At 37.9% G+C, this 144,179-nt stretch overlaps 1 protein-coding gene, 1 long non-coding RNA gene and 1 other non-coding gene across 14 annotated transcripts in view; 1 reads left to right on the forward strand and 2 right to left on the reverse strand.

Moving 5' to 3' along the window:
• Nucleotides 1-12,581: 12,581 nt before the first annotated feature.
• On the reverse strand, nucleotides 12,582-73,597 carry LOC108407354 (uncharacterized). 10 transcript variants are annotated; one of them, XR_012122338.1, is made up of 9 exons: nucleotides 73,361-73,597; nucleotides 72,050-72,139; nucleotides 70,937-70,996; nucleotides 70,348-70,565; nucleotides 51,658-51,771; nucleotides 49,339-49,393; nucleotides 37,093-37,178; nucleotides 23,849-23,956; nucleotides 14,427-23,605 (listed from the first exon to the last, which is right to left on the reverse strand). It is a non-coding gene; the product is annotated as an uncharacterized lncRNA (long non-coding RNA). The 10 variants fall into 10 exon arrangements; XR_012122336.1 differs by lacking the exons at nucleotides 37,093-37,178; nucleotides 51,658-51,771 and adding an exon at nucleotides 12,582-14,417 and having other exon boundaries at nucleotides 22,246-23,605; XR_012122339.1 differs by lacking the exons at nucleotides 37,093-37,178; nucleotides 51,658-51,771 and having other exon boundaries at nucleotides 14,426-22,353; nucleotides 23,417-23,605.
• LOC118972185 (U2 spliceosomal RNA) lies at nucleotides 71,553-71,741 on the reverse strand. Its single transcript, XR_005061030.1, has one exon. It is a non-coding gene; the product is annotated as a U2 spliceosomal RNA (small nuclear RNA).
• A 38,964-nt stretch (nucleotides 73,598-112,561) lies between the features above and the next one.
• The window catches only part of RAP1B (RAP1B, member of RAS oncogene family), a 49,631-nt gene continuing 18,013 nt past the window's right edge, over nucleotides 112,562-144,179 (forward strand). Inside the window, exons 1-2 of one of the 3 annotated variants that reach the window (XM_073215578.1) lie at nucleotides 112,562-112,742; nucleotides 141,808-141,836. The gene's annotated coding sequence lies outside the window, so the exon portion shown is untranslated. Of the gene's footprint in view, nucleotides 112,743-112,892; nucleotides 113,110-141,807; nucleotides 141,837-144,179 lie in introns of those variants that run through there. The other 2 variants (XM_037017028.2, XM_037017029.2) reach the window with 2 other exon arrangements.

Below are 144,179 nucleotides of genomic sequence, written 5' to 3' on the forward strand. Positions count from 1 at the left end.
AATGAAATAATCTCTGGAAGGACTTAAGAGCAGACTGGATGAGGTGGAAGAGACTGTCAATGGAATAGAAATCAGAGAACAGGAATACAGAGAAGCTGAGGCAGAGAGAGATAAAAGGATCTCCAGGAATGAAAGAATATTAAGAGAACTGTGTCACCAATGCACATGGAACAATATTTGCATTATAGGGGCAGTAGAAGAAGAAGAGAGAGAAAAAGGTATAGAAAGTGTCTTTGAAGAAATAATTGCTGAAAACTACCCCAAACTGGGGAAGGAAATAGTCTCTCAGACCATGGAAGCCCACAGATCTCCCAACACAAGGGATGCAAGGAGGACAACCCCAAGACATAAAATAATTGAAATGGTAAAGACCAAACACAAGAACAGAGTATTAAAGGCAGCCAGAGAGAGAAAAAAGGACACCTACAAAGGAAAACCCATCAGGCTATCATCAGACTTCTCAACAGAAACCTTACAGGCCAGAAGAGAATGGCATGATGTATTTAATGCAATGAAACAGAAGGGCCATGAACCAAGAATACTGTATTGAGCACAATTATAATTTAAATACAAAGGAGGGATTAAACAATTCCCAGACAAGCAAAAGTTGGGGGAATTTCCCTCCCACAAACCACCTCTACAAGATATTTTAAAGGAACTGATCAAGGTGGAAGCACTTCTAAGGCTAAATAGATGTCACCAGAGAAACTAAAATTACAGTAAAGAAAGCAGACCAACCAAAACCTAACTAAAGGCAAAAAATAAAATCAACTACTCACAAAAGCAGTCAAAGGAGACACAAAAGAGAACAGAATAAAACACCTAACACATAAAGAATGGAGGAGGAGGAATAAGAAGGGAGAGAAATAAAGAATCATCACACTGTGTTTACAATAGCTTAATAATCAAGTTAAATTAGACGGTTAGAGAGTAAAGAAGCTACCATTGAACCTTTGGTAACCACAAATCTAAAGCCTGCAATGGCAATAAGTACATATCTTTCAATAATCACCCTAAATATAAATGGAGTGAATGCACCAATCAAAAGACACAGAGTAATAGAATGGATAAAATAGCAAGACCCATCTATATACTGCCTACAAGAGACTCACCTCAAACCCAAAGACAAACACAGACTAAAAGTGAAGGGATGGAAAAAGATATTTCATGCAACTAATAGGGAGAAAAAAGCAGGTGTTGCAGTACTTGTATCAGACAAAATAGACTTCAAAACAAAGAAAGTAACAAGAGATAAAGAAGGCATTACATAATGATAAAGGGCTCAGTCCAACAAGAGAATATAACCATTATCAACATATATGCACCCAATACAGGAGCACCAACATATGTGAAACAAATACTAACAGAATTAAAGGAGGAAATAGAGTGCAATGCATTTCTTGTAGGAGACTTCAACACACCACTCACTCCAAAGGACAGATCCACCACACAGAAAATAAGTAAGGACACACAGACACTGAACAACACACGAGAACAGATGGACCTAACAGACCTCTACAGAACTCTACACCCAAAAGCAGCAGGATACACATTCTTCTCAAGTGCACATGGAACATTTTCCAGAATAGACCACAAAGTAAGCCACAGAAAGAGCCTCAGTAAATTCCAAAAGATTGAAATTCTACCAACCAACATCTCAGACCACAAAGGTATACAACTAGAAATAAATTGTACAAAGAAAACAAAAAGGCTCACAAACACATGTAGGCTTAACAACATGCTCCTAAATAATCAATGGATCAATGACCAAATTAAAACAGAGATCAACCAATATATGGAAACAAATGACAACAACAGCACAAAGACCCAACTTCTGTGGGTCACAGTGAAGGCAGTTCTAAGAGGAAAGTATATAGCAATGCAGGCCTATTTAAAGAAGTTAAAACAATCCCAAATGAATAGTCTAAAGTCACAATTATTGAAACTGGAAAAAGAAGAACAAATGAGGCCCAAAGTCAGCAGAAGGAGGGACATAATAAAGATCAGAGAAAAAATAAATAAAATTGAGAAAAATAAAACAATAGAAAAAATCAATGAAATCAAAAGTGGGTTATTTGAGAAAATAAACAAAATAGATAAGCCCCTAGCCAGACTTATTAAAAGAACAAGAGAATCTACATACATCAACAGAATCAGAAATGAGAAAGGAAAAATCATGACAGACCCCACAGAAATACAAAGAATTATGAGAGAATACTATGAAAACCTATATGCTAACAAGCTGGAAAACCTAGGAGAAATGGACAACTTCCTAGAAAAATACAACCTTCCAAGACTGACCAAGGAAGAAACAGAAAATCTAAACAGACCAATTACCAGCAATGAAATTGAATCGGTAGTCAAAAAACTACCAGGGCCAGATGGGTTTACCGCAGAATTTTATCAGACATACAGAGAAGACATAATACCCATTCTTCTTAAAGTTTTCCAAAAAATAGAAGAGGAGGGAATACTTCCAAACTCATTCTATGAAGCCAGCATCACTCTAATACCAAAACCAGGCAAAGACACCACAAAAAAAGAAAACTACAGACCAATATCCCTGATGAATGTAGATGCAAAAATATTCAACAAAATATTAGCAAACCAAATTCAAAAATACATCAAGAGGATCATACACCATGACCAAGTGGAATTCATCTCAGGGATACAAGGATGGTACAACATTCAAAAATCCATCAACATTATCCACCACATCAATAAAAAGAAGGACAAAAACCACATGATCATCTCCATAGACGCTGAAAAAGCATTTGACAAAATTCAACATCCATTCATGATAAAAACTCTCAACAAAATGGGTATAGAGGGCAGGTACCTCAACATAATAAAGGCCATATATGACAAACCCACAGCCAGCATCATACTTAACAGTGAGAAGCTGAAAGCTTTTCCTCTAAGATCAGGAACAAGACAGGGATGCCCCCTCTTCCCACTGTTATTCAACACAGTACTGGAGGTTGTAGCCATGGCAATCAGACAAAACAAAGAAATACAAGGCATCCAGACTGGTAAAGAAGTCAAACTGTCACTATTTGCAGATGACAAGATATTATACATAAAAAAACCTAAAGACTCCATTCCAAAACTACTAGAACTAATATCTGAATTCAGCAAAGTTGCAGGATACAAAATTAATACACAGAAATCTGTTGCTTTCCTATACACTAACAGTGAACTAGCAGAAAGAGAAATCAGGAAAACAATTTCATTCACAACTGCATCAAAAAGAATAAAATACCTAGGAATAAACCTTACCAAGGAAGTGAAAGACCTACACCCTGAAAACTACAAGACACTCTGAAGAGAAATTAAAGAGGACTCTAACAAATGGAAACTCATCCCATGCTCTTGGCTAGGAAGAATTAATATTGTAAAAATGGCCATCCTGCCTAAAGCAATCTACAGATTCAATGCAATGCCTATCAAAATACCAACAGCATTCTTCAACAAACTGGAACAAATAGTTTTAAAATTCATATGGAACCACCAAAGACCCCGAATAGCCAAAGCAATCCTGAGAAGGAAGAATAAAGCAGGGGAGATCTCGCTTCCCAACTTCAAGCTCTACTACAAAGCCACAGTAATCAAGACAATTTGGTACTGGCACAAGAACAGACCCACAGACCAGTGGAACAGGATAGAGAGTCCAGATATTAACCCAAACACATATGATCAATTAGTATACGATAAAGGAGCCATGGACATACAATGTGGAAATGACAGCCTCTTCAACAGCTGGTGTTGGCAAAACTGGACAGCTACATGCAAGAGAATGAAACTGGATCATTGTCTAACCCATAAACAAAAGTATATTTGAAATGGATCAAAGACCTGAATGTAAGTCATGAAACCATAAAACTATTAGAAAAAAACATAGGCAAAAATCTCTTGGACATAAACATGAGCAACTTCTTCATGAACATATCCTCCCAGGCAAGGGAAACAAAAGCAAAAATGAACAAGTGGGACTATATCAAGCTGAAAAGCTTCTGTACAGCAAAGGACACCATCAATAGAACAAAAAGGCATCCTACAGTATGGAAGAATATATTCACAAATGACAGATCCAATAAAGGGTTGACATTCAAATATGTAAAGAGCTCAAGCATCTCAACAAACAAAAAGCAAATAATCCAATTAAAAAATGAGCAGAGGAGCTGAACAGACAGTTCTCCAAAGAAGAAATTCAGATGGCCAACAGACACATGAAAAGATGCTCCACATCGCTAGTCATCAGAGAAACACAAATTAAAACCACAATGAGATATCACCTCACACCAGTAAGGATGGCTACCATCCAAAAGACCAACAACAACAAATGTTGGTGAGGTTGTGGAGAAAGGGGAACCCTCCTACACTGCTGGAGGGAATGTAAATTAGTTCAACCTTTGTGGAAAGCACTATGGAGGTTCCTCAAAAAATTAAAAATAGAAATACCATTTCACCCAGGAATTCCACTCCTAGGAATTTACCCTAAGAATGCAGCAGTCCAGTTTGAAAAAGACATATGTACCCCTATGTTTATCGCAGCACTATTTACAATAGCCAAGAATTGGAAGCAACCTAAGTATCCATCAGTAAATGAATGGATAAAGAAGATGTGGTACATATACACAATGGAATATTATTCAGCCATAAGAAGAAAACAAATCCTACCATTTGCAACAACATGGATGGAGCTAGAGGGTATTATGTTCAGTGAAATAAACCAGATGGAAAAAGACAAGTATCAAAAGATTTCACTCATCTGTGGAGTATAAAAACAAAGAAAAAAACTGAAGGAAGAAAACAGCAGCAGACTGACAGAACCCAAGAATGGACTAACAGTTACCAAAGGGAAAGGGACTGGGGAGGATGGGTGGGAAGGGAGGGATAAGGGGGAAAAGGGGTATTACAATTAGCAGACATAATGTACAGGGTGGGGGGTATGGGGAGGGCTGTAAAATACAGAGAAGACAAGTAATGATTCTACAGCATCTTACTATGCTGATGGACAGTGACTGTAATGGGGTATGTGGGGGGGGGACTTGGTGATGGGGGGAGTCTAGTAAACATAATGTTCCTCATGTAATTGTAGATTAATGATACCAAAATAAAAATAAATAAATAAATGAATAAATAAATGGGGGGAAAGCTTTCCAGTGGTAAAGTCACCTAGAACAGTCTCTCTTCTGATTAATGGAAAGTCAACTGATTAAGGGCTTTAGTTACATCTGCAAAATCTCCTCAGAGCAGCTCCTGGATTTGGTGCTTAAATAACTGGAAGGAGGGGGTGTATGTGCTACCAAATAGCTGCTACCTTCCTTTCATCCTCTAATTTTTGCAAAAGACTCTCCCTTGTAGCCCTCTGTAGCCAGAAACATACTACAAGAAGAATTCTGGAGGATGAATTTCCACCTAGCCAGTGGGTGCAGCACAAAGCTATCACAGGGTCACATCATAAGACAACTATCTCCTTGACCTCCAGTTTGACCCTGAATGAAAAAAACTTGTAACAGAAACTAGTGATGTTAAGAAGTGGGAGGAGCCACTTTGCTAGCAGAAGTTGTGCTAACCCTACAGAGGCAAAGGAAATGAGCGTATCTGGACAGGAGCGTCGAGATAACCACCTTAGAGGGCATGCTGCCAAGAAGTAGAAGAGGTATCGGGGAGCTCTTAGAGCAAAAATGGTGGGTGGTAAGCACATATTCCTATCAAATGCTAGGGAAACCCCATTCCAGAGTTCCAAGCTGGGATATAGGTAATAATCAATGAATGTTTATTGAATGAATCACATAACAACAAATTAATGAGTGCTTCTCTCTAACCCATCTATTAAGAAAAACTGAAGGCCCTATGTGAAACCATAGTGGTAACTAAGACACATGTCCCTAAAAATGGAAGTGATAGCAGATACACAAGGGTCAAACAGCTCAGACTACAGGCCAAGGGTTCTCTTAAGGCAGATTCCTCAACTGAGGGAACAAAGTGGCTGTCATCAGTCTCTTACCAAATACTTCTTGTTGCCATTTCTACATTGCCAGAGCTACACACATACGGGCCACAGTAGCTTCCAATGCAAAAATTAGGAGCCTGAGATGAACATCTAGATGACAGTGACAATCTGATTATTACAGAAGCCTAAGTATGACATATCTTGAATAATCAGTGATTGAAATGTGCCTTTAGGCTTAGCCTATGCCAAATGCCGTAAGGAAATACTCAGAATTTACTCTCTGGCTTAGAGTGATCGAGTTATGGTGTGGCCTATGGTAAATTCATTGCAGTGCTAAAAATAGATGAAGGGCAGTTCAGTAACCCTGGGGAATTTTATCTGCCTCACTCATGCATCTAGAGATGCTGCTTACGTAAAACCCAAATAAGCACAACCAAAGGGCACTGAGGGGATGGATAAAAGGTGACGATTCAAATAGAAACCAAGAAAACAAGCAAGCAGTCAACCGCAGAGATCAGGACTAACCCCTGTTGCAAAGATGTGGGCCTGCAAAGATGATTCAGTACCTTGAATTTTCTGATAGATTCTAAGAGGCAAATCTAGAAACCTTTTCTGGAGAAAGCCACAGTCTGCTGCTGCTCACCCTCTACACATTCAGGCATAGACCCTCCTCACAGTCTCTTGGGGGTCCCACTTTACACTGGTGGAACCCACTCATCATCCCTCCTCAAGGTACCGGCTCCTCCTCAATCTCCAGGCAGTGCACCAGAAAACCAATGAAAAACCATTTTCAAATGTGACTCAAGCAGCTCAGAAATAAGCAAAGATACTAAAAAGTTCCAGGAGTTCCCCTTGGCTAAATTTACCACCAAGTTATTTTATTATATGAATGGGTTTTAAAGGAAATAATTGATCATAAGGCTGCAGGAAAGGTCTGTTCCTGGGCTCCAGCTGCCTGTGAAAATAGTCCAGGACTGGCTGGTTGTAGCTCTAAGAGGCTGGAAATTCCACTCATGGTCAAGCGGGTCTGTGTTCTAAGACATTCTAACAAAACCAAGAGCACCATCTGTAAGGACTGCATAATTTGCAACATTTCTTGCTAAATCAGCTGGCCGAATGCAGAGCCGACTGCTTTGGTTCCCATACAACATCATGCTGCAGTTGGGAAGTATTTAAGTGGATAATGAGTAGTCTCTTCTCTCAATGACTATATTCAAATAGTTTCCACTGCCTAAAATATGCAGTTTCCAGTCCAGGCTGCCTTAGGAACCCCAGCCCCTTAACTTAGAGCTTTAATCCTCTGGCGTGGGGAGGATATTAGATCCCCCTTCTTCAGTGACATTTAAGAAAGCAATTGTTTAGCAAAGACCACAAACAGTTCCCAGCTCACATATACACATATTCAATAGGACACACACACACAGAAACCCTAGAACACACACAGTTCACACCAGCTCTGAAATATGCAATCTGAACCCTGCATTCGAGAATGGCAGCCAAGATTTTCCAGTACTTAGTTACAATATCTCCTCCAAAATTACATGGGGACTCAAAATGGCCTATTTTCCCATAGTGAGGAAATGTAGGTAGGCAGTATTTCTCTGTCCTTTTCCCCTAAAAAATAGTTATCCATTAGTTATCTAAGGAGAATGTTCTCCTCTCTCTTCGATAGAAGTGGCAAAGCAGGTGAAAGTTCCTTCTGTGAAAAAGTTAAATTCTATACTCTTTATATCTGGCTCCCATTACCTCCATTTCTATAACTGAAGGTGTCAATATATGTGCAATAAATGCTTGATTGTTTGATGTATTAAGTGAGCTTCTCTCCAGGTGACTTTAGAATCTTATGCTCAACCCAAGGTCCATGGGCAATGCCAGCACAATGAGCTTGACAGAAATGCAGACTCTCAGGCCCCTCACAGAACTCCTGCATCAGCACCTGCATTTCAACAAGATTCCCAGGAGATCTCTAAGCACTCTGAGATCTGAGAAACACCTTTTTAGAATACACCTTGATTCTATCACTGTTATTAATCTAGTAAGATCTGTCACTCCTCAAAGATCATATCTTGCCATCAGGGACACTTTCCTGGAGGCTAGTGAGTATGAGCTGACATTATTGGGCACTGTGTGCCAGGAGTAAACGGCACAGAGTTAATGTGATGGTAGTTACACAGCTACAAAATGGTGGAGCTAAGTCTGAACTCAGTCTGGCTACTGGGTCCACATTTGTGTTATTAGGCTGCAAACACAGGTGCTGCTTCTCAGTGGGGCACTATTGGCATCTGGAGCTTGGCAACTTTGTGAGACCTTCTCACATCTACAGGATGTTTGACATCCCTGTCTTCCATCCACTAATTGCAAGACCACCTCCAGTATCCTGATAACCTCAGAAAACCTACACACGTTTCCAGATACCCATGGGGGCTATACTGACTCATACAGAAACAGTGTCCTGTGGTGTTCATGTAGTGATTTTAAGAAACTAACTTCCTGGGATTTATTTATTCCGATGTTTAATTTACATATAAAATTATTTGACATTTGACATTTTATTTTCCATTTCAACAGAAAGCTGTTACTGTTGAGTGCCTGCTCTAGACAGACTAAAACACAAGTTCCTTGCCTCCTAGCAGCAGACTGGTTAGGGAAATAAGGCCTTAATTAGCTGAGGCTCTCTAACATTAAGTTTAGAAGTGACAAAACAAAACAAAACAAAATACCTAGATGTATTTTCTGGCTTTATACCACTTACTAGTTGGGAGCTCACTGGCATTCTTGAAGCCTCTGGTCCCTCATCTGTAAAATGGGGGTCTTGCTAAACAATGCACGTAAAATGCCAACCCAGTGCCTCAAGCATGCTATAGGCTCAATAGATGTTAGCCACCCTGTCAATCACCACCTCCTTAAAATTTGTGAAGAATAATACAAAAATGAGTTGGAGAAAGGATGTGCATAAGGCAGGAGACAGACTTGTAGGCACAGCCTGAGCAAACACTTCGTGTGTGGAGTGAACACACCCGAGCAAGAGACTGCACAGGACTTCCCTGGGTGAAGGGAAGGGGTCAAGTCAAGGGGTGGTAAGAGATGAACATGTCAAAGTAAAAACTGCTTGCATTTGTACTGAATCTTTTTTTAATTTCTTCAGTATCATGACTTTCTAAGAAATGCAGAAATAAACATCAGCCTACAGAAAAGTTGAACTTCACACATCAGTGAACATAGATGTATCTACTGCCAAACAATGCCAAGAAGCCTGAAGAAGTAAATACATGGCATTTCTATGAGACACATTTTTTTATCTTTATTTAAATTCAAACCTGTCATCTTAATGCCTTTATTAAGCCAAGACCTGGGCTACATCACGCAGCTGGTAAATTAAGTGTACATATAAGAATATATCTAATTCTTCAATTTTATGAAGTCCACAATTCAGCATAAAAGAGGATTTTTAAAAAAGGATCCCAAAATATTTATAAATGGCCAGGAAGCTGTTCCTACTATTCCTGAGTTCAAATAGCTTGCTGAGCATTCTTGCCTCCGCAGCTCATTAGTAAAAGTACTATAACACCCAGCAGAAAAGAATAATTAGCAAATGAATTAATTAAGACCCTATCGGCACCCCCCTTGCCACCCCCAATCACATCTTTGTTGTAAATAAGCTTTCTTGCCTACATTAAAGACATTAGCTCCCTGTATGTAAATAATAATGCCCTTTAATTTAAACTGATTAAATATGAGAGAGCAAGTTTCAATCCCCTTTCTGATCCAGCTAGGACACTGAAAACAAAGAACATTACTGTCTTACTTAACCTGGCAAATTCAACACAACTGCATACACTTCTTAAATCATTAATTTCCAGATTTACCTTCCCTCCTGAGGACATTAGCCAGAATGCTATCTTTAGTTCTAACACTGCACATACACACACACACACACACACACACACACACACACACACACACACACACACACAAATATATCGTAATTGAAGAAACCACCAATTTCCTTCCCCCAAAGTTCCAGGAAGCTATTATATCTGTGGACCAATTTCTATTTGCCAACTGTTCTCCAGTGCTTTTAACAGAAAATAAAATGTACTAGGAGCTAGTATCCAAACGACAGCCAAGAACACATCTCCTACTGTCTCCTCCCTTCAGAGGAAAAAAAAATATGTTTGTGTATTTAAGACATACACATTTATGATCTTATTAAAGCCTGAAGTATTTAAAGCCCCCCAGTCTCCTGAAGCGAAATGTTTGAAGGAATCTCTCTCAAGTTAGCTAGACCCTTTGCAATATTCACCTTTTCTTTGGGCTCCCCTAATTATCCCTTTTAACTGAATGCTGGTTGTTTTCCTATCTCTTCCCATCTTTCCTCATACCACATTGTTTACAGCTGGTACACACACACACACACGTTTATATTCCTGTATATTCTTCTCCTTTTTAACTTCACTTTGTATTCCCTTCTCCACTAGGGTGGAGGGTTTTCAGGTTTGGGGGATTTGGGCTGTTTAAAATCATTTCCTTCTTTACTCTAAACAAGATGAATTATCAATATAATCTCCAACAATTTAACTATTTCCTACTCCTCAACTTTTGGTCTTATTAGAACAGAAAAAGAGATTTGCCTCAACCAAGAGTCCCATATGAATCATTTCCTCATGCTGGAGGGCCGGCACCAGCAGGGTCTTCTTTTCCTCTGATTTGGATCCAAGGCAGATATCCTACATCGCCCAAAACGGAGCTGAGACAAGGCAGAGCCCGGAACACCTCCCCACACCCTGTGTTTTCTCCTTTCAGTTCTTGTCCCTCTCAAGTACCTCCCAGAGGCCAGATTATTTTGTCAGAGAAGCTCCAGGCTGCCTAAAACCCCAAACAGGATAAAAGCTCTAGCAAGGTTTATGTAACTGATACTTACTTTCCTCATTACAACCAGCCCAAAAAACCATGTCCCCTTCCTGCCCCTTAGATGATGCCCTTCACTTCCTGCCCAGGTCAGAGTCCGTGGCTGGAGCTCCCCCCAGGGCGCCACTTCCTGCTGCCTTAGCCCCTCTTCACTTCCTGTGACCTCCGTGCCAGTCCTCCCCATGGGTCCCAGGCTCCCCCGCTTGTCACATCATCGGTTTACTCTTGCTGGCTCCTTACTCCTGCACCTACCTCCTGGACCAGTTCTGTGCCCACTCACCAGCCTCACGTATCCTTAAAACTACCTTTTCACAGCCTGTCATTCAGTAGCTAAAGCCGGTCAGAACCTTTTGATACCCTGTTGACTCTGGTTTGCTCTGCTAGCTTACTGGTGAAAACCACCGCCACATGCAGGATTCTGTGTCTTTTGAAGGCCTCGCATCTCACACTTAATTAGGAATATTTTGTACCTGAATCGTGCTGTTTATCAACTATGAGCCCTGCCTTTGTTTTGGGGTTTTGTCCAGGTTTCTTTTTTCAACCCTGAACAAGGTGACACATACCAGCTACCTCCCCTGACTCTCCAGGCTAGAGTTCGTCCCTCTAGTCATTCTAGCTCATGACACCTTGTACTGCCTGTTGTATTTATGATCAGTGTAACAAAGTGTTTGCCTAATTATCTGTTTAACAGTTTTCCCCCTGCAACCTGTAAACTTTATGAGACAATGAAAAAAGCCAGATGTTCCTCCTCAAGCTACCTTCTTTTCTTTCCAGTCTGCCTTCCTCACTGTCTGCTGCCAGCACAAACACAGGTCTTGGCACTATTACAGGGTCAATAAATACATACTGAATGTACCACACAGAAAAAAAAAAAGGAAGAAATGGTAACTATGGGCGGTGATAAATATGTTAATTAGCTTAAGTGTAGTGAATATTTCACAGTGTAGATACACCAAATTATCACATCATACACCTTGAATATGTACACTTTTTGTCAATACTTCAATTATATTTCAATAAAATTCGGAAGAAAAAATACATATTGAGTGGATAAATGAACAAATGATACAGTGCACCTTCTGCCATTCCCACTCTTCTCCTTTCAGTGCCACACCTGGTTCTTATCCCCTGCCAGGTAGTGAGTTGGCCCTGGTAGGACAGGCAACCCATGTGCCCTGCCCTTGGCTGAGTATGTGGCTCACACCTCCGAGGTCCTTCCTGGAACAGCACTTAGGGGACAGGCACAGTGGTTACACTCTAGTTTAACTGCAACAATGCATCTTTTTTTAAATATTTTCTATTAAAAAAAATCCCTTCATAAATGCTCTGTCTCTATGTTGGTACATTATGTAACCTGACATCTCTGGGCTCTGTGGTGACAGGTTTTGACATACATACAGGAAATTCCTCTTCAAACATGACTAGGAGTTGGCAAAAGTCTGCTTTTCTGCACCACTTTGCAAAAGCCACTAATGTGGGGTGGGTTGCCCAATAATAAATTATTCAGATCATAAATCTATAGAAATTAGTTCATCATGATCAATATGATCTAAGTGAATTGGTGTGTGGCATTCAATTTTCATAATATAATTAGTTTTGAAATATTCAAATTAAGGAGACTAAGATCATCATGAAAAGTACTGAGTCTTCTGATTTCTAAGTAGGAGAATTCTGTCTTTCAGTCTCATATTAATAAATCTAAATTGTGTTCTTTTCCCATTTAGATAAAAATTCCCTTTTTTAAATTAAGTCATGTCTTACTAGAGTAACTAAAGCCCTCACTGTTGAAAAATATTCAAAGAATTATGAAAAGTCTGCTAAGGCCATTTGCTGATGAATTTAAGCTGTCTCATCATAAGAAAATAGATTTTTTTCAATAATTGTATCATAAGTTGGCAGTTTTGAAAACTGTCCCCTCTAAACCACAAAGAGCTTTGCTTAAACTGATACATTCATTTTCTTCCTAATTAGAAACTCCAGATCATCACACTATTCATATGTCCAACATAAGTTATGTCATTTCCTTGAAGTTATTTTTGTGTTCTGCACTTGCCAAGATAATATGTTGTCTCCTATTTTCAAATTCTTCTGTGCTTGGAGAAGTGTGTTCACATAGATCATGAAAAATATACTCGGTGAATCTTTGTTGTTTTAATGTTTAACGTAGCGTTTCTCAGCCTGGGCACTGTTGGCACTTGGACCAGATAATTCCTCTGGGGCTGGAGGGGAGAGCCATCCTGTGTAGTGAAGGGCGCATCCCTGGACTCTACCCCCTTGACTCCAGTAGCACCTCCCAGTTGTGACAGCCAGAAAGCCTCCAGACATTGCCAAATTATCCACGGTGGAGAACTATGATTTTGAAGTGTTTCCTTCCAGATAAAAAGACATGATTAAATCATTATTTTTATTTCTCTTTATTCTTTGCCAATAATACTGATAACCATTCACTGAACAATATTTAAAACCTCCAGGAAAAATCTGCCACCACTGAAACAAATGGAAGAATATATTTCATACAGAAACTGATTTTTTTCCTTCTTCCTTATTATCCAGGTAATTTTGTCTCTTGCCCCAAACCTTGCTTTGTCAGGGAGACCTGGGACTTGCTGCTAAACAAAGGGAGCTTCTGTAAATGGACTAATAGCCTAGAGCAGTGTAGTGTCCTGATGAAGAACATGTCATGCTAGCATCAGACTGCCTGGGTGCCTCTCTTGGCTTAATCTTTCTCACCTGGAAAATGGGAACAATGACAATAGCCAGATTTGATCAGATTTGTGGTGACATACAAGAAGTACTCAAAACAATAATAGACCTACAGCGTGTGCTGACTTATCAATTAGCTGTTACTAGTTAGCTGTTACTAAGTAATTTTCCAGATTATCTAGAGATTTGCTATTTTCACCCTGGCTGCTGCAGCAAAACTTTCTAATCAATTAGCATCAAACTCTCAGTTCCTGAGTTATGGGGGCTCGGTGGGCTGACCTCACAGCAGCACTCTATACATGAATCGCTCTGCAGGTCTCCTAACTCCAGGGACATATTCCCCACGTATTTTTAAGATGATGGGAATTGATTTTTATCTTTAATTTTTGCTTACAAATAACTCATCTGTTTGAGAAAAATAACAAGCTCCAAAGGAAAAATGCAGACACCAGTCTGTTCCCACACTGCCTTGAATAAAAGAATAAGAATTATCTACCACCAATAAGCTTAAGGAGAAACACCCTGCAGGTTATAATTTCAAGTCAGATGATAAATTGAGGTCTCACGCTACCCACTGTGGTGTCCTTCTAAAATTCAGAGTTAATACCATCTCATTACTCTGTCATATTAGTCAGGACTCTTTCTGATGCAAGTGACTGAAACCCAAATAAAACTAGCTTAAGAAAAAAGGGGGGAATTGACTGGCTCTTGAACTTAGAAGTCCCGGGGTATGTTGGCTTTGGATGTAGCTGGATAGGTCTCAAGTCTTGTCATTAGTTGTCTCTGTCTCCAGGCTCTGCTTCTCTCTGTCATGCTGGATTGATTCTCTCCAAGTGAGAATTCGTCTCTTATCAAAATGAAGGATAACAAGGAAAAACATGTTGAGAAGCCCAAAGCGATGGCTACTATAGTAGATACCATCCTGGTTATATACATGATTGCTCATAAAGAAATGGGTTAAATAGAGACCTACTCCCTTCAGAAATCCAAATTTTACCCATTATTCAGAGTCCAGGAAAACTGCCACTTCTGCCATGAAACCTTCTCTGATAAACTGGCCCATGGTGATTGCAAACTTATCCAAAGGTGAAACATGTATTATCTACATGTTTATTCTGCAAAATAGCATTCATTGCTTTATATTAACTTAACATCTCTACAGATATGTTTTGCAGAATAGAATGCACTGCTTTGTATTATTAACTTTACATGTATAAAAATAAAAACACACACTTTATATCTTTTTTACAACCACAATTACTTTTACCAACTCAATTCTTTTCTACAGCCACCATTGTTTATTCTCATGAAAGTTTCACCTACTTCAAGTTCTACGTAGCAGACTAAACACTCATATTTATTGTAGATTCTCTCTATCTCCACTGCCTTCTGCCCACATGTTGGTAAAAGGATTTTGTTTAGGGCATAAGCACACAGGGGCAAAGGGGAAGCAAAAGCAACAAAACATGGGAGGCTAGAAAGTCAATGGTACTGACTTAGCAAAGCCAAGGAACTAAAACAGCTTTGGGAGAAGCTCAGAAGGAAGCTGGTTTGTGCCAAAGAACCCCAGAGAGACAGGAATGAGATTCTACATACCTCTAAAAGTGGGAGTTCAGGGAGGCTGAAAACAGAAGGCTTGACTGAGTGTCCCTGTAAAAGCACTTCATCCCAGAACTTTCTCTACCCAGTGAAGCAGGGCAGCTGTCTCTCCGCAGCCTAGCAGAAAAACCAAGCTTCCTCTTTGAAAAGGTGAAGCTGAGGGACCCCAGGCATCAAAGTCATCAGGCCCAGGTGGGTCAAGGACATACTATCAAGATCAAGGACACCAGGCCCAGCTAGGGTGGGGGAGTGGTCAGCACATATGAATCCGTGCAACTCCAACTCTAACCACTGCAACAATAATGATGAGAATATAATTCTCATCTCCTGAGCATTCATTATATACCAGCCACTACACTAAGCATTATACATGCATAATCTCACATCTAATCCTCTAAATCCTATGAGGTAAGTACTATTTCGACTTTAAAGTACTTCAAAAGGTAAGTGAAAACACAATTTATAGGGTTAAGGAACTGATCAAAGACCTCACAATTAAGAAGTGGCAAAGCCCAAGTCTGGACCCTGAACTACTATATGATTCCCCATTTAGCAATTAATCTGTTCTTGTATTCATCCAACAAACATTTGCTATATGGCAGGGGCTAATTCATCAAGATTTATAAAGATAAATATGACATATGGTTCTATTCCCATATACGCAACCCTTCAACTCTTGTATCCCCTCCATCACCAAGAAGCTCTCCGTATAAAGAGGGCAACAAATCAATGAACAGATGTAACTGGCATACTGAGCAACGGGGCTGGAGTGGGGAGTCTGTAATTCCTCTCAGCTAGGGCTCTAACTTTGTTCTGTAGACTCTATCTTCCCTATATGGAAAGTGAATGAAATCTTGGGCAGATTCCATAAACTCTTGAACATTCTTAGTGCAAAGTCCCTCTGTCTCTGTTAGTCTCAAAAACAGTCTCATTTTAGTTCAGTAATCTGAACCTCATTCAAAGTTAAAACTTCTCGGCTCTCTGGGCCAGGCCTGCCGCAGGCTGGGGAGCAAACAGAGGGGAAGAAGGGGTCCAGTGAACTTCTCCTCTGTCTCCCTGCCTGGTGCTCCTCTTCTGTCCCCTCCCAATACTATCTCTGGTTCTTCCAAGTCATAGGGGTGAGACAGATAAATAGGAGGTTTCCTAACTCTCCAGTGTTCCTCTGACCTGGGAGCAGCGCTCTCTGGCCTTAAAGGGTGTAGAGCTGACTGCTCCTATGAGGGAGATTTCTAGTGGGAGCATCAGAGGTACTCCCACTGGGGGTTCTGAATAGCCCCCTTGACAGGGCAATGACTTCTGGCTTCTAATTCTTCTCTCCGCCTCTGGCCATGCAGAGCCACAACCCCTCCACTGGAGTCATGCAGAGCCACAACCCCTCCACTGGAGTCACTGCCCTCTTCCGGCTATCTTCTTGGACAGAATTCTAAAGTGGCTCCAGGCTATTGCACTGCAGTGAGTCCCATGCCTGGTCAATGCGAAACACTTAAACACTCTTGCCAGTCATCATGGGTGAAAGTGAACCTTATTCCCCACAAAAGCCTGTCTCTCTCTGCTCTGCCAGCAGGGATGTGACCCCATTCCCAGGCCCATGATCTCAGAGTTCTCAGGCACAGAACCAATGACTATCCCCTTGCTCTCACACCCCATAGGATTTCTGTTTTTCTCTTTGGACGGTCCTGTGGAAGTGCTCTTGCTATACTTGCGGGGAGAGGGAAGTCCTTCCCTCCACTCCCTCACTGCAGTCTGGGAGAGAGACCACGCAGCACACACTGTCAGTGCTCCTGGGAGAAACCATCCCTCCCCCGCAGACCCTTCAGCAATTCTGCATCCTGAAGTAGATCGTGAGCTCACAAAATTGGCTTTACAGCATCTCCTTTACGAGCTCACACATATGGTCTACCATCCTACTCTGAAATATGGTAGTACTTAGCTGTTTTTTCTATCTCAAGCTTCGGGGGTCTTAGTGGAAACTTAGACATAAAAAGAAAGCTCCATTTTGACAAATATCAACAAAGTGTTTTGACAAGTGCTATAATAGCATGAAAGCAGAGACGGACCTCTCTTTTTCCTGGAGGAATTGGAAATGCTTTCACAGAAAAGGTGATATTTGAACGCTTTCCAGGCAGAAGGTGTATTACAGGCAAAAGTGTGAAGGTACATAAGGGAAGCTTGCTGAAGAATGAGGAACAGTGAGCACATAATGTGTGTACTGGGTAACAGTGGGCGATGAACCTCAAAACTCAGATCACAGAGGTGTCATATACCATGTGAGAGAGTTTGGCCTTCCACTGAGTACAAAAGGGAGTCACTGAAGGGAGTCTGGTAGAAGCGAGGTTTGAGCAGTTCAAATAACCTGGGAGTCCATGTGAAGGCTAAGCTGGAGGGAAGAGAAACAGGACGGTAGAGCAGGTAGGAGGGACTACAGTGGAGACAGGAGGGGAGGTAGCTCTCAGGCCTCCTGCTTGATTATTTGCATATATTTTGACTTCCACAGCATTATGCTTACAGAGACAACTCAGTTTATGCTGAATTTTCCACTGAGGTCATACGCTATTTTTAGAAATGCATTCTAGGCAAAATATATATAAAGTGCAGAATAATGCCTCCAAACACAGGACTTTATTGCCCCTGAGAAAAAGAAAACATTTGTGGTCTTGTTTCTGATTGTATTAATCCTTATCAAAAGTCACGAGAATTATTTTATAAGTCAAACAAGGTAGATAAGTCTGTCATACAGCAACAACTTTCCAGACAAACAAAATTAGATATAATCACCAACATCTGAATTGCACTCACAAATTCTTTGCTCCCATGTTCTTGTTTTTTAATAGATTATTTGGAAATAATCTTATCCTTGATGCTACTTGTTTCTTCCAGACTCTACCACGCACATGGACAATTACTGTTTTCATGGAAATGTGGAACTTGGTGTCTTCTGAAAAGTAATAGCTAAACCATATAAATCCAGGCTAGGCCATCCAATTTGGTTCCTTTTTGAACAATTCCACTTCAATTGTTCCCCACCTCAAGGATAAGAGGATTATTTCCTCAACATTACTCTCTCACCCTTGTATTTCCTTAATTGGTTTCCCTATTGCCTATAATATCAACCTTTACCAAACATTATGATAATCCTATTTAAGTTTTCAATGGGATTATGACATTTTTCTTAATTAAACATGAAGCAAATTTCAGTACTGAAATCTCACTAGAAAACACAGAGGCTTCTTGTTGAACAGTTTCTAAATGTCCTTCCCCTTACCAGTCATGACTGCAGATCGGTATCGACCACAGAAAAAACCCATTGGTCACATGACTGAGACACCCCAGAGAGGGGCTCCCAAGTCCACTATTGTCCTATAGGAAGTTCCCACCATGAGCCTCAAGCGCTGCTTTCCTAACCCCACACCTTGCCCAGGCTCCTTGCAGGCCAGTCGGTGGCACCTTCATCTAAGCCCTGCATCAGACCCAGTGCATAGTAGGCCTTCAGCAAATGTGGATTGAATTGTTTCATTCAATTTTATGTTATGTAATGACAACCCAACCTCTTAGAAACCAGGTCACAAAGATTCTGGAGGGTTTTCTTTTTTCTTTTAGTTTGCTCCACAAGCAGCAATTGTTTTACTGATTTTACAATAAAAATTAAATAAAGAAGAATCATTCATAGAAGGAAGTAGAGCTTCAGTGATTGAAGGCCACTTCACGTATCTCCCTAGCTGTGCTTTGGTCTTTACTGAGTAGATACACCTTTAGCTTTAAATAAAGAGAGAGGGAGAGGAAGAAGGTTAGACATACTGGGTCGTAAGCTACAGAAAGCATTTCTTAAGACTACTAATTTGGGTGCAGTACAGGATCAATTCAATTACTTGGGAAGGTCTGCTTTGGAGAAGACACCTAGGAAGGGCAAAGGGGCATAGCTTCTAACCTGCTTGGACTTTTTTTTTTTCCAATTTGAAAATTTGTTTATTAAAAGCATTCATTTGACGTATTAGAGCAGGCTACTCTTTGCTGTTGTTTCCATTGCCCTTTTGGGTTTTTTTTTTTTTGTAGATAATTATTTTTTATTGAGGGGTAGTTGACACACAGTATTACATTAGTTTCAGGTGTACAACACAGTGATTCAACATTTATATACATGATAATTCTAGCTACCAGCTATCACCATACAAAGTTGTTACAATATTTTGACTATATTCCTTATGCTATACATTACATCCCGGTTAGTTATTTATTTTACAATTGGAAGTCTGTACTCTGTACTTTTTTTTTGAGAGGGCATCTCTCATATTTATTGATCAAATGGTTGTTAACAACAATAAAATTCTGTATAGGGGAGTCAATGCTCAATGCACAATCATTAATCCACCCCAAGCCTAATTTTCGTCAGTCTCCAATCTTATGAAGCATAACAAACAAGTTCTTACATGGAGAACAAATTCTTACATAGTGAATAAGTTACATGGTGAACAGTGCAAGGGCAGTCTTCACAGAAACTTTCGGTTTTGATCACGCATTATGAACTATAAACAATCAGTTCAAATATGAATACTCGTTTGATTTTTATACTTGATTTATATGTGGATACCACATTTCTCTCTTTATGATTATTATTTTTAATAAAATACTGAAGTGGTAGGTAGATGCAAGATAAAGGTAGAAAACATAGTTTAGTGCTGTAAGAGGGCAAATGTAGATGATCAGGTGTGTGCCTAGAGACTAAGTATTAATCCAAGCTACACAAGGGCAACAAAACATCCACAGATGCAGATTTCTCTCAAAACAGGGGGGGTGGGGTTCTAAGCCTCACCTCTGTTGATCCCCAATTTCTCACCTGATGGCCCTCCTGCGACTGTGCCTGTCTTAGGTTGTTCCTCCCTTGAGGAATCTTACCCGTCTCTGGCTAACCAGTCATCTTCCGGGGCCATACAGGGAAATGTAAAGTTGGTAAGTGAGAGAGAAGCCTTATTGTTTGAAAAGGTTAGCTTTTTACTTCTTTGCATATTTATGCCCTGTGTCTTCTATGCCCAGCATTTGTCTTGAGGTATCTTTACCACTTGAAGGAATTATGATACACAGTAAATTCGATATGAGGCACGAATTCTATTTAAGAGTTGTAATTAGGAAGGAAGAAGAAAAGCTATAGAAGTAGAGACGGAAGAAAACATGGGAGGATTGATTAATTCTTTGACATATCTTCTTGTAAAGTAACTTCAGCATGTATAGGTTTCAAACTACTAATTAAATTGTGCACACACATTAACATAATAGGAATACAGTTACATAAACAAAGCAGACCTACAATTACCAGCCATCTCCAGTGAAACCAAGAAAACCAGTTAGGTACCCTAGGCATTTGTGAAACTTATCTATGATATGGTGGATATTGTGCTTGGACTGACTTTTATAGAAGAGGTCTAAACCATCTTGTCCTCCATTATTCCATTTATAACTTAAAAGCAGAATAAATTGCTGCTCATTAATGTGTTGAAAATATTTGTTTTAGTGTGTATATTAATTTTAGGCAAATATGACAGAGTAGGGTTTAATTTTATGTTTTTACATAATTCCAAGTATCCTTATATAATCAATAAACTGTATACAGTTATGACGCTTTCATAGCACTTGGGGCATGATTTTACTCTGTTAAATTATTTTAGAGGATTGCAGCTGTAGCTTTTGTCTTTTTGACATGCTATTGATCCTGAGTATATTTTATCTGATACTGAGTCCTTGGTCAGCTTTTAATTACAATATTGTCCTAGAGAAGAAAATGTTCCGTTTTATGGAAGACATGATTTCTAAGAACACAATGTGGCAAAAAAGAGAAATAAAATCTAGGAACCCGTATTTATGGCTACAGTCAAAATGGTAACAGGAAACGTCTTAGAAAGGAAACTGGCTAGCAGATTGTAAGATGGATAATCAGCAAGGGCTTTCCAGAGAAAATAGGCTTCAATCTGTTATCTGAAGGAAAGGAAATAAAGACGAGATAACACTGCAGGTGGTTAGTTATTGTTTAACATCGTTAAGTTTAGGCCAAGTCACTCTACTCTACCTAACCCAGTTACCCACACCAGGTAAGAGAACAGTCAAGACATAGACAATGAACGTGTTTGTTTTCCTTTATAACATAACAAATCGTTACTGCTTGCCTACCATGACCCAGGCACTACCCTGGATCTTGGAGAATATAAAAATCATCATAATTTGGTTTTTATACTCAAAAGACTCACAACCCAATAGGGCAGACAGACAAGTAGATAGTGCAGTAAGGGAAATGCTTAATAGAGGTAGTGTTGGAGCACAAAGAAGCAGATAGCAAACATACATCTGCGGGCACAAAGGAGGCTCCTCAAGAAGTATGAAAGGATGGAGATGGAGACATCTAAAAAGAGGCTCAACACATCTTGTTAGGCCTGCCAAGGATGGCAGCCTCTCCCAAACACGGGCAGCCTCAGCCCATCTTGCCACCCTGACACATGGAAGGGAAACAGAGCATTCATCCTAAAGATGCCACTCTGCAGAGGAGAAGGCTCAAAGCCACTGTGTCTCCTCCCCCAAGGTCCCCAGTCCCTAGCACCATTGCCCACTGGACATCCCTGGTGATCCCATTGGTGCAGACCTGTCTCCGAGCCCCACCTCTGAAACTAAGAGGAAACAATGAGCTCCTTCTAAGACTTAGCAGGTGGGGTGTGAGTACATGTGATGTTTGGAGAAGTCACAATATTTTACCCCACACAGATCTTTGGAAATAATGGGGTAAATTGCAGGTTAGGACCCCTTCTCAACAGCCCATCAGTGTCCCAGCCTCCCATTTCCTCTCCAATTCACTCTTCTATGATGTGGCCCAAAGAAGCTTTTTCTCTACCTTTATTCTTTTGAAATTATTTTTCTTATATACTAAGATCAACACTTTTCATACTTAACCAAGAATTTGATGCCTTCATTCTCTGGCTCTGCATTCCCTTCCCCACTTCTAGGTGGCCCAATTAGGGACAGGGCTGTGCAGAGGTCCACAAGATAGAGGGAGAATGTTTTTTTTTAATCTATTAATATCTCATCCTTATTATACTTACGGTGTTTGTTGTCAACCAGAGAGGCAGTTGCTGTTGTCTAAAAATGCAACTGAAGAAAACTTTTAACCACATGGTTGAAAATTCAAAACTGAACAATTAGATCCACACCTGAAATACATCATGCATTAAACAAGCTTCCTCTGGGGTTACCTAAAAAACTAAACACCAATTGCAATCAGAGAGAAAAAGAGTTCCAAAGCCCAAATTTTGTTTTCATGTATTGTATAGATGACTTTGTTAATGTGCATTCTGATACCTGAATTTATATACCACATGCTGTGTGGGTTTATAAATGCACAGGCTGATGTTTTGTATATCCATAGTATCAAGAGTTTCTTGTTTCTATCATATTATAGATATGCTTATATTATGGAATATATACAATCTCTTTGCTTTCTTTTCATTTAAGCAAATTTCCCTAATTGAAACTAATTAAATTCAAGCTAATTTTCCATCTTAGCAGTAACTGACCAATCTTCTGCAGATTTTTTAATGATAAGAAAGGAGTCTTTTTTGGCAGTGATCCTGAGTAGTGGCCACACACAAGCATAAATATTCCCTGGTGGCCCCCCACTTTGGAAGCAGATCTCTAATATAGAAACCCAGTGTTTATGTAGCTGCTGCCACACAGCCACCAAAACTGCTTTTAAGCAACTGCTCTTCTTTGCTGCTTCCCTCTCTTTCCCCAAGCTCTAAATGGTGTGTAGGAGTGCTCCAGGATTCAGTGCTCTGACCCCTTTTTTATGAATTTATCTATCTAGCTAAGTAATCTCATTTAGCCTCGGGCCTTTTAAGATCACCCACTGAAAACTCCAGCCCCAACCTTTCTTCTAAACGTGTCACATTCATATCTAGCCACTTGCTTAAAATCCTTACTTGGAGGTAGCTCAAATTTAAAATACACAAAATACATCTCTTACTTTCATTTTACAATTCTCTGCTGCGATATACAAACATGCACGCACACACACACACACACACACACACACACACACACACACACACACACACCAAACACACTTCCTAGAATATTCCTCACTCAGAGATGAAGGGCGAATTCATTCAGCCAGTTCTTGCAATTTCTCAGGCTGAAAACCTGGGAGTCATCATTGACTCTTCCCTTTCTCTCCTGTGTAACTATAAACATGATCCAAAGTCCTTTTGCCCTCACCTCCACCATAAGCCTATCCCAGGCCACCACTGCCTCTCAAGTGGATTGTTACACGAGCTGTCTAACGGCCTCCTTGCCTCCACGATTCCAGTCCCACAGCCTCTTCTCTGCAGACCAGTCAGTGAATTTCTTGAAATATGAAGTCGGATCAGGCCAGTTCTTTGCTCGTAATACTCCAATGCTTTCCTACTTCACACAGAAAAGAAACCAAATCATTAACCATAATTTACAAAACCACGCACATTCTGCCTCACCTTGACCTTAAAGCTCTGACCTTACCTCCCCAATCCCTTCCACTCCCTCTGAGCTCCAACCGTACTGGCATACTCAAACATGGCAAGTAGCTTCCCCATGACCTTTGCACTTGCTGTTTCTCTGCCTAGAATGTTCTTCCCAGAGAAAAACCATTATTTCCTTCAAATTTCTGCTCACCTTATCAGAGAAGTCCCTGGCCCTCCTATGTAAAAAGGGAAGCCACTCAATATGCTGCTCCATGAAGACAGGACTTGGGTGTTTTATTCTCCACCTTACCCACAGCAACTAGAACACAGATTGGCACAGGGTTGGTGCTTTTAAAGAACTTGTTGAATACAGAAATGACATCATTTTAGAGACCTCATGACATCATGTTCCCTAACAGCAGGTCACATGGTTGCTGGCTATGGCTGGAGGATGTCCCACTGGAATTGTCCTACTTCAGCCAGAACAGCTAATAATAATCTGGGTGTCATGATGAGTATCGGAAATACATCCAGAAACCTTATCCTGCGCTGGTACCCAACCCTGGAGGGCCTGCACCTGGAGTATTACCTGCAGGTTTAGCTGTTACAGCTCAAGAAGATCCAAACAAAACTAAGTACAAGGGCCCAGGAAATAGGACTTCCAGAAAAAAGAGTGGGATACTTCAGCCTGGAGTGACAAAAGGTGAGAGAACATCATCAAGTCTAGGAAATTAAAATGTGAACTTGAACATCAAATCAAAGACTCCAAAAAAGTGGAGGGAAACTCTCTAAAACATGGAAGGTAGGATGGTGTGATGGAAATTCACATGGGCAATGACTTGGGCACACTTGAGTTTAAACCTAAGGTCTGGCTGTGCGATCTTGGACATGAACTACTATGGGCTAGTACTTGTATGTACAATTAAGATAAAGGCACCTGTGTCACAAGTACCACTGTGGAGAGAATGCACATACAAGGCACACAGCAAATGCTTATTCCAGTCCTGTGATAAGGAAAATACTGGGAAAAATAAAAGGAAGACCTAAAGCAGAAGGCAAGCTTAGGTAGGTTTTGTTATAGGATGGAAAGGATCAAGTGAAGTGACAGAGGTAGACCATTTATATTATCATATATTCATTCTGCATTTCACAATCATTAACCTCTTTTCACTGACTTAATCTCCTTGGACCTCACAAACTATCTAATAAGGTAAGAAAGATAGATGGTATTATTAAACCCATTTGCAGATGAGAAATGGAGGATGGGATTTTGTTTTAAGTTCTCTTAATACTTGTTCATTCTCCCACTCCACAGGGCCTCTTCATAGGATTTAAATTACTCCTCAGAAGAGCACTAAGCTTAGGAGGAACTCGGTGAAGATATCTGAGGACTTGATCTGTAAGTGGTGTTACCAAACTCAATCCTCACACCTCATAAAATATTATTAAATATATTCAACAGGGTGGGACCTGGATCTTATTCTCGAACAAGTTTCTCAGCCCACTGTGTGCTGTCCTTAACTGGGCAAGAACGCGGCCCATCGGTGAGGCGTGCCCACAGAGATTGTTCCTCCTGCCTCTGTGTTTGGAGGGTATGTTATTATGCATTCCCAAGGGTGGAGGGCAGGCTTGGGATGCCCAGGTCTTCAGTCACAATAATGCCAGTTACCAAAAACAGCAAAACCAAATTTATAACATATGTTTCCACAGCCTCAAATACCCACCATGTGTCCCATGACCTTCTATCTTTAAACAAATGCCAAACAAGGAGATTCAATTATTCAGTCAGTCTAATAAGGAATCAGTTTATACTGAAACAGAGTGGTGGGTTTATGTAATTGTACACTTTGGTCACACTGAAAGCTTCATGCAAGCTTGTAGCCACAGTCAAGAATGATTCCTACCTTTATAGTGAAACTAATACCTAGGCAATTGATCCTCAAAGGAGAAAAAGCCAATCACACCACATCAATTTGGGGAATGAAAAGCAATGGAAAAACAGCATTCATTCCTCCATTCAATAAATATTTATTGTACTCTTTTGAAGTGACAGGAGATATACAAGGTATTGGGAATAGAAATGTAAAAGAAACAGTCCTTGGTCTCAGGAGTTCAGGAGTTTGTGAGCAGACAGACACTGAGCAGTGTGAGCCATTTATAATATAATGCAATAAATATTATGATGGAAAAAATTACAAGGTTGAATGGGACTTTACACTGCATAATTCTTAAGTGTTGCTAAGATATGTCACCTCAGCAGTCAGGGTGACCAAAGGGTCCCAGCTATCCTGGGACTTTCCTGGTTTTACCACTCATAGTGCCATATCCTAGGAAATCTTCTAGTCCCAGGCAAACAGGTATGGTTGGTCATCTTACCTGTGATGCTAAACCAAAAAAACCATTATTTTGCTCTCTTACAAGACCAAGTTCATTCCCAGAGGCCAGTGGGATCAGAACGACCTCATTAGACGGAAGGCTCAGTGGTTGATGGGAAAGTCAATGATGTTTCAAGGCTCTGCCAGATACAAATGAGAGTCAGCCTGAGCCAGAGTTAAGAGAGCTCAGGGTCTATGAACATGCATGGTTTCCCTGGCCCTTGACTAGAATCTTGGGCCAGCTATTTAACCTTTAAGAGCATTTACTGGTTCATCTGTAAAACTGTCATAAATATGGCGTTAGTCAGGATAAGCCAGGTTATGCTGCTAAATCTTAGCGGCTTATAACCACAAGAGTTTATTTGCACTGCAGGTCAGCAGGGGCTGCGCTGCTCACCTCCTCATTCAGGAGTCACGTGGATGGAGCAGCCGCCACCTCAACTGTTGCCTGTCTCCAGATCAGAGGGAAAAAGAAATATCCTTCCTGCCTCAGAAAATGTTTTCTTACCATCCACCAACAATCCCTAAACCAACGCCAGGGGATGACTTTAGGCCTTTCTGTTGAAGCAGCATGGAACCGTGCCTGTTCTGACGAGAGGGGTGGCCCGGTGGTGCAGATGTGGCCCACAGAGGAAGGAGAGTAGTGAAGAGTGTTTGGTGCCAGCTTATGGGGTGATGTGAATGCCCTTGGACACCATCTCCTCAGATTACTCATTTAAACTCTTTGTTTAAAAACCAAAGTTAGTGTTGAGGTGAAGGCTAAGGTTTGGCTGCTACTAAGATTCAGCATTCCTGGCTTGACCTTTACACAAACTTGTAAGTTTCTCACAGAGAAACACTTTTTCCACAGCCACAGACTGCAGTCCTGGTCCCACCCAGCTCTTCTGACAAATCACGAGCAGCCGGTCACAGGGCCAGAAAGCGTGGTTGGCACCACAGGGCCCCTCCCTGCTACTGAAAAAACAACTATCTGCATCAGTCCATGTTTTTAAAATGGACGTTTTTAAGCCACTGGATCATTTGGAACATACTTCCCAGGAGTTTCATAGCATTTTAACTCTATTCCCCTCCATTTGAGTCTCATTTTAAGTTTCCTGTTCTTGCTAAAAATAGTCATAAACAAATCCTGTGGTCTGTATCTCAAAAAGGGAAACATATGTGAAGTCCAGTTACCATCTTTTCTCTGAGAATGGATGAGCTCTGCTTCCTGGAGGGTAACATTCATTTGCACGTTGCCCTTTGATCGGCAGTAAATGATGCATCTGAACTAATGGCTTCTCCTTTAGAAATCCTTAGAAAGGACTGGGTGGAGAGCCATGACATCCAATCACAGAATGAGGAGCAAGAAGCATTTTCCACAAGGGATCACTCAACAGGGGTTTCAACATGGCTGAATTTTTGTATAACTGAAGTCATCCATTAAGTTCTGATGAGCATGTGCATAACACATTGGCTATGTGGCTGGGACATCAAAAAAGCTTTCACCTTTTAGTTAAGTGAAGGAAGTATTTCCCTTAGTCTCCTGGGTGAATGGGTCCTTTTAAACAAAAATTCATGTAAGTTTCATTGGGTTTAGGAGATTCCTATCATGATCTTGCTTGGAAATGAGTTGTCCTATGGGCGGAGGTGAGTTTTGTAGTGACTGATTTCCTCCTCTGCACAACATAGCAATTACTTAGCTGTGTTCTTATGTATTACAGCACATTCTCTATTAGCTCAATTTAGTTAGTTTCACTCCTGATGACACTGGGAATGAGATTTCAGTATATAATCTCATGAGGACCCCTAGACAGGAAATTGTCCAACAGCCAAACTCCTGTGAGACAGCAAGAGACCTGCTTGCATCTGAAGGTGAAGATGTTGGATGCTGGGAGCCTGGAAACAAGCAGAGGAAATGGTTCCTGGGGATAAAGGGAAAATCTCCCAGGCAGCACACAGCCCAGGAAATAATTGCCTTTCCTACCAAAGTCCTTAGAGGTCTAGTAGGTCCCTCCTTTGTTCATAACCAAAAGGCCTTCACAGACTCACAGGCAGTGAGAATTCTAGGAGATACATTTTATGGACAGCATTCTCAGAATGCACTCTGAGTACAATGGACTGCAGAGCCACATTGCCTGCATTGCATGGAACTGTGCGCTCCTAAACAGGAACAGCAGAAGGAATTAATATGCCCAACATGGGTGCTTCAAATGCCTAAGGTCCATGAAGGGGTTGAGGGAATCAGAAACTATACCCAAGATTCAAAAAAAATTTTATTCCCTTACATATTGATTCCTTCAGTGAGTGTTTATTATGTACAAGATGCTCTGCTAGGCCCTGGGAATTAACCAGCAAATGTGACAGCCCTGGCCCCTGATAGAACAAAGCTGAAGCTCATGTTCCACTGGAGTTGCCCAGCATTATACAACTGCTTTCAAAGTTAATTATTTAATTAAAATTGTGGCACATGTTGCAAAGAGAAATAAAATATATTAGGAGAGCATATAAAAGGGGACACCACCTGATCTGAGGACATGTTGTAGCGATTAAGAGCCACCAAAGGATGAATTATAGTCAAGTAGGCAAAGAGGTGAAAGAAGAACACTGCAGACAGAGAACAGGAAGTGCAAAGGCCCTCAGGTGAAGAGGAGAATGGCCCTCTCAAGGGACTGAGGCCGCAGGTGGCTGAAGCACAGATGATGAAAGGTGAGAAGAGGACAAGGCTCTGAAGGCTGTCAAGGTTTTGAGGCTTGAGCTGGAGGAGGGGAAATGATTCACTGTTAAGTTATGCAAGTAACATAAATTATTGTTTTACTTGTAACCCAACAGTAAGTCAAACAAATCACATAATACAAAATAATATGAAAAATTCCATGAGAGGCTCCTTTCTTCATCAACCCTCCACCCCAATCTCATGTTAGAGGTAACCACTATGAACAGTTTTGTGTGTGGGTTTTCAAATTTACTGCTATAAATATCTTTTAAGGAGAGTTGTTTTGCACTGTACTTATGTAAATTAAATTATACAATGCATATTATTGTGAAATTTTTCTTTTCACTTAATAGTATGACTTAGAAAGTTTTCAATACTTGGATCTACCTCATTCTCTTATTTAACTATTCTTCTATTAGTGGATCTTTTTTTAAGGTTACAAGTAGTATTGGAGATGAATTCCAGAAATGTGGTATTCTAAGCCAGCATTGAAGCCACCCTCTCACACTCTATACAACAGAAATTCTCTATTAACTATGACCAAAGAAATGTTTAAATACAAAGCTAAGCTCAAAAGCAGGAGAGGAAAATCCACAGTTGCCAGAAAGGAAAAGAGCTTGAATCTGTGAGGATGGAATCCCTAAGCATTCAGATGACACAAGAAGGAATCAATAGATATGGCATCCAAAGAAAGAAAGCAAATCCAGAATGGGGGGGATCAATCTTGGATAGAGGCCTGAAGTTTTCCTGCAAACAGGAGTAGGATTGGGACCTCAGTATTGCAGGAGGGCGTGAGAACTGAGAACTGAGCTCCTGCAAGAAACTGGGCTGTCAAATGGCCATCAGTAAAAAAGGATCAGAAATATGTAGTCCACAAACCCAGCGTAGTCATGAGTAAGCTTACCATAACCCAGGACCACTCTAAGAAGAAAAAATATTTCCTTATGAAGTTGAAACTCAAACCTGCACTGTAGTTAGGTGTACAGAAACCCAAAGGTAAGAAATTAGCATGAAAACCTTGCACAGAAAACTATAAAACATTACTAAAATAGTAAAAAGAAGACTGTTCAAGGACTGGAAAACTATATTGTGAAGATGTTAGTTTTCCTCAGATTGATCTCTAGACTCTGTGCAGTTCCAATTCAAAATCCCGAAAGCTTTTTTTATGTGGAAATTAACAAGCCAATTCTAAAATATATGGAAAAGAAAAGAGCCAGAAGTAGCCAAAACACTCCTGAAGAAGAACAAGATGGGAAGACTTATTCCACCAGACATCACGACAACATTAAAGCAGTACAATATTGGCATAAGGATAGCAAATTGACCAATGGAAGAGAATAGTCCAGAAATAGATATATGGACATATGATCAAGACAACACCGCAGAGCCATGAAGAAAGAGCAGCCTTTTCAGTGAATGGTTCTAGTCAACTGGACACCCGTATGTAGGAAAATCGAATAAAGCTTGACCTAACTCCCACCATAACCAAACATCATTTCCAGGTGAATTACAGATCTAAATGTGAGAGGTAAAACAATGAAAGTCTAGGATTTAACACATAGGAGAATATCTGTATGACTTTAAGGCAGGAAAGAAGTAAGAAAAGAACAAAAGAAATATGGAAAGGAGATAGAGACCTAATATGGAGCCAAAACAGAAGCAAAACCAAAAGTAAAACACCTCTCTGTTGGGCGACAACCACAACTCAGAAGATACACAACTCCAAAAACAAAAAACAAACAGACAATACCCTAAAGACGAGCTCTCAGTAAAGTTAACAAATCACACACAGAAACAAATGCTTAGTTGGAATTGCATTAAATGCACAGATTACCTTAGAGATAGTTGACATCTTTAGTAAATAACTTATGTATTTACTATGTGCCTGGGCCCTGGCCTGAGGGTTCTAGCAGATAATTTTATTTAATCAGATCATTTCACTTAATTCTCATACTTGACACCTGAGTTAACTTAATATTCTTACTTTCGTTTTACAAACAAGGAAGCTAAACCCTAGAAAAGTGAAGAAACTTCCCTAAGGAATCGGTAGAAATGGCATCCAAACTTGTACAGTCTGACCTCGGGCTCTTAATTGCATTCAACTTTCCAGGCAGGAACATAAGGTATATTTTCATAAATTCAGGTGTTATTTTTCTATCCTTCAATAACAGTTTAGAAACTTTTTTAAAATATGGATTTACATATTGTCATTAAGTTTGTTTCTAAGTGTTTTATAGTTTTTGATGTTATTGTGAATAAGATTCTTTTTTTCCATTGTATTTTCTTATTGGTTACTGCTGGTGATTGGGAGATGTATTGATTTCTTAAAACCTTGTATCTGCCTGCTAAGCAGTCTTCTAAGTTTTTCAGTTGATTCTTTTAGATATTTGAGGTAGTCAAGGTGAGATATGTGAATAATGACAGCTCCCTTTCTTTTTTCTCCCTGACTACCTCATTTGCCAATGTGTGGGTATTTTATAGCATAGGGAAAATTCATAATGTAGTACTGGTAGCAGGAGGGGGAATGGAGCCTTCAACATATTCCAGGGACAAAGAACTTGGTTATGAAACAGCATGACAGCTTCCAGAGATTGGAAGTAGTTTGACATGACTGGAAGGGAGGGTGCAAATGAGCAAAGCCAAAAATGATCATTGGAAAGGGAAGACAGAAGATCTTGTAGCATGACAAGCCATTAAAAGACTTTAAACAGGATGTAGCATGATAAATTTACAGTTCAGAAAAACCACCAATGTCAGCAATGTGGAGGACTGAGGAAGGCAGCGCTGAAGCAGAGGAGAAAGGCCTGGAGACACAGCAATGGTGCAAACACATGGTGAGCCATCCACGGAGTGAAAGGGGAAGAACGTGAATCTGTGAGGATGGAATCCCTACGCGTGCAGCCTCCTTCCAGTTGTGATCTTGAACCAGTTACTCAATCTCCCCCAGCTTCAAGTCTTTGAATCTGTAAAATTAGGATAATGGCACTAACCAGGCCTGGCTCTGGAGTTTAAGTAAGATAAAGTGTGAAGCACACTATAAAAAGTAGTAGCATTTGATTACTGAGCTAGACTTTGGCAGTAAGAATGAAGTTAAGGTCACAGATCATAGAAATGCTTAGATATCCATCAAATCACCATGCCAGAACTTTCACTCCCTCTTCTGAGTTATCAAAGAAGATAAATCTTGTAGTCTAAGTTATTGAGGAAGATAAAGTTGAGTATTAGCACCCTTTCAGCCATGCCCCAAGTTCAGCCTCTCCTGTGTTTTTTGCTTTCTCTTCTCCCTGCCCACACCCCACTTCTAAAACCGCTGTGGGTGCTGGATTTACAGCATGGCACAGCTGAACTATGTGGCTCAAAACTTAATATGCCAACTCAAGAGCAACAAAGATAACAAACAACCCAATTCAAAAATTGGGAAAAGACTTCAGTAGACATTGCTCATTTCTCCAGAGAAGATATACAGATGGTCAACAAGCACATAAAGTGATGCGTATCATATAAATCAAAACCACAATGAGACACCATTTCATACCCATTAGGATGGCTGTAATCAAAACACAATAATAATAATACCAAATGTTGACAAGGATGTGGAGAATGGACCTCTCTTACATAGCTGGGAGGAATGGAAAATCATTCAGCCACTCTAGAGAACAGTTTGGTGGCTCCTCAAGAGGTTAAACATAGAATTATCATATGACCCAGTAATTCTACTCCTAGGTATATACTCAAAAGAATCGAGAGCAGATGTTCAAACAAGTATAGGTACACACATGGTATAGTCTGAGGGTTTACATCCCCCCAAACCATATGTTGGAATCCTAATGTCTGATATGATGATGTCAGAAAGTGGGGCCTTTAGGAGGTGATTAGGTCATGAGGGTGAAGCTCTCATGAATGGGATCAGTATTTTTATAAGAGAGACCCCATAGAGCTTCCTAGCCCCTTCCACCATGTGAGAATACAACAAGTAGTCTGTGACCCAAAAAAAGGCCCTCACCCAACCATGCTGGCTCCATGGGCTTGGGCTTCCAGCCCCATAATGAAAGCAATAAACTTCTGTTGTTTACAAGCCACCCAGTCGATGGTATTTTGTTACAGCTGCTCAAATGGACTAAGACAATGCATGTTCATAGAAGCACTATTCCCAAGAGCTAAAAGGTAGAACAGCACAAATGTCTATTAATGGATGAATGATAAACAAAATGGGTATGTATGTTTAATGAAATATTATTCAACCCTAAAAAGAAATGAAGTACTGATAAGTGGTACAACATGGATGAATCCAAATCATTATGCTAAGTGAAAGGAGCTGAACACAAAAGATTATATGTTGTATGATTCCATTTATAACAAATAACCAGAATAGGTAAATCCAGACAGACAGAACAAGGGGTGGTAGTTACCATGGGCAGGAAGCAGGGAGAAGGAGGAACAATTACTTAATAGGTGTGGGGTTCCCTTTTGCAGTGATGAAGACATTATGGAACTAAATAGAAGTGATGGTGGCACAGCATTGTGAATGTACTAAATGTCACTGCAATGTTCATTTAAAAATGGTTAATTTTATGTTAATTTCACCTCAAATACATAAATAAACTATATATTTTTAATTGCTATAAAACCTCTTCACAGAAAGTGGATGTGATTAGCTGCTAGAGTTCACAGACACCTGCTTCAAGATACCATCGAATAAAAAGTAGTTTGCATCAAACCGCTATGGTACCCCACCAGTCAGAGCACTTACTATTGGTTAATAACACGAGTAGCGCCAGTTAGGGCAGCGCGATCTCCTACTGATGCCTTTAGCTTTAACTGGTTGAAAACTGCATCAGAGCCCTGATTTTTCTTCTCCAAGGTCTTGTCTTCCCACAGTCCCTGTGAACATTCTCAGCCTTGGGCTGGCTCCAGGGGCCTTTTGGAGGTAACTTCGCTCCCTCTGAGTTCTGAATTTTCTTTGATTGATATCTCTTTAAAAGTCCTCTTGTATTGTTACATGAAATTAATATGTCTTTTTATATCTGCCCATCAGCTCGGCGAGGGTAGGAGTCGCGCCACTTCGGCTTGCCGCTCTACCCAGCACCCAGCGCGGCAGACTTGCAGGGGTTCGGATGCCCTACTCAGCGGACCCAGATTTCCTCGTCTGCTATTTTGCCTGCTTCTGAGTATAACAGCACTTGAACAAAAAAGTCAGATAGTTTTCTAGATTTGCCATTTTAACTTTAAATTATCCTGTGTGCGTAGGAAAGGAGATTGACTTGAAACTAGCCAAGGCCTCCCTCATAGTGCCTTCACCTCCCCTGCCAAAATACCACGTGGCCCCTCCCCCTAACTAATAAACCCACAGCCTTCTAAGCTCTCCCACCAGCAGCTCCCCCGTCGTGCTCGTTCAGTGCTGCCCGAAGGTAAAAATTCTAAGATATTATTTAACGTAGTTAGAAAAGCCAAATAACACTTCCATTTGTTTCTTTCTGTTCAAAATTCAAATTGCTTAATTCGTTGCATTAAAAAAAGACAGAGCATGCACAACCATCTCGCATCACTCTTTTTCTTTTATTCAAGGTGATTCACTTCTGTCCAGTTATTGACTGCCCGGGAAATGTTGCCAGCGCTGGAAGCTGAGATTGGACTGTTTTATTGTTCTACATAAACAAGCCTTAATCTGGCTTTAAGGCGCAAAGAAAGACTCTACAGGTAATAATTACAGACAAGTGGTGTTCCAAAAGAAAAAGAAGTTTTGACACTGTTAAAATCACCATGCGTGGGTGCCTCCTGTGTCAAGCACAGTACGTGGGAAGAATACCAATTTACTAGTCAGAGAGTTTGGGGTTTGAATCTCAGCCCTGCCACTTACTATGTGATCTGGAGCAAGTTATTGAACATCTCTGAACATCAGCTTATTAATCTTACAAAATGGAAATAGCAGTAACCTCATTGGGCTGTTGTTGATTTAAATGCGTTATTGTATTTGAAGACTGACACACATTAGGTTCTCCATTAATAGCATAATTCTAAGCAGGAATCATCGGGGTGAAATTTCATGTATCTCTTGTTTACACAAACACACATACACACAAACATACAAGCATCTCACCCGATTTTCAGGCTTTCTTAATAATAAAACTGTTGAAAGAGGAAAGTAAGACAAAACTGTATAATGTACTACAGCAATGAAAACATTCTTCATGCATATGAATTCTGTTAGGTCAGACAGGTCTGCATTGGTTTTACCCAGACTTACCAAATGTTACCCAATTTTTGCTGCTGCTTTCTTTGTCATGGTCTTTATTTCCACAAATACATCCATGTTTCCACAACATACATGGATCCCCATGGGAAACTAAACCTGATGTAATAAAAAATTGTGTCAAGGAATATAATTTTTAAGACACTGATTCTTGGGAGGTCCAGAAATGATTTTCATAGTAAAATGCATTTTAATTTAAAAACTATTTAGAGCCTGCCTACTACATTCAAGACACAGGAGAGATTCAGAGATAAATGCAATGCAGGCTATGCCTTTGAGCAGCTTATAGCCTGGTATCATCCTAATGTGGTCTGGTCAGTGGGTCTCACAGAAGTAGTTCAGACTGAATTAGTTGGAAACAATATAGGTAATTTTCTAGACTCTGGACAAATAGTCTTGCTCTAAAAAATAAAGCACAAAAAAAGGTTTTTTGAATTATCTCTTGTGGCTGACTCTGTTATTTGTATCCACCAGGTAATTATTCAAGTATCCTTTTCTATATAGATGGTACCATTATATATGAGACCATAGCAGAGAAGAGCTGGCAAGATTATCTGCACAATGAGGTGTTTCTTATTTTGTACCAAACACGATGACATTTAAGCAACTCAAGGGAAATAAATTTTTACAATGTGCTGGATACTCTGTGCTAAGAATTTTTATGTGGTGCATTAGGTAAATTCCACATAAAATAATTTCCCTAAGAAAAAAATGTTCACGAAGTTAACCTTGCTGATTTTTTTTTCATTGCAAAAGGTTAATCCATAATTTGACCTTATAAACAATTCCAGCACATAAGAAGCCAGATACTTGCAAGTCAGTGTTGTTCTCTGGTATGCAAAGCCGTCAGGGGAGGAGAGCGAATGGTACATAATTTCCATTCCTCCACTAGGTAACTATTTATAGTCCAGCATCTAATGAAAACCCTAGAGACTTGGAAAAGTTAATGTGCCTTTTGGTGTCTTATTTATACCCAAGGAATAAGTCAGGATCAAATCCAAGGTATATACACATGCTTCACACACACACAAACACACACAGCTTACACACTTGTCCCATTCAATGTGAAAGCTGCAGGTATCGTCTATATTCTTTTGGCTCTCACATCACAAAGCTGAAGATTGAAGACATTGCAGAATATTGAAGTTCTACTAGAAATGCCTTTAGGAAAATGATGGACTCAATTTTAGAGATAATACCAGTCCACACACACCAAAAAAAATTGCAGCATTCCTTCCCTTAAAAATGTAATGAAATCCAAAGGTTAGGAAGTGAATCTGTTATAATGGGAAATAAGTCTGAAATAAGTTTAAATGTCAGTTATACAGAGGTTAGCTGACTTAATGATGGTTTTAGTTAATGATTTTTTGACTTTACAATGGTGCAAAAGCATTCTGCGTTCAATAGAAATCATAATTTGGATGTTTTCCTGGACTGGCAGGCTGTGCTATAGTATCCTCTTTCCTGGTGCTGGCCAGTGGCAGCGAGCTGCAGCTCCTGGTCAGCCCCGCAGCCACGAGGGTAAACAACCAAATCACTGACAACCGTCTGCACCCCTGCAGCTGTTCTATTTCTGCTTTCAGCCCAGTAGTCAATAAATTACATGCAATAGCCAACCCTTGATTATAAAATAGGCTTTGCGTAAGATGATTTTGCCCAACAGTAGCTAATGTAAGTGTTCTAAGCACTTTGAAGGTATAACTGGGTGAAGCTATTACATTCAGCCCACTAGGTGCATCAAATGCATTGTGCACTTTGGATGTTTTCAACTCACAATGAATGTTTCAGGACACAACCCCATCATAAGTCAAGAGAAATCTGTACATATTATGTTATTAAACTGATAAGGTAAGTATTATTGACACAACTGTGTATTCTAGTTTACAGGTCCTTTTTATTTTCTAGGTGTCCACTTGGACTTCACCTCCTTCAAGAGGACTCTCCTGACTTTTCTTAGACCAGGTGAGGTGCCTTTTCATGTGCTCTTTATCTTAACCCTAGTCAAGTAAGCCTGGAAAGAATTCTGTGAGATGGGTGTGGCTCTGATCACCATTTTATGGTAAGAAAAGTGAGTCTGGAGAAATTGAGTAATGTGCGTCACCAAGATCACAAAGCTGAACCAGGAACCAAATTCTTACCGAATGATTCCCAACTCCATGCTCAGGCTGCAGGTCATGGAGAAAATGTTCAGCAGGCTTTTCTTCCACTTACTCTGAGATTGCATCTACCAAATAAACATCAGGAAAGCAGCAAGATGAGAAATTATCTGCTGACTTTGGGCAATAAACATAGAGCATCGGGATAATTATGAGAAGAATGTAGTGAGCATTAGTGTGTGCCAAGCACCCAGCTACGTGCTTACTGCATTCCCTCATTTCTTTCTCACGACATCTTCTAAAATACAAATGATGATTATTCCCCTCCATCTATTTTCACATTTTACAGTTAAAGTAACTGAGGCTTAAAGCAGTTAATAATTGACCCGGGGTCACACCACCAGAACGTGGCGGACTCTTTACCCAGGCTTCCGACTCTGAGTCCACTTGCTTAACTGCCACTTCAAGTGTCTCCCCACCAGACCCTTTTCCTTAGATATTTACTTAAGGGTAGGAAGTGTAGGCTACTCCCAGGTGAGGGTTGCACTGAATCATCTTAATAACTGTTGAATTCTGCCTTTTTTCTTAACACATATAGACATATACTAAGAATTTTTTTCAGCCCTGGGTTGAAATTCTGGTCAGCCACTTACAAGATGGAATGGCTGTGTTCACATAAAGGAACCTCCAAAACTCAGTTTCCCCATTTGATAAAAAGATCTGATAGGATCCATCCAGCAGGGTGGTTACACCTAAAGTGAAATCATGTAATAGAAACCTCCTACTACTAGAACCTAGTAGACAGAAGTCACTCAGTAAGTATCAGATCATCTCCTTCCCCTGATTTCTAGCTTTGAAATGAAACACACCTTAGGTAACAGAAAACCCTTCATTCATTCACCCTGAAAGTTCATTGATCTTTCTTGAATCTCTCCAGTTAAGGAGAATTTAAGATGACAGCTTCCTAAAATTCTTCTTTTTTTAAAATTCTGTATCTGGATGGCAACAGCCCCTTGAACATTTTTTTTCTGCATTTCTTTGTAAAAGTGCACGAATTTATCTATACTTTAAACATAGTAACTCTGATGATAAATATACTGTTTAATTCTGCAATCATCTATTAAGTGCCTCCCATGCTAAGAACCATTCCTACCCACAAAAAGCTCATAGATTGTAAACAAACACAAGAGGAGTCAAGATACCATCTGATAGTAGCACCATAACAGAGGTGTGTATCAAGTTCCATGGGAGCAATTAATCCCGCTGGAGGTGTTGGGGACTAGTTCACAGCAGAGGTGACATTTGAGTTCAGACACAAAGAATGAGTCAGCTTCTCAAGATTGAGCAACATCAGAGACAAATTTCAAGGAATAGTTGTTCAAACTATGACCACAAGAACATCACAACAGAGAAAATTCTCCCCATTTGCTTGGTCCAGATTATCAAAGACAAAACCGTCATGATGACTTTCAGAGTTAATCTGCTAAAGCCATTTGATGATGATTTTTCAAAGCAAATGTGTGATATTTATCCCAAAGCCATCATTGTGTAGCACTTAGGATTCTGAACAACTCGAGTTTCCCCTTTGAGGGCTCATACATAATGAATGTGTGTTACATTAAAGATTATTGAAGATCGTGAGCCTTCTTTTATTCCATGTTTAAGATTGGGAAATTTTAAAATATTGATGCATTTGTACAAGTTACTTGACTTGAATTTTACAGTAAACAGTAGGAAAGAAAATGTCAACACTGGACAAATTGTACATGAGCTCTCTTTTCTTAAAAAAAGAAAAACTTTCTTAAAATGGGCAATATTTTGAGATGAATTAGTCTACAGAACTCATCCTGGATCTCAAAGTATAAGCATCTCATGAGTGCAGAAACTAAACAGAAACAGAGACTTGAGGAAATGTTCCAAGAATTAACTATTTTTGCTTTATTCTATGTGTAACCTATGTTTCCCTACTTTTTGTCTCTAATCATCCTTCCTATGAGCATATCTCACATGCTGACAAAATGAACCTACTCACTATTCACACAGCACCTGCTGCTCTCTTTTTCCATTGTCTCTGTCTTTTCATTGTCGTCAGGTCCAATGGCACTGTCATCTCCTGCCACAGCTGATGCCATAGAGCCAATGTCAAGATGACAGGGCTATTTGAGGTTGCATTGCACAATTGGGAAGAAAGTCTCTTTTCCTTCCTTGACTTGGTCTCTTTCAGAGATACAGAACCAAGGTAAATCCTTGGGCCACACAGATGGAGAATATTGTCAGTAGAGCCTCATAATAAAACCTGAAGGAAGCTAATGTCAATTTTTATTTGGTTACAGATGAAGAAAGGAAGGAAGGAATGAAAGCAGGGAGGTTGGTCCTATTAAAGCTGTAACATTCCCCAAGTGAAAGTTTGTTTAAAAATATTCCATCTCTGTAATTACTATGCCTAGATCACTCACGATTTCAAATATTTTGTTCAATTCCCTTAGAACTGGTAACAGCTAAAACTGATATCACATTTTACAAAGCCTTTTCCAGATACATTCCTTCATTCCGTTATTGTGATCTCCATTTTTTCAGAAGAGAAAATCAAGCAGTCCCTATCACCCATTCCCACCACCCACTTCCACTGCTCAACTTTCCTAACCCTTCAAGCTACACTTAAGACATCATTTTCCTCAGGAAGACTTCCCTGGCATCCTTGGCCCAGATGGGCAGCAGCTAGTCTCTGTTCTGGTACAGCAGAGCACCAGTGGACCAGAAGAAGCTCAGGGTGGCCTGAGGCCCCCCGACCAATCATTTCAAGCTTTAAGCTGTTATATTCATTCTCCCCAGTGTGTTATAAGTAATACCGTTTTCCATGTGTGCCTGGATGTGAAAAATACTAAGAAGCACTGTCATGAGGTCTGACTAGGAGCATAGGTTTGGGAAGCACTTAGTAGCTATGTGAGCTCGGGCAGTGAGTTGACCCATACAGGTATTAGTTTCTGCATTTGGAAGCTGGAGGTAACAATAGTGAGTGCTTGTAGAGCACCTACTACCATATAGGTTACCTGTTTGCTTTTCACAGCAGGATAAGTAGGTACTATTGTTCTTCTGATCATACAGAGAAGAAACAGAGGCACAGAAACATAAAGGTCCCATGGATAACAAGTTGTTTGAACTTCACATCAACAGCGTAAGTGTCATGATTCAAACCCAAGCCCATGTCCATTTGCAACACCTCACCACACTGGGGTTGCACCTGAACCCACCTCACAGAGTTGCTAGAGGATTAAATCTGATAAATTTATATGTAAATGGTGCACTTGCTGTCTCAGAATTATACCTGAACACCGAAACCCCCAAGTAGTGCTGCCCTGCTGGGTTTACTGGGGTCTGCCTGAGAGGTACCAGTTTCAAGAACTGGGCTTGCCACCCACTATCCTGCCCACCCCCACACTAGCTCCACCATCCCTACCACCAGAAAGGGCCTTGCAGAACTGCCTCTGTGTAATCAGAGCAGATGAATGCTGTGGGGGGACAGATGTTGTGGTTGTACCACCGGGGGAGGGGATATTGCTTTGGTAGCCCCTTTCTTAGAAAGATGGATTCTGCACTTGACAATCCCAAGAACTGCCTGGCCAGAGAGGACGGCTGGGATTGGGAGCTACATCTTGCCGCAACTAGCACTGCGTGCTGGGCGAAGAGACACTTGTATCACAGTACTGCGACTTGATGCCACCCCGGGAGTAACGGAGTCACCTGGAGAAGATGGCTAAATCTTGCAAGAGGTCACCAGTGCTGAGACAAACTGCACTGGACTCAGTCCCCCATGGATGAGGCATGTCGAAGCCCACTCATGGCCTCACCTATGTAATATGGGAGCTATAATGCCTCCGCCATGGAAGTGTCATGAAAACTGAATGAGATAATGTGAGATTCCCTCTGCAGTGTGGGCCCAAGGTCAGTGTTAGCTCCCCTGCCACACTGCTGCTACTCAGTGTTTAAAGCCTAGATAAATACCTCAAGGGTGGGAAGAGAGGGGTAGCTTTTCATAATGTCAGATTCAACCTAAAAAGAAAAGTCTATGTTTGCAGAGTTCTATCTCCCTGGATTACCGGGCAGATTCTGAAATTTATTAACCTTTTTAGTCATTTGTGAGCAACAGCGTGAGTACTTTTTTGAATAATCAGAAAACCTTCTCATTCTGGCAGACAAATAAAAAGAGGACAGGTGTTCAGGATTAAAAATGCATTAACCCTGCCACTGACTTTCTGGGGAGGATGTTAAGTATTTTCTCTTTTATAATATGTACCATTTCTAAAGTCGAGAAACAGGAAGAGAAATGAACAGAGATGATAAGAGGACATCAGGAAAAATGGAGAGATGGGTGGAAACATGGGAAGTGAAATAGCAGCGAGAAGATAGAGGAGAATCCTATTTTTAACCAGTTATGGTCTTCTTTCCTCCCCTTAAAAATAAATCTTCTTCCTGCCCACAGTGAACTGAGCAAATAATATCTGTGGTTCCATAACACCATTTGCGTACTATTTGGAGGCACTGATATTGTGTATCTTTTGGGCAAGGCTGGGCAGGCCTTTTAACTCTAGATAGGCAACCACCAAATTTTCCCTAAAAGTGTTTCTAAGAAAAATGTCCACATCCACATTATCATTTTTCAAATTATTCTTAGCTTGGGGTTGACTATTTCCCTGAAGTAAAGCTGAGATCATTTCTAGTTGCTAATAATATAAAGAGTGTGCGTGTTGAGTGTGTGCTCCGTGCTAAGCTCTTGACATTCATGGTACCCTTTAGAGGTTTAGGAAATTGAGCCTCGGGAAGCTAGATAACTGGATCAGGCTACAGAGTTCATATGTGGAATTAGTATTCAGACCCAAGTCTGCTCCCAAACCCTGTCCTATTATCCCCTTTAGAAACCTTCAGCCGCTGCCACTCTGCCGTCCAGGCTGAGCTCCGACACTGAGGAACAAAGCCAGCCCGTGGGAAAGGCAAGAAGGAAGATACAGTGCCAGTAACAGAGTGGAGAGCTGTACTGCAGACAAGCCCTTCAAACCTCATACACAAGCCCATGGTGCACCAGTGGCCATTCTGAGACTCAAGGACTACTCTGGGAAGGCTTCTGTAATTTCAGAGTTTAATAATATGAAATTAGACCCAGAATCCTCAAACAAACCCACTGCAAAACTACAATACCCCTGGAAATGAGCACTTCCATTAGATTTGAGGCCATTGTGTATCCATCTCTCTGTGAGGAAAATAGATGCTTTTACGCTGGAACAAATACAAAACAATTTCATCCCGTACAATTTCCTAAACTCCTTTTATCCATTTTCCAATTTTGTCAGATATCTGAAACTCAAATAAAGCTCTTAGCCCAGTTTCTTGTTCACCTTAACTCTGCAACAAAATTATTCTTAGGTCGTATTATCACCCTGTTTCTTTGACAGAGCTTGGGTTTCATTATTTCAACATGGGGTCAGAAATAGCACCAAAACAAAATCATTCCAGAAACAATATTGTTACTTTCCCTATAATATAGTGATTGAATCTTTATACTGTGTTTGCTCAAGATGTGAGTGTACACGTTATTAGGGTGCATTAAAGGATTACAAATCTACAGCAAACAATAGCCTCTGGTACTCAGGTACTGAAAAATGTCTCTAGAGATCATAAACAATAGGTATTTACAATAGGTTGAGATTAAACCACCTAAATTTGAGGTAAATATAACCCCAAGCTTATGTGAATGACCACTGCATACACCACAGGAAAATTTTCATATTTTTTAAGCACAATAAAATGTTTTTAATCCTTGGGCCAGTATAAAAAATCCTCAATTAAACATACTGTGTTTATTGGTATGCGTACAGTTACCATTTACAAACCCTGTCTAAAACACCATTGGGGTACTGGGGCAAATAATAAATACATGAGTCACTCACTTCAAGAATTCAATCTTTACAGGAGGCAAGAAGTGTGTTTATGTGCTATAATGAAAGATGTGATGAGTTCTAAAATGTAAGGTACAAAACATTACAGGAGTTCAGAGCTAGGTGAGATCATCTCTGCATGAGAGGATTGAAGGGTGATCAGCAGACCAATGAAGTGCACAAGAAAAGATAGCACCTGTTCCGGAAACAGTCCCCTTTGAAATTAAGATATCAGTAGGAAATATAGCAGGAATGTTAACCTGGGATAGGGTCATGGAGAGCAAATGCCAGGCTCAAAGATTTGGAGATTGTTCAGGTGGAGAAATACAGATTCACTAGGTGTTACCAATATTTTGTACTTTGCCAATTTTTTCCTATTTTATGTCTCTCTTTTAGGCAGCTTTATTGGAGTATAGTTGGCATACACTTAACTGCATGTGTTCAAAGAGTGAAATCTGGAAAGTTTTGATATATGTAAATACCTAAGAAACCACTACCACAATCAAAATAATGACCATGTCCACCTCATGCCCTTGGGTATTTTTGCTCCCCCCTGCCCCATCCCCAGGCAACTGCTGATCTGCTTCCAGCCATCCTAGATCCATTTCCACTTTCAAGAATTTGATGTAAATGGAATCATATAGTATGAACTCTCTAGTCTGACTTCTTTCACACAGCACAGTTTTCTGAGATTCATCCACATTGTTGCGTGTAGTCTGTTCCTTTTTACAAATGAGTGGAATTCCATCGTGTGGATATAACACAATTTGCTTCTTCATTCGCCTTTTTGATGAACATTTGCTTTGCTTCTGGTTTGGGGCTACTACAAATAAAGCTGCTATGAATATTCATATACACGTCTTTGTATGGTCATACATGCCTTCATTTCTGTCCAGTTAATACCTAGCCATGAGGTGGCTGGGCCACATAGTAGGTTTCTGCTCTACTTTTTAAATAACTGCTAAATTATTGCCATGTGGTTTGGCACTTTACATTCCCACCAGCAGAACATGAGAATCCCCATTGTTCCACATCCTTCTGGATACTTGCCATAGTCTCGGCTTTTTAGTTTGGGATCTGATAGGTGTGTAGTCATATGTTACTGTGGTTTTAATTTGTATTTTCCCCATGACTAATGACTTTTCATGTTTTTATTTGCCACTTTTACAGCTTCTTTGATGAAGCATCTCTTTAAATCTTTTGCCCATTTTTAAATTGTTATTATCATTAAGATTTTAAACTTCATTATACATTCCGAATATAAGCCCTTTATCAGATATATGATGTGCAAATATTTTCTCCCACTTTTGGCTTGTCTTTCAAAGAGAAGTTCTTAATTTTGACGAAGTCTAATATATACCCATTTTTCTTATAGACTGTGCTTTTAAGATTACATCTAAGAAGTCTTGGCTGAATTCAAGGTCATAAGATTTGCTCTATGTTTTCTTCCTGTTTGTTAGTTTTACATTCAGGTCGATGATACATTTTGAGTTACTTTTTTTGTATATAGTGCAAGTTATGGACTGCAGTTTTTTGTTTTTATGGGCTTTTTTTTTTTGCAGATGAATATGAAATTATTTCGACTTCGTTTTTTGAAAAAAATACCCTTTTTTTTTTTAAGAGAGCAAGGTACAGGCTTTTATTTAGAGATAAAGTGAGAGAATAAAGCTCCCGGCTCACGCAAGGAAGGGACAAGAGAGTCCCAAAAAATACCCTTTTTAACTGAATTCTCTTCATATCCTTGTCAAAAATCAATTGACTATGTCTATTTCTGGACTCTATTCTATTCCATTGATTCATCTACCTTGATGCTAGTACTACACTGTCTTGATTACTGTCGTGTTATAATAAGCCTTGTAGTATAGTCATACAGTATAAATCTTCCAAGTTTGTTCTCTTATTTCAAATTGTTTAAGCTATTCAAGATCCTTCACATTTCCATATAAATTTTAGAATCACTGATCAACTTCTGCCAAAAAAAAAAAAACTTGCTAGGATTTTCTTTGGGATTGTGTTGAATCTATGTATTAATTTAGGGAGACCACTATCTTAACCATATTGAGTCTTGCAATCTGTGAACACAATTTTATCTTTCTCTTTTGGTCTTCCTTAATTTCTGTCCATAAAGATTTGTAGTTTTCCATGTACAGGTTTTTCACATCTTTTCTCAAATTAATTCCCAAATGTTTCATATTTTTATGTTGTTTTAAATGATTTTATTTCAAGGTCTGATTGTTCATGGCTAGTTCATTGAAATACAACTGATTTTTGTATATGATCTCTTATCTACAATCTTGCTAAAGACTCTTATTAGTTCTAAGAGTTCTTGGAGATTGCATAGGATTTTCTACATAAATAGTCATGTTATCTGCAAATAAAGAGGGTTTTACTTCTTTCTATGTTTGCCTTTGTAACTTTTTTCTTCATTACAAGAAAATTGTGACTCCAAACTCCCAGAGTTCCCCCAAAAAGCTGAGTCCCCCCCAAAGAGCAGCATGACTCATTGCTACTACCACTGTACAAGAATTTCCTGAGCGCAAGTGGTGATGGCTCTCCTTCAGTACAGACCAATGGAAACCCCAGGTCAGTTCCGTACTGGACTCTTCAACCAGCCGTTCCATGACTTCAGTCTCTAGCACATGTATACACACAGCACTTGTTTTTAAAGCTTCCCCACTAAGCTCAGTCCATCCAGGAACCACCTCCCCAATCCCAGTGTAATTAGCGTATGTGTGTAAGGCACACAGCCCTGGTCACCACTACAGGTTTCCTTTCCTTTATGGTGTGTTCCTCCTCAAAAGCACTTGACATTTCTGCCAAATAGGCTCAGTTATGTCTCGTTTTAATCCATCTAAGATTATTTTTCTAATAATCCTAAACTTCAAAGGGAAAGTGTCATACTTATAGCCACTACTTCCTAGAAAGCTCCTTGTACCTTATGCAAATATACCTTTTTTTTGGCAACTCCCACAAGAGCGATATTTGTCAACATTAAATAAAAATTCTGTTACACATTTTGCTCTAAACAGTGGTATCTATTGGCCTTACATCTACCTATAAAGGAGGCATTCTAGAAATACTTCTCAGGTAAAAGGATAGCTGCCCCCAAGGAACTTTATAAATTCTAACACTAGGAATAGAACTTACTGACAACTTTGAAATAACAATTTTTCCTACCTTTAGAAAACTATTACAGCTTAGTTTCACTGGGCACCCATCTAAAGAAGTTTCTCCAAAGGTAAGAAGAATGCTTTAGGAAAACGAATATGCAAGTAATTTAAAGACTAAATGAGAGTTGGATAGTCATGAAGATCAGTTTCAACACTTTTATAATAAGCCAATTCATATATAATAAAGATGTGACCTAGAGATAATGGCAATATTGGAAAGAAAAGGATGATTTTTTAATAAAGCAATTAATTAAATAAGACTTGGGGAGTGAATTGTGGAGAACAAGGGAGAAAAGGAAATCAATGATGGTTAAATAGTTAAGAAAATGGTAACATACCTTAGAAGAAAATGGTCAGGACACAGGCAAATATGATGTGGGGCAAGTATGGGTAGAAAGGTAATCAGATTACCTTTGAGTTGACGTGTTGAGTCTGGTTCAAATGTTGAAAGGCACTAAGAATTATTGAAAGAGAGTTGAGTGGTGATGAGGAAACCTAAATTCTGTAACACTGCCACTAACTCACTGTAAGTCAGTAACAGACACTGTTGGACTCCATCCAGCATTCATTTCCAACTGCACATTCTTCTTTTCTAATTTAAAGGAAATCAGATTTAGTTTCCACATCTCCTCAACTTGGAAGTACCATGTGCTTCAGAAAAGACTCAATGCAGCCTCAGAGAGTAAATTCTGATTGGTCTAAGCCAGTCAGGTGTCCCATTCCCAGGGCATGTCACAAGTCAGGCCTGTGAGGCATAAAAGGAAGTCAGCTGTGTGCTTCTGGGTAGTGAATACTCACTCTTAAGAAGAGCCGTGCTTGGAGAGATGGTCTCTCCTTTCAGTAGTCATTCTCAGGTCTGAATGGAACACTAAGAACTGTGCAGCCATCTAATCACCAGGAGCTGGCTCATGCACAGGCCAACATGCTCGGGACAGCAGAGACAGCAGAGAGAGAAACTGGGCCCTTGGTGTTATCATTGGACTGCTACATTAACTGGCCCTGGCATGCCAGACTCTTGTACTTCTTGTTATGGAAGATCACACATTTAAACCAATTACACTGGGATTTCTCTTGTTTGAGGCTAAAACCATCCTTACTGACCCAGCACCCATGGCCCAAATCAATTCAATCTCCAGACCATTTCCCTCATTGTAAATTTAGAGTGGTCTAAGAACTCCTTCAGCTCTAAACGCACATGGTTTTATTATTCCAGGTAGAAACAGATATTGAAAAGGAAGAATGAACATCTAAAGAAAGGTCAAAACAAAAATTCAGATATATGAGTCATCTGGGTAGTGTGAGACTTACAGTCTTGGAGGTAAATGAGATTGCCAAGTGAATCTTACTGATTGCTATATACATGTTAACAATCACACCTCGCTTTATCCTCCCAACATTCTGCAAAGTTGGCCACATTGCCATTTTCTCTGCGTAAACCAAAACACCAATAAATGTCAAGAAGAGTCTGAGCAATGTCCCAGACTGTAAGAAATTCTCAAAATTTCAACAGTATCACACATTTCAGGCAGGTCAAAAAGAATGAATACTAAGAAAAGGTCAAATGCCTTGATGAGGAGGAGGTTCTCAATGTCTTCAAAATAAGAGTTTTTGGAAAATCATACAGGTAAGACAAGGGAGCAGAGTGGAAGATGTTAGGAAAAGGAAGTGAAGACCACTTTTAGCAGAAGTACAACCATCAAAGAAAAGGGAAAGATGAAACACTACGTCAACGAAGCAAGTGTGAGGGAAAAATTATTTTGTTTCTAGTTTGTAAGGTAGAAATGACCCAAACATACTAGTGGGCAGAGGTAAAGGGGCCAGTGGAAGAAAACTGGAAGTTGCAGCAGAAAGAGGGCCTCACTGGTGGAGCAGAATCTGGAGGCCACAGGAGAAGATGTGTTCCGTGCCTGCCCCCATCGTCCACTCCCTGAGCTCCGGTTGAAGGGAGGGCTCCGAGGGCTGATCAATGGCCAGACTAAGCTGAGGTAATCACTGTTACAAGGTATTAATAATGAATGAACATTATTTCTTTTATGCATTGTTTTAATAGCCCTTTATAAAAGGACCTTTGGAAAAAGACCAACTTTCCGAAGTATATTTTTTAATGCATAATTAATATAGAAAAGTATCATGGTACAGTAAAACCCAGTATTTATCTCATTCTTCTAATAGGATGAGAAAAAAGATGAAAATATTCTTTAAAAAAAAGGTTTAATATTGGGTCCCAAACTTCCCTGTGAAATTACCTAGGCCTATATTATATTGGAAAAAAATTAAATTAAATAATTGAAGCTATCATTTAGTATGAACTTACTATATGCCAGTGCCTGTGCTAAGCACTTCTTATACATTATCTTATTAATCCTTATAACACACTGTGAGATAGATGTTGTTAACTTTATTTTATGCTAAAGAAACTGAGAAGCTGTATCCCCAAGATCCACCTGCTATACTATTCTATATTGGTTTTCATAAATCAATTATTCATATATACTAAGTGTTAACTATGTTCTAGGAAGTGCTAGGTACTTCTTAGTCTTATGGCAGCCAAAATAGATGTTAATTTTTATCATTCTTACTACAGATGCAAATCTAAAGGCTAGAAAATTAGCCATGAGATGTTAGAGCCCAACATTTGAACAAATATGGTCTGGTGTATACAAAGATGTATAAAATTGAAGTCAAGGGAAGACACTTTAATTTGAAAATGGCTTTATAGGCTCATGTAACACACCCAGCAAGTATGAGCCAAATCCTCAATCCCCCAAAAGGAATATAGTGCACGTTTCCAAGGATGAACATGTTCCTCTAGCATATAAGCTTAGTGTTGTCATTAAAAATCTTTTGAGTCAAAATCAAATGCCAGTTATGAGACACTAAAGTGTAATATGTTTAGTACTTTCCCTTTTATAAAATAGTCAATAGTTGATATTCCAAGGAAACTATGTGTTTGTTCTATGGTGCGGTTCACTATTAGCTTCCAAGTGCACATGGGCTTCCGCCTTTAAAGGGCTCTCGCTCATGAGTTTTCTCTGAATTCAACAGCAATAACTAGAATAATCAGGAATACTGTGAAGCATCTGTTAGCCAACCAATGTCATTACTTCCTTTAGTAGAAAGGAAAGGCATTACATAAGAACATTCTGGAGCCATACTGCCTTGGTTTAAATCTAGGCTCTGTTACTTACTTATCTGCATGATCTTTGGTGATTCTCTTATCCTTCCTGTGCCTTGTATCCCCAACTGTAAAACAGGGAAATAATGGTGATTAAATGAGTTAATGTCTGCAAGCTCGGGTACGTGGTAAGCACTAAATAAATGTTGCCTGTGTACACAACTTGGATGTTTATTACACCATTTGTGGTGTTCTCAGTTTACTCTTGCCTGGCTGGATAAATAAAAATTATAATTTAAGGTATGTTTTCAGTGTTGCTCTGGGGCATTTGCGCAGGCAAAAAAATCCTCTTTGGAAGCCTAATTCCACCTCTTTTGTTAGAAGGAGGGGCTATGCCATTTGAAACTGTGATCCCCTTGTTCAAAATTGAAGAATTCCAAAATAGGAACAGCATTAAGCCAAGTGTGGAGCCCCTTGAAGCACAGGACTGTGCAACTGTGTGGCTTGCATGCCCCCAGGCCAGCCCTGCCTGGCATCATTTCCTTGAAAAGAAAAGACTTGGAGGGTTCTCTAACTGCACACAGTCATTTATTCATTTCTTGGAGTATTTGTTTCTAGCCCTACCTTACCCAGGAGAAGATTTGAGGTAATTCTCCATCGATGGGAAGAATCTGAGAATGAAAATGGTCTTCAGAAAACCAACTCTCAGTTCCAGGACAGATTGTTACCATGTCATTAAACACAACTACTCTTCTGGAGTGTGGAAAAACCAATCTTTGAGTGAATGAGGATTCATTCTGTTCAGTGATAAGCTTGGGAAGTTATTCCTGCTCTAGGAACCACCCCAGTCACCTCTAAGCAGGAGCAGAGCATCACGGAAGCCTGAGGCGCAGGGGCAGGTCTTCACCCCCAACCAGCAGCTTGGGTCCTAAACTAGCAACCAAAGGGTTTATTCCCATTGAGAGAAGCAAATGAATTTTTTAACAGGATTTTTCCCCTGTGGTTTTTCTCAAGATGATCCCAGATCATTCAAGAATATTCAAGGCTGCAGTCTATTAACATTAGTTTTGTGTCAATATTAGGTTACCAGTGTTACTATCTACTGAACATTAAGAAAAATGCCTAGCCCCCCTTCTTAATGAAGAGCCTCGATTTTATTAGGTTCAATAGCAAATTAGTATAAGACTATGCCTAAGTATAGCATTTTTCAAAAACATCTAGTGCTTAGCCTAGATTGATCCCATATGTCTTTCCTATGGGCTACCACAAGAAGAAACTCAATCTATAAAAGACCCACATGATCATTCAGTCTCCTCTGAATCCTCTTTGAACTGACAGCTAGAAAAGAGCTGCCATTTGTTTAGTGCATCTGCCACATTATTTTAATGTAGGCACCCTTCAAAATTCTCTGCAGTTTTGAATCTTCAGGAATTGTGTAGACGTAAGGCAACCATGGGTTTTGCAACTATTGACAGATATTAAAAACAATAAAATAGTAATATCTGCTTAGATCAGCCCACTTTTTCATGTTGCTACTTAACAGCATTTGGATTTGAGTTGTGGTTGCCTGGCTAAGCCAAAGCCAGGAAGCCAGGAAGCCAGACAGTCCTGCAATCAGATCATGGAATAAGGCCAGGTATCAGTTACTGAAGCAAAAGGAATACTGAATCTTGAGTCCAAAGGTAGACACAAAATTAAAAAGATGAGCAGAATAGAAGAGCCACATACTAAAATCAAAACAAGTGCCAATGCCAGGGTGCATATTAAGCAGCAGTGGGTCAGGTGAGCAATAGAAAGCAAGGTAGCATGTGATGGTATAAGCAAGCAGTCCATAAATATATATATAGATATATAGATATATAGATATATATAGATATATATTAATGGTTCCCCATTGTAAGTGTAGGACTTGTACATCCTGATCCATGCTGACTTGAGAAGGCATCAAAGGGAAACTAGTATTCAGGACAAAAGCATTCTCTGCAAGGATGGTGGCATCTGTCGGCATGTTGGTTATTGCAAAGCAAGGTGGAAACTCAAGTACTCAGCAACTGGATCATGAAGCTTAGTGCAAACAACAAAAGAGCTAATGCTACCTCAAAAAGCTAGTGACCAGAGCTTCTTAAAGTGACTTGCTAAGAATAAGACTGGGCCAAGAGCTGGGCTTGAATGAACAGGTAAAGGGATTAGTGACAATGGTGTGCTGGAGCCAGTTCACACCAGCTCATGAAAGCCAATTTTTAAAATTTAAGGAATTTTGTAAGCCAGCTGTTAAATACAGCCATTATTAAAAATTAATTCATATAAACTCATTAGTAAGGATATTAAAACAACAGTAATAAACACTCAAAACTCAACACTTCCTAATTATTTTACTACATTTTATTATTACCTGTGCTCTTCAGGTCATTTACATCTATGGTAACTCTGTGCTGGGAATATTTTTAAATGGCATGATACTGCACATCTCTTCCCACTTCCGTGTTCAGTAACATCACATTGGTAGCTTGAAATTGGCCATGACAGGAGCACGTACACCATGGAAATCAAAATACACCACAAATCAGGGCTTTTGCAGGTGAAAGGGAAAGAGGCAGCTGTGAAACTAGCACACCACAGGTTAGTGTCTCCAGTATAGACTTGAAGCCCTGAAAAGTGTGTCCATGAATGGGAAAAATATAAAGGATTTTGTGGCTGCTACTTGCCTGAACCCAGAATATCATGCTCTTTACAATCTGACCCCAATTTATCTGTTCAGGTTTAGTCAACACCCTCTCTTTCATCTAACATCTGACCAATAATACAGCAGTTTTATGCATCCATTTATTCAACAGACATTTACCAAGCCCCTGCTTACTACTGGACACTGTGGAATCAGTGTCAGCTTGAGGAGAGCTTCAGGAATCAGAGAAGTAAGGACTCCTTCCATCCCTCAAGTAGTTCAAAGTTTAGGAAAAAAGTAAAGCAGCAAGTGAATAAATGCCTCTAATAGGGCATGGCAAGTGCTATGATGGGGACAAGACGTTCATGTTTTTTGTGTGCACCCCTAATAAGTACAACAGGGAAGACTTCCTGGAAGAGGTGACAGCTGAGTTGAGCCTTGATGAGGTCATATGTTTTCACTAAGTACATGTGTTCTTGAATTGTATTTCTTGGGTTCAAAGGCCAGCTCCACCAGTTTACTCTCTGACTGACCATGAGAAAGATACCTAACCTCTCTAAACCTCTGTTTTCTCACCTACAAAATTAGACTCCTTCTTCACAGGGTTAGTGTGAGGCTCAAATGAAATAATGAATGTAAGGCATCCGCCCAATGCTGATGATACATAAATACTTTTACAGTGTTTGCCTTCATATTAAGTATTAGCCAAGTGATGAAGGGAGTTAGAAAATGATACTGGTAGAGAAAATGGTGCATGCAAAAACCTAAAGGCATAAAAGATCATGACCTGTTTCCCTAAATGCACTTCCAAAAGTATGACTGTAGCCCAAAACAATTTACCATCTTTAAAAAAAAAATGGCTGCTTCTGTAGCTTTCTATAGGTACCATACCCAGTTGGTCACCTTACACTCCTCTGTTCCACCCACCCCCATATTCCTCCATCACCGGGTCCTGTAGATGAGGGCTTCTCAGCCAACTGAGATGAGATCCACTTTGTATTTCCTGCCCATATGGCCCAATACTTTTATAAAATACAATAAAAACGAATCACTAGAAAAATGAAACAAAAAGGGAAAATCTGAAAAATACAAGTCCAATTTTTTCATTAGAAGTTTAACAGATATAAAATTACTCCCCCTTTAAGTTGCTATGAAAGTCTCTAAATTCTTACTTTCTGTGTCAATTTCTGTGTTTACTTCATAGCAGACTGGTAACGAACAGTCCACAGACTATCACTGGTTCGGGACCCAAACTTCGAGTAACATTGCTATAGAATATGATACCTCCTTAGCATTTCTAAAGATCCCACTTTCTTTCCTTCATTCAGCCCTTTGTCCTTCATCACCTGTCCTCTAAATAACAACCTTCAAAATGGCTTCACTGCCTCCAGTATCTTACACTCCATCCCTCCTCCACTGTATAGGCAACCAGATTTTTTTAAATTCCAAATTTAATTATGTTCCTCTCCTGTCTAAAACCTGTCGATCATTTTCCATTGCCTTCAGGGTATAGCCTGGAACTCCACCATCAGACATGCAGGTCCGCAAACACCACTCACTGTGGCACACCTCCATGCCTTTGCAGGTATGAGTGCCTCTTCTGAAACACGCTTCTCCATCAAAAAGAAAAAACAAAAAAACTCCTTACCCTCTCAAGATTCAAAGATCATTCATCTATGAAACTTTTTCTGATTCCAACTACTTGTCCAACCCCTGTCTCAGAGACCTGACACTCATTGCTTTGTGTATTCACTGCACCCTGTTTATATGGAGATGACTGAAACATTTACACACTTATTCATGTCTACTGTCCTCACCAGACTGTAAGTTGTCTTGCACATATACCATGCCTAGAGTTTTTCATATTATTTCCCTGGCATTTAGCCTACAATTTCTAGTGCATTATTGGCACATGTGATTAGAAGAATGGATGGATTGGAATGGAATGGATGGATGAATGGATGGATGGATGGATGGATGGATGGATGGATGGATGGACAAAGGATGGGAAAAAAATTAAGTGGAAAGGGTGCAAGAACCAGAGCAAGAAGTGCTTTGTATATCCTGTAGTGGAATTTGGGTTTTATCCTGAAGCAATTGAAGACCTTGAAGTGTTTTACATAGAGATGTGATAAAATCCCTAGTGAGGTTTTTGAAAGATAGGTCTGGCAACCATATGGTGGATGGGTTGGGGGCGGGAAGACACAAATGAGCCTAGAGAGACCAGTTCAGCATCTATTGCACTAATCTAAGCAAGAAGATGGAGATGACATGGAAAGAAGATAGGTTTCAGAGATCTTTAGGGGATTGAACTATAAGAAGTTTATTGATCACTAGGAATGGGGAGGATGATTTCCAGATTCCTGTCTTGGATCACTGGCACCAATCATTGATCACAAGATAAGAATAAGGAACAGGTATTGGAGGGGAAAAACACATGAGCTCCTTCTTTTCTGCCCAGTGGCAATTCCAAAGCTACACACTTCTCTCAAGCTTCCCCGAAGATACCCATCAGAGAATCTCCCTTGCTTCTCCTTCAGGGAAAATAGCAGTCATCAGGGAAGAATCGCTCCACTTCTTTATTCCCACTAACTTGTCTGCATCATCCTCCTTCAGCCTTGGTGAAAGGGGTGCCCTTCAGGTTTCACCAACCCTGTGCCCCCAGACCTCAGCCCCTATGAGAGCCTCTTCTGAGACCCTTAACATTTTCCTCACCACTAACTCTTTCCCAATCATATAGCTTTCAAATGTCTCTCACATTAAAAAGCATCTCCTCTTATCTGTTACTTACTCCTTGCTTTACTTTAATAACCCACTTTCTTTAAGATAAACACCTACTGTTAACTTCACATTATATTTGCAGTATATTATCATTGCAAAAAACTCAAACAAAAGAGAAGTATGAAGGAGAGGTTACTTGTAATCCTACTATCCAGAAATAGTTCTTATTCATAGATTGATATATTTCTTTCTAATCTTTCATGTTACTATACCTGTTATGTCTAATGTACATGTTTTGTATAAACATCTATTTTATAAATACTTTTCAGTTAAATTGTAAGTATTTTGCCAAGTTATTAGAAAAAACTGTCCAGTAACATCATTTTAAGGGATATGCAAGGAATCTATTGTCTGGCTGTACCAAAATGCATTCAATTAACTCTAACTATTTACCCACATTTCAGCTTGTTTCCTTAGGATAAATTTCTAAAAGTAAGACTTCCGTGTCAAAGAGTATGAGCATCTTTAATGTTTCTGATATATATATTCCCAAAATGTTTTCCAGAAATGTTGTACCAAAATACATTCCAATTTATTCTGCCTTTGCCAAGTTTATTATCTTTAAAAAGAAAAGAAAAAAATTTCCATCTAATGATAAAAAGTAGAATCTGTTTTGTTCTGCATTTCTTTAATTAAAAGTGGAGCTGGTCACTGAACTGTAAACTTAATGGTTAAGACTGTAAATTTTATGTTATGTGTATTTTACCACAATAAGGACATTTTTTTAAAAGTGAAGTTGAGCATTTTAAATATGCATTAGCCATTTCTATTTTCTTTTTGGTGAATTATGTATTCACAACTTTTGCCCATTTAATTATTGGGCTCTTGATATTTTTCTTATTGATTTTTATGAGCTCTTCATATATTTAAGGCATTAAATCTCACGTTATAAAATTTATCAAAAGTATTTCCCCCTATTTGTTTTGTCATTTAAGTTCATTTATGGGTTTGGACATTTATGGAGGAGGGGAGTAGTAGAGAACCATTTTTAATTTTTATATATTCAAATCTTTCAATAATTTCCTTTGGGATTTCTTCCATTGCCATTAAATTTAAAAAGTCCTTTTCCTGTCAACCATCAGGTAATTGTTCATCCACATGATTCTATTACAGATATTGTTCTCCAATCTTAGCAGTAAAACAAAGATGAAAACACATATTTTCTATCTCAAGAAACTGCTAGCCACAGAGGGAGACAGACATATACACAGATATATCCAAATGCATAGGGATTTTTGAAGGACTATTAATCCTACTTAAGAGAGGTTCATGACTAGGTCAGGGGCCCAAATTTGCCTGAAATAGCTCATCTCCAGATTTTATCATCATTTATTAATTTTGGGCCATTAAATACATTCTAGTTATTTCTAGAAATATATGAAAGGGAATATAATAGCCCATCCCAGCTCATCAGCCCCTTCTTCCTGACTCTGGATGTTTTGAAAACAATGATTCATGAAATATTTCCCAGGCAACCGTCTATCCAGTCTATTCACCATTTGAGTTTGTCCTGTCTTGACTTTATCTAAGAAAGTAAACCTTAATTAGTTTTATTAGCACTTTTACTGGTTTGCTATTTTCTAGAAAACACTTTAAAAGGAAACATAAATTATAACAAAGATAAACAAGACATTAAAAGCCCCAGATACAATGGCAGTGATTGTTAATAAATGACCATTAACAAAGGCTTCCAGAAATTAATCAGCACAGATGGGCAGCACAATCACCTGTGAAGGAAGTTTTCATGGAAATGCTTTGCTTCAAGGGTTCTGGGAAATGCTTAGAGTCACGCACTGGTAAGAGGAGTGCAAAGTTGGCACGGCCTTTCCATCGGATATTTTTCAGTATTAGGTAAAAGGCTTAAAGGTGTTAGTACTTTTTGGTGTAATATCCACTTCCTGAAATCTATGTTAAACAAATCATCAGATTCATGTATACCGGTGATCATTGCAGTGATACATTTTATGGCAAGTATTCTAAACAGCCTCAAAAATGGGGGAATAGTTAGATAAACTATTGGTAGAGTCATACTATAAGATACTACATAACCATTCAGAATTATGTTTTCATAAAATCCTTATGTGTAATGCCATAAGAATTTGCTTTCTATATACTGTAAGATTTCCAAAAATCAGGTTACAAAAGATATGTACAGTTTATTCCAATTTACATTTATGTCACATAAAAGAGATTTGAAAAAAAAATACACCAAAATGGTTTTCTGTGGCTAATGGGATTGCAGATACTCTTTACATTTTGGATTTTCCAAATTTTCTACAAAAAAGTTTTATGTGAGGGAAATAGGTATTTTGTGCTAATGTTTGCTCTGTGAAGTAAAAGGCCAATACTTGTGACTAGCTGTGAGTTTAGGCCTATTTTCACCCAGACCTGTTTCCAGAAGGCTGAGTGATATTTAGAGGTATGGGACTTATTAAATGCATCCAAGAGAAGAATATAGAAGACAGACTTCAGCCTCTATTTATAAGATTAGCCAAAGCATTCATCTGTGTTCTCACTCAGGCCTTAGAACATTCTCCATAAAGACTCATCACTTCTTAGGAAAAATACAAAAATATTGAGTGTCTACCATATGCCAGGGAATTTCCCATACATAATCTTATTTGATCCTCACAGAACCCTGTAACATTGAATTTGAATGCATTTAAGCAACTTATCCAAAGTTTTAGATGTATTATTGGAGCCAATAATTGAAATTCAGCCCATGACTCCAAGTCAAGAACTCATCACAACTGTCTTCTGTATGTACATCTTCTGTATGTACATCTGCATATATGACATATGTATATATAGTCCAGGAAGTGTCCATGTTATTTCAATTACTTGTTGGCTAAAAGAAATTAGATATTCATATTTTGCACTCATTTTTTAGGTACTACTTGCCATTTTATTTAAGCTCTGCTATCCACTAATAGCAATACCAAAAATTAGCTTCAAACTGTTTCATGCAGGACAAATACATGGATCTTCTCAAACAACAAGCCTTCCCTAATACTTTTAAAGGTTAAAAAACTTGGGTCACAAATTATGCTTTTTAAAATTTGTCTTTTCAAATTCACTTCTTTACATCATTTTCCAAGTTACTAGGGATATGTGTTTACCTTTACTGGTAATCCTTTTGTACTTACCAGCTCTTCCCTGGCCCCTTACTAACCTTTCCCACCACCAAAGAAATCAATCTCACTCATCTCCATTAATTCTAGACTAAAATCAATTTCAAGCTTTGGCTCAGCATTGGCTCAGTTTGGCTCAACTGAAGTCAGTTTTCCAAGACTAGCCCAGCCTGCTTTGGTCATTTACTGTGTGCTCTCCTACTCTCCTATTAGTGATATATTTAATATGCTGTAAATTATTTCACAATTCTATATAATTTTGTGTTTGTTCTCATCACTTTATTTCTACCTAATTGCATTCTAAGTTTCTTGGGAATCATAACCGTGTCTTTTTTCTCTCTTATGTCACCTCAGATGCTTTGTTAAGTAGTGTGTACATATTTTATTCATCATATATATAATGGGTGTCCAGTAAATACTTGTTACTTAACTGTCCTCTGCTTACTCCTATTGACCCACAAACACAGATTCCCAAGAAAAATCGATGAAATGGAAAATGAAAAAAAAGAAAGGACACCACACTTTGAATTAACATATTAGCCTATTCACTCTTTTTATTTTCCTACTTTCTTTTAGGCTGGAGAAAGAACTGTGGTATGTTTCCCAGCTTCTTTAGGAATTGCAGGATTGATGGCCAATTTCAAAGACCTATTCATATTTGCTGTTGTGATTGAATCTTGAGAAATAGTACAAAAGTTCAAATTACATTAGTTTGGTCCTTTATATGAAAAATTTAGTAATGTTCAAAAACATCACCATGTATTAATTTTCCCTTACAGCTATTAAATGCATATATTTAAAAAACAGATCTGATCCAAGAACTTTTATACATGAGCATTTCTACTCTTTCAGTGTATGACCCCCAACTAGCAGTTTCCTCCTCTGCACAATAGGGACAACAATACACTGCTCACCTCACCTGGATGGTTGTGATGATCCTATGAGCTAAAACATGTAAAAGCACATTATAAACTATGATGAAATATATAAACACAAACTTACTTTTCTTAAATTCAGTGTTTGCCATATGCTCATTCAGTTAGCATTTTTCTTATCTCTAATTATTTGCAAGGCTGATGGATATGCTGCCATTAGTGAGTGATGAGACCTCTTGTCTTTATTAGGGTCATTTCCATTTCCTTGCTTCCCGTGGACTTTATTGAATGATTATCACCACACATCACATGTCCATAAGAAATAGACCTATTTTAGTCACTGATATCACAGTCTAATACCTTGTTCCTTTAACATGTATTGTTCCCTGAGGTACAGTAAAAGACCTGTGTTTGATTAAAATCCTTGCATGTTAAGTGTACAAATTAAGTCCATTCTAACTATGTGGAATAAGCTGTGTTCCTTAAACAAGGAATTAATTTTTACCACATTCCATCAAATGTTATTCTATCAGTTCCTCTATCAGAACATGCCCTATTTAATCAGTTCTGGTAAAATTCCCAAGTAGGCTCTCTTCCAAATATTTAGTTATTTGGCATTAGGACTCCCAAAACATCCCTAGTAAATAGGAAAAATGGAGAAGAAAGAAGGTGTGAAAATTATTACAGGTAAAACAGTGGCTTGAAATTAGAGCAAAGGGGAAAGTATGTACTAACAACATCGAACACAGTCTGCTAGGAGACCTCGGCAGACTCATTAATAATCCCTCACATGGAGGGAAAAAGAGTGGAAACAAGACTCATAAAGTCAGGAGCATTCTAGAAAGCCACCATAGAGATGCCAAGAAAAGCACCCAGCAAGCAAGGGTACACAGAGGGGCTTGCTCTTGACATGGACATTTGTATTTTTTTACCCAAATGAAATCACATTGTACCTGTTCTCTGCTTTGGACATTTTCCCCTACCAGGATACATAGATCTACCCCATTATTTCTAATGTCAGTCACATTATTGTATAGCTGTGTCACATCTGTGTATATTGCTGGAAGTATAGTTAACTAAATTCCGGAAAGTAGATTGCTGATCCAAAGGTATATGAATTTGTAATTTTGATTAATACTGACAAGTTGCTCTCCTAAAATGCCAGGACAATTTATTTCCCACCAACAAAGTACAAAAGTGACAGTATCCTCAAATCCTCACACTATGTTAGTTAAATTTTTTAACTTTAATTTTACATAGTTAATAAAGTCTTTCTAATTTACCAGTCTGAGAGACAAATGTGACATTGCATGTTTTAACTCACAATTTTTTTGGTGACTAGTGAAGTTTAGTATCTTTTCACACATTGATAGGCCTCTGTATTCTTCCTCTGTGAATTTTCTGCTATTCTCCTTTTGCTTATGTTTCACTTGGGTTGCTTTTTTTTTCTATTGCTTTATAAGCAGAAAAATATTTAAGAGAGCAGAAGCTGGAGCCAGTCTAACTGGATTCAAATCCCATACCTACCGCTTAATAGCTACATCACTTTGGAGAAGGTAACTAACCTCACCGGGCTTGCTTCCTCACCTATAAAATGACAATAACAAAGGTATCTACCTCACAGGGTTGTTGTGGGATTTTGAATGGCTTAATATTTTAAAGAACTTAGAACAATACCAGGCACACCGTAGTACTTGATAAATGCTAGCAATTTATTGAAGCTCATTGAACAGGATGGATAGGAATCATTTATCCACAGGGTTTATTTCCTTCCATTTTGTTCTTTAATTTTTTGTTGTGTTTTGTTTTACTGTCTTTCACCATACTGAAGTTTTTCATTTTTATACAGTTAAATCTGTCAATCTTTTCCTTAGAGGAAAAGATTCTAATACCATGCTCAAAAAGGTCATTCTCACTCCAGGATTTTAAAGTATTTTTCAACATATTCTGCCAATCCTTTTATAATTTTATTTTTCACATTTAGATCTTTTAACCTATTTGAAATTTATCTTTCCAAATTGCGTAACATAAGACAAACGTCATTCTTTTCCTAATGTATAGCCAATTTGTCCCTCTTTGCCTTTTCCTCATTAATTTTAAATATTCAAAACATTGAAGTTCCAATTGGAATTGCATTAAATCTCCCTATCACCTTGGAGAGGACTGGTAACTTTATAATATGAGTTGGCCTCCCTTGGACCCACCAGGGTAGTTTCCTCTACTTATTAAGGTCTTATAGTGTGTCCTCAAAGTTTTGTAGATTTCCTGTATATAAATCTTACCCATTTCTTGCTCATTTCATTTTTAAGCATTTCTTCTTTAACTTACTAATTGAGTTTGCTAGTATGATGAATTACAATAATGTATTTCTCACTGTTGAATCATCCAATTAGGACTATAGGTTTCTATTTGATGATTTCTTATGAAATGCATCGATCATACAAAAAGTATTATAAATATTTAATTTAGACTACATTTAAACTTAGGTCCTCTATTTAATAGATAGCTAATATAGTATGAATCAAACACCTGTGTATTATTTGCCTCTTTATTAAATCTTAACATTTTGCTGTATTTATGTAGTGGGGGTGGAAATTTATCTAAACAGCCAAAGTCCCTTATATACCTCTGCCAGATTCCATTCTCCTCGCTCCCTACTCAGATATAACCACTATCCTGAAGTAAAAATTTATCATTACCATGGATTTGTTTATATTATTAATACATTTGAGGACCTCATAAAAAACATGCCGCATACTATGTAGTTTTTAATAAAACTTGTATGTAAATTTCATTGTACTCTATTATCATTCTGTAACTTGTTTTTCTGGACTCAAAAAATTTTTTTGTATTTATTGATGTATGGAGATCTAATTTATTTTGAAAAGGGTATAGTATTCTAATTTATGAATATATTACACTTTTATTTATTCATTCTTTTGCTGATGACATGCAGGTGTTTCCAGTGTTTTCCTGTTATGTATACTGTGCTGGAACTTCTTGTGCAGGAAAATTTTTTTCTGAAGCTGCACCACCCCATACAGTAGCCACTAACCACTTCTGTAAATAGCTTGTTCAGGTCTTTGCCCATTTTTCTAACAAATTTGCTTTTTTATGTTTTCTTTGTAGGTGTATTTTATATATTTAAAATGCAAATTTTATACTTGTTATTGTGGCATAAATATTTTCTCCCATTCTGTAACTTTTCTTTCAAGTTTGTGGTGTATTTTGTTAAACAGAGATTTTTTATTTCATCAGCTTCTTCCTTTATGGTATCTGCTTTTTAGTGTTTTATTTAATAGATCCTTTCCTGTCTCAAAATCAAAAATATGCCTCTTACATATTCTCCTAAAGTGTTAAAAGCTTTGTTTTTCTTATTTAGGTCTTTAATCCTCCTGGAATTAAAACTTTAGAGTATGGTGTGAGAATTTTCTTTTCTGTGTGGAGAACCATCTGTTCCATGAAAACCATAAAAATGTTTTGAATAGCTTATCCTATTCCCACTCATTTGTAATGTCATATATCATATAGTCTCCATATATATGATTCTTTCCTAGGCTTTCTATCCTATATATGTATTTGTATATCCTTGCCCAAATATGACATCATCTTAGTTAGCTTAGGTTTATAACAATCATTGATATCTGAAAGCACAAGCCCCCCAAATTCTTCTGCAAAATCGGCTTACCTTTTGTTCTTTCTAATCTAATGAATTTCAGCATCAGCCTGACAATGTCCACATAAAGCACTAAATCTGTAGGTTAATGGAAAACACCATCCTTATAATAGTCATACATATATGTCAATATATATAATAGTCAACATAATTTTCTTTTCACAAAAATGATATGTATTTCTATTCACTTGGATCTTTTTTAATGTTGTTCCATAATGTTCTATTTTCTCCATAAAGTGTTAAAGGTATTTTGTTGGATTTATTCAAAGATAACGTGTAGTTTTGTTGCTATTATGAATTATGTATTTTTCCACTACTTTTCTGAATAATAATTACCAAAAAGGAGTGCTATTATGCCTCGCAAACTTGCTGAATTCTTATTGGTTCTAGACGGTCTTTAGAGTCTCTGCAGACAATCATGTCCTTTGCAAATGAGAAAAAGCTTTCATGTTCCCCTTCAATGTCTTACTTCTTTTCCTTATCTTATTGCATTTTCTAGGACTGCCAATACAATGTTGATTAGACATGGTGCAACAGGCACCACCACTCTTAGTGTTACTCTTGACTTGAACAACAATGCCTCCAAATTATCACCATTTGTAAAGCATTTGTATGATGTAAAGCGTTAACAGCCTTTTAAAGTTTGCCTTCTATTCGTAGTTTTGTAAGAATGTGCAACTAGGTATGGATGATTGCGTGAATGAGTTTTTAATTTTATCTAATGCATTTTCAGCATCTACTGAGATGACCAAATGGTGATTAGGAAGAGAGGAATAAGAGAGAGACTTTTATTGCATATCCTTTTGTACCTGTTGAATTTGTACCAGGACTCATTTCCAGTAATAGAGTGGGTTAAATAAGTGGAAAAGTCCTCCAGTTGAAAATAACTGAAAATACTAGATGAAATATTAGTAAAATCTAAAAAACATCAAAGGAATGTTAAGAAGAAATTGGCAACCCAAAATCTTAGTGGAGATAGGATCCCAGAAGTGAATAGGACACTGAGGGCATTTGCCAAACCCTGTCAATCTCAGCCTTAGTTTCCATGGCCTCAGAAGAGATGGGGGAACAGAATACAAAGCCCAGAGCCTACTTGGGAAATCTAGTAGGATACTCAGGTCCCAAAGGACTAGTGTAAGGATTAAACTTTGGAGTAAAGATGGATGAAAACTAAGCCCCACAATACATACCCCATGGAAGGCAGGGATAGAGGAGAGCAAGTCACCCGATGAAACATCATGACAAACTAGCCCTCGTGAGGATTTACAGCCCAAATTCACAGTACCTGGGTGATCCAAGAAAAGTCAAAAACTGGTACCCCCCGGGTACTCAGCCAAAACAAAAATAGGTCCCCACTAGAAGAACCAGCATCACCCAGGGCCTCAGAAAATGTCTACAGATAATTTTCTAAAGAAAATGAGCAGCGCACAGTCACTAAGAAAACAAAGGATTAGAGCAAAAGCCAGCAGAAATAATAGCAGAAACAGAACTACAAAAGATCTAATCCTGGAATTAGCAGACATAGATTACAAAGGGATTATGATTACTCTATTAAATAAAAGTCAAGCTTGAAAATAAATTCAGATAATAAGAAACTATATAGAATATTTTTAAAGAATCATACAGAACCTCAAAAACTGACAACTACAATAATTGTAATCAAAACTTAAATGGATGATTTTAACAAAATGTTAAGCATAGCTGCAGAAATAATGGGTGAAATGGAGGACAGACCAGAAGAACTTATCTAGAAAGAAGTACAAACAGGCAGAGAAGTAAAACATGAAAGGAAAGGAAAAGACATGGATGGTAGATTGAGAAATTAACATGCCTTTAATCAGAGCTCCAGAAGGAAAAAAAAATGAGAATGAGGTAATATCTGAAGAGCTAACAGCCAGGAAATTTCCCAAGTGAAGGATCCCAAATTACAAGATTTGAAAGTCAAATGAATTCCAAAAGGGATGAATTTTGAACTTTGTGAATGTATTATGTACTTGAAAACTTGTTTTAATTTAAATATTATTTTGAAAAATAAACCAGTTTGGGAGGAGAGGGGAAGGAAATGGTCTTAAAGGAAGGTTGTATGTTGTGTGAATAGTTTTGATTAAATTTACCTTTGTGAGTTAACTTGTAAATTGAGAAGTACACTGAAAACATATTTTAAAAAACATTGATTTACTAATTGAATATTTCAAAATATGAATATTGTCCAAGTTTCCCTTAACTCTGTAAGTTAAACATTATTGAAGTACAAATTATGTGTTATCACATTTATATATATATATATATATATATACATATACATATATGAATATCGGCTGAGGACTCTGGCCAGCTGAATACTTTTTTTATCCAGAATTTCACTTCAATCACAAACACAAATTGAATCAGGAACCTGAACTAAAGTGAACTCTGAATCAAAACCCCAAATGAACTGTGCTAGTCTGCAGAAACACAAAGGGAACCAAATACAAATACGGTAATAATGTTTTACAGAATCAAAATCTCTCAGAAAATCATTTGCTTATGTCTGGGTTTTTCCATCTGATAAATTACATTTTTTCAATACATTTAGAAAAATGTCCAGCAAGACAGTGTGTCCTTAAGAAGAGAAAACGTTGGATATTAAATACAGTGGTCATTCCACTCTCCTCTCAAAAGCCAGGGTTCTGAAAAGCTGGCATTAAAGGAAACTCTGGAGAAGCTATAGGAAAACAGAATGAGAAAACCAAGAGACTACATGTCCCTGGCCCTGTTCTGAGATGAAGGATCTAAAAACTGGTAGAGAAAAGGAATGAGAAAACTAATGTCTTTCATTTTTATCTTTTTTAACTCACTTTCCCCTTCTCCTGATTCCACCTTTCCCTCACCACTGCCTTGTCTCTTTTGTGTATTTCATCTCTTTCCTACAATTCCTTTGCCTCATAGTTTCATATCTTTGTCTTCTTTATCGTCTGCTATGATCTTTCCCATTTTCCTTCTCTCATTCCTTCCTTTCCCATCTCTTTCTCTACTACTTTTTGCTTTCTCTGCTTGCTATTATTTTATTCTCCAATCTCTCTCTTCCTCTATTTTTTTCTTGTCAATTATCTGATATCATTCCCCACTCAAAGCAGAGGATGTTTATAATCTTATGAAACAGATTTGATAATACTAATTTATTTGCTTTATCCAACACGATGACAGATGTTCATAATATTAGGGGGGAGGGGTGTAATTTGTACACTTTTTAGGCCTTTGGTTAAATGCTGTTTCAGTTCTGCACCACCACCACTCCTCTATAATTTGCCAAGTTCTTTTTAGTGAACAAGTGATAATCAAGTCAAGATTCATAACAGTTGTAGATTTTTTAATAATCCTGATATTTCTCAATGTGATAGTCAACCTCCTAATGTCCCCAGTGATTCTTACTTCCTAGTATTTATGCCCTCATGTAGTCCCTTTCCACATTGTATAAAGATTGATTTGTGTGACTAATAGAACACGGTAGGTGTGGTGGTGTGTGACTTCTGATGTTAGGTCATAAAAAAGTATAGCAACTTCCACATTGCTCACTTGAATCACTTGCTCTAGGTGAAGTCAAGCACCGTGTTGTAAAGACCTTCACCCATCCCTATGGAGAAGTACACACCTTGAGGAACAGAGGTCTCCTGTCAACAGCCATCACATATTTACCATTCATGTTAGTGAGCCATCTGGGAACAGATCCTCCAGCCTCAGTCAAGCCCTCAGATGACTGTAGCCCTGATTAACAACTTGACTGCAACCTCATGGAAGACCACCCCCACCCCAGCTAGAAAATCCAGCTGAGTTGCTCCCTAATCCTTCACAGAAACTGTGAGAGAAATATTTATTACTGTTTTAAGCCAGTCAATTCTGTGGTAATTTATTATGTAGAAATAGTTAACTAAAATGCTTACTGTACTTTTTTGGAAACAAAACCAAAACAGTTTGTGCTTACATAAACACCTGAAAACTGTTCTTTCTTTATTCCACCAGTAGTTAAATAAGCACATAGCAATTCCAAGACACCTAGACAGGAAATTTTGAAAAATGTCTGGAACTTTCTTTTATGGGCTAATTCATCAGTGCTTCTGCTGTTTTCCTCATATGGGATGGAAAACAGTATGCATAGAATAAAATTAATAATTTTTAGGTCTAACAAGTCTAGTTATATTATAAGACAAGCCTTCTCTGTCAACATATCAAAAATAAGATCATCAAAAAAAAATCAAAGCAAAAAGTTATGAAGGATAAAAAATATTCCACTCTGTCAAAACAATGCATTTGTACTCTGAAATATCCTCTTCTAATTATCCACAATATGAGCTAAAGAACATTTTGTTAGTTGTTTTCATTTTTTAAATATTTATACATTCCCTATTCATATTTCAAATACATTTTAAATCAAAAGTAATATTAAATCATGCTACATCTTACAAATGTACGGTATCACTAACTTCCACTACTGAATTTTTTTCTTAAATTTAGAAAAAAAAAAGTGAACCCACCCTTTTATTAAGTCAAGAGCATAATCTAATAATGCTATTAACGTAAAACTAAACCTGAACACCAAAACATTCCTGCAAATGAAAACTGACCTCTACTGTTATATCATTTAATTGAATCTCTAGCTTCACTTTGAGTGCATCACTTCCCAACTGCACTGGCAAGTTACTGCCAAATTGGTAGTTCAATCCTGATTTTTTTTTCTTGCATAGTATCCTGATGGATATAATGTGATCATCATTTACATGAGCTAAGATTAGGATGATAATAAAAGGGAATAAGATCAAAATGCCAGCCATAGAATCCTTCACTATGTGTTTCCTTTGTAATAATAACCAGAGCATAATTGTAGTGGCCTACAAGGATTTTGATAATCTCTGCAGACTGGAAGCTGAATGAAATTCATTAAATGATTCAACAAATATTTACTGAGCTCTGATTAGGTGCCAGGCATTATCCTAGAGCTTGAGGAGCAGCAATGAACAAGGAATGTCAGTTCCCTGCTTTCATGGTCCTCACATTGCAATGGTTGCCAGACAGACCAAAAACAGGTAAAGAATAAAAGAACAGGATCACTAGATGGTAGTAAATGTGAAGACAATTCAATGAGTGAAATGCAGGGACTAAATTTGTAAGGGGTGGTCAGAGAAGGCATCTTTCAGGAATTGATGCAATCTGAAACTCTGGGTGAGAGCGTTTTAGCTGAAGGAAATATCTGATGACATTGAACCATTTATTTGGGTGATAAAATATTTTTTTTAATTTTAACAGTATGCTTTTATTAAAATATTATACTTGGTTTTTTTGGGGGTTTTTTTGTTTTTTTTTTGAGAGGGCATCTCTCATATTTATTGATCAAATGGTTGTTAACAACAATAAAATTCTGTATAGGGGACTCAATGCTCAATGTACAATCATTAATCCACCCCAAGCCTAATTCTCATCAGTCTCCAATCTTCTGAAGCCTAACGAACAAGTTCTTACATGGAGAACAAGTTCTTACATAGTGAATAAGTTCTTACATGGTGAACAGTACAAAGGCAGTCATCACAGAAACTTTCAGTTTTAATCACACATTATGAACTATAAACAGGTCAAATATGAATATTCGTTTGATTTTTATACTTGATTTATATGTGAATCCCACATTTCTCCCTTATTATTATTATTTTTTTTTTAATAAAATGCTGAAGTGGTAGGTAGATGCAAGATAAAGGTACAAAACATAGTTTACTGCTGATAAAATATTATTTTTAAAACAAAAGTCCTAAGACACATTGTGAACCATGGTCAAATAATGTTTTTTACATTGTTTTGTACTGTCTGTCATCCTCTAGATTTGACTTTAAAACAGATATGAGATCATGTGCAAATGGTCCAATGTTCCATCTTCACTTGCACCTTGGCAAAACTGGCTAATGAAGAATCCCTGGGAATAGTCGATATACACTTGATCTGGTTCTGACTTTAACCCTCCACTTATCAATCAAGGATTTTGAATTGATTTTGAAAGGCTGGTGCTGGTGAATGTTTATGAAATGTAAGGCTAGGATCTTAAGGTTCTCAGTCCATTCAAGCATTATTTTCCATGAGCCAGCCTCTTAAATTAACATTATTTTGAAGTCTAGCCAGTTCAAACACTACAAAATAAACCATGCTGCATGCTGTTTTTATAAGAGTCGTGTTTCCAAGACCTGTCCATGAAGTAGCTCAAGACACACAGTAGCTTCCCACCAACAACAACAATATCACAAAGTAGTGATACTGCCCGTAAAGTAGTTGTATAGCTGCCATGAGGGGCTCTCTCAGGCAGCCAAAGATAAACCAATGTAGATGTGTGGGTGTCCAGAAGTCTCCCTACAATTCCTAAAAAATTCATAAGCACATAAGAACACAGGCTTTTCTCTGCATTTACTCTTAGGTCCACACAAGTTGACAATGTTCTACTCAGTGGATCTGGACACAAGCTCAGCCCTTACACAAGTTTCTAAAAAAAAAAAAGACTTGCACCAAATATTTAATCAGTTGAGTAATTTGAGCCAAGATTTGTGCAGGAGGGAGGAGAGAAGAGTCACGTGGAGCAGCTGCGAGCCTCTTTTCGCCCCCTCATTGGCTGCAGCTCCGCCCTATCCCTCCAGGGAAGTTTCTGCCAAATTGCTGCTTTTGTCTCAGAAATATTCCGCCCACACCCTGGTCCCTCCTGGTGCTCTGTTCTGCTCTCCCAGCTCTCTCAGGGTCTTTTTCAAAGTAAACGCATTTCCCTTTTCTAAGAGGAATGCTTGTGCCAACTGTCAATAACGTTTCTCCGCCTTATTATACGTGATGCGCTGATTTTCACAGTGGGGCCACTTCCAGTGTTGAAATAAACAGCAGGAGGTTGCGTTTATTTCAGGGTTTGGTAAGCCTAACTTTTACCAAAAATAAATAGTTTAAAAACAAAGTGGAGCCATAGGGAGGGGGCTTAGAGGGGAGGAACTTACAAGTGGTTTTCCACATTTGCTCGAAGAGGAGGCTGTTGATCTGCGCGGTTTGTCACTGTTGGCTTCCAAGCCAAGTTACACGGAAGCGCAGACCTTTTTACTTTTTATAGGATTATATTTTGCTGCAGAATGTGACCATGCATAACGATCTTTTGATATATTTCTTTTTAAGTTGCTCGGCATAACCATTTTCTGGTCCTCCCCTTTTAATTGAAGGATTGGCACACACAATATGACATCACAAATTCCTTCCTTTCATCAGAAACAGCTTCTACTCTAACTTAAGCTATGCAAATTGCTTTTCTGAAGGAAATACATTTATCTGAAAGGTACAGGGAATTTCTAAATAGAGGTTAGCTTACTGAAACAACAGGAGCTAGTGCCTTGGTGAATGTATGTTATATGAATTTGATTCCTTTAGAATTGACAAGTAATTATAAGTAAAAGAAAACCTGTCATTTTTTTATGGAAACATTTCATTGAAGTCTTGGGCTTCACATCATTACATGTTCCTCGGCTCAGTTGACAATGGGCACATATAAACATTTTATACAGTTGAGAGGAGTATAATTTCACATAATTCGGGTGGTGATTATTATTCAAACATTTATGCATAATTGTTAAAAACAAACACCTAGAGAATTAATTCATTTGGGCCTGTATCGCCATGATCAAGACCCCTCTGTCCTTCCTTAATCCCTGCTTGGTAATTTCTGACTCACTTTAATTCTGTTTTATCATCACAGCGCTTCTTAATAAGACAGCCAATTCATGCCACCTCTGTGCAGTGAAATGCCATTCATGAATCTTGATCTGCATGACCTCAATGGTTTCTGCACTTGGTATCACAGAGTTGTTTGTCCCAGATGGACAGGGAATAATTGTACTGTTTCTAAACCAGTTCTCTTTAGCAAATGACCAATTTACAAGGCCTTTCAAAGGTAGTAATAACAATAGAGATGACTCACCCAATCGATTCTCTCTGCCGCTGTTTCACCAGCTTGTGGTAAAGCGGGCGACAAGAATGTAACCCAGAGGAAACAGAAATGAGTTTTCTCAGCAAAGCTGTGCAGAACTTCATCTGATTTCCACCAACTGTGAATGTCTTCATGCACCCAGGGCTTCTACCAGCTTCATAAAAATCAAGCTTCCAGGGAAGACCACAGAACAGAAGGACCCAATCTAACTAGTACACAATAAAAAAATAAGGCAATGTTTAGACATGATGCTATGCTTTCGAGAAATATACCGTGAATTGATTTTTAGGGCAGTGGAATGTTGAATCACCTAATCTGACACCTGACAATGTCTGTAAAGGGGACATGCTGAATATAATAGGTATTTTCTTTGAGAAGCTCAAAGGCAAAGGCAACACACTGAGTATTATTATAATGTGGATTCCATTCCATTAAATAAGCAGTTATTAAACTCCTACTATACATAAGATATCATGAGGATCACAGGATGAGTAAAATAGTTCTTTCCATCAAGAAAGGTATATCCTTATAGGGAATGCAGAAGGTGTTGGTAGTAAAAATAATCCTGACTGATACTTACTGAGTGTTTATTACGTACCAGATGCTCCACATGCATTATCTCATATAATCTTCATGACAGCTGTTTTTTAAAATGATTAAAGAAGACAATTTAGGTAATACAAACAAACTATATTTAACACTTCATGAGGGAAGGGAGTTGGGGGTGAGATAAGTAAAATAGGTGAGGTGGATAAAGGGAAACAAACTTCCCATTATAACATAAATAAGTCACAGGGATGAAAAAGTACAGCACACGGATTATCAATAATATTGTAATAACTTCACCTGATAAACAGATGGTAACTACACTTACCATGGTAAGCATTTCATAATGTATAAAACTGTCAAATCACTATGTGCCACACCTTTAACAAATATAATACTGTATATCAACTGTACTTCAATGTAAAAAGGCTTTAATTTAAAATTTTTTTTAATAAATTTTTTTTGACCAAATAACATGGTACATATTTCAGTATTCATTCCTACTTTTGCATTCCCAGTAACATTTTGAAATTTTCCTCACACAGATGTATATTTTTTGTTAAGTTTATTCTTAAGCAATTTATCCACTTGTTACTGTTTTTGCAATTGCAGATGTGGTTTTCTTTTCCATTGTATTTCCCCCCCCTCAAAGGGGGTAGACTGTTCCCAGAGATACTGCAACACCAGGCTGATGTGTGGAGGGGACAAAGCAAGCCTCTGTTCCATGTCCCTGCTTCAAAATCCATTTGATGTATTGTCCGGGATAGAGAATGTATCAGATATTAAACTGATAAGAACAGATACTACACTTGATCTTAGCCAAAAGGCCAAGAAGCAATCCCCTATACTTTTTAACTGGTATCATTTATATGAATTATTCATTGCTGTATAGTAATTTTATACCCTGTAATTTACTGGATTCTTTAATCCTTTGCAGTGATTTTTCAGTTGATTTTGGTAAATATAAAATCATATCCCTTGACAATACTGACAGTTTTACCAGCTCTTTTACAATTCTAAACAAACAAATGAAAAACACTTCACCAAATGGACAGTTTGCTTTCAGAGAACTGCCAAATGGGGCGGAAGACTAGAACCTTTTACAGGATGAAGAATAAAGAACAAACAAGACAAAAATAAGAACTACCTGATGGGCTAGAGCCACTCAGTCCACCCTTGTCTGGGATGAGAAGCCCCAGAGTTAGCTCAGCATTTGGCGAATGGCTGCTTGGATAGCCTGCATTTGGGGTCAAGCAGAGAATTTACAGTGACACAAAAGTTACCTAAGTTTCAGTTTGTTCCTACTGCACCCATGCAAGAGTGGCTCCATCTTAGAGGAATTTATTTCAAGACAACAGTGAGCTATAAGTACTGTTATCTCCACCGGCAGCTGAGGAAACAGGACAAAAAAGTTGGAAAATGTGCCAAGGACAGAAGAAAGTGGTGGAGTCAAGACTCAATTTCTGAGCTGGCTGCCGGTGTTCCCATCCCTGCTCATTCTATGACGCTGAGCCCAGAGTTGTGATGCTGAAACAGAAATGTGCACGGGCCCGCTTGGAAGAAGAACAAATGAGTGAAGAGAGCTAGGAGGGTAGTTTTGAAAAGCTTGGAATGCTCTCTCTCCCTCTCAGACACACACACAGAGTATCTATCCATCCCCTTGAACTGACAGAAACTGAAAGCAGTATTCAAAAAACATATGAGAGAAAAGCATTTCCCCATTCCCATTCTCGCCTTGAGATAACAGTTATCAGTTTATTTTGAGTGAAAGATTTTAGGGGCTGAATTAACCCGGATCATTTCTTAGAATTGCCTCTGTACACATATGGTCAAAGCTTCCCTCCAGACTCACACTTTGACAGCTCTTATAAGGAAAATGAGTTCTGTGGACTAGAAATAGCATTAATCATGCTCACTTTATCCCAGAGATTTTGACTATTCTGTATTCTCATATATTTAGGATTTGTCTCCAACCATAGAACCCTATTTTGGGGGGCAAATTTCCCAGTGTCTTTAGTGAGGCAAGTTTCATACATCAGTTCTAACAGCCAAACTGGATGGGAAGACTTTATTGAATATAGTATCCAAATAAATTAAGGTTTTTCAAAGTTGATTTAAGTCCTCATTAGGCAAACATTGGTAACACAGAGAAGAATATTAGATCTCATTTAATTTATTCAATTCCAGACTTGGTACTGAAGTCATTTATAATTTTTAGGTGACTCAGTTGGAGACACACAGATAGTTAGTTAATGTAAACAGTAATATCAATGCATGATTAAAAAATAAAGAGAAACAAGATAGGAGAATAAACCCTAGAAACAGAAAGTAATACTGTAAACAAGGCTAGCAGCCATCTCCACACAGCTCAGCCTCGACAATTTCCATTTTCCGCACATTTACACATTTCCTCCAATAACAAAATCTTAACCAGTGCCACACCATAACAACTTCCTACCTTCCTCATCCTGCACCCCTCCACTGAAAAGCAACTCCAGCAGGTGGTCCTATGTCTCAGCAATGTTTGTCAGTTTATGGCTCAGACTCCTTTCCTCTGAGAGCTGAGGTAGAGGACAGCAGGTGCTCCCTGGTCCCACCTAGCTGTGCCACCTCCCAACAGGGCAAGGAGCAGACCCCAACAGGCTCCAGGGCAGCCAAGACAGCACTGTCACACAGCCTCAGATCAGCATTTAGATCTGGGCTCTCACTTCCTAAATGGCCTTGGGCACAGTGTTGAAAGTCCCTCTGCCTCAGCGACCTTACAAATAAAACTAGACAACACTTATGCCATTGGGCTTCCATACAGGTTTGATAAACTTGCTTGAAAAGCAAAATGTCAGAGGCACAGTAGCAATCACTAACCTTTACATGTACATCTTCCTAAGCCCCGCCAAAGGGCTCCTCCCGGTTCCCTGCCATTGAGGATAGTATCAAAGGGTCTTTCCTCTCTAGATGGCATTACGTGTTCTGGGTTTTTCCTACCTATCCCTCCCTTCTGTCAAGATGACCTATCCTCACTCCCAGAGAATCTGATCTCTACCATGAGGGTTACCTCCCTTTTCTTTTCTGCATATTGTCTTTGATAAGAACAACCTCTATTTGCTTAGCCTCTGCTATGGTCTGAATAATTGTGTCCCCCCCAAAATCCATAGGTTGAAACCAAGTTTTCAATGCAATGGTATTTTCTGGTGGGGCCTTTGGGAGGGGGTTAAGTCGTGAGGGTGGAGCCCTCATGAACGAGATCAGTGCTCTTGTAAGAGTCCCTAGAAAACTCCCTCCTGACTTGCCCTTCTGTCCTGTGAGGACATATTAAAAAGACCAAAGAGTTCTACATTCCAGGAAGCCATATCTCACCAGACACCAGATCTGCTGGCACCCTGGTCTTGGACTTCCCAGTCTCCAGCACTATAAGAAATAAATTCCTGTTGTTTATAAACCACCTGGTCTATGCTCTTTTGTCACAGCAGTCTGAAAGGATTAAGACACCCACTGACAGATTATGAAGCACCATCACAGCCAAGCTCTTATTTGATCCTCCTCATGTTCATTTAAGATAGGTGGGATGGGTATTATTTCTCATTATCTTATATAAAGAAATCAAGGGTCCCAGTGATGAAGGGTTTTGCTCAAGGTCACATCAAGAGAGAAAGAGGTAGTAGAGTCAGGGACCCATGTCAGATTTTCTGCTTGAAATCCTTTGCTCTTTTCCACTATTCACTGGTTCATTCAACACCAGTTTGTTGAATACCACCCTGGCTCTATGCGCCTTTCCAGAGCTGAAGATACATAGAGAGCAAGGCAATGTCTCTGTCTTTATGAAGCTTCCATTTTAATTACAATATATTTATCAAAAATAAGTTAGTTCTTAAATAATAACAAATAAATGATCTGCAAAGCCAGAGAGTTATAAATGCTATGAAAAAAATAATAAAGCGCAGTGAGGGAATAAACAGAAAGTGACTGAATGGGGGTGAAAGAGGAGGCCTTTTTTGATAGGATAGTCACAGAAGATATCTCTTGAGTGGAAGCATGAATGAACTGAGATTAGTTATGCAAATATCCAGAGAAACAGCCTTCCAGGCAGAGGGAACAACAAGGACCAAGGCCCTGAGGTGGGTGTGTACTTGGCGGTTTAAGGAAGAGTCTGTCCATGAACATTAGTTTTACTGGTCGTTATTAGGTGTTACTTGAAAGAAACATTCGGCGACCCACTAACTCTCCCAGCCTCTGGATGCAGCAGAACCTCCAAGAGCCTCTACCTCATGAACGCACTCCGTCACGGTCTTCTTGAGCAAGCCACAGTGCACAGCATTGCACAATGTTATTCAACCATGGAAACCTTTCCTCAAGGAGCATCTTGGGGGATTAGTGTTGCACAGAACACTCTGGAAAATGCTGCACCACACCCTGCTTTTACTGGAAAGAGGAAGCTGGGCTAGGAACTAAACCTTCAAGCACTGTGCAAAGCCAGTGGAGGACATGGGAGAGGTACAAAAATCCTACCAGGCCTCAGCACCCTCCATTTATTTGCAGGGTTGAGGGTTCAGCCAATCCTGTTTTTATCAACTCTCTGAAACAACTCTTGGTCCCTATTTCCTGTCTGGGCCTCTGGTGTTTTCCATGATTTAACCTTGGCTAGCTGATTCCAAGCTCTGCTGACCTTCCTTAGTGCTCTCATTTGGGGAAATAGGAGCTGAGCAGAAGAGGAACACACAGAAATCTGCTTAGATGGCTCTTCCCTCAGGCTGAAGGGGGCGGGGGATTTCCAGGGCCCTGAATGGACTGTGCCGTTTGACCTGGGCAGGAATTCAGCTTGGGCTGTGTCACATGCTCTGAGCTCCGGCTGCCATGGACACATCCAGAAGCTATTCAGCTGCAGACAGGTGGGGGATGCTGTAAGAGGAAGACTCCTATTTGGCAGGAAAACCTCCAGCTGTGGAGAATGTTGATCACTGCCTCACTTGGGAAGTATTCCCAAGCCTTCTGCAAGCTATGAAGCCAGGAAATGAATGGGAAGCAGCTGGATTAGGCCAGGCAGAGGGGACAGGCCAGAGGGAGCAAGAGAGGGCCAGGCAATATCCCCACCCCAGGGAACCCAGCAGAGGTCAGCAGGGCCTGCTTCACCAGAGGAGGCTGTGAGGGGCAGGAACAGCCCAGGGACATCACCCTGCAGACCTGGCCCAAGTCACCTCAGAAGAGTGCCAGCAAGAGTCATCTGTTGGCTTTAAAAAAATAATTAACTGTATAAATAGATGTTAATCCCAGATATTGCTCACATAATACATAAAATGTGAGTGGTCAACTGTAAATATGAAATGAATTTTTTCTTTCAAAACTATCACAGGAATCTTGCAAAAGATCTGGCTAAGAGCTTGACACAAATTAACAAAAACATCCTAGAAAAAATTGGAATTTTTTCATTGTTATAATTTGTTCATAGGGGTTAAAAAAGTCAACTCAGGACTATGACCTATGCCCAGCTGAGAAATCCTACTGAAAACAGCAAATGCCCAGTGCCCCAGGCCAGAATTTGAGGGCATTTTCTCTTCAGGTGGCATAACAGATAAAATTAAAGATAAAATAACTATTATAAGTTTTATTCAGTATTGAGAATTTGCAGGGAGGCAGACACGTTAACACAGCATTTTTAACATTTACAACAAGCTAACATTGTGTCCATTTTACAGATGAAGAAACTGAGCTTCAGAAGGGTTAAGTAACATATGCAGTGCCACAAGGTTAATTAGTTGGTTGGTCAGGGATGCAAACCTAGATCTCTCTGATTGGAAAGTCAAATTCTGCTTCCTCTCTCACACTGCCTATGCTATGACATAGATGCACCATAGGGTGGTTACAACAGAGGACTTCAGTGCAAGAGATCATTAAATCTCTTTATAGCACACCCAGTCCACCCACTTGCGACTTATAAAATACACTTTTTTGGTATCCTCTTTGCCAGATGTTGAGATTAATAAATATTTGCATTGTGCTTTGCGAGAATTAGGAGGAAAATGCCAGATTAAAAAAAAAAAAAGAGTCACCACGCCACAAGATAGATCAGACATAAACTAGTGCCGGTTTGACTACTCTAAGTCACCCACATGTCAGTAGCTTTGGACCCTTTTGTGAAGCTGCTGATCAGAGCTCCCTGTGAGATATTAAGGGCAGTCACAGAGCCCTAGTCACTTCTTTGCCAGTTTCAGAGAAACTGGGTGTTCTTCTCATTCCTCCCTAGTCCTCAAACTGCACTTTAATGCTGAAAGACACCTTCAGAAGCAGGTAAAAGTGCAATCCCAGAACTTTCAAATTGGACTTTTCAGAGCCTATGCAAAACCCTCATGGATCCTCAGACAGTCAACCACTTCCTCCAATTTATCTTCCCAGAGTTAAATGTCACTCACATCCTTAACTAACGATGAACAAAACACTTTCTGCTTAGTTTACTTTTAATAAAATATTCAATGATTCCATTTATAAGCCTACTACTGTGTGCCAGCCACATGTTCCCACAAAAAAAATGGAGGGGACGGGACTGCTTCCCACAAAACAACCAGCCATTGGTGTCACTTACGCATTTTATTCTTGTTGACAAGATTGTGCATTTATATTTATACATTTTTCATCTCTATATTATTGCAATGTACAACAAGGGCTGAAAATAATGCCTAAACTCTCAACCACAGTGGTAGTTTAACTAATATATAATTCATATAATCCCTTAGGGTTGCCTAGGTAATCTATTTAACAAGTGCTATCTGCGTAAAAACACAAGATAAAGAACATACTTATGCTACATCAGTGTAATATGCACACTGATATTCATCATTGTAACTTAAAGTATTATTAAAAACATTTTCCAATAGTTTTTACTAATGTTATCTATTCCCATATTATACCTATAGATTGAAAATATCTACAATTGAAAGAGAAATTAGGGGACAAAATTAATTCATTTATATAAAACCACCAAGAAAGTTAATAACAGTATGCCATCTGGAATCCAGTTCAATTTAAGCTCAACATTAGAACTACTGCATAAATATTCCTTTGTAGTAAAAGGAGCTTTAATTTTTAGAGGCTTTGTAGCCATTTTCATAATCATTCAAGGTCAAATGCAAAAAGATAGAGGGGAAAAAGAACAAAGCTTGCTCGTGTTTGCAAAAAAGTGGCAAATTTCTTTTCAGTCTTCTCCCTACCTCAATAAACTGAAACCAAGCTTTTCCCAACCTATTTCTATGTACCTATACCTACTCTTACTTGCCTACCATCTGATTGTTGCAGCCTTCAATGATTTATTTTAGCAGTTGGACCCCAAGCAAGATTCATTTTATGCGTAGATGGAGTTACTTAGTGCTATAATCTGAGGACAGTGGAATAACTTCCCTTTGTCCTTGATCATCTGAATTCCACCATCAAAAATATACTTCTTTGGGTGAAGATATTGTACCCTATTAAAACATAAATATTTACTTTTTATCATGCATTGAAATCACCTGGAGGGCTTTAATCTATTAAAAGACAGATTTCTGGGCCCCATGCCCAGAGTTTCTCATTTTTCTAGGGTAGGGCCTCAAAATTTGCATTTCTAACAAGTTCCTAGGTAATACTGGTGCTTTTTGTCCAGGCACCACACTTTGAGAACTTAGTATATAATTGTTCTGCAGGTCCAGGGAGATATCATGACTGGCCCCATCACGGGGAGGACCCAGTGAGCCTGAGACTGTCAGCGTGTATAGTGCTCGATGCAGGGCTGCAAGCAGCAGACTCAGACACCGTGGACAGGATGGACAGAAAAGGAAATAGGAAGCAGCACCGTGAAAGAGAAATGAAACACTGAAGGCAAAATGGGAGGAAGTCCCAGAGAAAAATATCACCACTTACAGTGTATAATTTGGATGTTTGATAAGGCAGTTTACAAGAAGGAAAACAGCTAGCCAGTGTTAAACGAGAACACTAACACTGTTTAAGGTCAAACACGAACTGCGTTTGTGCTTGGCTGAAGAGGGCTTCCCAGGTTAAACAGAGAGAGTAAAATAAGTGTCCTGGTGGATGCTAGATAACCAAAAGGTGAACATCTATTCTTGAAATCATGGCAGTTAATGTTCATATTCTGACATCTTTAGTCCTCTTTTTCTCTTTTCTCTCATATATTATTTTAGTTCCAACTTCTCCTCACTAATTGCCATGTAAGACTCTTTCCTTGAATTTTACTTTGCCTCTCTGAAAAACATACAATTATTTCTAGGAAAAAAAAAACAGGTCATCAATCTTTTCTTTTTATTTATTCTCAAAGCCTCTTAGAAGCCAAAAGAAGCCATTTCTTTTCTTTCTTTCTTTCTTTTGTTTTTTTTTAGCCTCCTGTCTCATTAAAAAAGGAGAAAATACCTGAACAGGGTTACAAAAATTTCCTAAATGCTAACATTTGGTAAAGTAATTCTTTTAATATTCTTCCCACACAGCCCCCATGAAAGAATGTAATATTCACAAGATAATTGCAGAATTTTATTCTAAAATATTAATTCATGGTGATGTAATCCAGTAATCAGAAGCACGTATACAGTTGTAGACTGCATCCTGTCACTAAGACTCTACATGTGACCACATTTGGAGGTGACACATCAAAACTCCAAATTTAATTTGTGAGTATGTGAATATGACTACTCCCAGCTAAAATAAGACCTAATTCCCTTAGAAAAACAAAAATGTTTGACAATATGCTTTCTCCTAGAACAAGGAAGAAAAAAGCAGATTTAGATTTTGGGTTTCATCTTTGACCATTATCTCAGAAAAAGGGAGCTTGTGTCTGAGCTCCTTTGACAGCATTATCCCATCAGGATGAATTTATTAAGGATTCATTTATTTTCCCATGCTCTCCAGATCAACAATTTAGGCCCTGAAAACAAAAGAGGAAACCCTTACCATGCTAGTTATAGTACAAATGGTAGAGCACAGAAGGATATTCATATTATTCATTCACTAAAGGTTACTAAAGTACTAAACAAAGAAATTAACTTTAACCTAACATCATCTCTCTTAAATTATTAAAATCCTATACAAGGTTGGTTTAAAATAAAATGCCAATGTGGCAATTTTCCAAGAGGAAAAAATTCTACAAAATTTTATAGTTCCAGAAGATCTTCAGCATATTTACCAGCTCATGCATATCATGGTTCTACCCAATTACATAAATCTGAGCTTCATTATTATATAGCGGTTTCTTTAATTTTAAAATATGATGAACAAATGATTTCACATCCTACCTTTAATATTGTCAGAGTTAATCTATCACCATGTTTCTTTGACTGTTTATAAAATGTATGATTCATTTTTCTTCAACCTTTCAGCTTTGCTAGAAGTGCTGGGCAACAGGAAAGAATGAGTTCATGACTCACCATCTATTAGACTACTCTTCACAGTAACTACAAATGTTGCCACCAGTCTCATTTTCATGGTGCTGATAAAGAAAAGTAACCTGTACAAAGCAGTTAGTTAAATGAGCCAAAATGTCATTGCTCAACACTGGAGATACATTAATTTGTAGTCCTGTAATTGGAAACAGGATATGAAGTCTTTAGGGCCCAGCTGGTCAGCTGGTCAACCAAATAGTATATTATTACAACAGCAAAAGGAAATATCATACAGGTCTTCCCTCAGTGTATCATAGGATTTATTTTGCAAATGCTTTGCGTTCTCTTTTCCTACTGGTTCATTTGTAGATTTTATTTGCTTTAACTTCTAGCTAAGCCATGCTTTACAATGACTGTGTCCTTTCTGAAAATCACCTGTACTCATTTCCAAAGGATAGTTTCTCTGCTTACCAATGTGAAGTAATGTTTGTGATCACTTTGGAAAGTAACACAGTTAATGAGATCACTGTTAAGTCAATAACACATTGAAATGCAGGGAGACTCTAATTCTGTCCATTTCCCTCTTGTGACATTGTTTAACATTCTCTGATCATACTGTTTCAAATTATTATATAAACCACACCATATTCAGAAATCACACAAATTGAGATACATAAACAAAATACAAAATTTGTTGGGGAATCAAAATCTACATTTAGGAATCAAGGTAAACATTTTAATAAAATTACAAGAATGATGTTGAGATATGATTTAACAGACAGATTGGCAGGTAAGACATTATTCTGTATTTAGTGATCATGCCAAGCACAAAAATACCATAGGAAACATATTTAATAACATGAAGACTCATTACAGTTCTCTAAAAAGAGGAATATAAGAATATTCACTTAACTGCACCCAGACCTAGACAAAAATGAACACATGTTATTGCATAGGAAACTCTAAGATTATGAATAAATTTAATGATCCTTGAAAAAGATGGAAACCTTGTTTTCAAAAATCCTGGAATAAAATTGTTTACTATGGAAAAGACCTAGTTTTGAGTAAGATTGTGTATGCAACTAAATAAAGATGCAGGCAGAACGTATTTTAGTCATTTTACAACCATGAGTATAAAGAAAGGAAGAACCAACCTGAAGAATACTTTTTTTAAAAGGGAGAGAATGGAAGAAAATTAGGCCATAGAAAAGATTATAATAAGAAGGTTTCTGAAATATCAGGAGATTTTCATTGTCAGCAGAACCAGGGCCCTCCCAGTGATAAGTCAGAAACATTGTTTATTGAAACTAAATTCTCCTCTGCTTCAGGCTTTTTATTTTGAGTAGGAGACCGCAATGGATAAAGTTAACTTGCTAAAGTAAATTCTACCATTGAGCTATGAAATCTTGAAGACTCTTCACATTTAAGAAATAATTTCTGTGTGTTTCTAAGAATTCACAGGAGAAAACATAAGATTATGAGATTCTTTTAATGATACTTTTTCAGGACATGCACCTACTTTTTTCCAAGAAACTTTCCCAAATATGGCCCCACAACATCAGTCAGTCCCTGATGGAATTCCTCAGTCTCCCCCTTGACATCTGCAGTTCAGCCATAACTGAGAAAATCTAAGATGAAAATCAGCTGAAGGCTGGGCTTGCTGCAATCATCTTGATCTGTGCTAATTATCAGGGGCAGGGACACTTGGGTGTGCAGCCAGGAAGCCACCATCTTGTGCTAGCCCTGATGCATGAAATACTGAAAAAAATCTCAGATTATTATTTGCATATCATTACAATTATAGCAAATGATAGGCACCAGGAAAAGAAATGAGCGTTACATGACAAATTCTGCACTAAAAAATTGTATCCCAGAGGAAAACAGGAAGAAAACATCAATGTGCTAACTATACAGTGTAACAAGCATTGTACTAGGGATATGTGCAAGGAGTTGTGGGAATATATTGGAAGACATAGACTGAAGCATCAGGATGTATCTGCTGAGTACTTAAACTGAATACGAAGAGTAAGTGTGACACAGCTAATGAATGGGAAAGGATTTCAGTGCAGGGGGAACTGCACGAGCAAAATCAGCAAGGTAGGAAAGAGCACGGTCCTTGGAAGGAACTGTAAGCAGGATGCTGTGACTGAGAGCACAGAGGGCATAATGGAAAATAAGGCTAGAAAGAGACAAGAGTAGATATTGAAGAATCCAATGTGCCATGCTGAGTTTTCCTTTGGCCCTGAAGGTGCCAATGAAGGATTTTCAGCGGGGAGTTACATAATCACTTTCAGCTTTATGGAAAATAAATATTAGTATCTGAAAAGAGGGATGGATTGGAGTAAGGCAAATCAAAAGCAGAGAGATCAGTTAGGATACCAGAGGCAGTTACTTATCCAGGGACTTGCAAAGGAGCTGCAGGTTAGCAGGATAATCTGAAAATCCAAAAGACAGAAAATAGAGTCACTAAGATCTCAGGGTCAATTAGTTACAGAACTGGCGAAAAGGGGAGTCTGAGATTTACTCTCTTGTTTCTGGATGGGCATCTAAGAAAGGAAGTTGAGTCGGGGTAGTAGATTTGAGAAGAAAGATGTTCACTTCAAGACCCTTTGGATTGGAAATATCTGAAGACATCCAAGGGAAGGTGCCAGGAAAATAGTTGGAAACACTGGCTGAGAGCTCAAAGGCACTGCCTGATGAGATGTACAGGACCAGGAGTCAACTGTGTATATGTACAAAATAAAAGCCAGAGGTGTGGATGAGATGGCCCACAAAGAATGTACACCAGCAGAAGTAGGCCAAGGAGAGAACATTGGAAACACCAAAAAATTAAAAATTTTTCAAACTAATGTGTTTTGTTTGGAACACTGTTCTCAGAGAGCAATTCATGATTAATGTTAATGAAAATACAAATAGTACTCTGACAATCTTGCGGTATTTCACGCACCAGGGCTAGCACAAGATGTACCACAGATCCCAATGTGGGACTCACCTAGCAATCATCAATTCAGGTACCACTTCAGAAGTATTTCAGGGAATCCATGAGATCAAATTTATTTTAATGGCAAAATGAGGCATTATCTGTCTTTTTCACTCTATTGATATTTGCAATGACATTGGACAAAACTGCTGGCCCCTTAGTACAAATAAAGGAAGTGGCTCTGACTGGACTAGCAACTGTGCTATGCTTCCCAACCCTGCAGTCACAGAAACAAAAGAAAAGGCTTCTTTTATTTAAGAATGTCCTTGAAGCAGTTAAAAAGTATTGGTGTCTTACATCTCGACCTCTGGGTACATTTAGTGTGATAAAACGGGAAGTTTTCTCTGTAAGCCTTGCCTGAGCCATCTTCAGGAAGGTCAATGTACTCCTCCCATCCATTCACCATCTTTGTCTGCTGCTCCCATACACCATTCGGTGACAGCTCATGGTTTCATTGCAGAAGCAAATAAGGCACTTTTGGATGCCAAAGTACGATTTGTGTCTGGAGAAAAAGCACTTGTACAATTGTCTGAGTTGAGAGGCTGAACAAGCCACTTTTTTTCATGGACCACCATTTTTATTTAAAAGAACAACTGATAGAAAAAGTGTGATGATTCAGACCTGGGTTTCTGACAGACAGTTTCTCTCAAAAAAATGAATGAAGTGAGCCTGAGACTTCAAGGAAAACATCCAACAGTATTTTTTGCCAATGACAGAATTCAAGGTTAAAGGGAAAATTAGCAGTATGGAAAATTTACCCCGTTAAGCTTGACAGCTTCCAAATACATAAAGACTTTTCTGATAACATCAGTAAAGACATTAACAAATGCAATTTTTTCCCTATTGTATAGTATGTTGTGTCAACAACCTTTGGGACATTTATATAATTCAATGAACTAATATTTCCAAATGACAGATGAATGATGCTCAAATCAAAACCTGTAAAAGATGCATTCAAACAAAAAGATAAGCCAAGGGATTTTAAGGTAACAGAGTACAAAAAGTTCATTAAAATGGGTTTTGATTTCAGCTAATCTTTACATCAATGCATAAAGGGTTTATTGTTATCTTAGTTTTAAATTTCTCAATTTTAATTTTGAATATGGTAAATATCAATAGATACAATCTATATAACCAGAAGCTCTTTGGAGGACTCAATAATTTTTAAGAATCAAAAAGGACCTCGAGTCCAAAAAATGTGAGAGCCATTCCTTTAGGGAAAAACGAAATGGGTTTTAGAATGAAGGGTGTTTATTTCACTGCCCCATTGGCCTCCAGTTTTCTCTTCTCCCCTCTCTTCTCTGTAAGCCTTGCCTGAGCCATCTTCAGGAAGGTCAGTGTACTCCTCCCATCCATTCACCATCTTTGTCTGCTGCTCCCATACACCATTCGGTGACAGCTCATGGTTTCATTGCAGAAGCAAATCTACATTATGAAACAGAATTTGCCATTCTGAGAAGCTGGTCTGACCCATAACAAAACTATCATCTCACTCTAATGGTTACATTATTTTCCACAATATTTTTAGAATCATTAAGAACTGTGGTCATTTTTCTAAGACTCTAGACCATTCTTATTTTCAAATGCCTTATGTTTTATTAGCTAAGCTGCTCAAACAGAAAGATAATTATTGGGAACTCTTCTAGTCAATAAAGTTTCATTAGATCATCTCTAGGCACATGTTGAACTTTAATTATTATAGTTTCATCATGATGTGTAAATATATTAAAATGAGCAAGCTATTCTGGTCTAATCAATGGATGTAAGCAAATTTATATTTAGAAGCAAATAATATTCTTAATGAAACATCCACATGCCTAGCCTGGGTTTAATGTTGGTGCAAACGTTTTAACCTAAAAAATAACATGCTATAGACACATGCCCAGGAACGTTTCCTATACTTTCCACCTCGTCAGTCAATCTGTATTTGAGTTAAATAAATTTCCTCTTTTCTAATTATATTATGTTGCATTGAAATTATTTCATTTCTAAGACCTCAAATAGCAATTTCCATTTCACAGGAACATAAAATTCATTCTGATAGACACTGCAATTGACAATTGACACATATACATTCCAACACACTTCTAACAGAGGTTGTAAAGGCAAAAGCTGTATTTCTTAGATGCTCTTGAGACTAGAATTTTGGGTTGATTAAGGATCCTCCAGTCAGGGACAATCATTTGGGAACTGGTTTTGGAAAGGAGTTGAGTGAGAAAGAATAGGAGGCATCATTTTGGTGTGATCAGGCTGGGTCTGATTCAGGCTGCAGCAGTGTGACTCTGAAGAAGGACCTCAAGCAAAACCCTGATTTAACACATGGCTTCCTGATCACAGCGGTACAATTCTGTGGGGGCCTTGGGTATTGTCCATGGAAGTTCAGCCTAAATGCTATTTGTTCAGCTCCCTGTCCCCAGTGATTATGCAAGCCATATTAAATCCTGCAACACATTCCATTCTGCTTCTGCTCACTGGAATTCATTGCATCCTTAGTAGTGACCAAGACTTCCATTTAAGACATCATTCATCAGATATGATACTCTCATTGAAAATTGCTTTCTGTACCTATATCACAATTATAGTTATGTGTAGCTAGCATCACTTGATGGTCCATTGACACAGCAGTTTGATTTCCACCTAAACTTAGAAAAAGCATTGTCAGACATTGACAAGTCAATATAGAGATGGGACTATTTCTTGGCTCAGGGTCTTAGGTAAAATTGGTTTACTGGAATATCTGCTGAACCTACCCTTCTCTGATTACAGTTCCTAGGCATCCTGAAGGAACAACATACTTTGCATTTATGCAATGCTTTTGCAGTTGTAAAAGTACTTTCACATACACAAGAGCAAACAAATCTATCTTATTGAAGTTACTAATGATTTAGAGCTTCCAATTATGTGCAGCAGATCTTAATCCTAACTGATACACATAATTTTCCCAAATTATTTCTATTTTAAGGTTAGGTTTTTAAAAATAAATGCTTTCACCAATGAGTAACCAGAGAATGGAGTGACTATCTCAAAATAATAACTGTTCCAAGTTGTAGAGTCAATCTATAGATATTCTATTAGATCCATATTAAATTTTGAAGAGTAAAAGCTAGATTCTCCTGTATTCATTTTTAATAAGGACTTAAGTTGCATCAGTATGTTTTACATATTAAGTCTCCCCCTCAATCTAAGGGCAAGAGTACATATCCACATAGGTAACCTTGTGCAGCAATCATATGGGTGGTTACTGGACATGATTCATAGAAATACTATGGTCCAGCTGAGTTCATGCCTGATACACTGTGGATAGAAGCATACCTTGGCAATCAATGATCCCTGGCACCTGCTCACATCTCTGACTATGGGGTGGCTATTCTTATATTCAAGATTTCTAGCTCAGTCTCTTAGCCTGAGGATCAGTCATCCTTGCTGAAAGTTGCAGAGACAAATGAGGCTCTCCTTTTTCATAAGATTCTCTGGACACCACACAGAAGCTACATTTGACTACAGTACCCTCTGTCCACACACCTTTATATGACTCTCTAGTTCTTAACCTATTCTGTGCCATTCTGACAGTCTGGTGGAATCTTTGTGGAAAAATGTTTTTAAATCTATAAAATTAAGCTAATAGGATTTCAAGCCAATTATATTGAAATCCAGTTATCAACATAATCTTTGAATTTCATATTGTAATATATGTGTTTCTTTCTTACAGCATTAAATTTCAAGATGTCACAGTATGTCCAATAATTACCATAACTTTAGAGAGGAAAATAAATGATATTTTGTGATATCAGTAACAACCGTAGTAGGAAAGGAAAAATACCTATGATTTCAATTGGAGACGAAATCACAGGTATTATCAATAGGTAATACTATTATAGTTTGTGGCCTGCATTCAAGAGAAGGAAATACTAAAATTCAGCTACAGATTAGTGAAAATAAATATGTGGATTTTTTTCCCAGCAGCTTCATGGACCCCTCATTTCTAAACACAGATGACTTGGGAGTCTATAAATCCCAGGTTAAGAACCCTACTTTAAATCATGAAAGATCCTTGTGATTTCTGCATTCTATCAGAGAGTACATAAGAGTTCTAGTTTGTGATATGATTAATGCCTGACAAGACTGGTCCTAGATTTTAACACCTTTCACAATTCAAGAACCTTATGAAAGCTATAATGTATGGATGTCTGGTTCCAGTCACTGTCACCCAGAAAGGCATATGCTGTAAAATGCTAATTCCACTGCAAATGATAAATGGCAGCAGACTGTAGTTATAGGCCAATGCATGGATTAAAGGAAAATGAACTACCAGCTAGCCCCTTGAGGATTTTCAGTGGGGTTTGAGACCCAGGAAATGGCTGTGCACATACTCTGTAGAGTTTATGTTTTGGCTGATCTGCAGATAAAATACCTCAGTCTTAAAGGCCTTAGCTGGGACATCCTTCTGAGCACTAAAATCAAATATGAGACTAAGAAAAATCATAAAAATCAAATTCTTTTGAAAATGCCCCCATAAACGTTAAGCTCTAAGCTCTCCCCAAAATCCAACTTAGTGAAAAAATTTCTACAGTAAAGTGGTGCTTGACAAGAACAATGTAAGGAAATATTTCTGATGTCCTTGTCTATCATTAAAGAGACACATGTAGGTAAAATATGAAGTGCTTATCACAAAAAATATGTTTGGGAGTTTATTCAAAAACCATAGGAAATTTTAAGAAACAGCTTCAGTGTTATTTATAAGAATGGGCCATTACCTGGCCTTGAAGTAATTTTTTGGAGCTTATATTCAAATAATTTAAGTGAAATTAAGAAAAATTAAGAGAAAATATTTCTAATTTAAAAGGTATTTTAAGGTGGAGCATATCTGAGGGTAAAATTATCTTTAACAGAAAATATACATTCTGTTGAGGCAATTTATTGTCACAAATTTCATTAATAGATGCAGAAATCATGCAGAAAACTTGTAAATGTGTCCTGACCATTCTAAACACACAAATGTACCACACAATACCAGATTTAGAGTCATAGAAACCTATTTTAAATCTTTGCTTTGCCACATATGTAACTGTGTGAGTTTGGGCACATTACTTAGCCTCTCTGATCCTCAGTTTCCTCATCCATGGCGATAATCACTGTGACTGTCTACGAGTTGTAGTGAGAATTAAGTAACTAACTTTTAAACACCTACCACAGTGCCTGGTATATGCTAAGCACTATATACTTTATCTTCAAAAACTTCTGATGAGGATTCAATATGCTATTACCTAGATAGTTCTTGGCATAGTGTCTGGTGTATATTTAATGCTCAGTAAATGCCTTGAATCAGAATTAGCAGAAGTATTAGTACTGGCACTTACATAATATTGAAATTAGTGTTGGTATCAGCATTAACAGAGATTGCTGTTAGCACAGGGCATTGATACTGGTTTGGATATGAGTGCTGACATCAGTTTAGTATAATGTTATCCTGGAATGTTGGTCAGGATGGGAGCCACCTGCTTGAGATGCTGTTGCTCCAAGGAACCCCTTTCCTACCTTGCCTCAAAGGACATGATGGCTGGACCCATCAGCTTACCTCATATTTCAAACCAACTCCATAGCTAGGCACACCTATGGCCACAAACTCAGTGCCATTGTCTCTGGGTTTGAGCAATGGCACCTGCAGCACCAATAACACTGCCCTCTCTTGGAGAGACCCTCCCAGCAAGAAAATGAATATGTCTGAAACAGTCGCACGTAGCCCTTGGTCCCTACAGCCACCAGCCCAGCTCTCTGCAAAGGCCATCTATATCTCTACTCAAACTTGGCTCATCAAGAAAAGATTCAATAGTCCAATGATTTATTAATTTATTGGTCATGAAAAAATTTTTCTGTAAAATCCCATTACCCAAAATGTCTACAAATAAGATCCTGAATTTAGCTACCTTCCCTGGGAACAGCGATTACCCTAGAAACCATCTATAATTCACCAGTCAACCATAACAAGGTCACAGGAAGTGCCCTAGTTTCCATGCCCTCCTCAGGAATGCTGAGCTATCTCATATGGGCCAGAAGAACTGTGCTCGTTTAAATAATGAGCCCAGTCATCATTAACTAAATGCCTACTGTGCGCCAGGTACCATTCACCCCTAAGGACCCTTATTTCTCATAACAATCCTGTGAAGAAGGCATCATTGTCTCCAAAGTGTAATACAGAAACAAAGTCCCAAATTTTAAATAATTTGCCCAAGGTCACAGGTTTACTAGGTAGAAGAGCTAGGATTCAAACCCAGGTCTTCCCAGCTCCCAACCTACCCCAGCCCCCACTTTGAGTTAGGCTAGCCTACTCCATCCAGGGCCAAATCCACCTCCCAGCATCCCAGTCAGCTGAGCAAGGGCAGCATTGCGGAGCTAGCATCTGACCGCTGACAGCACCGGGGTGGCAGGAAAGGGGGGAACAAAGCAAAAACAGTAAAACTGACAGCCTGAGAAATAGGAGCAATGGCAAGGGAGCCAGGACAACACCAGCAGCTATGGGCAAGATACAGTTGCCACAGGCCCAGGAAATACAGCTCAGAGGAGGCCCAGAGCACAGAGCTACAGAGATGCCAACCGCGGCCCTCCCAAGTCCCCTGAGATACACACACAGCAGCGGGTGACCTGAGTCAGGAAGGCAGGCTATCAGGGAGCCAGTTCCACCCAAGCAGCGAGGTGTAGGGAAAAAGTCACTAGGCGACAGGGCCAGCTCAAGTACACCCAGACACAGGTGGAGAATATCCTCAGAGGCTTTTAAGAAATATACTCACCCACTGCCTAAAGGTGGTCTTGGGCCTGTCTCTGCAAAGATCTTTGTAGGAATCATCCAGAGTGAGCAATCTGGGTGGTCTCACCCCTCAGGAATGAGGTGCATCAGGGATTTGATCGGATTTAAATATCAGCTTTGTTTTGAGGTAGAGTAAGGAAAGAGAAGCAAGTGAGGAAAGAGGGGGGTGACTGGAAAGATCTGGTACACTTTGTGTTTGTCTTCAGAGTCTCACCTTCTCTGTATATTTGCACCTCCTCTCTCTTGGCACATTTTCTGGTTCATTCCTGCTATCTGGCTGACCAGTTCCCCTCTAAGGGCTCAGGAAGCGTTTTTTCTCCCCTAAAATTCCCACCACTGAAGATATACCTCTTTGTACTTCTCCCTCCCTTCCCCACCCTCCTAGAAAGAGCCTTTCCCTCAGTTTAAGTATAAGAAAAGCAGTCTGATCCACTCATCAGTTCCAAGTGTAAATGGAAGAGACCTCACTTCAGGAAACCCCCCAGAAGAATGTCTGGGAAGAACCATGTGAATCCCGGGGAGAACCTATCTGTGAGCCAAGAGCCTTTCCCTCAAGCACATCTTTGAGCAGGTCATAGTAGAGAGTGGAAAAGGGAGATCTCACCCACTCTTGTTGGGAATAAAAGAAGGAATTGGAGAACCTAGGGTTTTCTCCAAAGACCACAGGGTTAATCAGTCAGCCACATCTTCCCACCTGGCTGAGGTTGGGGGTGATCCAGGGCCCAGGTGTTCTTTGAGTTCCTCAGCATATCACTGCAATGTCTACAAAGTACTAAGAATTAGAACCCAGTGATAATTTTTTAAAAAACAGACTATAGGTTTACTAAACGAAATGCTATTCCTTCACTCTGCTCTGGGTGTTGACTCTGGCATTGTTCACTAAGGATTTATTCTAGTAGCTGAAACTTCCAGTTTGAAGCAAGAAGCCAGTGGATAAAGAGGAGAATCCTGTCTAGTTCCTCCATCAGTAGGGAAGAAGGTGAGCTCTTGTCTTTCCTACCAAGAGAAAAGGAGTTCAAGGGAGAATTTTTGTCCACCCTCCCTCCAAAACCACTTCTCAGTCCCCTACCTTTTGCCAGAAAAACACAGCTACTAAGTTCCCTGAGTAACAGATGCAAGAACTTTCAAAGAAGCCCTCAGAGCAGTTTCCTGCTCTTTTTCATTTTATTTTTCTCTTTCTTGGCTTGGTTGTACAAAAGAATGATAATGACACATTAATATGAACTACTTACCGTTAATGCCTTGTTACCATGCAGCACAGCAATAATTATGGCTAGCATTAAATATATGTCTAACTTTATTGTAAGTGTTATTTGACTGGAATCCTAAACTGCATTCACAGGTATTCATATTTCATAATTTATTGCTCATGTGGCATGATCATTCACTCACAACTTTAAAAATATGAGGGGAACTATTAACTAAGAGGCCAGGTTTTCATCCCAACTCTGATTATAATTAGCTGTGTGATTTGGGGCAACTCCCTTAGTCTCTGAGTCTCAATTTCCTCAAACATAAAATGAAGTAATTGAACTAGAAAGCTCTGTAATTTACCATCCATCTCTAAAATTCCATAATGTTGGACTACACTAATATTGAACATATTTTAACATTACTAAGGATAGTTTTTAGAACCTAATACAAACTCACAAATCTTTTATAAAAGCTATTTATAATAGCCTGCCATTCACTGGGCATCATATGTCTTAAGCTCTATCCCATTTACAAACATGATCTCATTTAATCTTCTTAAAATCCCCATGAAGTACATACTATGCCCTGATTTCAGAGACAAAACTGAAGCACAGGCTTCCAAAGTCAGCAGAGCTGGAATTCAGGTAACTGGACTCTATCTGATTTCAAAGTCTGTGCTCTGCAAGCTACACTGTGATGCCTCCAAAATAATTATTGCATAAGTAAAAATAGTTTGAATCTGTACCAAACTCGAAATATACCTTGGACTTGATAATGTGGATGAATGTTGAAACCACAATGTTGCTCATGTGAAACCTTCATAAAGTTGTATATCAATGATACCTTAGTTAAAAAAAAAATACACCTTGGAATGTGTGTGAATGTGTGTGTTAATTATGTGTATATTTTTCCTCCTCCCCCTCCTCCTCCCCTTCCTCTTTCTTCTCCTTCCGCTAGATTTCTCTGAATATTGACTTTTTATCATGTTTCTTTCTCACAAACATTTAGAATGGCTACAGATACTCCTTTTACTGAAATTAATTGGTTGTTGGAATAACTGCTAAATTCAAACTTACAAATTTATCCTAAAAGTCTAAAGTCCTATAAAAGAATGTCCTATAATGATTTATAATCTCCTTGTACAAGAAAACTCAATGCACTGAGGTGCACAGGCTTTGGAACTAGGTAGATGAAGTTAAGATACCAGGTCTGCAGGTGAAAAGCTTTGTGACTTGGGGTCATTTACTGGACTTCACTAGTTATGAGTCAACTCCTAAAGAGATGCAATAATGCCTGGCTTACAGGGTAATGCTAAGGACTGAAGGTGATAATGTCAGTGAAGATAGCTACGTTAGGAATGGATGCTGATTAAAGACCAGGCACTGTACTAAATACTTTATTGTATTATCTAGTTAATCCTCACAGTGACATAAGTGCTGAGTCCTATCATTATTCCCATTTTGCAGATGACAAAACTAAAATACAGCAAGATCAAGTAATTTCCCCAGTCATGCAGGCAGAAAGTGGCAGGGCCCACAGTTTAATCTAGGAAGTCTATCTTCAGGGCCTAGGCTCAAAGTAAGATGCTTCCATAGAAGAGAAACTCAACAGAGGTTTATTTTTTTCACCCCATAAATGTTTAAAGAGATTTATAATAAGGAAGTGATCAACACATTTGATGAAGTGAATTTAATTACTAGCCTGAAAAGTCCTAGATTTCGTTAAGAATATTGCATCTGAATGTTGGAAAGTATAGAATGACCTACTTCAAGCAAAGAAGCTTTAAATAAGGTCTGTTTTAAATAGCATGCCCTAGAGTATTCACAATAAAAATTGCTAACCATTTATCAAGTGAGCTACAGTGTGTGTGTGTGTGTGTGTGTGTGTGTGTGTGTGTGTGTGTGTGTGACAAAAAGAGACAGACAGAAAGGGCATGTCACCCACTGATTTGTTCTTCTGACATTTGCTAAATAGAATTTTTCTATTGCCTTTGTCTTTGATACAAAATAATTTAGTCTGAACTTGACCCTTAAACCTGGACAGAATAAGAATCAAGATCACTCACATTTAGGGGAAAATACTTAGGCATCTGAGACCCCTATTAGATTTCTAATTTTGCTACTTGATTTTTATCCTATGATACAAACCCTACAAAAGAAGGAAGAAAGGAGGTAGAGGGGAAGGGCAAGGGAGAGGGGAATCACAGGCTTGGGGAAGTGGACCACAGACAAGCAATGTGACATAAATCATATGTAGTAGGGCAGAGGTGCTCTTCTAGTCAGAAATCATCAGTTCTGGGCTCTGCTTCAGCCCTGCTGTTTAAGTCATCATGTGGCTTACAGCAAATTATTTAAATTCTTTTAATGCATTAGAAATGATAATACAACCACAATCAAGCCATATAGTATGTTTGAAACTCTTAATTTAAAAAAGCAGTTTAAAGTATCAGTGACATAATTTCCTTCCATTTCTATTTGGTATAGTTTGTTTTCAATGTATTTTAGGTGAGCTGAGGCTAACCATGTAATATGTTAGTTTGCTCCATATTTGAGGTTAATAAGAGATGTAGATAGGGACTTCTTGTTAAAAGGTCTCTTCTCTTGGGGTTATTCTTCATGTTCTAGGGAAAAGAACTGTGTAGAAAAATTGTGGAAATAGGGAGTCCATTGGACGGAGTCTGTGCTAAGCAAGAACCAAATAAAGGTTCGAGCAAATTACACAGCCAAAATGCTCAGTTTTGTTTTCTTGACTAAAGGAAGATATTAAAAAATTGCAATGCTAACTACAGTGGGATTCAATAGCAGAGAGGAGGAGAAAGCAACCAAACTGATGACAATTTCATTTTCATTTAAATCAGTTTGTTAATTGGGTTAGAATCCTACTGCTGAAAGGAGGAGAAGGAGGAGGACTCTGGAAGATGAGCTTATTTTTAGCTTGTTGCTATAAAATTCTCCAGTGCTTCTTTCAGCTTGGAGTCAAAAGAAGAGTAAATGTTTTGTAAAGTTACAAAAGGTTAAAGTTTCTTTCACACTGGCAGCTTTGTTCTAATGAACTGAGAGCTTGATTTGAAGACATCAGACCTGTGTTGCCCATAACTAGCACCCCAGTCTCTGCTTATACTGGAGGAAATTTTACCTTTCTCGGCACTAATATATTACACTTGAGCTCTTATAATTTTAAAATTTAAACCACAGCTGCATGTATATTAATTTTAAACTTCCAGCTGACTGTTCTTTTCTTCCATGAATAATGCATAAGAGAATAAAATAAATGGAATCAGCCTTTTCTTTCTCCATCAACAGAAACAAAAATCAAAGGAAAAGACACCTGTACCAGCCTTTGCTGAACACCTCACCAACCAGAATAAGTCAGATGCCTGGGAAGTGGCTGGTGATCTATCCACCAATCATTCAATTCTTGCATTTCTCTTAAGACCATCTCCTTGTCTGCCTATTGTTCTACTTGTCTTTATTCTCCTTTGTTAAGTCTTAAATTGTTTGAGATTGCTGTCTACACTTATTCCATTTTTTATTACTCCCCAGGACCAACCTCAACATCTTGCAGAAAGTATCTATTCAATACAGTTTGCTGTAAGTTTTCTTTTCACAAAAGGTATTATCCTACTTTATAGATAAAGAAATGGAGAGATAACAAGACTTGCCTAAGGTCACACAGCTAGTAAAGGAGAAAGTGGCATTTGCAAAGTAGCTTTATGATTTTTATCATTCTTCTAAATAGGCCAATAAAATTATTCCCATCATTAAGTGACTTTATCAGAGAACTTTAAGTGCAAGTTCCTAGACTTGGCTGGGCATGCTCACATGACCTTGACCAGTCATTGGAAAACCGCAAACCTCACAGCCACTGAGGTCACTGAAAGCTTTATTTCCATTCTCACTGGAATGATAGATCAGCACAGGGATGGATGTTCCACTCTATGTACTCAAGATTCGCCTCACAGCACGGTGTTGTCAGTTGTCCCAAGGTGGGTGGGGCTAGGCTGCTCTAACTAGTATTTAGTGGAAGGCTTCCCAAAAAGTCCAGGTAATACAGGAAGTGGCAGGTGACTCATTGTTAGTAGCCCTCATTCTGAGTCACTCTCTCTAGAACTCTTCAGTATAGTGCTAAGAAAAAGACCCCAGGGAGTTGTACAATAAGCCACTTTGGCCTTTTTCATCTCCCACTCTTCTCTGTGCTGCCTCCCTGGCTCTGCCTTCTGCTCAGGCTGCCAGAGCTGGTCACTACCATTCTTTCCTTCCTCCTACTCAAACTCTCCAGTTCTTCAGGACCAGGTACTAGTCTCATAGAAAAGGAGCTCATACTTTGGTCAAGGCAATCTCTTCTTTGCCAGGAAGCATGTTTTCATTCCACTTGAGCCTTTTAAAGTTAATGCCCCTGTTTTCATTCTTCACCCAAGGAAGACGAGCAGGTTTCATCTTATGTCTCAGTCCCAACTGATTGGTGGCAGAGCCTGGGATGCTGAGGTGCTAGGGATGCTGAAGAGGGCTGTAATAGCTGGTTGGTGCTCTGGGCCTGGGCTAGTCTGCCATATATTTGTCATCACTGACATCACAGGAAGTGCTTTCAGTGTTAGGAATCTTCAGAGAGCCGGGAGGAAAGGCGCTGCCATAGCAGTGCCGTGGCACTCATGTATATAAGCAGATCAGACTCCGCGGCATTCTGCAAATTATTTAAGTTGAGAAGCTTCAGACTCCATCATATGTAGGAACAGGTTAGGGCAGAAATGCTATCCAGCAAATATAATGTTCTTATGAATTTTTAACTCACTTAAATTACCTAAAGGGCTGTTCCATTCTGATACATTTTTTTAAATGTTTTGTTCAAAAGTAAAGGTTGGAAGTCTTTCTGGTCCTGGTTATAACTTGAAATTAGTCAGTCTTTTTTTTCCTCTGTAGAGTCCCAACTAGACACATTAGTTTTAACTTCCTCTAAAAACAATGTTATCTAATGTCATTGCCTAGCTACCACATACCACTGAGTTGAAAATACTGTAAGAGTTGAAAAGCAACCTTGATTTACTACGTATTCACAGTAATATGAAATATATGAGAAGCACGAATTTTTGTCTCTACCTTAGAGAGCTGCTGTGCTTCCAAGTACAGGGGGCACATTTTCATAAAAAGACTCATAACTTGCACCTGACTTCTATTTAATTTGCAGAGGCTCTGAAGGCACCTACCACTGCCGAAGTTCTTGTAGCCACTCCGAAGACTTTTGCACTTGCCATTAAAGAGGAGGCTGCTTCAAAGCCTGTCCCTCTGGAACCTGCCAAAGTGACCACTGCCAAGGAATCAAAACTATTACCAGCAGCCAGGAGCTCCTTGCCTCCACTAACAGAGCTGCCACATAGTCACCAGGTCACCAGGTTATCTAAGACACTACCAGTGTAGCTCTAGAGGAGCTGAGGCCAGTCCAGGAAAACCTGAAAAGTGGAAAAAAGGTGTCTTCAGTGCTGGCCTTTTGCTGTCATCCAAAAAAAAGACTCTAAGCTCTGTGAAGGTGGAAACCCTGACTTTCTTACTCACTTTTGCTTCCCTAATTATCTAGCACAATGTATGATACCTAACTGGTACTCAAAAAAATCATTGTTGAATGTGTAGATGATGGAAAGATGGATGGAGGGAGGGAGGGAGGGAGGGAGGGAGGGAGGGAGGGGTGAATGAATGAATGTCATTCCCAGCAGGTGCCTTATGTTAATATGTTGACATGAAATAAGCAACAAACCCCCAGATGGCTGCAGTCAGGGGAAGCACTTGATAGTTTGACACAGGAAATAACTGTCAAGCGAATTACCTCTTTTTTTTTTTAGTAACAGAAGAAGCCTTTTTGATGTAGTACTCAACTTGAAAGTTGTTTTCTTCCTGTCAAGGTTAGGGCAGTATGACACATTGAAGAGAGAGAAAAGAAATTCCTGGGTATTAGCAGGCAGCTGTAAAAAATCAGCGCTGGAGAACGGTTTCGTAGACTCCAGGAATTCTTGCACCTGTACAGTAGTGGGTAGGAATGGGAATAGCTTGGCCTGTATAAATGCAGTTCATAAAGACTCCCTACCTAAAGTCTCAATGCAGAGTACTCTTAGATTCCATTGTCTATGCATGATTTATCAACCCTGATAATAGAAAGTCACTACTCTAGAGTGGATCAGTGGGTGAGATGAGGCAGGAACTGGTCATAAATATTATGAAACCAAAGAGGTTCAGCAAATAATGTTGGACTAAGACAGAGATTTCTTCTTTCTTAATTCTTTTTAGCTATAATTTTTACAGATAGCTCAGTCAAAATGTCTGAATATAGGACAGAAACAGCTTTTTTAAGGTATAATTGACATAACATAAAATTCACCTGTTAACAAGTACACATTTCAATGATTTTAGTAAAACTTATGCAGTTGTACAACCATCACTAAATCTAGTTGTAGAACATTTTAATCACCCTCAAAATGTCTGTCATTCCTGTTTGCAGTCAGTCCCCATTTCCATACCTAATCCAGGCAATTACATCCAGGTTTCCTGTCTACAGATTTGCCATTTCCAGAAATTTCATATAAATAGGATCATGCAAGATGTAGTCTTTTGTGCCTGTTTTTCTTCACTTTTCATGATGTTTTCGAGGTTCACCTAAATCATGTACATATCAGTAATTTGTTTCTTTTTATTGCTGAATAATATTCCATTGTATAATACCACATTTTGTTTAGTCTATGGGATTTTGGGTTGTATCCATTTATTAGCTATTATGAATAATGATTCTATGAGCATTTTTATACAAGTCTTTGTGTGAACATCTGTTATTTCTTTCTCTTAAGTATACCTAGGAAGCAATGGCTGGGTCATAAGCTAGATTTATGCCTTACTTTTTAAGACATTGTCAAACTGTTTGCCAAAGTGGAAGCACCATTTTTCATTCTCACCAGTAATGTGTGTGCATACCAGTTTCCCCACAATCTCCTGTTTGATGAAGTCAGTCTTTTGAATTAGAGTCATTCTAGGCAGTTTATGGTGGAATCTCACTGTGATTTTTAATTTACATTTCCCAAACCAAGAATATCAAGCATGTTTTCCTGTGTCTGTAAGCCATTAGATAGATTGTTGGTGAATGTCTTTAAATGTCCTGTCCACATTTTAATTAGGCAGTTTGTCTTATTATCATTAAATTGTAAGTGTTCTTTTTTCCTGAACACAAGTTCCCCATCAGATATATGATTTACAAATATTTTCTCCTAGTCTGTGGCTTATCTGCTCATTCTCTCAATGGCACCTTTGAAGAGCAAAAGTTTTTAATTTTGAGGAAGTCCAATTTATCAATTTTTTCTTCTTTTGATACTACTTTCTTTTGGTGTTGCATACATATTTTTTTCTTCTTTTGTATTTATTTCCTTTGTTTTACTCATTTTCTTAATTTTTTTTATTTGTTTTTATTGAAGGGTAGTTGACACACAGTATTACATTAGTTTCAGGTGTACAACACAGTGATTCAACATTTATATACATGATAATTCTAGCTACCAGCTATCACCATACAAAGTTGTTACAATATTTTGACTATATTCCTTATGCTATATATTACATCCCAGTTACTTATTTATTTTACAATTGGAAGTCTGTACTTTTTGTTTGTTTGTTTGTTTTTGTTTTTGTTTTTGTTTTTTGAGAGGGCATCTCTCATATTTATTGACCAAATGGTTGTTAACAACAATAAAATTCTGTATAGGGGAGTCAATGCTCAATGCACAATCATTAATCCACCCCAAGCCTAATTTTCATCAGTCTCCAATCTTCTGAAGCATAACGAACAAGTTCTTACATGGAGAACAAATTCTTACATAGTAAGTTACATGGTGAACAGTACAAGGGCAGTCATCACAGAAACTTTCGGTTTTGATCATGCATTATGAACTATAAACAATCAGTTCAAATATGAATATTTATTTGATTTTTATACTTGATTTACATGTTGATACCACATTTCTCTCTTTATTATTATTATTTTTAATAAAATGCTGAAGTGGTAGGTAGATGCAAGATAAAGGTAGAAAACATAGTTTAGTGTTGTAAGAGAGCAAATGTAGATGATCAGGTGTGTGCCTGTAGACTAAGTGTTAATCCAAGCTAGACAAGGGCAATAAAACATCCACGGATGCAGAAGATTTCTCTCAAAACAGGGGGGCTGAGGTTCTAAGCCTCACCTCTGTTGATCCCCAATTTCTCACCTGTCTTAATGTTTTTATAACCATATTTTTTTAATTTGTTGCATCTATACTTAGAATAATTAAATCGATCAGGTATTTTATAGCAAAGTGTTCAACTGATTATACTCCTCCTTTTTGCATAAAATTACATGCTAAAGGAGCCCCATTGTGTATTTGTTAAGTGAGGTGGACTCCTTTGACAATTTCAATAAATATTAGGATGCCTCAAAGGCCAGTGATTTATCAAGGGTTTACTGTGTGCCAGGCACCATTTCAAGCTTTTTACTGGTATTAACTCACTTAATCCTAATGCTCTCATGTAGTAATTATTATTATTATCATCATCACTCTAGGGGTGAGCAGACACAGAACACTTATGCTGCCCAGTAAGTGGCGGAGCTAGTTTTTAGGCTCCCACTACCTTGCTCCAAAGCTGTCCTCTTAACTTATGCTTACTGCCTCGAAGCAATTTCCCCTGCAGAATGACTCCCCAAATAAGATGTGTTTCTGTGGGGGTAAGTAGCGGGTGTCTAATATCATGTCACCCAGCCCCTCTTCTCTGGAAACTGCCAGATCTGACCACAGGGAGGGTTCCTGTTTCTGTTGTGTGAACTTCTCACTGCACCCACCTCCTCCCCTCCCCCAACACAGCCATTTTGATTAAGCCAACTGTGAACAATAACCTCATCTGAGCATATCACATTCGCCTGAGAATTCCGGCAGACTGGAATTGGGAGCCCAATCAAGTCACTGGTTTGCGACCACCTGGGGGCTCTCCCAGCTCAGTCCAAGACTTGCCTTGGCTCTTCTCCTCCTGAGGCCTGGCTCTTCCCTGACCCCACAGTTCCCTGAGACCCCTCTGCATTCTTTGAATACATTCCCTTTCTGCTTCGGGCAGCGCAAGTTGGCAGTTGTTACTTGCAATGGACACAGTGTCACTATGCCAGGCACACGGCTGAGGCTCGCTCTGTTCAGGGTCTCGCCCCATTTCTGTGTGGGTTCCCTCCTCAGACCTGCGGGCCTCCCTGAGCCCTCCCTGAGCACTGGTGACACTTGTTCGCCAAGTATGTCTCTGCTGAGATACTTGAGTCTTTCTAGGCTTTCCAGGAGAACAGCCAGCTTATCTAAATTAAAGCGAAACTATGCTAAGGAGCAGCTGGAAGAAACTTTCAGTCCCTCTTTCTTACCTCCAGGTAGTATGCGTATATTGTAACAGGTGATTTCTGAAGACAATGGCACTTTTGTTTTCCAAAATGAGTGTTTTAAACTGTGGCCATTTCAGGTCAGAAAAGAGAGAAGGACTATTTCTGGGCAGTAGGCGCTTTACTGTGTGCTCTCCATTCACCTTCTCTGAGTAGCCGCTCCTTTCCTCTCAGCAGAGGTGAAACCACCACAACCTGCCACCAGTGACAGCAGAAGGTGACTTCAGAACTGCAGCAGCTCCAGTGGCATCAACAAGAGGCAAAGAAGCTCTGGTTGGGGGAGAGAGAAAGAGCATGGGCGCGAGAGCCAAATCAACCTATATTCAAACTCCAACTCACACAGGCAACCACTGAGCCTGCTTCCTCGTATTCAACACAGTTGCTGGCAGTGGCAACATTGACGTTTGAGGATTCATTTGTAGAAAGCCTGGCACACTGCCACTTCTATATAATTCACATTTACCCTCTTCAAAAAGGAGCAACTCCATGGTTCTTCCTACTGTTTCTTACACACACCCACAATGACTGACAAAAAGATCAAAATTCTGAGTGTACAATTGAGACATTCCACAATTACGGTTTTGTTGTTCACATCAGTAGTTACATACTTTATGTCAGCTTTCTGGAAAGCCATGATCTGGGCTGCAAGAAGTTTTCCTGAGGTTGCAACTTGGACAGTATATCTTAGATCACGGAGCAAATGTTATCATACAATTGAAAAGCTATCTAATGTTTCAGAATATTCAAAAATCAACTTATTTCCCCTGCTGCTTACTTTCAAACAGTTGAAAGAAAGTGGCTAAAAATTTCATCTCCCAAACATAAAGCGATATTTTTACAATTATTCCAATACCCTTTTTTTTTTAAATCAAACTTTACAGACTCATCAGAATTCCATGTCATTCATCATTATCTCTGGATCAGATACCTTTGTAGCTGATGTAGTTCCTAAAATCACCCCCTGGAACCATGTAAATTAAGAAATCTAAATCTGGAGTGGATTCCAAAAAGCCTACAGGAAAAACTACCAGTCTAACTTTTCAAAGTGAGTTCAATGTAAATAAATAATAATAAAGTCATAGTGGTGAACATTCATTGAGTGGGGACTATTTGCAAGGCAATGTGTGCAGGATTGTAAATGGATTGTTTTATTTAATCCTCACAAGTCTGTAAGGTATGTATTCTTATTCCAATGTTTTAGGTGAAGAAACTAAAAGTGAGGATGAGGAAACAGAGTGGGTTCTCACAGCTAATGAGAATTTGAACCCAGGCTTTCCGACCCAGAGCCAAGTTTGTCACCAAGATGTTACTTTTGTGTGCGTGGTAAAATACCCATAACCTAAAATTTACCAGCTAACCATCTTTTAGTGTACTGTTTTGTGGCATTAAGTACATTTACATTGCTCTGCAACCTTCACCACCTTTCATCTCCAGAACATTTTCTTCTCCCCAAACTGAAACTCTCCGACCATTAAATACTAACTCTTCATTACCCACCCAGCCTGGGTACCCAGCATTCTGCTTTCTGTCTCTATGAATTTGACTACTCTGTGTGTTTTATATCAGTGGAATCATATAGTATTTGTCATTTTGGGGCTGATCTATTTCCCTTAGCATAATGTCTTCAAGGTTCATCCCTGTATTGCAGCCTGTGTCAGAACTTCCTGTCTTTTTAAGGCTGAATAATACTCCACTGTATGTGTAGACCACATTTTGTTTATCTATTTGTCCATCAGTGGACACTTGGGTTGCTTCCATCTTTTGGTTACTGTGAATAATGCTGTAACGAACATGAGTACAATAAATATCTCTTCTAGTCCCTGCTTTCAATTCTTTTGGGAATGTACCTATTAACCAAGACATTTAAACACTTTTATTCTTTTTGCTATGGCCAGTTATTCTTTGCTTTTTGTTTGCTTTTTGTGGATGTCTTTGTTTATGAAGCAATTACGAATGTGTAATTATCTAGGCATCTTAAGCCAGTAGCGTGGAGAATAGCAGAAGGAGGTTGGGCTGGCTCACAGCTCGGATAAATGCAAGCACATTCAGCCAGTCTGCAAAGCAGACAATTTTTCAGGCTGAATATAGTTTAAACATAATTTCCCAACCTTGGCTTACATGGCCTTTTGACATGCTTTTTTAGGCATTAAGGACCTGACAACTGAAGAGTTTAGATAGAAACAGTTAGAAGGGGGAAAAGATCCTAGTGAAAAAAAGTTGTGGTTCTGAGGTCTGCTGAGAAGCAGGAAGGAAATATATAAGCACATTAGTGATGTTAAAGTCTGTCTTAAAAAATGGCAAAAGGATGTAATTTAAAACAAAAAAAGAAATGGACAGAGAATCAGCTAGAGCAGGCACTGAGAGATAAATGACATTAGGAGGCTGCTTCTGCCACTGTTACACTTTTATTAGACTTTTATCAACTTTTATCAGAATCCCTCTGAGTTATTATTTTCTCAACTATAGTCACCTTAAGCCAAAACAAAAAACTACTCCCCCTGAGACACACCCACATAGGACTCATTCTTTCTTTTTTTTTTTATCTGAGCAAAGCATCCACCAGAATTGTCCTTTGGTGGTTTTCCCCTATAGAGAGACCATGGGTCCCTAGGAAAGAGAGGCCTGGACTTTAATTCTAGCCCTGCCTCAGACTGACATGATAGGCTCATATTTCTTACTTATCCTCCCTTAATTTAGTTCCCAACCTGAAACAGAGATAGAAATACCCTATTTTAAAGACTTTTTAAAGGATCAGATGAGATAAGTTCCTAGTATGTAGTATATGCTCAATAAGCACACTTCTTGTGTAGATTTTGGGATGAATAAATACTTTTCAACCCATCCTTCATGTTTTCTTCACATAATGTAAATACATGAAGGTCCTTACTTTCTCAGTCTTGTATTTTTAGATAAAGATGTGTAAGGCAAGCGTTGTGGGATTTTTGCTCCAGAATGCTTATGTCGGTATTGACCAAAAGTGATGTCATTTATACAGAAGCTGAAAGATAAGGAAAGGCACATCACAAAAGAAAAAATATAAATGGTTATTCACTCAGCAAAAGGAAAGACTTTTAGAAATTAAAAGAGATTGAAGAGGCATAACAATTAAATGTAAGGTTTGGACTTCTTTGTATGATAACTGAACAAACCAACAGTAAGAAGCCATCTCTCTGATACAATCAGGAAATTTTATTTTTTTGAATTAAAAATATTTTTTATTAACTCTTTCAGCTCTGGTTTCCACATTTTTTTAATCGGAGTAAAATTGGTATATAACATTATAATTGGCTTCAGGTGTACAGCATAATAATTAAATATTTGTATACACTACAATGGAAATTTTACTTATGGACTGGGTATTAAAGTTTGTTAAGGAGTCTTCTTTAATTTATATATGATAGTGGTATTATGGTTATATTTTTTTATACTTATATTTTTTATTTTTTATATTTAAAGGAACACTTAAAAAGGAGAGGCATACTAAAGTATTTATAGAATTTTCCTTAAACTATTCCAACCAAGAAAAAAAGGACAGGACAGATGAAACAAGAGCAGCAAAAATTAGGATAAATGTTGAAACTGAGTAGTGGGTACATGGGGGCTCAGTAAGTTTTTCTCTCTGAGTATATTTGAAATTTTCCATTAAAAAAAAGACCACTAAAAAAAAAAAAGACCACTAATGAATGGGCAAAGAAGATGTGGTACATATACACAAAGGAATATTATTGAACCACTAAAAAAAAAAGAAATCCTACCATTTGCAACATGGATGGAGCTAGAGGGTATTATGCTCAGTGAAATAAGCCAGATGGAGAAAGACAAGTACCAAATGATTTCACTTATTTATGGACTATAAAAACAAAGCAAAACAAGATGAACAAAACAGCAGTAGGCTCATAGACACTGAGAAGTGACTGGTGGTTACCATGGGGGAGGGGGAGGGGTGGTTCCTTGGGGAGGGTGAAGGGGATAAAGGGGCACAATAATTCTCAATCATAATATAAGTTTGTTGTAGGGATGGTAGTACAGCCTGGAGAATATAGCCAATGGTTCTGTAACATCTTCCTATGTTGACAGATAGTAACTTCACTAGTGGGGATGAGGATTTAATGATATGGGTAACTGTTAAACCGCTATGTTGTATATTTGAAACCAATATAAGATTGTATATCAACAATATTTCAATTAAAAAAAAAGACTTCTATTTAGAGAATGGATGGGAGGAGGGACAAAAGTGAAAGAGAGCTCCACAGAGAAGTATGAACTACAGATAGAGATCTATCAGCCTTTGGCATTTAGATAGCATATAAAGCCGTTGGTGAGACTAGAATTGCCCAGAAGGAAGTATACAAGAAAGAGGCCCAGGATCAAGCTCTTGGGGACTCTCACCCTTAAAAATCAGGAAGAAGAGATACCTGAAGAGACTGGGAAGAACCAGCCAGAGAGAAAAGAAGAAAACCATGAGACTAAGGTGCTGTGAAGACTAAGGGAACAGGTTTATAAATACTGATTAGGAGCAGCTGAAATAGTACTTTTAAAACTGTGTTTTTAGTATGTATGGACTAAAAATTTTTTTAAATAGCCTTTCTTTTGAGCTCCCATAATAATTAAGTCATATTTTAAGGTAGCCATGCTGTAAATTTTATAGCATTGTTTCCATTGCATAAATATTTTCAAGTTACAAGCTACTGACATGAAGAAACTTTAGAACACAACCAATCCTTGAGGACTGTCATAAGCAAAGCAAAAGGAAAGTTTAACAAACACTTGTTGAATTCTTACTATGTTTGCACAACGTTTTATTGTGCCAGAGGACATAGTAGAGAACAACATTTATTGAGACTCTAAATGACAATAGCTAACATTCATAAAGTGCTCGCTGTGTGGTGGGCACTATTCTATTTACGTTAACTCTTAATCTTCACAATAATCCCATCATGTAGGTTCTGCTATGGTACTCATCTTACAAATGGGGAGACTGAGTTGCCAGAAGTAAATTTGCTAAGATGAATGGAGCGTGTATTTGAACACTTGCAGTCTGACTCCAGGACAGATGCACTTAATTGCTACTCTGATTTACTTCCATTTTTATATCTGATCCCTTATTTCAAAAAAATTTTAAAGCCCTACATTACTAATACTGTTATGTGCATTTTAAAGATTTGGAAAAGAAAGCTTGGAAAGGCTAAATAACTCCAGAGGTCACAAATCCACTATGATCAGCTTGGAGCACCTAACCAGATTAGCAAGATTCTCCAAACTGTACTTCTAGTATGTGATACCAGGTAGTATGATAGGCATAAGGAATATAAGATATGGTTTTGGTTCTCAAGGATTTCAGGATAGAGGGAAAAGAAAAGCAATTAAAGTAAGGCAATATCTGATAAGTACCATGTGAATGGTGCAAACAATAATTAGGAGGGAAACTGAGAGAAGTGAGAATCTACTTAGTCTTGAACAATGACTGAGATTTAGATAAATAAAAAGAGACTGGATAAATTTTTCTGGCTGAAAGGACAGCACTGATAAAGGAATAATAGGGCGGCATGGAGCCAAAAGAAAACAGACAGACTAAGACACAAATTTCAACTCTGCCACATATTTATATGTGGTGTTGGTCACCTAGCCCCTCTAAACTTTACCCATCTTGTCTGTGTAATGGATCATTAAAACTTAGTTCTGGAAACTTGGTAATCATTATTGAGGTATATGATTCATACATAGGACTTGGGTAACTGGGACTAGAAGCTAAATACTGTCATAATGATAAAATATGAGGGGCTGTCTAATTCTTGAGCACCTTTGGTATGATTATATTAGCTGTTAGATTTGGAGACACCCCAGATTCTGAAAATACTTATATGTGGTTTTTGATTGTTTTCATAATTTAAATTTCTTTTAAAAATTTCATGTTGGGTAATTGCATAAAGTTAGCTCTCCAGTGGCTTCTACTGTAACAATCATTTACATGATAGCTCAGGGAATGTATTTGCATTTGTGTGGTTTTCCTCTGCTACACTTAAAAAGGAAGGAAATTTTAAGTATAATCTATTCTTTACATCATAGGCATTAGCAATGCCAAAACTATAGAACTGTTAGATTTATTTAATGTAGTGGAAGCAGGTTTAGTGGTCAAGCCTACAATTGCTGAAATAGACTAAAGAAAGAATTTGAAATATAATGAGATAAATAAGCATTACATGAATGGCCATCCTGCCTAAAGCAATCTATAGATGCAATGCAATCCCTATCAAAATACCAAAGGCATTCTTCAATGAACTAGAACAAATAGTTCTAAAATTCATATAGAACCACAAAAGACTCTGAATAGCCAAAACAATCCTTAGAAGGAAGAATAAAATTGGGGGGATTATGCTCCCCAACTTCAAGCTCTATTACAAAGCCACAGTAATCAAGACATTTGATACTGGCAAAAGAATAGAGCCATAGATCAATGGAATAGAATAGAGAGCTCAGATATAAACCCACACATATATAGTCAATTAATATATGATGAAGGAGCCATGTACATACAATAGAGAAAGGACAACCTCTTCAATAACTGGTGTTGGCAAAACTGGACAGCTACATGTAAGAAAATGAAACTGGATTATTGTCTAATTCCATACACAAAAGTAAACTCAAAATGAATCAAAGACCTGAATGTAAGTCATGAAATCATAAAACTCTTAGAAGAAAACATACGCAAAACTCTTTTGAATATAAACATGAGCAACTTTTTCATGAACATATCTCCTGAGGCAAGGGAAACAAAAGCAAAAAGGAACAGGCGGGACTACAACAAACTAAAAAGCTTCTGTACAGCAAAGGACACCATCAGTAGAATAAAAAGGCATCCTACAGTATGGGAGAATATATTCATAAATGACATATCCAGTAAGAGGTTAACATCCAAAATATATAAAGAGTTCACACACCTCAACAATCAAAAAGCAAATAACCCGATCAAAAAATGGGCAGAGGTCTGAACAGACATTTCTCCAAAGAAGAAATTCAGATGGCCAACAGGTACATGAAAAGATGCTCCACATCACTAATCATCAGGGAAATGCAAATTAAAACCACAACGAAATATCACCTCACACCAGTTAGGATGGCCAACATCCAAAAGACAGGAAACAGCAAATGTTGGTGAGGATGTGGAGAAAGGGGCACCCTCCTACACTGCTGGTGGGAACCTAAACTAGTTCAACTATTGTGGAAAGCACTATGGAGGTTCCTCAAAAAACTCAAAATAGAAATACCATTTGACCCAGGAATTCCACTCTTAGGAATTTACCCAAAAAAACAAGATCACAGATTCAAAAAGACACATGCTCCCCTATGTTTATCACAGCACTATTTACAATAGCCAAGACATGGAAGCAACCTAAATGTCCATCAATACATGAATGGATAAAGAAGATGTGGTACATATACACAATGGAATACTATTCAGCCATAAGAAGAAAACAAATCCTACCATTTGCAACAACATGGATGGAGCTGGAGGGTATTATGCTCAGTGAAATAAGCCAGGCAGAGAAAGACAAGTACCAAATGACTTCACTCATCTGTGGAGTGTAACAACAAAGCAAAACTGGAGAAACGAAACAGCAACAGACTCACAGAACCCAAAAATGGACCAGTGGTCACCAAAGGGAAAGGGGTTGGGGAGGGTGGGTGCGGAGGGAGGAATGAGGGGATTAAGGGGTATTATGATTAGCACACATAATGTAAGGGCGGGGCATGGAGAAGGCAGTACAGCACAGAGAAGTCAAGTAGTGACTCTGTAGCATCTTACTACACTGATGGACAGTGACTGCAATGGGGTGTATGAGTCAGACTTGATAATTTGGGTGAATGTAGTAGCCACAGTGTTTTTCATGTGAAACCTGAGCACAAGATTGTATATCAATGATATTTAATAAAAAAAATAATAAAATAAAATAAAAATAAGCATTACACAGAGTAGAAAACATGCCATTTGTTTTCTTTATAAGTATTCAGTTTCTCCAAAACAGGAATCTTAGAGGCACACAAATTGCCATAGGAGAGTAGGAGTTCTATTTTCCTCCTCTAGCAATGGTGTAATATGCTCTTATTTGGTTTTGTTGTGTGATTATGTGCTAGAATTTATAAAATAACTGCATGGAGTTTGGAATACAATCCTTGACCAAGAAAACAGAAGGAAACTAACTGGGGATCTTGGCCATAGTTTTCCCTATTTTTCATCAACAGCCTTCTTATCCTTCTTAACCTCCAACCTCAGCTATGCAGGGTGTTGCAAAGAAAGAACAGTATTTATGTACCACATACTACATATATATATATATATATATTACATATACACGTACACATACATCCATGCAAGCACACATATGCATGCACACACAGCAGAGGGTAAAACCACTAAGAAAGTGCCTTGAAAGGGTCAAATTTCAATATCATTCATTTGTAAGTGAAATACTATAATAATGTTTAAGGTTAATGACTATCAATGCTACCGATAACCATGCATAATTGGAAGTTAAACAGTGTGACTCTTGTTAATACTAATAATCATTAACTGTTAGGAAAATTGTACATTTTTTAATCTAATTTTGGATTTGCAACAAGACCTTTACTTATGTGGACTTTTGAAATGATATTAATGAGATATAGATGAAATTTGAAGTAAAACTTTTAAGGAAGCACATAACATAGAAATTCAGAAATGTTCTATCAGGTTAAACACAACAAAAGTTATGGGTGAGCCCACTATTAATTCACTTCCTCTAAAAAGGGAAAAACTAATTTTGAGCTTCTTCTAGTCCCACAGGCTAATCTAAACTTTAACTTAACAGTTCTTTAAGGCAGAGGTTATTATCCCATGTTATAGATGAGTAACCAAAGCTTGTAAACATGGTTAAAGAATTTACCCAAAACCACACAGCTAGTAAATGTTAGAGCTGAACTCTGAATTTTGTATTCTCCACTATTCCACAGTACCTGAAGAACAGAAAATTCAACAAATTCATTTCAAATGCCTCTTATGTGAAAATTACCATGCCAAAATGAGAAATGCATATCCTGATCTTAGAGATTTTTATCTTCTAGTACAAGCCAGACAAGCTACAGAACTTGAGGGACCCAGTGCAAAATGCAAATGCAGCCCTCTTGTGCAAAAATTATTAAAACTTCCAAGACGGTGACATTAGAGCAATAAATTGATCCCAGGGCCTAAGCACAGAGCCCTCTCACACACCCATGAAGCTGGCCCTGAGAACAGCATGGCAAACAATGGCCTGCTAGCCAAATACAGTCTACTGCCTGTTTCTGTACAGCCATGAGCAAAGAATGGTTGTCACATTTTTTAATGGTTAAAAAGAAAAGACTATCTGTGACTGTGAAAATTACATGAAATTCTAATTTTAATGCCCATAAATAAAGTTTTATTAGAATATAGCCACACACATTCTTTATGTACCCTCTGGCTGTTTTTGAACAATAAAGGCCGAGTTGAGTAGTTTGCAACAAAAACCATCTGGCCCACAAAGCCTTAAATATTTACTATCTGGCTCTTCACAGAAAAAGTTTGCAAACCCTTGTTCTAGTAGGAAGGTCAGAAATAAGGGACAAAAGAAAGAAGCAATCCAGTGTTACGGGGATTCAAAAGAGAAGAAAGCACATGAGATTGGAAATATCAGAAAAGATGCTGTTTTAGAGAAAGTTAATGGACCTTGATTAACGGGCCGGTGTGGAAAGGGGCATTCTAAGGCAAAGGACATCAGCTCTGCACACCGTTGAAGTGGGACAGCACTATATTTGGGCAAGATGAGAAGTCCACTCTGACTGTAAAGGCATTTTAATTGAAAGGGAAAATTAAATACAAGGATTTTAACTTTATTTTGGTAGGGCAGGGAGGAGACTAAGCTCTTTAAGGAAGAGAGTACTTGCTCAGTCTGCATTAAGATAATTTACCTGACAACTATGTGTAGAATGAATCACAGCAGGAACAGAGGCTGCAAGGCAAGGTAGGAAGGTGCTGCTAAAGGCTAGGAGTTGTGAAGTAGTACCTATCTAAACAAGTGTCTTAATACAAGTGAATTACTAATAGATGTGTCAGTTGACTGATAGTTCAAGAAAAGGTGGGGAAAGGAGTGTCAGGCATGGAGACTAGGTAATTTAAAAGCTGGTGATAAAATTAACAAAAGAAAAATAGAAGAAACTGATTTCATGACAAAGATGATGGGTTCAGTTTGCACATATGACCAGTTCAAGTAGCCAGTGAAATATCCTGGTAAAGATTTCTGGGAAATAGAAACAAGGGGGTTCAAGCCCAAAAGCAAGTTCAGTACTAAGAGATGCAGAGACTGGCTTTCTCTACATAGAGATAATAGTCTAATGCAAGTGTAATATTAGATTTCTAGACAATAGAAGAAAACACATGTACCCTTAATTAAAATAAACTATTTTACATATTCTCTCAAATTCTAAATAATCCCAGCTCCAAACTTAAAAACTGACTTCTGGGAAGAAAAAAAAAAGTCAATTGCCCAAAGCTCAAAGAGAGTTTAAAAAAAAGAGAGAGAAAAAGAAGGAAAAGAAAAGAAAAAGAAAAAAATACAGTATACCAAGGCAACATCTGAACTCCATGAACTCAGAGTTTCAAGCTTTCAGACTTCTCAAAGTTTCCGGCAATAATTTAAAGTCCATTAGGTGGAATTTATTTGAAATTTATCCATTCAGAATTTATAACAATTCCTACAAACTGCTTTGAAATTTGCCTTTGAATTTTCATTAAAAAGGGTTTGCTAAAGAAACAGAAATTACCTAAAAATGTAACATATTCCATTAATCTGAATTGGGAAATACCCAGAATGCACTTACACAGAGAAAATTTAGGATAATTATAATTCACTCTTATCTATTCCTTTAACTTAGGTTAGTTTTCAATTACTAGTACTCTTAAAAGGAGTAAAATTAATCATACTCTGCATTTATATTCCACATGTATCAGAGATCATTGAAGTTTATTTCAACAATAATTTATACAGGGTCCAGTGAAACTCTGAACTAAGGATAAGTTAGTCATTAACGTCCTCCCAACACCGCTTTTCCCTGCACTTTGCTCTGTATTTGAACGTATTTGCCCATGAGAAACCTCATTTCATAAAAAAGGTCGTCTTCTAACGGTAGTTTTATTTTAGCCTTTTCTCTAATGGTAAATTCCCTCGTTAAGTTCCCGCCCTTTTTGGAACAAGGCATTTTTGGAAGAGAAAGTGCTTTCTATTGCCCAGTAGTATTATCATAAACCTACCTCTGGGTAACCCTTTAAAGGGCCCGAGTTACGCATTCAAATATGCAATTTATTGTATCTATATAAACAGTTGATTGAGGTACAGAGTACCAAGCTGTTTGGGATCATCTATTTGTTAACTAAGTTTGGCAGGGTAATACGTAAAGAGTTCGCTAAGATTAAGACACCAGTGAATGAATTTTGTCTATTATTTATTATTATTGTATAGTTTCTAGGCGTGGAAAATGAGCGTTCTCAGTTACTTTTCCGGTCACTTTCCCCAGCACTAAGGAATACGAGAGCACCAAATGTTTCGTGGCGTTGGTGATCGAATTACAGTTTGCATTAAAGGCATTCGGAGGGTGCCTAAGCCTTATGCACCACTGCAACCCGCTACAGTCAGGGAAACCTACACGCGAAAGTATCCACAGCCAGCCTGCCCAGTCGAGGACAAGAGGCGGTGGAAGGGGAAAGAAAATACCTCCGCCCAAACGCCGCGAGGGGCGCCGCGCGCGTCCGGCCTGCGCAGCGGCGGTGCTAGAGGCCCCGCCCCCGCCTCTGCTCGCCCCACCCCAGGGCCCCGCCCCTTCCCGGGCCGCGCACCCGCTCGCCCCGCCCACGGACGGAAGCGAGAGCGAGGCCGAACGCCTGACGTCAAGGCGGCACCGCCAAACCTCGCCCAGAGCCAGGCGTGTAAACCAGCCGGAGCGGCGGCGGCGGCGGCGGCGGCAACGGCAGACCGCCGTGGCGCCGGGAGCAGCGACCCGGAGGGAGCGCTAGGCGCGGGGCGACGCCGGCTGAGGGGACCCGGCGACAGTGTGCAAGGTTCGCAGAGTCGCGCGTGGCCGCCGAGGGGAGAGGCGGCGGCGTGGGGCGGGGGCCGGGCGCCGGCTGCGGGAGCGGGCGGGCGGGTGCGGCGCGGGCCGGGCGGGGCGAGCGCGGCGGTCAGGGGCTCCGGCGGCGGCGGCGGCTGCAGCTTCCCGGCGCGCGGCAGGTGGTGCGACGGCCCGGCGCCCGACCGCGGGCGCGCTGCCTCCCGGGCCAACGGGGACGAGCTGCCGCCGCGGGGGAGCAGCGCGCTTTGCGGAAGGGGTCAAATGTCTGAAATATGGCGGAGGAAGTGAGAGCCCGAGGACCACCCCCCCTCCCTCGCCCGCCCGCGGCCGCCGCAGCGGTCCCCGCTTCCCGGAGGGTTCGTGCCCCGTCCCGGAGCCCCCTCGGTGCTGCCTTGGTTCCCTCCTGGGTGTGGGTGGAAGTTAGAACGGAAACCAGAAAGTTGTTCTTTGCGGAGACCCAGCTTCCCCCGGCCCCGAGCCGAGGCGAAGAGCGTTCGGGGGAAACCACTCCCCGGCGCCCTGCAGGCTCCAGCCTGACAGGGGAAAAGTTTGCCCGAAATGGGCTGGTTTGCTCCATTTGTTGCGGGAAGTGGCCAGAGGAAGACAGCGGAGGGAGCCCCACCTAGTCTGGCAGCAGCCACGGCTCCAAGGAGAACTGTTAAAGGGGCCTTTCCCTTCGTAAGCAAGAGGAAATCTCTCCTACAACGGGAGAGAAAAATCCAGGAAGTTTGTTCTCTTCTCTTTTTCGCCCTCTCAATGTGTCTAATCCTAAAACTGTCAGCGGCATGAATTTTATTTAAAACTACCCTCAGTGAACCGAGCCATCGAAATTTCACTTCCAGAAAAACTGATGGCTTTGGGAGAAAAGACATCGTTATAAGTTTAAGCAGATAATTTGCTGCTGCTTCGCCTGCCGCTCCTCCCACCCTCTTTATTAGTTTAGAAAACATTTTTGCCCAGCGACTCTTGTTTGGTTATGAACATAAGCCGTTCTGTATTACAATGACGAGAAATCCCATTTCTAAGGGATAGAAAGTTAACACTAAATGAAGGTTGTGATTTTAATATTTCAAAATAATTCAGTTTAATTGAAAAGTTTTGCTGTTAGCGTCTGATATATAGCGAGTACTTATAACTTAAAGCACTAACTCTTAAATTCATTTTTCACCCTCTTTTTAGTAATTTGAATGCTGTTTGGACTTGTTCAGAAAAACTTTATCTTAGCAAGAAGTAACATAAAAAAGGGAGACGTTCATTTAACTTCAACCTCCTATCACTTCTAAAAGCTGACTCTTAAATAGTATTTGAGTCATAATGGAGTCATGGGACTTTGTAAGGGCCGGAAAGGACTGTTTAGATCATGCAGTCCCACCCTCTCATTTTATGGAGGAGGAAACTGAGGCCTCGACAAGATAAGATAAATAGTGTTCTTGCTGACTTTTAGGACAGTAATCTATCCATAATAGAGCACCTGGAGGAAGTAGTACAGCATTTTTATAGTGAATTACATTTCACAGAGGGAAGTATTCCCATCCTACCAAAAAAGTGGGTACCTTAGTCAAATAGTGTGGAAGAATCACTTGGATAGTGTCATTCGCAGGTGTTAGGAGACAACTGATACTCAGGAAGGTTAAATAACTTTAAGAAAACAGCCCTGAGTGATATGCTTATTTGAACCCATCTACGCTTTTCATGTCTGCGTTACACAAAGTATTTTCACTTGCACTTTTCGTTTGGTATTCAGAATAAATTGTGAGGCTCCCTTATATGAAGAAACCCCAAAGTAAATCTTTGAAACACATGTAGCCAGTCTGGATTTCAACGTGCCAGGTGCCGGAATACAACTGAACAGCCCAATAGGAAGCAGACTTAATTTTAAAATGTGGTAAGGGGAATGAAAATGTTCTTTTTGCCTTTTCTCCCTACGTCCCCCACCTCAGAAAAGTCATGTCTCTTCTTTCTAGGACACCTATCACTTCCTACTTTCTATTACCATTATATATATATATATATATATATATATATATATATATATATAAATTTGTTATCTATGCCACTAGATTGTAAACTCCAAGGAGAGAACCTGTTCTTTGTATACCCCCAAAGCACTGGCATGGTACCTTGCATACAGACAATACCTGTTTGTTAAAGGTAAGCACCATGAGGGTAGGGAGTTGATCATTTCAATCTCTGCCGTATACTTAGTTCCTAGAACCTTGCCTGTGTATATAGTGTTTAGCATTTATATTTAGGGATTAAATGTAATGAACATTTTTTAAAGAGAGGCTATTTGAAGAGAACTTTATTCCTTTTAAAAAAGGACACATTTCCACATTGGTTCTGTAATCTTTTTAACTATACAAGTTGATTTTCATTTTGTCCTCAAAACACTCCTTTAATGTAGAATTCCAGTACTTTTTCCTAGGTATAGAAAGGGAAAGTGAACCCCTTTTATTGGGAGCCACCATGTAAGGAGGGTCTAGCAAGATGAAATAAGGAATTGATCATAAAAACCATGATCCATGTACATAAAGAACTTATCACGTGTGTCTTCCAGTGTAGTTCAAGATTGGTAGAGGGCTATGGAGAGATCGATAACATGGTAACTATACATGTTTTAAATATAAAGTCTAACATTTGAATGAGAAACTGCTCATTTAGTTTTCTCTCTTGTAGGTGCTTGATAAATACTTTTAAGAGAGTGAGGTTAGTCCATGAAACTGGATTGATAAAAAGGGGATTTGGCTCATTTTTCAAAGTTGACTTTTTTCTCCAAAAATGTAATTGTTAAATAATTTTATTATCGAATATCAAGATCTTACTGATACACGTGTGTCATTTTCCTAAGGACTTAATGTGTTCTTGCGTGTATGAATTGATCAAGAAGGTGAGTATTGATCTGTAGTGTGTAGATTTGACTGGTATGAGGAATAGTTGAGTGTGGACTAAATGCTCAAAAGCAATTTTTTTCTGTTACAGCAAGATGTCACATGTTCAGTCTATATAAAAACTTAGAGATGTATCTTCCTTAAACTTTGTAAGACCATGTGAGGTTGTGATTAAATACATGTCGCCTTCCCTCATAACCCCCAACATAATTTGAGGATTCCATGGCTTTAGGATTAGACTGAAATACTCATTTAGAAAAATTGAAGATACAGACATTTTGGCTAATCCAGTGATTCATTGTAACATTGAACAGATTTTTCACTAAACGGGTACTGTACTTGGTTTAACCCTTGTGCTAAAAGCCTAAGGTTTTTCAGTGTTCTTAATATTTTGCAATAGCATTGAAAGGTACTAATTACCACTTGAGGACTTTAGTCTTTTAATTTTTTAGTTTTTTGGAGATCTCATGAATGCAATGGAAGCAGTAGATACAAAGAATAGAATGAATTTATGCGTTAGCAGTGAAGACTGGCTTTCTATATAATCTGTTGTGCTTTTTGGAACCTAGTAGAGCACTGAGTTAGTTCTAAAACCAATCCCTTTAGTCATGTAATTTCTATTTTAAAAAAGAAAGGTTATGAGGAACTTCTGTGCTGCCTTTAAAAATTAAAATCACTTTTTAAAATGCACCACTAACAAAAAAATACCATTTCCCCATACTTCCTAACACTGGTGTGTTTATTTCTAGTATTAGTGGAATTTAAGGTACACAAAAACTGATTATTTCAGTAGCAATTTAGAATTTTTGCTTTGCGTCAGTAGAGGATCAAAAATTTTTTAACTGTTTCCAAGGAGCCTTAAAACTCAAAAGAAAGAAATGAAAATTTAGGGAAATGTACCAGGTTTTAAGATAGCATCTAAATTGCTTATCAAAAGAAAAAATTTTTGCAACATGAATTGTAGAATTTCTGTCTGACTTTTGTTATGCCGAATAATATTCTGGAGCATTACTATGCTTAAAATGAATTGTATATAATGTGCTCAAGTACTAGAAATGTGTTCACTTTTAAATTAAGAATCTTAGTCTCTCTAACCATGGAGAGTAATTATCTAATGTTCTGGTTTTGAATTTTACATTGAGCTGGTTCCTAAAGCTTACTCTTGTAGTGATGCTATTTTATAATTTTGTAGTTATGTTACTTTAAAAAAAAACCATATGTGTGTATATATACAGATACATGTGTATATATATATATATATATATATAATATGCATACATGCATACACAGACCTTTTAAATTTAAACTGGATTCTGATCTCATGAGATGATTTGTCAGGTAATCTTTTCCTGACAGTGAGGAATTAAATGTTTTCAACTGCTGTACAAGTAGACTGAATAAAGATGTTAATGGAAGAGAGCAGTATTAACAGCAGTTACAACTAATTTTGATGACTTAATATTGACTTTGGAATCATCACTTTTACTACATCACAGAGCTTCTTGCTAAGTTTTTCAGTAGTTGTTTGAAAACATATTTCAGTAAATAGTATTTTTAACAAAATAATTTTTTTCTCCTTTATTTAAAACTTAGCATTTTGTTCAATAGTTTTATTTTGAAAATACACAGTGAATTGACTGCCTCAGTGGCGGATTACCTCTATTTGTTGCTTTCCTTTTCTTTTCCTTGTGGGAAGGAGGAAAAGATTAAAGAGAATCTGTTTTGTCCATTTAATAGCAGTTTTTGGCAAAAGCTTCTGGAAAGGAAATGGAAAATGTTACAGAAAATCAAATTCTAATTATCTGTGTCTTCTAAAACTTAACCTCTCACATTAGAATATATTTTTCCAAGTTCTATTCTGAAAAAAAGGGACTTTCTTAAAGTTACCAGTTAATGGGACTGATGGTATCAGTAAAATAGACTATAAATATAAACTCTTCTCATTTCATTAATAGTTTTTAGATGTCAGAGTGTTACGCATATTGCATCCAGGTGTTACTTTGTGTTTTAAGATTTCAGTGAGAATACTACTACTATTATATTATGCTAACATAGTTATAGCTGCTGCTTCTAAGTCTTCATAACTTGTCATTAAGCTCCTTGGTAACATTTGCAAAACTGGGGAGAATCCCTGAGGAATCTTGAATTCTGTACTCTAAAATGGGATAGAGGTGAGGTCTGTAAACATATGTATCTAATTTTCTTATGCTCCTGAAATTGTTGAACTTGAGATACTACTGCACATTGTATTGTTAAGAGTGGCTGAGTTTTTTAATACGTTTGTCTTTTTAATTTTCTTATTTACGTGTTTAGAACACAAATATATAAAGAAAATTAATATCACTTGTAGTCTCACCAGTACAATGAATTTTCAGGCAGAATTTGTACCTCCCTTTCTGAAGGTTTCCTACCTGCTTGCTTCCTCAAAGGGAAAGATGACATATGCTGCTTAGAGTTGTTGAGGATTAAATGGAGTTATTATTCGTAAATGTTTATGAAAGAATATACTAATGTAGTATTTGTTCTCGTTCTATAAAGCTTTTATTCCCCTGTAGCATTGCTTCTTCCAATTGAAGTTGATTTGATTTTGGTTTTTAAGATTCTTACTAAGGTATGAGTGAGGACTGAGAAAGAATAGTTGTGATGTGAACAGCTTAACAAATAAATTGTTTAGCTCTGTGGTTTCAAAGTATGTTCCAAGGAAGCCTGGGGATTGCCTAGGCATTTTCAGGGACTCTGCAAGTACAGAACTATCTTTACAGTAATTCTGAGATGTTCTTTGCCATTTTTACTGTGTTGACATTTATATCAGTGGTATAAAAGCAATGGTGAGTCAAACTTCCGGCACCTTAGAACAAATCAGGTCAGAATACCACGCTATTTTTAGTAGTAGTCATTATATTCTTCACTGCTATGCACTCATAATTTAAAAGAAAAAAATTTCAACTAAATGAACACAATGAAGAATCTGAAAGTTTTTCATCAAATCTCAACTCTTATACACATCATTTTAATGTACTTTGACAAAATGGGAAGTATGCTTAAAACACCTTTGCTGTTATACTAAAAAATAATGCTGTCTCTCAGCAAAGCATTTGAGTGATTATCTGAGTTGCAAGCTGAACTAGCTACTTGTTTCATGAACACCATTTTTTACTTAAAAGACTGCCTGACAAAGTATGGTTATTCAGACTTGGGTGTAGGTCTGACATTTTCTCAATAATAACCAAAGTAAGCCTGTTGCTTAATGAAAAGATGTACAGTATTTATGGTCAATGAATACAGTTCTAGTTTTCAAATGAAAATCAGAATTTTGGAAAACTTGTATTAGCCACTGTGCTCTTAACAGCTTCCCAATATTTAAAATATTTTTCTGGTTAATTTTGGTAATAATGATGGACGTGGTTTTTAAACATAATATGCAATGAAATGTGTCAATATTTGAAGACATGCATAACCTTTGTACCAATGCATATTACAGAATTATACATGGGTAAGAATTCTTTCCAAAATTCTAGCTTAGACCAATGGATTTTAATGTTAGAGGAAACATAAAATCTATTGATACAATTTCTCATAATATATTTTAGCCTATTGTCAAATTTTGGTGTGGTATCAAAGGAGACTATCTGCATTGAACTGAAAGGCTATTAAAATGTTCTCAATTGGTTAATAGTCTTTTTTTCTTTTGTATTACTCATTTTTCCATGCTTTGCTCTCAGTGTTTAACATTTTTGATTTTTTTATATTTTTGCTGGATAGGAAGAGAAGAAATTAGGAACAATAGATAAATGTGAGGCAGTGTATTCATGTGCTTTATCTTTAAATAACTTATTAATACATATATTATCATTTTAGGCTTAGTTTCTTTGCAGTCTTTTCCTTGAGCAGTCCATGCATCTTTTGATCACAGTAATAGATTAGGTGATTGTTATTTTTTAAGCCTATTTTTTGTTTTAATACTTGTTCATACACTTGATAACTCATCTATAGATAGGTTATGTGCATGCCAAACTTTTGACATATCTTTAAATAAGTGGATTTTTTTATAGTTGACTTTTACAATCTTAGGTTATTAGTAGCTCTCTTACAGTAAAACTATGGAATTTTTCCTATGTCAAGTTCAATAATGTCTCCTTGACCTGGGAATGTGGTGTAATGTCTATGTTTAGTAGATAGTTTTCCAAAACAAATGGTAATGTTCTTACCTTCAGAGAAGAAAGTTTCTTTTTCATGTTTGTTTAAGAACAATTGTAACAATCCTTGTTTTACAGCTCTTTTTATAAATAGGGCAGCTATTTGGAAATTTTAGTGCCAGTTATTTCCCTAAAGATAACAACATGCATGTGTTCTGTAAAGAGAGTATTGAGACTGAACAACCACTGTTGGAGAGAACAGGGTTGACATCAGAGGAAGAGGAGGTGTGTGGAGTGGTTTAGAGGAGTAAATCTAAAAATGCTAACTTCAGGGTTGCTTCAGGGAGTAAGCATTATAGAACTCCTGCATACATGAGGTAATCCCACAGTGAGAGAGTGAATTCAATAGGAAGCTTTAGTTCTCCCTGTATTAAATAATAAGCAGGTCAGCTGTTCTTTCTGACTGTTCTGAATTAGGAACATACTGAGATGATATTTTATGTTCAAGACAGTCAAATTAGTCACAAGGTTATCACTGGCTATTACTTATGCAGTTTTAGTTGCGAGCTGAAATAAAAACTTGAATTTCTATGACATTTCCTCTGTTTTAGGTTTTTTATACTTAATTTGTTTTCTTCCAAGGGCCCTGTCACTTTTTCATACTTCAACTAGGAGGAGACAGGATTTGCAAGCTTTTAAGGACAGAAGAACATTCGCAATGTTTTTCTGTTGTTTATGTGATGATAATGATAATAGTCAGTGCAGACATGTAAGGGCAGAAAGTAGGGCAGGAAAGAGGGAGGATGGTGATTAAGAGGTTCTCTTTCTCATGAGCTGAGCTACTGTTATCGTTACAGAGTTCTGGTTGAACGGGAGGGATAAACTCCACTTTGAAAAGCACATGATGCTTTAATGATTGATACATCTTGTCTACCAGCAGGTCCTATGTAAAGGATAAATTGGTATTATCTATCAGCTAAAAGATAATGGTTACAGTAAAAGTTTCATCACTAAGCGGTGTGAGAGTACTTTTACTTTTACTCTGCAGCAGACTCGTGCGCTTTTCTCTGAACCTTCAAGTGCTCAAATTGGACACTTTTCTCATAAGTTTAAGCTGATTCCTTTAAGCATGAGGGGGTAACCCTGAGAAATGGTGGCTAGTTTTGAATAGTTGCTAGGCCTTTGATTCCATTCTGTGGTCTTAAGTAGCATGGCTTAAAGGTGGTAACTTTGACCTGGGAGACCTAGGTTGCAGTTCCTTCTCTGTCACTGGCCATGAAACCTTGAATAAGTTAACTCCTCTCTTTAGGGCTTATCTTTATGTAAGAAAGGTTTAATTAAAAGGTTTTTAAGGTCTTTTTGAACTCTAAAAATCCTGTTTCTGATTATTACCCTTGTTGAAGCTGCAGTCATCTCCTGCCTGGACTCTCACCTACAGGAGCTTCCTCACTTGTTTCCATTCTTGTCCTCCTTTACCTCAGACTCCACCCAGAAGAAAAAGTCATCTTAAAAATGTAAATCAGATTGTGCAATACCCTCCAGTCCAAATTTCTCCCCCAATGCTTAAAATAAAAACCAGATTCAGTTCTTGCTTGCTTCACAACTATACCTCCTTTCCATTGTTGACTAAACTCAAGCCATACTGGACTTCTTTCAGATCTTGACCCAACAAGCCTTTTAACCACCTTTTAAGTTTTGGCTCTTTGAACTACTTTTTAATCATGATCTTTCCCCAGCGGTCTGCAATTCTGCCTGAGTCTCAACATTAAATCTTAACTCAGATGTCACCTTTACAGGGAAGGTTTTACTGATTACCTTATGTAAAGGAGCTTTCCCTCTATTACCTTCATAGTTGTTATCACAGCAATAATTATATTTATTCATTTATTCTCATTGCCCCTCTAAACTATTTGTCTAGGAAGGCAGGAATACCATGTCACTTTTCCACCACAATTTGAAATGGCTAGCCCAGTAACCGACACATGATAAGTGCTAAAAAGTTTTTATTTTAATGGAAAGAATACATGGTATTCAATGGTTTGTCCTTACCAATTCCCATCATAGTCTGCTACTTTTAACACTAATTTTTTAGGTATTATATCTATTTCCAACTATAAAACTCTTTAGGGCATCTGTCTCATGAGGACTTACTCATCTGACTGCATGTTATTGAGAGCTAATTATTCTTAGTGCTGTGTGTTACGATTAAATTGAAGAATTATGCACTGAAGTTTCTTAGCAAAGACATGAAAAGTTAATATGAAATGTGAATGACATTTCAAAATAATAATAGTACATGTGAGTGATACAGAAGAGTGTTTACAGAATCAGGAGTAAGTGAGAACTCTTAGGCTCTATTAGTCCAAGAAAACATTAAAAATGGAGTGGGATCTGTACATTATACAAAGGGGTATGTAAGTTTTAGACTAACAGTGAATCAGGGAAGGCAACAGTAGAAAAACTGGAAAGTGCAAAGTATGTTCAAGGAAGTATTTTGCTATAGTAGATATTTGTGGAAATGGAGTATAGGTTCGTAATCCCTCACCTATAATAATTCTCAGTGCCCAGGTATGTTGGAATTCAGAATTTGGGGGGAACGATTTTTGAATTTTTAGTAAGAATAATCAAACACTTAACATTTCTAAAGTGAAACATGAGTAGTTTCATTGAATGGGATAAATAAAAACTATAAATAGCCTCATGTCAGTGCTTAGGTGAAGTTTTATTGTGTAAAAAGTTTTTATCAGGTCGAAGTTTGCCACTAAATAGGTTAGGAAACTTTTCAGGTTTCAGAGACTAGGATTTCAGAATTCCTATGAGAAATAGTCTGAAATGGTTGGAAAGGATTTACTCTTTATTACTTTGTGTCTCTGGGAGGACGTCAGGGTCTGAAAATGTTACTTTGAAGCAGTTGACTTAGAAACAGTCTCCCTGGAGGAATTCTTTTTAACACCCACTCAAGACAGAATGCATCTAGGAAGTGTGATGAATCTTTAAAACCCCTAATTCCTTAGTTAAATATTCAGAAGTAGTGAAGATTCATCTGTATGTATCAGTGCCTGGAAAATAGTGTTTAAATAAAATGTTTGAGAGCGCATATTTTAGCCACAAATTCTTCTTGATAGATTTTTAAGGTCTTATAAACTATCATGCAGTTTGTCTCCCAATATGTAAGGTTTCTAAGAATTACATAATACATTTAACTGTGGAGTAAGAGTATAGTAAAAGATTGGAATAGAGACATTACAGAACTAACATAATTTCTCTAAAAATCCTTGATGGGGAAATCACTTGATATTGACAAGCAAAGAAGTAAATATCTGAAGAATTGTTACTTTTGAGATTCAGACTTGATTACTAGAAGTGCCTGCCTACTTTTTCTGTTTTCTCTGTATGCTCTGCTTATCCCAGCAGCCTAATTAACGCTCAGACTTTGGTTCTTATTGTCTTTATCCATTCATTTGCTATATACTGATGTCCAAGAATGCAAATGTGTATATGCTGGGTATTGGGAAGGGTGGGGAAATACTGGATTACATCTTACAGAATTGCCAAGACAAGCATGTTCCAAACTACTTCAAAAAAAAAATGCTCACTGACCTACTAATTATTCAAATAAGTGGAAGAATGTATGGGAAAGGCAAATGTAAGCATTATTTATGGCTTCCAAAGTGTGGCATGCTTTTTAGTTTTCTAAGTGGTGTTTATTTTACTGAATACAAAGTACCTCTCTGAATAAACTGAAGAGGGTAGAGTATAAAAGGAAGAACTGTTCAATTGGTCAAAAATAACTTCATAAGACAATTAGTTGTACAAGCCAGTTTTGGCATTAAGCAGTTAGCATAAACTCCTGCTTAGATTGAGGTATTAAAGTTGTTAAAGAAAATTAAAAAACTTACCTGTGCTTACACTGTTTTTTTAGTTGGTCAATTCTTTTCCTCTGAACTTTTGGTGGGTTTACTAGGGAATTTTCCACTAGGAATATCCCACTCTTGAAATTTCATTGAGAATGTAATATAGTCATTTTACATTCTCACAAATTATGAATCCACAATCTAAAATTATTGCATTGATTTAAGGGCAGTCATATTAGGCTTTTTCATTTAATCCTAGTTAACAGGTTAACAGTAAAAATGAAATTTTTTGTAGTTACTAGTTGTTCCTCTCATGGTAAGACACTAATTCTATTTTTTAAGTCAGCCTTCTGTTGAAACAGACTATAAAATTATGTTTTTAAAAAAATGTTCCCTTACCTTTGTATCAGGTAATGTGTTGTAAAAATCTGAGTACTTACATTAAAAGAAATGTTTGTGACATTCTCCCCTTCATGAAAACAGGTGTGGTTTGTTCTGGAATCCTTACCCTTAACTTGAATTCTGATATATCTGCTAGTACTAAAGTACCTCACTTCTGACTTCTTATACCTCTACCACAACAGCTCATAAACTATACTTAGTATATACTATTCGCTTGAAATACATGAAAGCAGGTATTTTCCCTAATGAGGATATATCTCTGTGGTCGATGTAGTTACTTCATTCTACAACCTCTTCAGCAAAATTATTGAGTCTCTTTGGTGTTAAATTCTGGAATGAAAAATTCAGGAGACTTGAAGAAGACATGACTTCAAGGAACATAGAAAGATATCTGGTTAGCCTTCTTACACTCAAAATGGTCATCCCTTTGCAGTTGTGGTGTTTCCCTCTTTCTGTGATTTGTGAGAGCTGAAACATTAAGAGCAGGTTACTTAATTACTGAAGTCTGATTTCTGGAGGACTGAAGGGCAACAGAAACTCTCCTTTTCTATACTAAATTGGGTGACACTTGAGTGCAGAAAGATGCTGAATAAGATAGTCTCTAGTGGACCCTGGCCTTGCTTTGCTAGGGATGTAGGTCTTTGGTCTTACGGAAGGAAGGAGGTATTTATTAGTGTCTTCCAGAGGTGCTTTTTAAAACTTTGACACACACACACAGTCCTTACTATAATGTGAGGTGTTGCTGACGATGACCTCTGTAATATCACCAAGCACCCCCAAGGCTTCTGAGTCTTGAGATCTCCCCTCCCACCCTTCCCAGCAGTGACTTTGTTTTGCCACTTCTTCAAATACTCCATACATGGTTCCTTAACTTACTTAGAGCATATGGCCCATATGGGCCAGACTACATCTAACAGAAACATAATATCTGACTAAAAATGTCTTAGAGTGTGTGTTGTGTTTGCATTTATTTTTAGAGAGGCTTAACCACTGTCTATAAAGACACAGACCTAAAATGAGTCTTGGTGGACAACCTTGCTCTATAGAAAATGAAAATACCAGGCACTAGCTTTATCCAAGATTCTCTTTTTAGTTTTATCTATAAAGCTTGATGGAGTTTTATGATATGTTGGGGGCTTACATTCTTGTTATAAGTTCCCCTGGGTAACACTATTTTATCATCCTCACAGAAGGCCTTAAACAGTGAAATCTGTTGACTAAGTGAATAAGGTGTCTGTTGAATGAAGGTTTTAAAAATGAGCAGTATCAACTATGCCAGAACCAAAATCATTGTTTTTGGTACACAGTCCTCAGCATTCAGGTGGACCATTCTCAGTGATTTAGGGATTTTGTGGGGGATGGGGTGCTTTAGTATTATTTTGCAGCTGATTAATTCATCTTTGTAAAAGTACCGAACAGTCCTAGTTATTTAAAATATTCTACAGCAGACATTTTCAAATGTTTTTACAACTAAATTTCTCCTTCCCTAAACCACAGTAGACACTGATAATTGAAAACATACTCTCTTTCCCTTTGAGTCCAGAGTTGGTCTCACAGTCATTCTCAACACTACACTGCCCTTAATTTTTTGAGTTGGTATTTGAGTAAAACCCATTAGCTACCAGGGAATTAATGGACAAGCTCTGTCCTTACCTCAAACAGGTTTTGGCCTGTAGGGCAGGTATTAGCAAAGCTTTCTGTAAAGGGCCATACAATAAATAGTTTAGTCTTTGTGGCCCATACAATCTCTGTCAAAATCACTCGCCTCTCCTATTATAGTATGAGTAACTATAGACAATAAGCAATGCACGGCTGTGTTCCAACCAAACTTTATTTACAGAAAAAGTCAACAGATGGGATTTGGCTTGAGAGATGGAGTTTGTCAACCCCTGCTCTAGGGCAAGAATATGGCTTTTATTCATTCAATAAAAAATTGCCTTCTACATTCTAGGTGCTGTGTTAAGTATGGGTTATACAGCAGTTAGCATTACACATAGATTGCTGGCCATGAAGTATTTAAACATTAACCGAGTATTTTTTATGTGTGGACAGACCAAAGGAGCTTTTTGGAGAAAAATATGGCCTCATTTGTCAGTGCAAGGTGAGATCTTAGGCCTATGTGCCATGTTCAGTGGTAGTAATATTAAGTAAAAGTAATCTCAGTGAGCTTTAGATTTCAGATACTATGATATGAAAGTTAAAATCCTGATATGAAAAATAGGGAGCCTAAAATGTGTGCCTCTGGTGTTTGTACTGCCTGCACCTAATAGGTACTTAGTATTCATACAGTCTTGTAGAATAAAAGTGTAATTACCACTTGTCATAACTATCTTTTGTTTTCTTGTAATTTATTTCCTCTGTGCAGGGTATTTTTTCTGACCACTTTTAGTTTTTATCATCATAGGTTTTTCTTGCAAACTAATTCATGCATTTTAAAAGTAGGCCACATGTTAATCATATTTGAATAAAATGCTTATCATTTCTAGATGTACTTATCCAGCCTTCTGTTAGGACTACTTTTATTCATTTTAAAAGTACCTATAGTTTGCTCTACATTGGTATGTTTTTCTTCAAAATGTCCAGTATTACAAAATTAGTCAAGGCTTTTGAGAAATACTCAGAGACCTTTTATCTTAACTGTAGACTCTCTTGTTTTTATTTTCCTGTTGCTTGTGTCTTGAGATCGCGACTGCTTTCTCTTGAGTCTAATCACATTCTTACCTTTTGCTACCTTCTGTACCTATGCTCTCACTTTTCTTTCCTGGTGAATCTTTCCTACTGAAATGCTACAACTTCTGTTCACTTGCCACCTTCTTCATAAATCTACTGCTGACCTCTCTTTGAATTTCCCTAGGATTTTTGCATTTCTCATGAGTTTCCATATTTTCATGTCTCCTCTTTCCTACAAAATTAGAAGCTTCTTGAGAGCAACTATGTTTTGTTCATCTTTGTAACCTTCGTGGTCACTTGCACTTACTACATATGCGTATAGTAAGTGAACGGTACACTTTCTGATTAAGCATAGTGCCATGTTCCTTCATGAGAAATGTCTGTGGACTTTCATTCAGATGAGAAAAACGCATGTCAAAGTACATTGTAAATTGTAAAGGCTATGCAAATACTGTTACCATAAACACACTTTGGCTCTTAGGCTAAGTGCTGCACGCAGTTTGGTTTTTAATTTCCATGTTTTATTTCAGAAAAGAGTACGATTCTGTTGTGAAAAAAGATAAGCTGTGTGCTACCCCAAAATATTTGCAAGATGTTTTTTTTTTAATTTTGGTATTATTAATGTACAATTACATAAACAACATTATGGTTACTGCACTCCCCCTGTTACCAAGTCCCCACCACATACCCCATTACAGTCACTGTCCATCAGCGTAGTAAGATGCTATATAATCGTTACTTGTCTTCTCGTGTTATACTGCCTTCCCTGTGTCCAAACCCGCCCCACCCCCCGCTGCTAACTGTAATACCCCTTTTTCCCCCCTATCCCTCCCTTCCCACCCATCCACCCCAGTCCCTTTCCCTTTGGTAACTGTTAGTTCATTCTTAGGTTCTGTGAGTCTGCTGCTGTTTTGTTCCTTCAGTTTTTACTTTGTTCTTATACTCCACAGATGAGTGAAATCATTTGATACTTGTCTTTCTCTGCCTGGCTTATCACTAAGCATAATACCCTCTAGCTCCATCCATGTTGTTGCAAATGGTACAGTATAATATTCCATTGTGTATATGTACCATATCTTCTTTATCCATTCATCTGCTGATGGACACTTAGGTTGCTTCCATGTCTTGGCTATTGTAAATAGTGCTGCAGTAAACATGGGGTGCATCTGTCTTTTTCAAACTGGAGTGCTGCATTCTTAGGGTAAATTCCTAGGAGTGGAATTCCTGGGTCAAATGGTAAGTCTATTTTGAGCATTTTGAGGAACCTCCATATTGCTTTCCACAATGGTTGAACTAATTTACATTCCCACCAGCAGTGTAGGAGGGTTCCCCTTTCTCCACATCTTCGCCAACATTTGTTGTTGTTTGTCTTTTGGATGGTGGCCATCCTAACTGGTGTGAGGTGATATTTCATTGTGGTTTTAATTTGCATTTCTCTGATAATTAGTGATGTGGCAAGATGTTTTCTAAGCCTTCTTTGTTCCTCAGCTTCAAGATTATGAAACATGAGAGGAAGCAAATTCCTATGAGGTTACATTTCATGTAAGGTGACAAACCATTTTGGTTTGCTCAGGATTGAGGATTCTTGGGACACAAGACTTTCAGGGTGAAAACCAGGACTGTTAGTCACCCTGATTTCAATTTACGACGTAGCCAACTCCTTTGCACATCACTGTTAATAGTATCAAGGAAGTACAATAAATGCTTGGTAACTGAGTAAATGGTTTGGTAAGAGAGGAGCACTGGGGGTATTGGCTTTTGTTTATTAAGTTTCAGAATGTTCTTTTGGACAGGCATTCTTTAATGTTCAAATGAAAATATAAAAGTATAGTTGATAAATTCATCTATTTAGGATATATTGTGTGTGACATCACTACCTTATCAAAAGGTGGTGCTACTCAAATTTTAAATTAAAAATTGCATAGTTTGTCAGATGAGTAATGCTTTGTTTAAATGTGCTTTTTGGATATAATAAAGTCTGGGGTGGCCTCAAATTTTCCTGTGAGCTCACTTTAAATCAGTTTAAGCTTTAGTCATACATTTGCATTGCATAGATTGTGTTTCTAAGAAAATGTTGAGGATCGTCTGTGCCTAGTCATTCTTTTGCTGTAATTTTTTAACTTTTGTATGTGTTCATGTTACATAAATCAGAGAAGTCCATGGCTGAGATCTCTCTTAATAGCAGGTTAGGTGTTACAGAGTCATACATATGGTAGGTTCAGTTCCAGACTACCACAATCAAGCAAGTATCGCAGTAATGGAAGTCAAATTAATTTTTTGGTTTCCCAGTTCATATAAAAGTTATGTTTACACTACACTGTAGACTACTAAGTGTGTAATAGCATTATGTCTAAAAAAGTAATGTATGTACCTTAATAACAAAATACTTCATTGCTAAAAATTACTGACCATCATATGAGCTTTCAGCGAGTCATATTTTTACTGGTGGAGGGTCTTGCTTTGATTAATGTTCATGGCTGCTGAATTCTATTTGTTCTTTCTAGTTCATTTGCTATTTCCACATCTGCAGTTAGTTCCTCCATAGAAGTCTTAAACTCCTCAATGTTGTCCATGAGGGTTGGAGTTCAACTACTTCTGTTACTGTTGATATTTTGATCTCTTCCCATGAATCAGGAATGTTCTTCATACCATTCAGAATGCTGAATCCTTTCCAGAAGGTTTTCAATTTGCTTTGTTCAGATCCTTCAGAGGAATCGCTTTCTATGGCAGCTATATCCTCACAAAATGTATTTTTTAGACTTGAAAGTTGAAATAACTCCTTGAGAACATAGTGACTGGATAGGTGAAGAACATGGACTATTGTGGGACATCCACCATGCCTGGTGGTATTTTTAGAAAAGAGTCATTATGCCAAAAAAAAGGGCAGTAAAAACCTCGTGGTGACCTAGCCCCCTCCCCTTTCTTTTTGGTTCCTCCTATTTTGTAATGATGAAATTTTAGCAAACCTCTTGGGGCTATGTGGAATAGTAATATTAGTCCTTAATTTGCTTAATCTTTTGGCTAAAATAAGCTTTTCTGGGAAGGTTTGTTCGGTTGCTATCCTCTCATTGTTTGTCTTGTTATGCAAATGTGAATAGGTTTTTTGATGTTATGTTAGCTTTTTATGAGACTTTCCGGTTTATATCCTGGGCTACATTCCTGTAGAATTAATTGTGTATTCTATATAATATACATTTATATATGTTTATATATTATATATATATATATAATATATATACATTATATTCCTATGTAGAAATATGAAGATCAGTTGTATGATGAAATGATTTGAGAAGACATGGTGTCCTTTTCATTAGAGGAGAAGGAAATCTGTACCTCTTTGCTTGTTAGTCGTTTTGGTTGATTTTTAGTAGATTTTTTTTAGATTCTTCTGCGGATTTTTTTTTAGGCTACACCTTAAAAGAATGTGATATAAACAGTGGCAATGGTGTCACCATAACAGCAGTGTCTATTCCTAGAGAAGTCAGAAAATAGGAAATAAAATGCTTACTTCTCTTTTACAAAATCCTTCAGATAAAGAGGAAAAAGCAAGTTTAAAAGCACTGTGGGGGTAAATGATTTTTATATGTTATGGTTTATTGTACAATACAGGCTAGTCACTAAGTGTTTTTTACTGATCAACTCATTAAGCCTAGAAAGTTTTTTAGTTTTATACTGTATTAACTTTTTCTGTTCATGGTTTTATTTCTTGTAAACTAGCTAGAGTCCACCAGAGTTCATTTGATAACACCTTACAACTAAAACTATATAAAACCTTAAAATTGAGATTTGTGATCATCTGAATAAATTAAATATTTCAAATTAATAAGCCAGAAATATTCAGTGAAGCTAATTACACATGGTACATTTATAAGCTTGCTAAACAAAATGTTCTTTTGTGTACCTGGAGCCTTCTGAATGCAGGCAGTGAATATCTTTCTAATCTCTTCAAGAGTAAATATGCCACTGCCCTGTCCATACCATTGTCAGTTTTTACTCACCTGTCTTTGAGACCTATCCAAAAGACTTCTTAAAATTTTGCTAAACTAAATCTGTTCCTCTTAGGTTCCCTGTCTATTTGAATAGCTTCACTGTCCCTATGTTTGATCATTCTGCATCTTTTTCTTTCTTCACCTATCCAGTCACTATATTCTCTTGATTCTGACTTAGAAATTTCTCAAATACACCTTCTCTTTATTCCTTCTGTCTCTGACCTTAGATCTCCATCTCCCACCTGCAGTAACCTCTTTTTGAATTACCAGAATTCAGAAAAATAATACTCAGTTTCTGTGACCTGTCTGAAACACTGATTTGTCTATATCATTTCCCAGCTCTTACAAAACACAGGTCAGACTCTTAAACAGAGAGGGTCCCCTTCTTCTTCCATCTGCTTATCACCCTCATATATTCATGGCATGATGAATTATCTCATGCTGATCTGGTTCCCCAGAATGCCCTCATCCCAGTTTTATTCCTTATGCCCTTAAAATACCCTCTGGTATGGTTTAAACATCCACTTAGAGAAGACTTGCTTGACATCCTTACAGGCAGAGAATTCTCTTGGCACCAATAGAACTTTGTTCGTAGACCCTGCTTGATTGTGAGCTAACAGTACAAATACTATAAAGACTGTAATCTAAACTAACAAAGTCATCTTCTGGGATATAAAGGACACTAAAAAGTGGTTGTCATAGTTGTTTTCTCTCGAATTCCTGGGATGTCAGACCTTTCTGTCTTCAAAATTAAAACTAGTATCTCTAATATGGTCATTGAAATTCAAGTGTAGAACAAATTAATGTTTTTCCTTCATATTTGCCTCCTGTATCCCTCTTTCCTGCATGAGAAATAACGAGGACCCTTGTTAGGTAATGAAATGGAGAGAATGAAATTGATTCCAGAAATACCAAGGTAGATTGGATCAAACTTGATAAGTGGGATATTTTTAAATAGCAAGTAATGTTTACTGACTGTTTAGTGTATGTTAAACATTTTGCATAGGGTAAGTTATTTGAATCTTTAGAAACTTCAAGAAATAGATACCATTAGTCCTATTTTCAGATACAGTGAAACACGAAGAGATTAAATATGATCAAGGTTTCCTGACTAAATAATATGTTAGAATTGGCATTCTAACCCATATAATCAGATCTAAAGACTGTGCTCTTAACTGTTTCATTTTCCTATTTTAGCATTTTTTTCTACTTAAAATATAGTTTAAAAAAACTAAGGCCTTTGTTTATGTGTTTTTCAGATTCTAAGATACACAGCAAATAATAAAACATCCATATTTCACAGTACCTAAATTAACGTTTGGAAGGCACAGCAGATCATTGGCTCACTTTGTATGTCTCTGTAGAACTTACGACTAGATCTGACTACTTAATTCTTCGGTCATGTCCAAAGAATTCTTGAGAGCAGAGGAGAGTTCTACACAAATCCAGCCTGTTTGGAGGGATCTCATAAGAACTAATTAGGTGATCTTAATTTTATCCCACATTATTTCTTCTTCTGTTTTTGAGATGTTGAAATCTCCATTTTTTGTTATTAAACTACCTTGCTCATCTATTGACTTGGCTGAGAAAGAAACAGGTAGTTCTCCTTTTGTCAGATTACTAATAAATTTATGTATTTTAGTATATTCTCTCAGAGGCATGATCAAGTACTGAACTTGAAAGGTAACTACAGTAATAACTTCCAGTAATAAAACTGGAAAACATGACCTTAAATTGCTTATCATAATGTATGTTGGAATAGGCTTTATTTACTAGCAGTATTAATCCATGAAAAGTGGAAGGGAAGAATTTTTTTCTACGTCAGGGATTATAAATATGGTCAGAATAGAGAAAATGCTCTGAACAGCTTGATAGTCTACAAATTCAATGCTTGACTAGATTTAGAAATCTAATTCACAGAGAAGACCTTTCTTGGCAGAATATAAATTAGTTAGATTGGAAACATTTCCCATTTGTCCTCATTATGAGAGAGGCAGACAACTCTCAGAGTAAATTGATAAGCAATATTCATTTTAACAGCTTTCTGCTTATTTTGTATTTCCTTGTTAGAAGTTTTATTTTTAAAAGAAGGCCTGAGCAGTAGTGTTTGGACCTCCTATTTGTATCCAAAAATAATTTTTAAATCTGCTTAGAAGTTTTGAATCCTGTCTTTTTGTCCAACAGATTAGTCCCAGGTTCTTATGACATTTTGATTAATTTTATTTGAGAATGAGAAGAGAACACAGTAATCCTCTTTAGCTGCTAAAATACTACTTTGGAAGTTGGAGGCAGAAAGGAGAAATCAAGTGTCATCTCTTCAAGAAAGAGTTCAGTGAAAGAACTAATGTCACTAGACTTCAACAATCAGTAGTTAAGTGTTTTTCCTTAGTCCTTTATTTATAATTTAAGATAACAATTTCAGACTGGGTTGGGGGGTTGTAGCAAAACAACTCAACGATAGGAGGATTGCTTGAGTTATCGGTGTTTTGGAAAATTCTTAATTTTATAGAGACCATATGACATAATATTTTAATGGAAAGAAATTATGCTTTTTATATGTTGCTTATCACTTTTCAAGATTTGAGTCTTACCATGACCTACTTTTTACATTTATTAATAAGACTGACTTAAAGAAAAAAGTTGGATTACAAGGTTGAGAGCAGGTGTCTCTGGAACCCAAAAATGTTCATTTTAACACTATTCCTGTCCTGGAGCATTCTTTTCTACTGGAATTACAGTGTCCACTGGGCAAGTATAAAAACTAATTTTTTTTAATACCAGGATTCATGTAGTTCATTTTCAGTTGGGACTTGTGACATCTTGTCAATAATTAATGTGAACTTAAAAGGCATATTTTCTATAAAAGGTAACTCGTTAGTGGCGTTTTAAAGATCTAAATAGTTCTTTCCTTTGCTGGAAATGAATTTTTGATCTTCAGGTAGTCTTTTATTCAGCAAACATTTTTAGACCAAATAGACACAAATTAAATAAGGGCCTCTCTGCATCTAGTTAATGATGGTGATTACTAACACTTAAGGCTTTTATAGACAATATACATTCTTACTTAATCTGTCTGTGAACTCTGTGAAATCACTATTATCATTGTCTGTTTTTACAGATGAGAAAACAAGCCTAGAAATAAGTGACAAGCCTTGGATAAATTGCATGGATAGCCAGTTCTAGGTCTTCTTATTTCCAGATATTTTACCACCCTGGGCTGCAAAGATGGTATAGTTTTACTTTTATGTATATAAGGAGAAACTAAGTTTGTTCCTCAAATTTAGCCAGATGGCTTCTTTATTAATAATGAATTGGCCACACTTGGTTAAGGAAAGTCTCTAAAATGTTAGTTGGTTATTTGGTTTCATCTTAAAATACAGGTTTGCTTTATCTTGTTTAAACCATAGGCTCATCATTTCAAAAAAGGTGAATCAATTTATTTGCTTTTCAGTATAATCTTGACTCAGACATTTTTAAGATAAACCTTGGATACAGATTTTGTTACTGTATTAATAAAAAAGGTTTCTTAATTTCTTTGCTCTGATGATGTGTTATATAATATCCTGGATAGAATTAAAGCAGTCTTTAAAGATAATCTACTAATCACTTTGATGTTCCACCTGGTGGCATTTGGTTCCCTAGTCCACATTTTTTTGTATATTTAATATATAGACTTGCACTTTGCACCTACTTTTTACTTCTTTTTATAATTTACTTCCCAGTCTTAATCCCCATTACAAATATGTATAATCCTCAAATGACCAATCTCTTCATTTGGGGTAATGGTTGAAGAGAAATGTATATTTCCTAAGAGCAGACCTCATGCCCATGCCCTAATCTTAAATTAGTTTGAAAGAAGCCTTTTAACTGCACAAAGCATCTTGGACTAGCGTACTAGAAAGAAGAAAAAATGTGGAAGGCCTTTGCATCTTGCCTTGATGACTGCCCAGTAGCGTAAATAAACTTTCACCATTGGGGGTACTCTGTGAATGGGGAGATTGCCCTATATTGTTTCCAACTCTTTAATTTTAGTTTTAGAGTATCTATTATATTTGAAGTATAGTATCTTAAAATGTTATGTTTCAAACCACCATTATGAAGTTAGGAAAAAATATCATTAAATTTTATTACTGACATAGAATTTTATATCTCATAGTAATTAAAAAGAGGGAATATAACATTAAGATCCTTTTAATTCTGTCCATTTATAATTCTTCAAAACCTGGTACATGGAACAGTATGTTTGGATTTGAAAGGGACCTTAGAGATCTTGTCCATAAGTAAAAAGAAAAAAACTGGTGCTCCAGAGTCCAAACTACATACCTCAAATGGAGTTTGTTGGTTTTCACAATATTCACAATTTCAGAATTCAAGTGACTTAATCTGTATAAACATTCACTCTTCTTGGCCACAATCCACACCATTCCCTAATACACACCTTATTGCTTCAGGCATTTACATTCCTACCTGGCTGATGTAAGGTATCTCTTTGTTTAACACTTTTCCCTTCCCTTTATTCCCTCATTTTACAGACAAAGAACCTTGAAATTGCTAATAAAGTGATGTATCTCAAATTATATAACTTTTAAGATAACAGCCAAACCACTTAAATTCCAAGACAATGTTACTCTCTACAGCTTGTTGTCTCCTCTTAGAAAACAATACAAATAGTATATGATCAATTTCTAAAGTATTTCGTGCAGCCTGTCAGAAAGGGGAACAAGATAGTGGACTGTGTTAATGCAAGAATACTTTAGAGTTGTTTTCCTTGCTAGTACCTTCCTAAGGTCTGAATCCTGAGTATTGGCTAGTCAGAACATTCTCTTCTGAACTATGTATTATTCTTGCTACATAATGGGTGAAGGAGAAAGTCGTGAATATCCTCCTATATAGAGCTGGCAAAGAAAATCACTGAGGGAAGGGCCATTTTGTACATACTGAATAACAGTACCTCATAAGACTGGCTACATTTAGATTTCCTCCAGAAATCCTATTTATGCTCCTATTAGAGGACAAAGGGGCATTGAAACCATGAGCTCTCCAGTGACTCGTAGACAAATCTCTATGGCTTTCCCAAATCCAAATTTAACTTAAGCCACACATTAATTGGTGTGTCACCTCACCAAAGATGTTGATTTAAAAATAATAAACAGAAAAAAGTTTAATGGTAGAGCCTTTGTTGAAAGCAGGATTTAATATCAGTCCACTGAAAGGACGCTTTGAGTACTGAGCTATATAGTACTTTCACCTTAACAGAAGTCTTTCATAACCACCCTGTATAAAACAGTCCCCCTATTCCCACGTCTCCCTTAACTTGCTGTTTTTTTCCTCCATAGTGCTTATATCATATCTAACATATTTTATATTGATTTTGTTTGTGTCCCCCTCTTCCCCTGCCAGATTGTAAATTCTTAGGACAGTGTCTTTTGTTCACTTGTTCATTCCCATTGTGTTGCTCAGTAGTTGATTGTAGTCACACAAATTGAAGGGATCTATATATAAGTAACTAAGTTCGGTAATTTTTATCTGTAAATGACATATAACAAACAAAATTACCAAAACAATAATTTTATTCAAAGATAAGTTGCAGACATATTTTTGCATTTAAAAATATTGTGTATTTTTAATAGTGCAGAAAATGCTTCCAGTTTTTTTTCCCTTAAATTTTTATGAGTATAATTGACACAATATTGTAATAGTTTCAGGTGCACAAAATAGTGATTCAACAATTGTATACATTCCATCTTTGGAGAAATGCCTGTTCAGTTCCTCTATCCAATTTTTAATGGAATTATTTGCATGTTTCTGGTGTTGATGTTTAATGATTCTTTATGTATTTTGAATATCAACCCCTTATCAGATATATGTGACTATATTCTCCCATTCAGTAGGTTGCCTTCCCCATCACCGAGTCCCTCGCACAAACCCCATTACAGTCACTGTCCATCAGCATAGTAAGATGCTGTAGAATCACTACTTGTCTTCTCTGTGTTTCATAGCCCTCTGCATGCCCCCACACACACGTTATACATGCTAATCATTATGACCCCTTTCTTTTTCACCCCCCCTTATCCCTCCCTTCCCAGCCATCCTCCCCAGTCCCTTTCGCTTTGGTAACTGTTAGTCCATTCTTGGGTTCTGTGTTTCTGCTGCTCTTTTGTCCCTTCAGTTTTTTCTTTGTTCTTATACTCCACAGATGAGTGAAAGCACTTGGTACTTGTCTCTCTCCACCTGGCTTATTTCACTGAGCATAATACCCTCCAGCTCCATCCATGTTGTTGCAAATGGTAGGATTTCTTTTCTTCTTATGGCTGAATGATATTCCATTGTGTATATGTACCACATCTTCTTTATCCATTCATCTACTGATGGACATTTAGGTTGCTTCCATTTCTTGGCTATTGTAAATAGTGCTGCGATAAACGTAGGGGTGCATCTGTCTTTTTCAAACTGGGCTGCTGCATTCTTAGGGTAAATTCCTAGAAGTGGAATTCCTGGGTCAAATGGTATATCTATTTTGAGCTTTTTGAGGGACCTCCATACCGCTTTCTACAATGGTTGAACTAATTTACATTCCCACCAGCAGTAGGAGGGTTCCCCTTCCTCTGCAACCTCGCCAACATTTGTTGTTTGTGTTTTGGATGGTGGCAATCCTTACTGCTGTGAGGTGATACCTCATTGTGGTTTTAATTTGCATTTCTCTGATGATTTAGCGATGTGGAGCATCTTTTCATGTGCCTGTTGGCCATCTGAATTTCTTCTTTGGAGAACTGTCTGTTCAGCTCCTCTGCCCAATTTTTATTGGATTATTTGCTTTTTGTTTGTTGAGGTGTGTGAGCTCTTTATATATTTTGGATGTCAACCTGATATCGGTTCTGTCATTTATGAATATGTTCTCCCATACTGTAAGGCTGCCTTTTTGTTCTATTCGTGGTGTCCTTTGCTGTACAGAAGCTTTACAGCTTGATATAGTCCCACTTGTTCATTTTTGCTTTTGTTTCCCTTGCCTGGTGTGATACATTCATGAAGAAGTCGCTCATGTTAATGTCCAAGAAATTTTTGCCTGTATTTTTTTCTAAGAGTTTTATGATTTCATGACTTACATTGAGGTCTTTGATCCATTTCGAATTTACTTTTGTGTATGGGGTTAGACAATGATCCAGTTTCATTCTCTTACATGTCCAGTTTTGCCAACACAAGCTGTTGAAGAGGCTTTCATTTCCCCATTGTATGTCCAAGGCTCCTTTATCTTATATTAATTGACCTTATATGTTTGGGTTAATGTCTGGAGACTCTATTCTGTTCCACCAGTCAGTGGGTCTGTTCTTGTGCCAATACCAAAGTGTCTTGATTACTGTGGCTTTGTAGTAGAGCTTGAAGTTGGGGAGCAAAATCCCCCCTGCTTTATTCTTCCTTCTCAGGATTGCTTTGGCTATTCGGGGTCTTTGGTGGTTCCATGTGAATTTTTGAACTATTTGTTCCAGTTTGTTAAAGAATGCTGTTGGTATTTTGATAGGGATTGCATTGAATCTGTAGATTGCTTTGGGCAGGATGGCCATTTTGACAATATTAATTCTTCCTAGCCAAGAGCATGGGATGAGTTTCCATTTGTTAGTGTCCTCTTTAATTTCTCTTAAGAGTGTCTTGTAGTTTTAAGGGTGTAGTTCTTTCACTTCCTTGGTAAGGTTTATTCCTAGGTATTTCATTCTTTTTGATGCAATTGTGAATCGAATTGTTTTCCTGATTTCTCTTTCTGCTAGTTCATCGTTAGTGTATAGGAATGCAACAGATTTCTGTGTATTGATTGTGTATCCTGCAGCTTCGCCAAATTCAGGTATTAGTTCTAGTAGTTGTGGAGTGGATTCTTTAGGGTTTTTTATGTACAATATCATGTCATATGCAAACAGTGACAGTTAGACTTCTTCATTACCAGTCTGTATGCCTTTTATTTCTTTGTGTTGTTTGATTGCTGTGGCTAGGACCTCCAGTAGTATGTTGAATAAAAGCAGGGAGAGTAGGCATCCTTGTCTTGTCCCAATCTTAAAGGAAAAGCTTTCAGCTTCTCGCTGTTGAGTATAATGTTGGCTGTGGGTTTGTCGTATACGGCCTTTATTATGTTGAGGTACTTGCCCTCTCTACCCATTTTGTTGAGAGTTTTTACCATGAATAGATATTGAATTTTGTTGTTTTTCAGCATCTATGGAGATGATCATGTGGTTTTCGTCCTTCCTTTTGTTGATGTGGTGAATGATGTTAATGGATTTTCAAATGTTGTACCATACTTGCATCCCTGAGATGAATCCCACTTGATTCATGGTGTGTGATCCTCTTGATGTATTTTTGAATTTGGTTTGCTAATATTTTGTTGAGTATTTTTGCATCTATGTTCATCAGGGATATTGGTCTGTACTTTCTTTTTTTGTGGTGTCTTTGCCTGGTTTTGGTGTTAGAGTGATGCTGGCTTTGTAGAATGAGTTTGGGAGTATTCCCTCCTCTTCTATTTTTTGGAAAATTTTAAGGCAAATGGGTATTATGTCTTTTCTAAATGTCTGATAAAATTCAGCGGTGAATACATCTGGTCCGGGGATTTGTTCTTGGGTAGTTTTTTGATTACTGATTCAATTTCATTGCTGATAATTGGTCTGTTTAGATTTTGTTTCTTACTTGGTCAGTCTTGGAAGGTTGTATTTTTCTAGAAAGTTGTCCATTTCTTCTAGGTTATCCAGTTTGTTAGCACCTAGGTATGAAAATGTAAATGAGGTTATTTTCTTGATTTCTCCTGTTAATTCATATTTAGTATAAAGGAACCCAACATATTTCCATATATTGGTTTTGTATCCTGCAGCTCTACTGAATTAGTTAGTTCTAGTACTTTCTTGGATCAGTTTTTAGGATTTTCTATATATAGTATCTACCTATATATATATATTAAAATAGTTTTATTTGTAATTTCCAGTAGTTATATATCTCAGCCCTTTTTTGAGAAGAAGCATATTATTAGGGTTTCCAAAGTAGGATTAAAGAAATTTTAATTGTTTCTTTTATGCTTGCCTGTTTGTTTTCTTTAAACATGTACTGTCACCATCAGAATATTATTTATCTGAAAAATACACTTCTCTGGCTGCATCAGTATTCTAATTATTACCATTGTGAGTTGAGTGACTGGCTAAACTTGGTATTTTTGAGTTTCTTAACAGCCACTTTCTAAAAATGCCAATGATTATCAATATTCTTAAAATAATATTGAATAATTACAAGACAACTTCACAATCTCTTACCTTCAGTGTTTAATTTTCATTTGTGTATTTTATAAATTTACTGTTTATTGGTAATAAAGCTATCAGAAAAAAACATGAGCAAAAGGAGAAAAAAATGATCCCATGACATTATCAGTTATTTTTTTTAAGTTCAAGGGAATTAAAATTCATTTTATATTACAATCTCAAATTTTTCTCACTACTACTTAAGTTGTAACACTAAGTAAGGTTCCTCCAAAGCTGTCAGTACTACAGTCTGCTGATCAAGAAATATAACTTGAGGTACAATGAAGTTCATTGACTTGCATAATTAATTTAAGAGATAGCGTGTCAGAGATAACACCAACATTATAGGACTTTTGTGCAGTAATCTGTATAAAAAAGAAGACAACTACTTACAGGAGGATTATTTCCCAGTCTTTCTCCCTGAAGTACATTTAAAAATCTTTCAAAATACTGGTACTTAATTAGCTTTTTGCTTTTTTATTGACATGAGAGATTATTGTAATACACATCCCAATTTCAGAGATGTTCAAAAGTACTTTCAAGGTACATCTTAGTTTTAGTGGAGTATGTAGTAAGCCTTAAGAGTATAGCTAAAGAATCAAAATATAGGTCCGTTGATCTTAACATATCCTAAACTGGTTGTAGTGACAGGTGGACTGAAATAAGGACAGAAACCCGTGTATAGTTGGAAAATGGTTTTAGCTTATGTATTGTATATCTTTGCCTACCTAGAAGAAACCTAACCTAGACGCAAGCTGGACAGCAGTCCTCCACTTGCATTCTTAAATGTTTTATTGGGCTAGGAGGTAAAAGGGTAGAGCAGTGATTCTCAGCTGAAGGAATAGCATTGAACAGTAGCTCAGACCATTGCCATTATTATTTTTAAAGCTATCTTTTATTGATTGTTGCTGTGTGCAAGGGACCGATGACTCCTACGGAAAATTATTATACTTCATTCCTTAATTTATTGAGTACATACAATGTACCAGGTACTGTTTCAGGTTCTGGGAATATAGTAATGAATAAAACAGACAAAAATCCCTGCTTCTGTGGAATTTATATTCTTTTGTTTCTACCTGACAAATTTATTATGAAGGTATTACTGTCTCCATTTTTCCTTGTCAGGAAAGTAAAGCCCTGAACAGTTTCATGACTTTCCCAAAGTTATACAGAATCAGAATTTGAACCTTAGTGCTGTGAACCACTGTGCTATGCTGTCAAAATTATATTTTGGGGTTCTATAAAAGAACAATTACTCTCAACGTCTCAAATAATAACTATCACAAATACCTTTGAAACTCGGATACAATCCTTTCCATCTTAAAATGGGGCATGAAATTTTAGGAATTCAGATTCTCAAATTCTCATTCATGGGCTTCAAGTTAAGACTACTTAGACAGGAAGGTCCTGCCCACAGCTCACAAAAACATAGGTGCCACCAATTTCTTTCCTTGCCCTGCTCAGCTAACCAATAAAACAGGTGTTACTTACTAGCAGAGTTGTCTTTACTGCTAAAACTAGATGAATGACACCGCTCTTTAAAAAAGAAAATAATGGCCATTGCCTGTCAGTTAGCAATCACAGTGAAATCCATTTTTTGTCCTTGTCTTTGAGTATGTAAACAGTTTTTCAAAGTCAGTACAGTAAAACACAGATGTGAAAAATAGATATTAGTTCAGATCTTGGTCATCACAGTGGTTTTGTTTGTTTTAAAGAAAAAAATAGCATTAGCATTGGTATTTATCAGGATTTAAATCAAAATATTTTAGTTGTTCGGTCTAACGAAATAATTGGTTTAAAAATTAATGAAAGATAATGACTATGCTCCATTATATTTCCTTCTTACCAGTGTTCCCTGTTTTAGAAAGCTGCTTATTGGTGAGTTAGAATTGTTTTGTCACTGTTTTTAGATTTGAAGGTCTATTGATGAATTTATCATGTTTCTCTACATCACAGTTTGAAATGTTTTATATTTCCTATGACCATAGGTCTGTAGAAGAAAATACTTGTTGAGTTACTAAAATTAAAACAAATTGATGAGCATTATTAATAATATCCACAAGCCGGAAACAATCTAAATGCCCATCAGCTACTGTGTAAAGAAAACGTCGTGTATGTGTACAATAGAGGTATTTTTTTATCGATCAAAAGAGATAAAACAAATTACTGATAGAAGCAATAATATGGATGAACCTGACTCATTCTAGCAACAAGTAGTACTCATTTATGGGTAAGTGAAGCATCTGGGAAAACAGGTCCCAACCATGTCATTAAGAAATGAAATTCCCATAGATGTCTACTTTTTATAGTCAGTTTTTTTAAATGGTAATTTTATTGACTTAGTTTTTGTTGACTTAGTTGTGTCAATGTTTTTGGTTTGAGTTTTTAGTAACTTTATATAGTTGTGCAGTCATCACTAGAACCAGTTATAGAACACTTGCATTATCCCCCAAAATTCTCTGGTGACTCTACGTAGTCAGTTTGTTCCCACCCAGAGTGGAGAAAGGGCAGGGAATTATTGAGTGCTCATGTTTTCCTTGGGGCAACATTGTGGGACAAATTTTGGATTGTTCTACTTCTGTTTCTTAGTAAACATGGGACATTCATTCTTCCCGTGGCTCTTCTAGCCATATATACAAGTGTCCTCATCCATAGGCTCTCATTCCTTAGAAAAGAAAGACCTTTTGGATTCTAGCGTGTTTACTTTGTAAGTCTCTGAAAATACTCAGCCATTGTAGATTTTCTAAATTACAGATTTTCCATTTCAAGTTTCCTGTTCAGGTCTGAGCTCATTTACAGAAAGAAGGAACTTGTCTCCCTTTACCTCAGCTATTGTCTCTCTCTTAGATATTTTAAAGTTTCCTGAAGTCAAATTTTATTTTGTTTACAATTTTAAATTTTGACCATCTACCTGTAAGAAAGACTTCTGAAGTAGAGTATCTCCTAAATAGCTTCTTATTCTTTCAAGCCCGTTTTTAAATATTCTGGGCTATTTGTGTTTGGTCTTTACTATCCTGCTTTTAACCATGTTTCTTTAAGAGAGGAAATTAAGTAATTGGTAATTTAGTTGGAATTCTACAACAAACTTCTGTCAGTCTTCCTGAAATTTAGGAAAATCCATAAACATAACTTCAGCTAAGTTCTAGACTAGTGTTTGAATTCTATTTCTATAGCTCTGCATTCTCTAGCATTTGAAGAGCTGGTATAATTGTTCCTTTTGAGAAACCCTCAAAAAAAGGTAGTTCATTTCAGAAGTAAGGGGAAGGAGCAGAGAAATAGGATTATGTGGGTAATATAAATAGAACAATTCGAAGAGAGTAGGTTTCCAAACATTCAAGCAGGTGAGACATAGAGACTATCTATCTTAGTCATTTTATTTTGATATCCCAGAATAACAATTAAAGGAGCTGATTATTAAATGTTATTTTGTCTCAATTTTTTTCTATAGTTATAGCTCCTCATAAGTATTAATTTGGACATTTCAAAAGTTGGCCGTAAATCCAGTTTAAGACACAGTTGCCAAAGTCACAATTTTTGTCATTTACCAATGTAAATACAAGAGGAGCCAAGAGTATATTGGGAGTTTACAAAAGACACAAATGTTCTTCCTAAAGGTTGAGAAGAGGTCACAAGTCAAGATAAAGAAGGGTATCAGGTTAATTGGGAAGAGGCACATTGGGAAGTTTTCTGGGTGATGGAAGTGTTTTAAATCTTCATGAGGGCTGTGTTCGTCAGTTGTGAGAATTTAAGCATATGTCAAAACTCATTTGATTGTGATGGTTAAGATCTGCTTGTTTCACTGGATATGAATTATTCCTAAATAAAAATTATTTAAGAGTGCTTAAAAAAAAAAAAACATGCCCTTACAGACAGACAATCAGTTTCCTTCACCAAGCAGAAGTTAGGAAGGGGCCACATAGCACACAGTTATTGATCTAATTATATGCCATCATGAAGGTTATTTTTAAGTGACCCAAGGTGAAGCTTGACCACTCACTCATCTTTGCCTGAATTGGTTTGGAGGCTTATTGGGCCTATGCCTCCATCCATTCCAGATGGAGTGCTCCCTTATTCAGTGAATGGGAACAAAACAGTCCAGGATAAGAAAAACGTGAGACAAGATTTTGCACAACAGATGAGCAGAACAAAGCAAGTAGCTGAAGAATTATACTAATGACAAAAATACTCACCAAATAGTACACCTCAAAGCCAAAACCAAAG

This window comes from Manis javanica, chromosome 10, assembly GCF_040802235.1.
Source record: "Manis javanica isolate MJ-LG chromosome 10, MJ_LKY, whole genome shotgun sequence".
Taxonomy (NCBI): domain Eukaryota; kingdom Metazoa; phylum Chordata; class Mammalia; order Pholidota; family Manidae; genus Manis; species Manis javanica.